This window comes from Balaenoptera borealis (assembly GCF_965194805.1).
Source record: "Balaenoptera borealis genome assembly, chromosome: 2".
In the NCBI taxonomy this organism is placed as follows: Eukaryota; Metazoa; Chordata; class Mammalia; order Artiodactyla; family Balaenopteridae; genus Balaenoptera; species Balaenoptera borealis.
Genome location: NC_138867.1, coordinates 35,612,137 through 35,735,851, shown reverse-complemented (window position 1 = coordinate 35,735,851; position 123,715 = coordinate 35,612,137). Strand labels below are relative to the sequence as shown.

At 39.1% G+C, this 123,715-nt stretch overlaps 1 protein-coding gene and 1 long non-coding RNA gene across 3 annotated transcripts; one reads left to right on the top strand and one right to left on the bottom strand.

Moving 5' to 3' along the window:
• Positions 1-2,233: 2,233 nt before the first annotated feature.
• Positions 2,234-16,933, bottom strand: PTGER4 (prostaglandin E receptor 4). 2 transcript variants are annotated; one of them, XM_082382392.1, is made up of 3 exons: positions 16,355-16,933; positions 14,973-15,894; positions 2,234-4,191 (listed from the first exon to the last, which is right to left on the bottom strand). In XM_082382392.1, the coding sequence occupies exons 2-3, from the start codon at positions 15,849-15,851 to the stop codon at positions 3,601-3,603; spliced, it is 1,470 nt and encodes a 489-aa protein (XP_082238518.1). In that variant the 5' UTR covers positions 15,852-15,894; positions 16,355-16,933; the 3' UTR covers positions 2,234-3,600. The 2 variants fall into 2 exon arrangements, with proteins under 2 accessions (XP_082238518.1, XP_082238517.1); XM_082382391.1 differs by having other exon boundaries at positions 16,467-16,932.
• Positions 16,934-17,121: 188 nt separating this feature from the next.
• Positions 17,122-69,576, top strand: LOC309624415. Its single transcript, XR_014241886.1, has 7 exons — positions 17,122-17,433; positions 17,876-22,060; positions 32,028-32,147; positions 32,913-33,076; positions 33,707-40,248; positions 40,573-69,422; positions 69,461-69,576. It is a non-coding gene; the product is annotated as an uncharacterized lncRNA (long non-coding RNA).
• Positions 69,577-123,715: the final 54,139 nt, after the last annotated feature.

Below are 123,715 nucleotides of genomic sequence, written 5' to 3'. Positions count from 1 at the left end.
ACAAGCCAAGGAGAGAGGCCTTGGGAGAAACCAAATCTGCCAGTGCCTTTATCTTGGACCTTCAACCTCCAGAACTGTGAGAAAATAAATTTCTGTTGTTCAAGACAACCAGTCTATGGTACTTTGTTATGGCAGCCCTAGCAAACTAATACAGACATAATATCCAATTTAAAAATGCACAAATGATTTGAATGGGCATTTCTCCAGAGAAGATATACAAATGGCCAGTATGCATACGAAAAGATTCTCAACATTGGGACTTCCCTGGTGGTGCAGTGGTTAAGAATCTGCCTGCCAATGCAGGGGACACGGGTTTGAGCCCTGGTCTGGGAAGATCCCACATGCCACAGAGCAACTAAACCCATGCACCACAACTAGTGAGCCTGTGCTCCAGAGCCCATGAGCCACAACTACTGAGCCCACGTGCCACAACTTCTGAAGCCCGTGCGCCTAGAGCCCTTGCTCCGCAACAAGAGAAGCCACCACAATGAGAAGCCCAAGTGCAGCAACGGAGACCCAACGCAGCCAAAAATAAATAAATTAAAAAAATATATAAAATTACCATTTAAAAAAAATTATAAAAAAAAGATTCTCAACATCATTTGTCACTAGGGAAATGCAAATTGAAACCACAGTGAGACACCACTTCATACCCATTAGGATGACCGTAATAATTTAAAAAGACAATAACACGTATTGATGAGGATGTGGAGAACTTGAAACGCTTGTACATTGCTGGTGGGAATGTAAAATGGTGCAGTCACTTGGGAAAACATTTGGCAGTTCCTCAAAAAGTTAAATATATACTTAATAAATGACCCAGCAGTTTCACTCCCAGGTATATAGGGAATTGAAAACAATATGTTCCCACAAATACTTGTATACAACTGTGGCTATCAGCAGTATTAATAACAGCCAAATAATGGAATCAACCCAAATGCTCATCAACTGATGCATGGATGAACGAAATGTGGTATATTCACACAATGAAATATTATCCAGCCATAAATCAGGAATGAAGTACTGATTCATGCTGCAACATGGATGAACTTTGAAAATATTATGCAGACAGTAAAGGCCACATATTGTATGATTACATTTCTGTCCAGAATAGGCAAATCCATAGAGATACAGTGGTTGCCAGGGTCTAGGGGGAAAGGTGAATTGGGAGTGACTGCAAATGGGTATGTGGTTTCTTTTGGGGGTGATTAACATGTTCCGGAATTAGGAGTCATGGTTGCACTCTGTGAATACGCTACAGTACTTTACAAGGCAAATTTTATTATATGTGAGTTTTATTCCAATTAAAAAAAAAAAAAGAATAAGCCAGGATCAGCATTCTGGGTGGTGAACCCGAAGTAAAGGATGAGTGAGATTATGCCTTGACTATTAGTAATGCTAACTTCTGAATGAGGCTTTGTTTTTCCTCCATGAACATGGGTGATGAATATATATATTCATTTATACATAAATTTAGATGTTGTCTCATTGTCCATATACATGGAAGAAAAACAAAAGCTTCTCTCACAAGTAAACTATTCTCTGAAAACATTGTTTCTTATTCATTGGTTAGCACGGTAAAATACAACATTTCAGAAGTTTGAGCCAGATCTCCTTTTCTGAGGTAGCCCTCCCTCAGCCGAAAATCACTAAGCCATCAGGACTGTGAAGATGACTGACAGTCTTGTTTTTCTGATATCATCCAAAAATCTCTCTAAAAAAAAAAAAATCGCAAAAAAAAAAAATCATACCCTCACTCCTGGGGATTGTTGCTACTCAGTGTGTTTTAATACTGCCAGAATCAGCATCACCTAGGATATACCCCAGATCTACTGAATCAGAAACCTCGTGTTTTCACAAGACTTGCAGATGACTGTGATGCATGCTAAAGTTTGAAAAGCACTGATCTAGAGAATTAACAAGTAGGAAGGGTCACAAGTTTATGCTAATTTTTTAATATTAAATATTTGGATCCTTTACATGTAGCAAGTAAAGCATAATACTGTTTCCCCTACTATCCATACAGACTGGTAATTTTGAGTACACTTCGCACCCAGATCTTGGTTCCTAAATGCCCGTCTTCATTAAGTGGATCCAAGGCTCTGTGCTATTCTTGTAACTTTACCTTCGACATTATTTTAAAATAAAAAATTTTAAATATTTCAATTTAAAAAGATGAAAGATGACCTGAAACAAACACACAAAAATCACACGAGTTTTCCGAAACTGATGATATGGAACTCAGACTGACTGTATTTATTTATTTTAATCTCCAAAATAATTTCAGTTGGTACAACTGCTTAAAACCACATCACTATCAGGCTCAATTTAATTACAACCAAGCAATTCACGAAAACAAACACTTTAAGCAACAAAACATGCTTAATATTTCTTTGAGAAGGTCCTTCAAATATGTGTACAGCATTACTGGGCGTTAACACAAAACTTTTAGAAGATGACCCTTACATGCCCAATTTCTGTACCCCTTCTGTTGTGACATCTGTGAAAGGCTAATTTAACCAATCCTTCCACGCCTCCAAGTAAAGCCCTTCATGGTGCAATCTGCCTTTCTCTTAAATTTTAAAGAATATTCTAGATCATTCCTTAGGAAAGTAAAACTATGCACACTTCTGGGGGGAAAACAAGCTGCTTAGACTTTTTATTTTTATATTATACACTTCAATTATGGGTTACTTATTAAACACTTTTTAAAATTTATGTTACATTTTAAAAAGTACCAGCTAGAGAGGACAGAAGTGCAAAATATTTATCAGCATGTTAGGTTCTCCTGAAATCAGTTTTCTGGATAAATGCATGCGGCATCACTAAACGTTTTTCACTATGTATTACACATAGCTTAGAAAGAACTTTAATATTTTGGCCTGTAATTTTCATGTCTTAAATAGTATTTTGCTTTATTCCTTTAATAGTGCTAAACTCTTTCTTTTAAAAATTTATATCTTTTTTATAGCTATGACTCTCACTGTGAATTTTCAACACCATAGCCTGAACCTTGGTTATGAAAAATATCTAACATCTGCAACTTCAGCTGGTTATACTAGGGGGAGAGGGGTTACCATAATTTTATTATACCTTGTATTAACAATAAACCTTCTCACAGAGAAGACAATACTTTAAATACCTTAAATCATATTTACAACAATAAAATTCACATTTCATGCTTTAGTGAGACACTTAAATCATCCATAAGATAGTCCTCCTAGTTTATTGGAATAGATAGAGCCCTTCTGTACCTGGCCTTCTGCTGTGTGCCAGATATAAAGCTCTTGATGTTATGAAAATAACAAACTTATGCCATCCTCCTATCAAGTAGAAAAACTGAGGGTACATCTTCCCAGCCATCAAGTTGTAACCGAAATCCTGTATCATAGCGAGGTGGCAACCAATGTGCTTCAGACCTCGGGACCCATAGGAATCAAGTTGATTGTTTGAAAAGTGCTCAAAAGCCAGGATATTCTCTAATGTGCACTGTAGAATGAAGAGGGCCCTTCTGAGCACGGCTAAACAGTTCATTTATGTGTCTATTGCACAGGATCTTAGAAGCTTCCAGAAATAGCGCTGTATTTCTTTCCTTCACTACTATATACATTTTTCTGATAAGTTCAGTGTTTCATTGGGAAATGTGACTTGCAGGGAGCTCCCCTTTGGGGCAGGTCCAGCCCTGCCACTCCCACCAACCTCGTCCACCAGTAAGACACTCTCCGAGTCCTGCCCCTGTGAGGAGTCTGAGGTTTCTGATATTCGCAGAGTCCTAAGTGATGTGCTGTCTGTTTGGGTCAGGCCCATGCCAGACACGCCCGGAAGCAAATTCCTGCCTCCAAGGCCATTTTCACTGAGGTCTGGCATGTAAAGGAGGGTCTGAGACGTGCTGCTGACCTCCTTCAGCTCCCGGGAGAGGAAGGAGCGAGAGTGGCCGGACACGGCGGAGGATGTCCTTCTACTGTCTGAGCAGTGCTGCCCCGAACGCTCTCTGCGCGAACCCCCGATGCGGCAGAAGAGGCATTTGATCTTCTCTATCGCTTTACTGAGCACTGTCTTCCGCAGGAGGATGTATATCCAGGGATCCAGGATGGGGTTCACAGCAGCAATTCGGATGGCCTGCAAATCTGGGTTTTTGCTGATTACTCGCTCCAAATTTGGCTGATATAACTGGTTGATGAACACCCGCACCTGTGTAAATGAGATGCCCACATTTAGTGTTTATCATTAAGCAACTGGGAGAAACATTTTTATGCAACGTCTAACTTAGTAACATTAGGTAGCTGCCCTCTTTTCTGTTAATAAGTGCCAGGAAAAGAGCAGCATACACAATTAGCTTCAGAAAAACCACCGATTAACATTTATGTTTCAAGTCAGTGTAACTTTAATATATTTGTAACTACCTTATGAATATCTTCCCAAGATCAAAGATGGTATAAAAGAATGCAGTGTGTGTACAGGTAACATATGCATGAAGTTCCCTGGAGAAGAATTTTATTAACTTCATTTCTGTGAGTGCTTTCAAGTTTTTGTAATTCTAATGAAGTATCCTTTTTTCCCCAATAGGCACTGATTTCCTTTATGCCAGTTGGCTTTGTATACATTTAAATGAAACTTATTTTGGAAGTCAACTAATCATCTAATCACAGAAAAGCCCAGAAATTTATTTTAGGATCTAGAAAGAATAGCCTGGAAACTTTTAAACCAATATCTGAATCTATTATCATCTAGCATGACCAGAGAACAGTTTTTATTTTCTCTATATGAATCTGTTCCCCAGTTATAATAATCATCTAGTGTTATCAACTCTTCCTTCAAAAATCTTTTCTATAAGCTAACTATATGTCAATAAATAAATAAATACAATAAATGAAAAGAAGAAAAAAAGAAAACCTTTCCCCTTTTTTCCCCTCTAACTGCATTCCTCACCTGGATAACTGCATCAACCACCAAACTAGCTTTCCCACCTCCGATTTCTATTCTTTCCAATCCATCCTCCAAACTACCACCAGGAGATTATTTCTAAAATGCAGATCTGATTATGCTACTTGGCTGCTAAACCTTCACTGGCTCCCTGCTGCCTGGGAACTATAGTTTTGCTCAACAACTGCCACTCAGGGAATCCATCCCTCCTTTGTGTCTGTGGAGCATTTGAGCCAGTAAACAGCCAAGAGCACTCTGGACAGCCCAACAGGGATGACAACTCATTCGAGTGCAGTTTGAGCTATTCAAGGGAAGGCGCACGTCTGCCAGCCCAGCACAGGCCGGGATGGCATGAATGAAGTAAACACAAGGAGACCCTAACGGCCTTTTTGCTGTTGTGGAGTCTTATTTTTGACAGTTAAACGTTTTTGCTCTTACTGTAATCACTTATTTACTCATATTCTTTCATGCATTTAATCATTTAATAGTAAGCCTTTATTGTGTGTTAGGCATTGTGATAGGTTCTGGGCACAAAAAGCTGCATTAAAGACCAAACAACACTTGAAGGCAGAGAGTAACCTACAGCATGCAAAACAGGAAGGTAGATCAACTATTGCTGGGGGTAAATGATGAGAGGCATTTACAGGGGGCACAGCTAACCCAGACCTGGAGGGGAGGGCATCAGAAGATGCTTCCTGTGGGAGAGGAGCTTGGACTGAGTTTTGATGGATGAGTGGGAGTTTGCTGAATTTAGAAGGAAGGACATAGCATTTTAGTTTATTTATTTTTGGCTGCGTTGGGTCTTTGTTGCTGCGCACGGGCTTTCTCTTTTTGCAGCGAGCAGGGGCTACTCTTCCGTTGCGGTGCGCAGGCTTCTCATTGTGGTGGCTTCTCTTGTTGCGGAGCACGGGCTCTAGGCGCATGTGCTTCGGTAGTTGTGGCAAGTGGGCTCAGTAGTTGTGGCTCGCGGGCTCTAGAGCACAGGCTCAGTAGTTGGTGGCGCACGGTTTTAGTTGCTCTGTGGCATGTGGGATCTTCCTGGACCAGGGCTCGAACACGTGTCCCCTGCATTGGCAGGCGGATTCTCAACCACTGCGCCACCAGGGAAGCCCAGACATAGCATTTTAAGTAGAGTAATTCTATGTGCAAAGTCATGGAAGAATGAAATGATATGCCAACTTCTGGGAACTTCAAATGACTCAATGAAAAGAGTATGAATTTGTGTAAACTTAAGGAAGACTATCATTTTATTCCTTAGAGGTAGAAGCACTTATTATTTTTTTCTCTTTTTAAAAAATTGAAGTATAGTTGATGTACAATGTTATGTAAATTACAGGTGTACAATACAGTGATTCACAATTTTTAAAGGTTATACTCCATTTATAGTTATTATACAATATTGGCTGTATTCCCTGTGTTGTAGAATATATTCTTGTACCTTATTTAATACCTAATAGCTTGTACCTCTTAATCCCCTACCCCTTTGTTGCCCCCTCCCCCTTCCCTCTCCCCACTAGTAACCACTAGTTTGTTCTCTATACCTGTGAGTCTGCTTCATAAAAGTACTTGTTAAATGTACACTTTCACATTTACTCCTGAAGAGCAGATCTTAGAAGCTCTCATCATAAGAAAAACATCTTGTAATTATGTGTGGGGATAGATGTTAATTAGACTTATTGTGGTGATTATTTTGCAATATATAAAAATATTGAATCCTTATGCTGTGCACCTGAAACAAATATATAACAATTATATCTCAATAAATAAATATGTGTGTATATATATATATAAATGCAAAAAAACCCCCAGAATTTTTCTCTTAAAGGAGGAGGATGATGATGATGATGTCTGGGTCTTACTTCTAATTCCACCAGGATCTTTTATATAAAAATCTCACTGCAGGGGGCTTCCCTGGTGGCGCAGTGGTTGAGAATCGGCCTGCCAATGCAGGGGACACGGGTTCGAGCCCTGGTCTGGGAGGATCCCACATGCCGTGGAGCAACTAGGCCCGTGAGCCACAACTACTGAGCCTGCGCGTCTGGAGCCTGTGCTCTGCAACAAGAGAGGCCGCGATAGTGAGAGGCCCGCGCACCGCGATGAAGAGTGGCCCCCGCTTGCCGCAACTAGACAAAGCCCTCACAGAAGCGAAGACCCAACACAGCCAAAAATTTAAAAATTAATTAATTAATTAATTTAAAAAAATCTCACTGTAATTCATATAAAAATAGTGGTTTTAAGATAACTGCCATCTGTCTTTAGTAATTATTTGATAATTATTATTGCCTTCAGTAATTATTTAAGATTAGGGAGAAGTAAGAAGTGAGTCTCACAGCCAAGGAGGATGCATTAAAAACCATAAAAAGAAGAAAGAACTCATAAAAGCATAGCTGGAGCCATTTAATTAGGGACAAATATCTCTAACTTTAATAAGAGTTGATGACATTGCCACTTTGCCATACAGTATAATAATTAATATTCATGGTGTATGAGTCACTAAGAAAGAATAGGGATATTTTAGAAAGATTTATAACAAATTGGATAAAAAAGTCTAAAATGTGTAAATAAATTTCATTAATCTGCAAAACTCAACTTCTATGAAACTTATTTCTAGATGATGCTATAGATCAGTGAGGTGTAACTGCATTTCTGTTTCTTCCTACACTGGAGTTCAGACCTCAGTCAACCACAGGCTTATAATCCTTTATCAAGAAGTTGTTATTGTTTTGTTATTCATTTGCTTTGTTTTGTTTTTGGTTGTAAAACCTGAACTGACTAGACCATGAGGTGATTTATAATTTTATTTATTCCACTTAATGTGAATATTCCTATGTTTTGCTCCAGAGGTCCTGTTCCAGTTCTGATGGGGATATTACATTTTATACATTTATACATTTAGTGTATTACTAAATAACTCTTCTAAAAGCCAAGAAGTTCTGAATTGAAAACACATCTGGTGCTAAGTGTTTTGAATAAGCAATTACAGTCCTGCAAATCTCATAGAATAACGCGGTCAAATGGCTCTAAGATGAAATTACCTTGATCTCTGGAAGACAGCTAAATAAAAACTGAACTAGAATGAACAGCAGTTTATGATGACTACTCTTAAAATACTATTAGAAACCATGTTTGGATAAATGATACTATCAAGACAAAGGATGACTGATTGTCTATCCTTTCAAAAACTAGTGAAACAAAGCATCTTGGTTTCCTTCCACCATACTCTTTATTGAGGTTCTCAGCTGCGCCTGGGCACTGAGATTCCCTCAGGTCTACGGACCTTTTCTCAGATGAAGTGTTACAGAAACCTGGACGTTTTGAGAACTTTATTTAGATCCCCCACCCTGTTGGTGGGCGATTTTGGTCTGGGCCCCAGGTCTCCAGATGACTTCCATGTTGCTTTTTCTGTTTTAAGGCCGGATGGCTTTCTGTTTAAGAATTATTTCCTGACAAGGGAATTATTGGTAAAAAGCGTGAGATCTATATTTTACTCACATCACACAGTAGGTTCCTAAGGGTGAAAAGAAAGGATAGATTTAAATCTGTCAGTATCAGGCCCTCCCTGGTGTGTAGTAGCCTCTAGTGAAAAACCTAAGGCAGGATTTGTGCGAATTTGAGACTTCCAGCCTCTAGGTGGCAGTGTTGCTCCACTTGGGAGTTTTTGGTCCCACAGGCCGCTTAAGAAGCGTTTTGCGGGCTTCCCTGGGGGCGCAGTGGTTTAGAATCTGCCTGCCAACGCAGGGGACACGGGTTCTTCTGGGAAGATCCCACATACCGCGGAGCAACTAGGCCCGTGAGCCACAACTACTGAGCCTGCGCGTCTGGAGCCTGTGCTCCGCAGCAAGAGAGGCCGCGACAGTGAAAGGCCCGCGCACCGCGATGAAGAGTGGCCCCCGCTCGCCACAACTGGAGAAAGCCCTCGCACAGAAACGAAGACCCAACACAGCCAAAAATAAATAAATTAATTAATTAATTAAAAAAATAAAAAGGAAGCGTTTTGCCCAGCCACCTCCAAGACCCTCTTTCAGAACAGAATCTTGGTTAATTCTAAACTTTGCATTTCTCAAATTTTTAACAGAAATGTTTTATTGCTAGTTGTTTCTCCCACCGCTTCCTCTAGGGAAACATGGTTACTACTGAAAGGAGGAAGAATTTTGAACAGCTGAAATGGATATAGAAGGAATGAAATTTGTAGCTATTTAAGGGAATGTAATATTAGGAGTTACCATTCAATTTTTAAATTCCCATGACCTTTCAGAAAAGTCAGAGTGTTGTAAAAAAATTAATAATGGACTTTCATAATCAAAGGTGACGAGAGGCAAGGAAAGAATCATCTTTGTGGCTCACTTCATGTTCAGCAGTAATTAATTCTGACTACTGTTAAGGGAATGAAAGAGAGCCTTATTTCAGAGTTCCATGGTCGGGGGGTGCTTACCATTAATACAAGCTACTGAACCTGGTCATTTAATGTCTTCTCAGGAAAGGAGAGCTCACGGGGTAGCAATAAACATGAGTTTGAAAAGCAACATTCCAAATTCAGGTAAAAACATTCTCAAAAGTTGGTCAAATCATTTGAAAAAAATCAAGATGAAAGAGTTTTCCTTTGCAGCATGTTCTCATTGGAGACTGACTTGAAGTAGAGAAAAAGAAGGCAAAAAAGAACAAAATGCCCACGCACTTCATAAGGTTTGAAAAAAATATAGCCATCTCTGCCTCACTTTAAAGGCTACTTGATTTGCTCTGCCGAAAGGGGGGAAACCCCAGATTAAGATGGGACCATCCACACAGCAGGACTTCAGTGTCATGTAGGGAGGGGAAAGCACTTTTCTGCAATTCCTGTCCAATGGGCTCTTGTTACACAAATAAACACGTTCAGGCAGTTTTCAGTTTTGGAAGAGTGTGCTGCTGAGAAAACTGAACCTCTGAGTCAGAGGCGGGTGGGGGAACACCTTAAAAGAATCACTGAATACAAACAACACATACAGTCTCTTGCAATTTTAAAAGTTAGTCTATTTTTCAGTAGCTGCAGATTTGCGCCTGTGGCTTATTGTTAAAATTGGCATACACGACAATATTCTAAACTTCTCAAAGATGACTAGACATTAGGATTCAGGAGCATTGGAACATAACTTGGAGAAAAGATGATAAATTCAAAATTAGATATGATGACAGGAAAGCTGTAAGGGAGGCTACATGTTGTAAAGATGAATGCCCACGTTCTGTTCAGATCCTGGCTCTGCTCCGTAAAGAATTTATGAGCAAATTATGAAAGGGCTTAGTATAAATATGTGGAGGCTTGGCCACTGTGGAATATACCAATAATTTTTAAACCACAGCTTAGAGGTAGCTTTGGGGTATATAGTTAATGACACGGTATCAAAAACACATACTTCCTGTTTAAGAATTAACTTGTTGGCGGGGAATGTCTAATTGAAAAAGAATGTTGAAATTTTGATTAGACTGATTTGGTAGTTGACTGTCGAGGTAGAAATGTTTTCCAACAAATGACAAGAACCTGTAACTGGATTTGTGTGTGTGTGCTCCTTGTTCTGTTCTGAGCACATAAAAGGAGTGATCTGTGTGTGCTCGGTTATCTAACTGCCCTGTGAAGAGTCCAAAATTGACACAGCTGGTACTAGAAATGCTGACCTTTTTTTTTTTTTTTAATTTAGTGACAAAAAAATCTCTAAGTAAAGGAGAGTGGAGAGAGTGCTTGGCTGTGTGGTGGAGTGACAGCTCTGTTCTCCTTCCCTCTGCCTCACTAACTGGCCATTTAACTGCAGGCGAAGTGCCTCGTCTCTGTAGGTCAGGTCTGTACATTGAAAATTTATTTATGAAGTGTTTTTTTTTTTTTAATAAATTTATTTAATTTAATTTATTTATTTTTGGCTGCGTTGGGTCTTCGTTGCTGTGCACGGGCTTTCTATAGTTACGGTGAGAGTAGGCACGCGGGCTTCAGTAGTTGTGGCACGTGGGCTCAGCAGTTGTGGCTCGTGGGCTCCAGAGCGCAGGCTCAGTAGTTGTGGCGCACGGGCTTAGTTGCTCCGTGGCATGTGGGATCTTCCCGGCCCAAGTGTTTGTTTTTTTAAACTCTAACTTTCAACATTCTAATAGGAGCCTGCAAGAATCACTTCAGCTCTGGGGGAAAAATATCTTATTAGCAAATGTTCCATAACCAAGCCTTGACAGGTCAGCACAGCATGGCGAAAGGAACATTAGACTAGAACTCACCCACAGCCACCCAGGAAGTAGCATGATATAGTCTTCATCTGCAGGTGAGGAATCCGAGGTGCAGAAGGAGCGAAGATATTGGCCAGCCCTCCTTTCTGCCTAGAGCTTTTTTTAAGACTCAGATGAGATGCAGGGAAAACACCTTACTTTTATGTGCTGCTTTGCAGTCTTCAAGGTACTTACTGCTGGGTCTGCAATTTTATGTTATGGCTAAAAATCTGCTTTGGGGCATTGCTATTTTTTAATTTAGCCAAATATATTTGAAAAAAATAATCAGATCCTTCAGGTTCTGCTGTAATAGTGCCTGGATTTATGGTATTCCTCATGTACCTCTAGATGTGATTTTTACTCATCTGAAACCCCATCAGGTGTTTTAAGATTCCACTTCCAGTCTGCCTACAGTAAACAAAAGTCTACACAGCTTTCTTCTGCTCTAATAAACCTTTGCTGATCAGATGCTGATGAAGTCTTTATGCAGACAACTAGTTTATAGTAAGGAAACAAATAAACACTTACAGGAAGCTATTTTCCTGAAGACCTAAGTTTCACCCGTCCCAGGCAGAAGATGAATCAAATTGGCCATTCTGCCCTTAACAGAGATGAATGCTTGCTACTTCAGAGTAAGAAGAAAGAAAATAAAGAAACGAGTAAGCAGTAAATACTGCCATGGCTTGCCTGTGCATGGGGGGAAAATGCCTTTTCAAATCCTACAGTGTAACTGTTTAGCCCTGAGGCAAAAGATTGGATTATAATCATTATCGTAACATTAGTAACTGCAAAATTAGGCACCAGACGTTGATCCAGCTGCAGCATTTAACACCAGGACCTTAGGAGGCTATCTCACATATTTCTAAAGAATTCAATCCCTTTTATTTATCTTAAGCATAGAGTCTTTCATTTCTTTAGCTTCTCTTGTATTTTAAAAACCAGAGCCTGGTTATAAATAGAATAGACAAAATGACAACCACCGCCTTCCCACTTTTAAACCTTGTCATGTAATGTTCCCTGTCCATTGTATTTACATCTTTTCTGTTCATTGTTTATGACTCGCTTTAGAAAATTTTGCAACTTCAGCACAGTTCCTTATATAGCCACAACTAATTTTCCAGCCTTTCTCAAATTTCCATTCCAAGGTCTATTTTTGCGACATATATATTTTGGATAACAAATTAAAATTTACTTTTGATCCTAAATTCAATATCAACTGCCCTCTAAGAGCCACTGTAGTTTCTCCTTCCCTGGTGTCCAAAATATAAAAAACGTAGGTCCTTTGCAGTGACTGCTTGTTTTCCTTACATGTTGTGAGTCAAGCTTTGCTAAACTGCACATAAACTGTATTTGCTCTATTATTTCCAAAGCATTTTAAATGTTTCGAAGGGTTTGATTTGCCTCAAATAGGATTAATGACCAACTTTATTTGATAAAGTTAAAAGAGATGCTTCATTCGTTTCCTTGGAACTGAAGATAGATCTGACTGTTTTAAATGTCAAAGTTCAGAAACTTTCAACTTAAATTACAATATAAATAAGAGAAACATGAAAAAACAAGGAAGTTGTAAAAGTAACCCAAGGAAGGCTACAGTTGTGGATGTTTCCCTTTTAATTCTTTCAGTAATTGCTAAACTGTGGCTGGGTGAGTAGTACAATAACACCATTCTTATCATTAATTTACAATTAAATTGATTCTGAAATTAGATTTTAGTGGCCAAAACTAAAGGCTAAAAACTGAAGCTGCCATTACTTGTATGATTCCTTATTACTTACAAAGGTATGTCCATGTGATTACTTCTCAGCTGAGCCATTGTCAATTTTCAGGGTAAAATGACTTAATATCTACTACAAGATACTGACTTTCTATAGCGTATAGTCCCTGTTAGTTAAAATGTGGTTAATTTGCAAACCACAAATATAGCTCCTATAATTTCTTGCCTCTTGCTTCTCAAATAATGTCAAAGGCTTTGTGATAAATGGCCCTGCACCATCGGGTCAGATCTGCTATCTCAGCCCATGAGAGGCTTGAAGAAAACAATTCATCTGTGACTGTGTGCGGTAATCAACAGCTTCACATGCTTATCTCCAACCAAAACACATTTTAAAAGTATGTGCATGTTGCTAAGCTTCTAGCTCTAATTCCTCTGTTCCTTAAAGTGCATGTTCTGCAAACAACAGCAACTCACTTTGGCATTTACTGTTCTATAAAACATAAGGCAGAGGCCACAGAAGGAAGCCCCAGCAGGAGCAGAGTTGTTTCTTCCAAAATCTCACTTTATTCTGAGTTGCCATTACAGACAGTAAAATATATTCATGTGGCTCAATCAACTCTGTAAATTATACTGGGTCCTGCAATGGTTTAAAGGCCCTTCTGGCCAATTACATTTACTTCTGTTTATACAAATTGGCAAGAAGCTACTGTATGCTGGCTCTCAGCCACCTTGAAGTTCCTTCCATGTACAGTCAATTTTACCAGAGATATAATATTTTTATATTAAAGATCCCTGAACAGCATTAATAAGGGAAAAGAAGGAATAATAACCTGTTACATTTTCTCTTGCTCCCAGTCAGCATAAAAAAAACCCAAACTTTTTTGAGTTGATCATTTAGAATTTCCAGGAATGCGGTGTTCTGAGAGATGGAAAAACTCAGAACTAGTTGCTTTCATGAGAAACTCTAGATACAGTAGTATGTGCATCTGCCCACGGGTTTCTAGTGCAAATAGAGGACAACTAGGTAGGCTTTCAACCTTTCTGCTTATGACATTTTAAAACATTTTGAAAGTTAATCCAAAGGCAATTTTAAAGAAGGTGGTGTCCTGAAAATAAAGTGTACCAAAACTCAAATACACACACTTCTGCGAAGGCCAAAATTAGAAGCGTTCTAGGAGGGAGACATGACATAATATAACAGAAGCAGGGTTTGGAGTCAGAAGGGTCTGAGGTTCATTTCAAGCTGCAAGGCTTTGTCTTGGCAATAAATAAGATGACCATCTCTAAAACCCTATTTCTCTAGAAAGGCACTGTACCTCTCACAGCTGAGGATTCGAATTCAATACCCCACGTCCATCAGCCTGCCCTTAATATGCCCCCTGAGAAACCTTGCTTTCCTGGCCCCTAGAGAGAATGAAGGAACCGGAGTCTGGACCATGCCTGTGTAGGGCCACATGTGCACTGCGATGTGCTTCCCAGCATGGTAAAGAGCAGGGAGTTCAGCTTGATAGATTAGCTCTGCTGGATTATTTTAAGCAAGTCACTCCCTGTGTAAAGTGAAGGAGTTAGACTAGACCAAAATGCATCCAATATCCATTCTAGCTCTAAAATTCTACATAAGCTACCAAAAACCCCGACATAAATCAAAACACTAAAAACCCCACTATTGTAAGGAGTGTACACCAAAGAGATCACCACCCCTGACGTTTCGGATTCTGCCCTAGACAGTGCAGAGGACGGGGCTAAGTCACACTACAGCGGTTTCCCCTCCACATCTGACAGTGCGGTGGGTGTTCCCGGAAGGCTCAAGACCAGTGTCACGCAGCAAGGGGTAGGGGCTGTCCCGAGAGAGAGACAGAGACAGAGACAGAGAGAGAGAACCCGGCTTTCAGGGAAGGAAACGGCGATGTAGGGGAAAAGCACCTGCTGCATCTCTTTAGCGACGGGGCCTAAAAAGAGGTTGGGCCTGCTCTGAGAAGCAGAGCGTGGAGATCCTGCCCCGACCTGGAGGAGACGCGCTGGTGGCTGAGGAATGAGAGGGAGAGGAGGGAGCGGGAGATGGAGGAGGGAGGTGGATGCAGGAAAAGGGCCGAGTGGGGCCCTGGCCCCAGCCACTCACCACAAGCGGGATGGAGCAGATCAGCACCACCAGAGAGGTGGCGATGAGTAAGATGACCATCTGGATCTCGGCGCCCGCGATGCGGCGGAAGCTCCGGCGGCGGCGAAAGTCGCTGAGGCGCGGCAGGGCGGGGGAGGCGGCGGCCGAGGAGCCCCGGCAGGCGGCCTGGGCCACGGCGACGGCGGTTGCGGCCGCGTGGTGCTGCTCGGTGCCCAGCGAGGTGCGGCGCATGAACTGACGGTGCATGCGGAGCAGCGCCGCGCACACGAGCACGTTGCAGAGCACGGTGGCGAGAATGAGGAAGGAACTGAAGCCCGCGTACATGTAGGAGAAGGCGGCGTGCGCCGTCACATTGGTGGTCCAGTCGATGAAGCACCAGGTGTCCGGGTACTGCAGCCGCGAGCTGCCGAGGCCCATGTTGGGCAGCGCGCAGAAGAGCACGTTGGACGCGTAGACCGCGAAGAGCGTGAGGCCCGCCAGCCGCTTGTCCACGTAGTGGCTGTAGAAGTAGGCGTGGTTGATGGCCAGGTAGCGCTCGATACTCATGGCACAGATGATGCTGAGCCCCGACAGGCCGAAGAAGAGCAGGATGAAGGTGCTGTACTCGCACAGCGCGGGGCCCCCGGGCCACTGGCCCTTCATGTACGTGGCGATGGTCACCGGGCTCACCAGCAACGTGCCCAGCAGGTCGGTGACCGCCAGCCCGCATACCAGTGTGTAGAAAGTCGTCTCCTTCTGCTCTTTGCGCGACTTGCACAGCACCACGATGGCCACCAGGTTGCCCACCACCCCGAAGATGAACATCACCGCCGGGATGGTCACTGGGCTGTTCAGTCGGTCGGAGGCCAGGGCGGATGCGTTGCTTCCAGGGGTGGCCATGGTGGTGGCCGGCGGTACACTGCCTTGGAGTGCGAGGCTGGGTCTGCGGTTGGTAGGGGAGAGACAAAGACGCGGTGAGCGGAAATTACCACTTGCAAAAAGGTGTCAGACCCGCGCCCAAGAGACAATATGCTGAGGAGACCAGGGGAGCAACTCGTTCCTACCTTGCGGATTGTAGCCACTTACCAACTGCGGCTACCGAAATCTCCAGGCTCCGGATACGTCCTGCCAGCAGCACCACTCTACTGGCATTAATATTTATACGTTGGTACTGCCATTCTCTCCTCCTCCCCCCAAGCCAACTCATCCACTGCCAAGATGAACAAGACTTATCTCAAGGGAAAAGTGTTTTGCTCGTTTTCCCGACAGATTCTGAGTCAATAAAAGTCTCACTGAAACCAGGTTACGGAAGATAATTTGGAGAGCGCGCTCCTCCCTCCCTGGCTCGGCTCAAGGGGCGCTCGCCCACCGCTCTCTGCCCAGTGCCTCCAACCCTATCTCACCTGTGGTAGCCGCGGAGATGGCAGCCACGTAAGCCCCCAGGGTCAAGCCTCGGATATCCTGGATACGCCTTCAACCTGCCCTCAGCCTTGCCCCGCTCAATGTGGAGCTTACCAAGCCTTTGCCTTCTCAGAGCCTGCTCTCTCGGTGGCTGCCAATTTTCCGGAACAGGGGTCAGAGTGGTCAGCTTTCAAAAACTTGGAGAACCAGAAGGACAGCGAAATGGGTCAGTGAAGCCTGATCTTGGATTTTTTTTCTTTCTCTTTTCCTTCGTTTCTTCAAAGACGATCCAAGCTTTGCGAAGCCCGCGGGTCTCGTCCGCGGGCGGACGGCGCTCAGGTGTACTGCCGCGCGCGCAGGTGGCACCGAGCCTCGATCCCCGGCTCGGGCCGCCTTCCTTCCCAGCCCAAGGCAGCGCGGGCGGCTACCGGGGCTGGCGGCAGCAGCTGAGGCCGCTTTTGGCGCCCTGGGGGCGGCTTGAGGTCCACTCGGCCTGAGGCTCTGACCTGGGGCCGTTCATCTTCCTCTCGCGCTGCCTGTTCGGAGCTCCGCTCTTGCCCTTCCAGTCTCTGTACAAACTTTTCTCCTGCTTCAAGTTTCCCTGGCGGAGGCGGGGCCACACAGTGCGCGGCCCGGGCGCCCATTGGCCAGACCGGGAGGGGGCGGGGCGCGTGCTCGCTCCTCTGCGCGGCGAGGAAGCTCCGCGGGCTGGAGGGAGGGGCTCCCGGCTGCGCGGATCCCACCGCGCCTCGGGGGGCGGCTCCCTGCGGCTTTCCCGCCCTCCAACGAGGTGGTGGTGGGGGGGGAGTGTTGGAGACTTGGTCCCCTCGCCTCAGGCAGGTGGGGCGGAGAAGCAGTGGTCCGCGGGAACCCTGGGGAAGCCCCAGTGCTCTTCTGTGCACCTTCTTAGGTACTCTGAAGTCGGCATCCAGGGGGGCCAGCTCTGAAACCGGCATCTCTTCTTCCTCACTGCCTCCCGCTCCAAGTGGGCTGTTTCTCGCACCTACTTCACGCGGGTCGCGACATCTGGGTGCTGGGAAGGGAGGTCAGCGGCTTATGACTCAACTTTGGAACGGCCGAGGTGTGTGTGTGCGCGCGCGCGCGTGGTCCGGGGAGGAGAAATAGGGTGTGTGCGCGCGTGGCCCCGGGTCAGAAGTAGGGTGCGCGCGACGGTTGTGGTGGGTGGATGGGCGGGTGGGCACCCGGCATGGGCGGGGAAACAACGAAGAATCCATCTTCTCACCACGAAAGGAGTTAGTTGGCAGCGCCCAGGCTGTGGGCTGCGCTCGGTAGGGCAGCCCCAGGCAGAAAAAAGGAGCCGGGACAGCAACCTCTCCCGGCGCAGGTGGCAGGGCCCTGCGGCTGCGGAGAGGTGGCGCGCGGTCCACCAGGGCAGGGGTAGTGAGGGGGGAGGGCTGCCTGTCTAACCGCGGAGGCCTTTCTCTTCCTCTGGGGAACTTCTCCGCCTGGTGAGAATGGTTAGACTGAGCTTCGTGTCTTGGCCCTGTTACGTTCGTGTTTAGATACCTTCACCACGAATCCTTGGAAAGGCTGTTGCAGAGTGAGACTGGGATTTAAAAGTCTTTCGAGTAAAGGAATTAACCCTAACCCTGGTCAACTCTTGGAAAAGCCTAATTGCTCTACCTTTTTACTTTGAATTACACTATAATTTCTTCTGTGATGGGAACAGTTTTTTTCGACTACTCGTTATTCACTTCTTTCTATTCTACTTCCTGAAGTAAGAACTGAAAACTAAAAAAAGTGATTGTAAAACTTTATGGCATAATTATAACTGCTTCACCATTTTTTTTTTTTTTAACCATGAAGTGAGATTGTGTGAGCCTTCACAATTTCGGTTCCTAAGAAAACCTCTTTCCAGGGATTGTATACGTGCATTTTAACATATTGCATCTCCTCACAGGGTAGGTAAATAACTTGATTCTTCTTATGATAAAGCAGGCACTCATGCCTTAAATATTATTTCATGAATGAACAAACCTAAGAATTTATCTGGTTCTCCAGTTATTCTCAAATGACACAGTAACAAATAATAGGAGAAACAAAAGAGGGCATTCCAGATTTCAACTAATTACAGGACATATTAGAATTGTATTTACACATTTTGCGTAAGGCACCATGTGGATATATTGATACAACATCATTCTGTTGTTGGTATTGTTTCCTCATGAATATCAGGGATTCAGAAAGAAAAACACACATTTGTTAGCCAATATAAAATAATTGATGGCGATTTGTCAGTTTCTCGGAGTCTTAATCATCACTTTAACCACTCCTGTTGTCTGTGCTTCCCATGAGTAGTAAGCTCTAGGATTGTGTCAGCACTGAAAACAAATCAACACTAGAAAAAGGAAACTGCACCTTCTACCCCCCAGTCTTCCCTGACTACATTGTATCACTATTACCCTGTCACGTGGTTGTCAGTCACAATATGAAGACGAAGTGGGAAGTTCCACTTATAATCAATCACTTTCTGCTAATAAAAATTTTTTTCCAGTTCTCTTTCCACTTGAAGTTCCTAAAATGGAGAACAATTAGGATTAGTACTTGTCAACTTTTCACGATGAAGAGTATATTAAATATAAAAATTGAGGCACACTGTTGAGAGAATTAATATTACAGGTTTTAGCGTGTCGTTGATAAACTGGGCTTGTTATCAATAGAGCTGTTTTTCTTACTAGTCCTTTACATTTTCTTTCCACAGTAGCTTTAGGAAAATGAAAATAAGAATCCAGAATACAAGACTGAAAAAATGCAGGTTTACCTGTAACTTCTTTTGGTGCATGATTCTTAAAACTTAAGTTTAGCCTTCAGAAGTAGAAGTTGAAGATTTGGGAAACAAATAATTATTTTATTTTCTTAACTTGAGAAGCTGAGACAGTGTAGTTCAGTTTCCCTCACACTCTACCAGGAATCTACATTGCACAAGGAAATGAAGAATCGCCATGATTATGTGGACAATTCTTGTCGTTGTTTGTACATTTTAATGAAAAGATTTTTTTTCTATGCATTGTTTGCTATCCTCCCTTGCAGTTGCTGCCTCAGTCCCTATTTCTCTGCACTGGAAGCCCCTAGTTCAGTTCTTTAGAACTGTCATTAAATCCTCTCTGAAGGTTTGCACTAGTCTAAGAATGGCCTGACTGATCAGTTTGATTGCTCTCTGCTAGCTAATTACTGGACTACTCTTTTAAGTAAATACCATAAGTGGGGAACTCATTTAAAACCACAGTCTGCTTGCAGGGTACCAACCACGTTGCCTTTGACTAGGTTGAATCTTCCTTGGGTCAAAGGAATGGGTAACAAAGGGGCTAATTCCTGGAGGGAAGGCAGCAGGATGAATCAGATCTAGCCTGGACCCCCTACTAAGCCGAAGTTGGCCACATCTTAGAGCGTTCCTAAAGCGCTAACATTCATGTAGCAAAGCCTGTGCAAACTGTGTTTGCTCTCTGTCATTCTGGACAGGCCATACGGATATTCAAAACAGTGAAAAAGGCATCTGTCTGGTACAAATAACACAGTGCCTTTGGATACCTCTGCCTTCTACACCCTCACCCAGTTGGTTCAGTAAATTAGAAGCATGATGTTAACCTGACCTTGGGCATGAAAAGAGGTCCACGGTTGTGGTTGTGGTCCTAAGGACTGCCCTCCCTTTTTAGTGGTGCATTTCAAATATGCACCTAATTATTTTTATTTTGTAAGCATAAATTTTGTGCTGAGTCTAGTGCTTGGAGCTGTTACACGTGTCAGTACTGTGATTAACTCCCCAGCGTCTTCATGTGGGGATAAATTACTGCTGTGGAGGCTGGTGGCCACCAAGTGACGGTTTCAGGCTGCCTTCTTCTCCGACAGTTACACTCGTCAACGGCATGGCTTTCTACCCTTGTATTCTTCCCCTCTTTTTTCTCCAAACAAATATTTCCACTGCACTCCCATTGTGAACTGGACTAATGGACAAAGAAAGGAGATTACTTACTTAGTGTTGCTCATTTTTGAAGATACAGGTGGAGAGATAAAGCCTTACGAGTCCAGGCGTCTCTTCTACAGGAAGATGGACATTCTGATTATATTTTAGTTTCTTCTCACACCCCCGGAATCGCTGTATTTTTTAGCACTTCAGAAAATAACACAGAGACTCCCTGGTTTAATCATCAACACCAGCATCATCTGTAGCTTGTTGGCTGCTTTCCACAGAGCTTTCACAATTGCACTCGCGTGTGTTCTTATTAGCAACCCCTGAGGATGTTAGGTAGGTGTGATGGAGACTCATGTTTCACCAAATGCTGTTTCCATTTCTGCTTTAACACATAGCTGGATGGTGTTTCCCAGACTTCTTGTGGTCAGGTAAAGCCCGTGTGACTGTATTCTGGCCAGTGGAAAACGGGAGGATGTGATATGTGCCACTTCCAAGCCTGGTGCCTAAAAGACCCTGATCCTCTGTGCTCTCTGTCTTCCCTTTTCTGCCAACAAGATGCAAGGCCCTGGTGTATGGCAGAACCACAAGATAGAAGTTGACCGGGTCCCTGAATGCCTGCATGGAGTAGGGACCTCATTCCAATCCCAGCGACCTTCACTGGACAATGAAGTGCAAGAGAAATAATCCACTGAGATTTGAGGGGCTGATTGTTTGGGCAGTTAGCTTATACTGACTAATACAGTATAATTGGAATCATCTGTCTTCAGTAATGAGCTTGTGGGCACAGAAAAGCTATGTGACTTGCTCAAAGGCACAAAAATTAGTGAGGCCAGCTGAAATTCATCCAGTGCTTAGTCAGTGAGGCACTGTGCTGAATGATTTATGCATATGTCATATAATGCTCACAAGAAACCTATGAGGAGGGTACTACACTTAGTAGGCCCAGTTTACAGATGAGCAAACTGATATTTGGTTAAGGAATGTGGAAGAGGACATAGTCATTTCTTTTTTAAAGTGGTTTTTTTTTTAATTTATTGATTTATTGATTTATTTTTTATTTTTGGCTGCGTTGGGTCTTCGTTACTGTGCGAGGGCTTTCTCTAGTTGCGGCAAGAGGGGGCCACTCTTCATTGCGGTGTGCGGGCCTCTCACTTTCGCGGTCTCTCTTGTTGCAGAGCACAGGCTCCAGACGTGCAGGCTCAGTAGTTGTGGCTCACGGGCCTAGTTGCTCCGCGGCATGTGGGATCTTCCCAGACCAGGGCTCGAACCCGTGTCCCCTGCATTGGCAGGCAGATTCTCAACCACTGCGCCACCAGGGAAGCCCTCATTTCTTAAAAGACTACACAGCATCTGGGGATGGTGGTGTGAAGGATCCCACAGTGTAAGTGGCTGCTGGTTGAGGCATCCTTACCATCTTGGTCAGGTGTGACCTTGGCTGAGTTTGCTGCTGCCAGCCTTCCTGTTGACTCCTTGTGTGATTGATTGTTTTACAATAAATTATTTTCCTGCTTAAATTGACCATACTCAGTTTCTGTTGCTTGCGAATAATAACCCCACATAGCACAGAGAGGTTGAGTAAATTACAGATCACAGTATTGATAAATGGCAGAGCAAAGATTTTAATCTAGGTCTGTCTGATCCCCAAACCTCTATCCCTAACCTCTATATTTCTTAGCCCAAACTAGAACTCCAGCCATATGACTCTATGTCTTCTTTTTTTCCCCCTCAATATCATTGGCCTTGGGATAAAGAAAATCTGGATTCAAGGTCATAGTAGGTAAGTTAAGTTGCCTAAGCCTTAGCAAAAAGGAATTTTTACTAAGTTGGTTCCTTTGCAGTTTAAGTAATATAGTAATCCATACAGACAAAATATGTGGCACATATTAAGAACAATAGTTATTATTATTACATACAGTTATGTTTCCCAAGTTTATTTCTAATGATTATATGATTAGTTGTTGTGCATAAAATGTTTAGAGGGCATAATAATAAGTTGAGTATATATTACTTTGATAGAACTTATTTTTGCCTGGGCCTAGCCCCAAATATCCAAAGACTGGTTGTGTATATAATCACAAAAAGAGAATTAAGGTACTTATTCAGATAATTTAGGCAATCTCCTTCCCTTCCCTTGATGAAAAGGAAAGAATTACTTTCAAAGAGATGATTTCTGTTGCCTACTTATATTGATTAACTTTATTAGATAATTTCTCAAGGGTATACCTAATATTGACTGTAATCACAGTCTAGCTATTGAGGTGATATTAGTGAATTTTACCCAGACACAGAATTCATCTGGTCTTCTTCCAAAATAAGTTTCCAATTTTTAAATTTTGAGATGTTTATAAGAAGAATTGAAGCACATTTATTTGGGAGAAATGAATGCAAACCCGCCTGGAAGCAGGGAGCCAATGTGGGGACCTTGCAGAGGGGAGGAGGGCCAGGAGGGGAACATTTCCAGTCAAAAATGGAAAGAAAAAGAACAAGCATCTTTGTGAGGAAAGATGTGTTGAGGAAAGAAGCTGTTCTTCGACAGGCATAAGGATTCAGCTTGTCCTACCAGATACTATCTATAGCTGTGGGGTCCCTTGACCTGGCATCAGCTTATCCAGGGTACCACTGGGACCCTGTCCTGCAAAAACTACTAGTGCCCTAGCACAATGTGTGGCACATCCAGAGTAGAGTGAGTGTTCAGAACTTACCCTCTTGACCTTTGTCATCCATACACATTCCACTTTGCATCTGGTCTCACAGCAGTCTCTTCACTTTCAATACCTATATGCATATAGATACGCATCCAACCTAAAGAGACATATACACAAGTTGCTGCCCTCATCCCACCAATGAACACATCCCTGCATGCATCCTCAGACACAGATCTCTCCAGTTGACCCAGAACATGGAAAAACATGATGTTTTCATTCTTCTGTGAGCAAGGTACTTTACCTGGTGTACTCATTGTGCTTGAATGGACCAGCCACAGACATTTCTTCCTTTCAATCTGCCATTCATTCATCCATTCAACAGGTACTTGTGTAAAAGGCTGGGATAACCTCTGAGTGCATCCTCTGAACAAAATAAACAGTTCCTGCCCTCACGCAGCTTAACTGTGTAATGGGGGAAAGCTTACTGTCCAGAAAGGAAAACACATTCAAATAAGCACACACACTTAGATATTTACAACTTGTGATCAATGCTATGAAAGAAAAGAAAGGACAGCCTTCATTTAGATTTAAAGCAGGAATGGCCATTCTGAAGAGGTTGTGTTTTCTAACCAGGGTATTGTTTGTTTCCCTCCAAATTGGCTCTCTAGTTAACAACAGGTTATCTTCCATTCCAAGTACAGGAAGCTTTAAGCATATACTGGCTCAGAGCTTCACATCCACTCTGATGCCTCAGAGAAGACAGGTGCACATCCTACAGGCCAATATCTAGAACAGAGAAGGTTTCTGAGAATTCAGAGAACAGATCTTGAAGAAATTAGGAGCTGAATAACCCGAGTGAGGTGCATTGAAGTAAAGGAAATCATCAAAGTTCGAAAAGAGGAAGCTATGACCAGAGAGAATCTGCCACTTGACTGTGAACTCCTGAAACAGAGGTTCAAAGCTCTTAACTGGGGAGGGCGAGGTGGGAGGAGAAATGAAGCAGGATTGCTTTCTGAGGATAATACCAACTTCACCGTCTGTTGAAATTCAAGCCAAAATTAGTCTCAAGCCTGGCCTACTCCTTGCATTTCAGGTTAGTAAGTATCGGTCACAAAGGAGACTAAAAGTATAATTAAAACTTTGCTGTAGTTTAAGAAGGCCTAAAAGTATGAAAGTCAAAGTCAATGAATAAGGCTGTTTGTTTTATAGGAAAACAAAAAGCTACAGTGCTTGATCGAACAAGAAATGAGATTTGATTGTATAAACAGCAATTTTAAAAATAAATTTATTTATTTACTTATTTTTGGCTGCGTTGGGTCTTCGTTGCTGTGCGCAGGCTTTCTCTAGTTGCGGCGAGCAGGGGCTACTCTTCGTTGTGGTGCGTGGGCTTCTCATTGTGGTGGCTTGTCTTGTGGAGCACGGGCTCTAGGTGCGCGGGCTTCAGTAGTTGTGGCACTCAGGCTCAGTAGTTGTGGCTCGCGGGCTCTAGAGCACAGGCTCAGTAGTTGTGGCACACAGGCTTAGTTGCTCCGCAGCATGTGGGATCTTCCCGGACCAGGGCTCGAACCCGTGTCCTCTGCATTGGCAGGCAGATTCTTAACCCCTGCGCCACCAGGGAAGCCCAGCAGCAGTTTTTTAATATGACTTTCTGATGTCAAGTTGTTTCGTGTATTTTCCTATGAAATAATAGATTATATATTAAAAGAGCTATAAAATTTGCCTAAGACATTTCTGCAGTAAGATTCATTCATTTAATGTAACAGAAGAAAAGCAAGTACATTTTTGAAAATTGAAGTATAGTTGACATACAATTTTATGTTAGTTTCAGGTATACAACAGTGATTTGACGTTTGCATACATTATGAAATGATGACAGACCTATTAACCATCTGTCACCATACAGAGTTATTACAATATTATGGACCATATTCCTTATGCTGTATATTACATCCTGTGGCTTATTTATTTTCTAACTGGAGGTTTGTATTTCTTAATCCTCTTCACATATTTCTCCCCACCATTCCCGTCCCCTCTGGCAACCATCCATTTGTTCTCTCTCGCTGAGTCTGTGTTTGTTTTGTTTGTTTGTTTGTTTTGCTTTTTAGGTTCCACATATAAACGAGATCATACTTTGTCTTTCTATTTCTTTCTTTATGATTTATTTCATTTAGCGTAATACCCTCTAGATCTATTTTTATTGTCACAAATGGCAATATTTCATTTTTGTTATTGCTGAGTAATATTCCATTTTGTGTGTGTGTGTGTATATATATACATATATATATATATCGTACATCTTTTATCTGTTCATCTATCGATGGACACTTAAGTTGAAAAAGCAAGTACATTTTGAAGATATTGAATGTGGGGACTGAGAATTGAATATGAATTCTTTTTCTCTCAATCGCGAATTAGTGTAAAAGTGTCAGTTGCTAAGAAGTAAAAATTTTGTGAAATTTTAGTAGCTGAAAGAACAGCATACACTTCTCAAAACTGTCCTGTTGTGTTAATGATTTGTCTTCGTCTCTGATCCTATTACACTAATGCTGAGGGATTTTAAAAGATCCGCTGACAGTCTAAATTGTCTGAAGTGTAATGCACTCTAAACTATATATGTTGAATTTAAGCTTTGATAGCAGTCACTTCTTACTGAGTGTTCTACCTATGGATTAAACTTTTTTTTATAACCAAACAAACTGTAAGAAGAAAAAGTATTATTTAGTTTTGTTTTCCTTTTCCTGGCTTGCATCTCATTTAAAATTTTGTTTTCCAAATTGAACATTAAAAAAAAATGCCACAAAGGAATAGAAATAAAATATATCTTCCTCTTGAGGAAGAGGCCATCCTCTAGGTGAGGTTTTGCCTGGACTCACATAATTTTGGAGATCCTGTTTACAGACTCCTTTAGGTTCTTATACATTGCACAGTCACTTGGACTTGAAGGTGTGGCGCTAGAAATGCCCATTTTATGAAGCGTTCATAAGTTCTTGATTGTCAAAGAAAGTACAAAGGTCTCTCTTTTTGGCCCAGATGACATACCAGTCAGCTTTAAACCCCAAATCAAATCTTTTAACCCTTGCCAAGGACTGCCCTTGAGAAAGATTAAAAAACACATTTAAAAAAATTCAGTACATTCTATTTTTTAAAGATTTTCCCTGGCAGTTTTTTTTTTTTTTTTTAACATCTTTATTGGAGTATAATTGATTTACAACGTTGTGTTAGTTTCTGCTGTATAACAAAGTGAATCAGCTATATGTATACATATATCCCCATATCCCCTCCCTCTTGCGTCTCCCTCCCACCCTCCCTATCCCACCCCTCTAGGTGGTCACAAAGCACTGAGCTGCTCTCCCTGTGCCATGCAGCTGCTTCCCACTAGCTATCTGTTTTACATTTGGTAGTGTATATATGTCAATGCTACTCTCTCACTTCATCCCAGCTTACCCTTCCCCTTTCCCGTGTCCGCAAGTCCATTCTCTATGTCTGTGTCTTTATTCCTGTCCTGTCCCTAGGTTCATCAGAACCTTTTTTTTTTTTTTAGATTCCATAAATATGTGTTAGCATACGGTATTTGTTTTTCTCTTTCTGACTTACTTCACTCTGTATGACAGACTCTATGTCCACCCACCTACAAATAGTTCAAATTCGTTTCTTTTTATGGCTGAATAATATTCCTTGTATATATGTGCCACATCTTCTTTATCCATTCATCTGTCAGTGGACACTTAGATTGCTTCCATGTCCTGGCTATTGTAAATAGTGCTGCAATGAACATTGCATGTCTCTTTTTGAATTATGGTTTTCTCAGGGTATATGCCCAGTAGTAGGATTGCTGGGTCATATGGTAGTTCTATTTTTAGTTTTTTAAGGAACCTCCATACTGTTCTCCATAGTGGCTGTATCAATTTACATTCCCACCAACAGTGCAAGAGGGTTCCCTTTTCTCCACACCCTCTCCAGCACTTACAGTTTGTAGATTTTTTGATGATGGCCATTCTGACCAGTGTTAGGTGATAGCTCATTGTAGTTTTGATTTGCATTTCTCTAATGATTAGTGACGTTGAGCATCCTTTCATGTGTTTGTTGGCAATCTGTATATCTTCTTTGGAGAAATGTCTGTTTAGGTCTTCTGCCCATTTTTGGAATGGGTTGTTTGTTTTTTTGATATTGAGCTGCATGAGCTGCTTATATATTTTGGACATTAATCCTTTGTCAGTTGCTTCATTTGCAAATATTTTCTCCCATTCTGAGGCTTGTCTTTTTGTCTTGTTTATGGTTTCCTTTGCTGTGCAAAAGCTTTTAAGTTTCATTAGGTCCCATTTGTTTATATTTGTTTGTATTTCCCTTTCTCTAGGAGGTGGGTCAAATAGGATGTTGCTGTGATTTATGTCATAGAGTGTTCTGCCTGTTTTCCTCTAAGAGTTTTACAGTGTCTGGCCTTGCATTTATGTCTTTAATCCATTTTGAGTTTATTTTTGTGTATGGTGCTAGGGAGTGTTCTAATTTCATTCTTTTACATGTAGCTGTCCAGTTTTCCCAGCACCACTTATTGAAGAGGCTGTCTTCTCTCCATTGTATATTCTTGCCTCCTTTCTCAAAGGTAAGGTGACCATATGTACATGGGTTTATCTCAGGGCTTTCTATCCTGTTCCATTGATCTATATTTCTGTTTTTGTGCCAGTACCATACTGTCTTGATTACTGTAGCTTCGTAGTATAGTCTGAAGTCCAGGAGCCTGATTCCTCCAGCTCCGTTTTTCTTTCTCAAGATTGCTTGGGCTATTCGGGGTCTTTTGTGCTTCCATACAAATTGTGAAATTTTTTGTTCTAGATCTGTGAAAAATGCTGTTGGTAGTTTGATAAGGATTGCATTTAATCTGTAGATTGCTTTGGGTAGTATAGTCATTTTCACAATGTTGATTCTTCCAATCCAAGAACATGGTATATCTCTCCATCTGTTTGTATCATCTTTAATTGTTTTCATCAGTGTCTTATAGTTTTCTGCATACAGGTCTTTTGTCTCCTTAGGTAGGTTTATTCCTAGGTATTTTATTCTTTTTGTTGCAGTGGTAAATGGGAGTGTTTCCTTAATTTCTCTTTCAGATTTTTCGTCATTAGTGTATAGGAATGCGAGAGATTTCTGTGCATTAATTTTGTATCCTGGTACTTTACCAAATTCATTGATTAGCTCTAGTAGTTTTCTGGTAGCATCTTTAGGATTCTCTATGTATAGTATCATGTCATCTGCAAACAGTGACAGTTTTACTTCTTCTTTTCTGATTTGGATTCCTTTTATTTCTTTTTCTTCTCTGATTGCTGTGGCTAAAACGTCCAAAACTATCTAGAATAATAGTGGTGAGAGTGGGCAAACTTGTCTTGTTCCTGATCTTAGAGGAAATGGTTTCAGTTTTTCACCACTGAGAACAATGTTGGTTGTTGGTTTATCATATATGACCTTTATTATGTTGAGGTAGGTTCCCTCTATGCCTACTTTCTGCAGAGTTTTTATCATAAATGGGTGTTGAATTTTGTCAGAAGCTTTTTCTGTATCTATTGAGATGATCATATGTTTTTTCTTCTTCAGTTTGTTAATATGGTTTATCACATTGATTGATTTGCGTATATTGAAGAATCCTTGCATTCCTAGGATAAACCCCACTTGATCATGGTGTTTGATCCTTTTAATGGGCTGTTGGATTCTGTTTGCTAGTATTTTGTTGAGGATTTTTGCATCTATGTTCGTCAGTGATATTGGCCTGTAGTTTTCTTTTTTTTGACATCTTTGGTTTTGGTATCAGGGTGATAGTGGCCTCGTAGAATGAGTTTGGGAGTGTTTCTTTCTCTGCAGTTTTTTGGAAGAGTTTGAGAAGGATAGGTGTTAGCTCGTCTCTAAATGGTTGATAGAAATCACCTGTGAATCCATCTGATCCTGGGCTTTTGTTTGCTGGAAGATTTTTAATCACAGTTTCAATTTAAGTGCTTGTGATTGGTCTGTTTATATTTTCTATTTCTTCCTGGTTCAGTCTCGGAAGGTCGTGCTTTTCTAAGAATTTGTCCATTTCTTCCAGGTTGTCCATTTTTTTGGCATATAGTTGCTTGTAGTAATCTCTCATGATCCTTTGTATTTCTGCAGTGTCAGTTGTTACTTCTCCATTTTCATTTCCCATTCTGTTGATCTGAGTCTTCCCCCTTTTCTTCTTGATGAGTCTGGCTAATGGTTTATCAATTTTGTTTATCTTCTCAAAGAACCAGCTTTTAGTTTTATTGATCTTTGCTATTGTTTCCTTCATTTCTTTTTCATTTATTTCTGATCTGATCTTTATGATTTCTTTCCTTCTGCTAACTTTGAGGGTTTTTTGTTCTTCTTTCTCTAATTGCTTTAGGTGTAAGGTTAGGTTGTTTATTTGAGATTTTTCTTGTTTCTTGAGGTAGGACAGTATTGCTATAAATTTCCCTCTTAGAACTGCTTTTGCTGCATCCCATAGGTTTTGGGTTGCTGTGTTTTCATTGTCATTTGTTTCTAGGTATTTTTTGATTTCCTCTTTGATTTCTTCAGTGATCTCTTGGTTATTTAGTAGTGTATTATTTAGCCTCCATGTGTTTGTGTTTTTTACAGATTTTTTCCTGTAATTGATATCTAGTCTCATAGCATTGTGGTCGGAAAAGATACTTCATACGATTTCAGTCTTCTTAAATTTACCAAGGCTTGTTTTGTGACCCAAGATATGATCTACCCTGAAGAATGTTTCATGAGCACTTGAGAAGAAAGTGTATTCTGTTGTTTTTGGATGGAATGTCCTGTAAATATCAGTTAAATCCGTCTTGTCTAATGTGTCATTTAAAGCTTGTGTTTCCTTATTTATTTTTATTTTGGATGATCTTTCTATTGGTGAAAGTGGGGTGTTAAAGTCCCCTACTATGATTGTGTTACTGTCGATTTCCCCTTTTATGGCTGTTAGCATTTGCCTTATGTACTGAAGTGCTCGTATGTTGGGTGCATAAATATTTACCCTTGATATAAATTGTTATATTTTCCTCTTGGATTGATCCCTTGATCATTATGTAGTGTCCTTCTTTGTCTCTTGTAATAGTCTTTATTTTAAAGACTATTTTGTCTGCTATGAGAATTGCTACTCCAGCTTTCTTTTGATTTCCATTTGCATGGAATATCTTTTTCCATCCCCTCACTTTCAGTCTGTATGTGTCCCTAGGTCTGAAGTGGGTCTCTTGTAGACAGCATTTGTATGTGTCTTGTTTTTGTATCCATTCAGCCAGTCTATGTCTTTTGGTTGGAGCATTTAATCCATTTACATTTAAAGTAATTGTTGATATGTATGTTCCTATTACCATTTTCTTAATTGTTTTGGGTTTGTTATTGTTGGTCTTTAACTTCTCTTGTATTTCCTGCCTAGAGAAGTACCTTTAGCATTTGTTTTAAAGCTCGTTTTTTGCTGCTGAATTCTCTTAACTTCTGATTGTCTGTAAAGGTTTTAATTTCTCCATCGAATCTCATCAAATGAGATCCTTGCTGGGTAGAGTAATCTTGGTTGTAGGTTTTTCCCTTTCATCACTCTAAATATGTCCTGCCATTCCCTTCTGGCTTTCAGAGTTTCTGCTGAAAGATCAGCTGTTAACCTTATGGGGATTCCCTTGTATGTTATTTGTTGCTTTTCCCTTGCTGCCTTTAATATTTTTTCTTTGTATTTAATTTTTGATAGTTTGTTAATATGTATCTTGGTGTGTTTCTCCCTGGATTTGTCCTGTATGGGACTCTCTTCGCTTCCTGGACTTGATTGACTATTTCCTTTCCCATGTTAGGGAAGTTTTCAACTATAATCTCTTCAAATATTTTCTCAGACCCTTTTTTTTTCTCTTCTTCTTCTGGGACACCTATAATTTGAATGTTGGTGCGTTTAATGTTGTCCCGGAGGTCTCTGAGACTGTCCTCAAGTCTTTTCGTTCTTTTTTCTTTATTCTGCTCTGTGGTAGTTATTTCCACTATTTAATCTTCCAGGTCATTTATCTGTTCTTCTGCCTCAGTTATTCTGCTATTGATTCCTTCTAGAACATTTTTAACTTCATTTATTGTGTTCATCATTGTTTGCTCTTTAGTTCTTCTAGATCCTTGTTAAACGTTTCTTGTATTTTTTCCATTCTATTTCCAAGATTTTGGATCATCTTTACTATTATTACTCTGAATTCTTTTTCAGGTAGACTGCCTATTTCCTCTTTATTTATTTGGTCTGTTGGGTTTTTACCTAGCTCCTTCATCTGCTGCATATTTCTCTGTCTTCTCATTTTGTTTAACTTACTGTTTTTGGGGTCTCCTTTTCGCAGGCTGCAGGTTTGTAGTTCCCATTGTTTTTCGTGTCTGCCCCCAGTGTATGAGGTTGGTTCAGTGGGTAGTGTAGGCTTTCTGGTGGAGGGGACTGGTGCCTATGTTATGGTGGTTGGGGCTGGATCTTGTCTTTCTAGTGGGTAGGGCCACATCTGACGGTGTTTTTTAGGGTGTCTGTGAACTTTTAGTATGATTTTAGGCAGGCTCTCTGCTAATGGGTGGGGTTGTGTTCCTGTCTTGCTAGTTGTTTGGCATGAGGTGTCCAGCACTGGAGCTTGGTGGCCATTGGGTGGAGCTGGGTCTTAGCATTGAGATGGAGATCTCTGGGAGAGCTCTTGCTGATTGATATTCCATGGTGCTAGGAGGTGTCTGGTGGTCCAGTGTTCTGAACTCGGCTCTCCCACCTCAGAAGCTCAGGCCTGACACCAAGCTGGAGCACCAAGACCCTGTCAGCCACACAGCCAGGTACGTGGGGATTTTCTTGCCTTTTAGGAAGTCTGAGGTCTTCTGCCAGTGTTCAGTAGGTGTTCTGTAGGAGTTTTTCCAGTTGTAGATGTATGTTTGATATATTCGTGGGGAAGAAGGTGATCTCTACGTGTTACTCCTCCGGCATCTTGAAGGTTCCCCTCCAATAGGAGACTCCATTAAAGACGCCAACCTCTGCAAGAGCTAGAGATGCAGAGGCATTTTTTTCAAAGGGTTTGCAGCTTGCCTTTTTTTTTTCTTTTTCCTTGTGCTTCATCTAGTTTCACTTGTTCACAGGGTGCTTCATGCAGAGGCCTCATACCCGGCACTTCGGATCAGAGTGCCTAGTGAGAAATAGCTGTGCTGACACCTCAGCTCGCGGGCTGGGCTGTGTGCCTCCATTGCTGTTTTTAAAGGGTTAGTTTTCTCTCTTTGGATATTGACAAAATGTGCTTTTGCAGTTGACATTTTTTCCTATATTTTTCTGAGATGAGATTTGTGCAGGAGGGTTGGAGGATTGGGTCTGCTGTTTTACAGATCTGCCCAAGCATTCACTTTTACAGAAAGATGCCTGAGATCTCTGCTGCTTTATAAAAGCTCTATTTATTAGGAAGTGTTCAGTTCTGTCCAGGTGATCCCTACATTGCTCTGTAGTGATTAGTGGGACACTTTTTTTTTTTTAGGAGTTTGAGGAAATCATTTGTCTTGCAAAGCCAGTTTCAATCCTGGGATCCCTGAACTAATGTGTTAATTGTAGTGGCATTTTAAGTTTGGGCAAATGCTAATGTCTTTTTCCCCACTTCCATCCATAATAATGATAAAAGCTTTCCTATAATTCAAATTAAGGCCCTCTCTTGGGAGCTTCCCTCTTATATGACTTCTCTCTGCTCTGCAAAACTGCCTCCCGCCCTTCTTAGGATAGCTGTCCCTGAGCCCTGAATCAACAAACCCAGTATTCCAGAAGGCCACTGGTCTAAAAGGATTGACAGAGCAATGCCAAGCAGAGCTTCCCTTCTTCTCTTTCCCCCTTTCTTTCCATTTCTCAGTAAATCAACAACCTCAATAACTAACATTTAGTAAGCACTAACCGTGGTGCCAGGCAATGTGCAAAGTGCTTTTAGTGAATTATTTTCCCTATGCTACAAATAAGGACACTGAGAGAAGTTATGTAATTTTTCCAAGGTCCCAGAGCTCACAAGTGCTGTGGCGGAGAGTGTGTGCTGCTGACCACTGAATTACAGCGTCTCCTCCTCCCCAGCACTGATCAGGGGCCCACTCCTTAACACTTCACCCCATCCCTTAAAGCACAAAAGGACAAAGCCACCACATTTCAATAAAGGATAAAGGTAAGACTTCTCTGAGCAATAATGGTGTACTTAGTTTAGCTACCCACCACCCATCTCTGGGTGCCCAGGAAGTGGGTACAAAAAGCAGGAAGTACAAAATTCTTCACAGTATTTCTGATTGGAGCTTTTAGGCACTTATTTTAATTTTCTATTTTATGTGGAGTAGTTTACCACTTCTGCAACTACCAAGGGTATCTATAATAGCTTCTGTGAAGTTTAAATGATCAAATACTTCCTTATACTCTGTCTTATTCTGTTCACAAGCACCCAACCAAAGTCAGTTTTCCTGCTTAAGCTGAACGTATGCATGGATAAAGTGGAGAGTAGAGTGAATAACATGAAAAAAACATCGATGGAGTATAAACTATGTGCCAGGGATTATGCTAAACCCTTTGTGTTTATCTTAGATAAGCCTATGGTAAACCAACAAGGGAGGTGGCATTATTGCCCCTGCTGCTCTATTGGGATGTAAAGTCAGTCAGAAAATCTGCAGTCGTTTGGTACATCTCTTTTAGGGGAAATGGGGTAGGAATGGGCATAGGCAAGAAAGATTAGCATAAACTCAGATGCAAATGGAGGTAATGGGAGATACATCACCTACCCCTTTTTGTCTTTCTATTCTCATTATAGACGTTGCTAATCCACAGCACCATTCCTTCCTTCAAGGGCTCACCACCATCTACTAGTGATGGCACAAGAGATTTTGCCATGCTTGACCTAGCATATACTGTGTGTAGAATTGATTCCAAGAGACCCTAATACAAGGTGGTTTTGTAAACTTTGAAGGTATGTTGATGAGGCCCTCCTTGCCTAGGTGATTATGGAAGGGCTCTGAAGATCTTTCATCAGGGTTTTTTGCTTTGTAGGGCGAACTTTTTGCAAACAGAATATGAAAGGGATGTAGCAGGAGAGAGATCATGATCATTAAATATGTAACTAGAAAAAAATCTCACCTAGGATAGAGGGTCCTGCAAGGCATATTCACCTACAAAAAAAGTACCTCAAGAATGTCTGGAATGTATCTAACATTATCATACATGCCTTTCTGCAAAATACCGACATTTGCAATTCAGAGAGCAGCAGGACACAAACTGAAGAGGCGGGAACAGATTGTATTTGGGTCTAACTGTGACATTTAAGTTTTCAACTCTATGAACCAGCTAAATCTTCCAATACTTTAAATAGAATTTTGGGAGCCAAGTAGGGAGTAAATGATTTTAAAAAATAGATGAATTGCAATAATTAAAACCTAACTTTATTTAGGAGATACTTTGTGATGTTTAAACATACACGAAAATGAATATTTGGACAATTGAATCATTTGAAACCTATGGCATAGAAGTTTGCTATAATAACACAGCCCTTTGGGGGATATTTCCCTAAAGGATCAAACATTTATTCATTATCTCTATTTTATCTTTGGTTCTTGATGCTTGTGTATTTTAGTAATTCTCACTCATATAAGGTAGGAGACACATTTTAAATTTTATTTATACAGGTTGAACTCTTGTTTATCTCCCTTACTGAAAGGATGAAACACTGTTTCTTTATTATGAATGCAGTGCAGTGCACAGTTGACTCTAGAACCAGAGAGAGGAGAAAACTCAATCTTTAGTCTGTTTGTAGCTGCCTTAAATACTTGAGAGAATTCAGCTTATTCAGGATCATTCTGTTGCAATGCATTAGTGTTTAATGTGGACACTCACAAGAACTGACTCATTTTTCTGAATGTTTTCCTGGCCTCCAGTGTTTGGTGAGGAACCTCAGAAGAACACAACTTTCTAGTTAATAAATATTTTTAAATGAGAACATAAAAAGCATTCTACAGAATAAAAATTTACTTGATAACTTGATAACCTCTGTAAGGTGTAGAGGAAGAATATATTGAGATTTTGGTTGTTGGGAAAAAAGTAAGTATTTAAGAGTAATGTACTCAACATGGTCTGTGACTTGGTGTATGGTTGGATGAAGGACTATCTTGTTCTTAACACATTAGCATTCTTCCTTACTAATGGACTGCTTAATTTCATTAACAGGACTACTGAAGATAAGGTATTGCAGCATTTTCTTTGTCTTGAGTCCTCGTTCTTAATTTTATTTGAAAATGCAACAAAAGAAATATTTGTACACTTTGGCTTTAAAGCACTAGTTTAGTAGCTATGGGATGTTTTCCCCATGATAACAAAAATACTTAAAAATGCCTAAAGATGAAAAATACTTTTTAGTTTTTTATATCAAAGCATTTGAAAAGGGGGAGGGTGGGAAAGAGAGAAAGGAAGAAGGAAGGGAGAGAAGGACCAGGAGAGAGAGAGAGAGAAAAAAAAATGCCTAGGTGGTAGATCTGTTACACATTTTCCCATGGTCAAACCCGCAGACCAGTGTGATGTTATGGACCTGTTACTCTTGAAGTTCCACTTAGAAGTCCCCAAGGCAACAAAAACAAGCCTTCATAAAAAGCCTGTGTGTCATCAACTACAATCAATAATGTAGGAGATTTAGATGACTTATTAGAAGTGATATATACGTTTTTATTTATTTATTTATTTATGGCTGTGTTGGGTCTTCGTTTCTGTGCGAGGGCTTTCTCTAGTTGTGGCAAGCGGGGGCCACTCTTCATCGCGGTGCGCGGGCCTCTCACTATCGTGGCCTCTCTTGTTGCGGAGCACGGGCTCCAGACGCGCAGGCTCAGTAATTGTGGCTCACGGGCCTAGTTGCTCCGCGGCATGTGGGATCTTCCCAGGCCAGGGCTCGAACCCGTGTCCCCTGCATTGGCAGGCAGATTCTCAACCACTGCGCCACCAGGGAAGCCCGATATATACGTTTTTAGAGTGCCAATATTATTGCACGGTTTCATTATAAACAAGGTGAGTTGCCTTTACCCAAGAGCCTGACCTTTTGAAAATGACAGGAGGAAATATCGATTTTCTACCCATTCTTTTTTCCGACCATAAAAATATGCTAAGTGTTCTAATAGGGATACAGGGTAAATTATTATATACAGTATCTAGTTTTGTAATTTATGGGCTCAAAAAGAAAAACTGTTGCCTTTTGAAAATTAATACAGCTTAGAACATGTTTTCAATACTGATTCTGCCTAGAAAGAAGGATTTCATGGTCAGATAAATTTTGGAAATATTGTACGATGTTCCCTCCTTAGGCCCTGAGGTGTCTAACCATTAAAAAAATTCAAAACTCTTTAACTTCATTTCAGTTAGCATCCCCTAGGCTTATTGATCATGCACTCTTTCCTCACTAACACCTATTAACATGATAAAGATTAGAATTCCTTGGAACACATGTGGGAGATCTTTCCAAATATGGCAAAGGATGGTTTACTTTTCTGAGGAATAGTTCAGAGACAAACATTGTAATTTCAGTAGATACATATTTATTTTGATGTGTTAGGGAAAAATGCACATCTCATTCATGACTGAATGGATACTGTTGCTTAAAATGAAACTAAGTTAATGTAAGAGAAAGGAGTATATTCAAAGAAAATATAAAGTGAATAATAGTAGAGATAATATATAGTGTGGCAAAATCATTCAGGTGAATGTCTGAAGACTGGGAAATGCTGGTTTTATCTATAAGTACAGCGGTCCCCAACCTTTTTGTCACCAGGGACCGGTTTCTTGGAAGACAATTTTTCCATGGACTGGGGAGGTGGGGGATTGTTTTGGGATGATTCAAGCACATTACATTTATTGTGCACTTTATTTCTATTATTATTACACTGTAATATATAATGAAATAATTATACAACTCACCATAATGCTGACAGGAGGTGGGGCTCAGGCGGTAATGCGAGTGGTGGAGAGCGGCTGTAAATACAGATGAAGCTTCACTCGCTCACCCCGCTTCTCACCTCCTGCTGTGCGGTCTGGTTCCTAACAGGCCACAGACCAGTACCAGTCCATGGCCCAGGGGTTGGGGACCCCTGTATAAAATAGGTTGCAGTATTTTGGATGTGCATATTCAAAACTTGGGGGGAGGGGGGAATTAATGCTCTGGTTCTGGCTTAAAATAATTTTGTGACCTGGGAGGAGAAGCCCTTTCTAGACCTCAGTTTCTTTGTAAATAGGGAGAGCTGGATTGGAGATCTATGGTTGACTTCAGCTCAACATTGTTGGTGTGACAGAAGGTTATCGTGGTGGTCTGATCTGCTAGCCCCTTTATGCACTCTGAGACTCAGGGAGGACTCTTTTATTTCTGCATAGCTGGAGAATTACAGCTTGCATTGCTATCTTTACCAGGAAAATAGTGGCCAAATGTTGCCCTGACCACACCTTAGTGAATGAATGTTGACCAGGCTGTCATGCTGGTGCCTTGGTTCCGGGGTAGCAGTGGAGCAGAACGCTTCATTCTATGGCCTGCCACTGTTTGAGACCTACTTTTGTCTTTTTCTCAAAGTAGCTAAACCAGATTGCTGGATTTGAGCTACCTTTGTGTGAATGGAGCACCTTGCAGTTCAAGCTCCAGGGACTTCCCTATGTGACTGGCTGGAGGACTGGACTATCTGGAAGACAGAGCTTACTCACTTTTTTTTCATGCCCCCCCCCCCCGATTTTTTTGTTATTTTGGAGAATTGACATCCATTTAATTTATTGAGTCTTACAATCTGGTCTCGTTTTAAATTTTTTAAAATGTGACTTTTTGGTTACACTTATTGCTAGGGTTTTGTTTGTTTTGATTTTTGTTTGTGTTTTTAATGATCCTGTATTGTTTTGTGAATGAGATCCTGTGACCTATAACATTTCCTAACTGCTTATTGTTAGGGCAATATAATGTATTGGCTATGTGCACAAACTCTGCCAGGCTCTGTCACTTACTAGCTGTGTGACCTCACAGAGTTACTTAACCTCTCTATTCCTTAGGATGTTTTTAATCCTTAAAATCAGGATAATAATACTAACCTCCCTCTGGATTAAATGAGTTAGTACATTAAAAAGCATTTAGTACAGTGCTTGGTACATAGCACTCAAAAATTGTTAGCTGTTACTATTATAGCTGGTGTCCAGGACAGCCTTGTCCCCTCTGACATCAATCCTGCGCTAATGGAACACTAATCAACCAGAGTCAGGTGACTAAAATTGCTGTTATAGATATCATCATTAATGTACAAACTCAGGTTGTTTCTCTAGGGCAAGATGAGCTAACGCATCCCCAAGTTGTGGACCACTGTAAACCATAGACATCCTGACTCCTGAAACTACAGTTAAGAAATGTCACAAACTGATGTTTAATCCCAGCCTGTTTGTTCATCCCCTTTAAAAACCCCCTCACTCAAAGACCAGGTTGGAGTGAATCTGAGGCTTGTCTCCTACTCCCTTGCTTAGCTCCCTGCAATAAAGACTCTACTTTCCTTCACTACAACCTGGTATCAGTAGATTGGCTTTGCTGGGTGTTGGGCAAGTAGACCCCAGTTTGGTTCTGTAACACTGTCAGTTGATTGTCTTGAAAGTTCTAGGTGTATAATTATATCACATGAAAAGAACATCAGTTAGGTGCATTCTTCCTTTCTTTTGTTTTGAGATGATTTCTGTGTCTTTGTAGTGTTGATCCCAACCTTCTTTTACATAATCTATATACCATAATTTATAATTAATTTTATGTCCTTTTTTTAAAAAAAAACTCACCATTATACATGAGCATGTTCCATGTTGATAAACTTTTGGTAAATATGATTTGTTATGAATATGATAAAAATTTGTATATTATAAAATATAACATATATTTGTATATATTAGTATATAAAATTTATGTACAGTTTAAATAATGATGACAATCAGACTATCTGTATATGCAACAAACTTAAATAGAATATTAGCAGGCACTTAGGAGACCCTTGTGCCTTTTCCCAGTTGCAGCAAGAGTTTTCTATCAGATGCAAACTATTATATATAGGATGAACAACAGGGTCCTACTGTATAGCACAGGGAACTATATTCAACATCCTGTGATAAACCATAATGGAAAAGAATATGAGAAGAATATATATGTATAACTGAGTCACTTTGCTGTACAGCAGAAATTAAACACAGCATTGTAAATCAACTATACTTCAATAAAATTTAAAAAAAGAATTTTGTATCAATTATTTCCGTGCTTTTCTTTTTACGTTTATCACCAGTGTATACTTATCACCATATAGATATATTAAGATTTCAGTAAGAGTTCCCCTATTGTGATTATTTAGTTGGGTTTATATTTTGGATGTTGGGAATAGAGCTTTTCTCATACTGAAGATTACTTCCTTGGGATAGATTCAAGAAGTAGAATTACTAGGTCAATGGGTATGACTGTTTTAAAAAGCTTTGGACAAATATTGATTGTCAAAATGCTTTCCAAAAGGTTACATCCGTTTATATTTCCAAAAAACAATGTATATGAGGATGACCATTTCAGTTCAACAGCCATCAATACTAAGGGTTATTAGTTTGAAAGACAAGAATATCTTGTTAAAGTAGTTTCATATAGTTCCTAATGAGGTTGAATTTTTTTTAAAGACCAATTAAATTTTTTTTGAAGGATACTTTGTATAGAGAAGTGTTTCCATATCACAAGTGTTTGGCTTGAAGATTTTTTTTTTTTTGGCCTTGCCATGCAGCATATGGGATCTTAGTTCCCCTGACCTGGGATTGAACCCATGCCCCCTGCAGTGGAAGCGCAGAGTCTTAACCACTGAACCGCCAGGGAATTCTCTTGAAGAATTTTTATAAAGAGAACATGGCTTTTGTAACTAACACCTAGATCAAAAAAAAGCAGAACATTATCTGGAGATAAAAACAGAACATTAACTGTCCTTGTGCTCACTTTCAGTTTGAAGACCATTTTGTATGCGAAAACCTCTGAAGAAAGAAAATTGACGTTGCTTTGACCAATTTAGTTTTGACAGCCAACAGCAAGTTTTCAAATTATGAAGAATGGAAGATTTTGAAAGATTTATATGAATTTAACACTGTCACTCTCCTCAAAGTAAAGTAATAGATTTATAATTCTGCCTGAAAATCTCTCTTTCTTTGGAAACGGTTTGATGTCCTTTGGCTATCAAACCAGATAACTTTGCATATACTTAGAGTTTTTATCAAGCCATGATAGTGTATCCTATAGTACAGATACTTAAACTCTAGTGTATATAAATTAGGTTTCCCTCAATGCTCTTTAAGACACAGGTTCGGGCTTCCCTGGTGGCGCAGTGGTTGAGAATCTGCCTGCCAATGCAAGGGGACACGGGTTCGAGCCCTGGTCTGGGAAGATCCCACATGCCGCGGAGCAACTAGGCCCGTGAGCCACGATTACTGAGCCTGCGCGTCTGGAGCCCGTGCTCCGCAACAAGAGAGGCCACGATAGTGAGAGGCCCGCGCACCGCGATGAAGAGTGGCCCCCGCTTGCCACAACTAGAGAAAGCCCTCGCACAGAAACGAAGACCCAACACAGCCATAATTAATTAATTAATTAATTAATTAATTAATTAATTAAAAAAAAAAAAGACACAGGTTCAAGGGGCCCAGCTAGGACTTACTGAATCAGCACTTGTATTTTCATGAGCATCTCGGGTGATGCCGATGCATGCAAATGGCTCCTGAACCACACTTTGAGGAATGTTGCTCTAGAGGATAAATGTCTCTAATTGAAGAAAGGAGTTCTGAAGCAGTTACCGTCCAAGAAAACCCTTCTACATAGCATGACCTCAGTTTTTTAAATGTGCAGTCAAGTATGTTTCGCCCTTTCTTCCTTTCTAGCCTTTCCTAGTGTAGACCTAGACACATGGTATGTAACACAGGAGTGGTGCAGTTTAGGTAACCAGAACAGGAAACATCCAACTCAAAACACACCCCTTGATTGCAACATCTTTGGAACTGACCTGGTAGAATAGGTCTAGCTTTTCAAAGGATCACCCTTAGCTTATTTACCTTGGCAATCTTATGTGCATATTATCTGTATAATTGTGGTAGCCAGGTAAAACACTGTAACTTAAGATTTTACGTGACTATACAAGTAGCAATAAAATGGAAACAGACAAACAACGGACTCCCTCCCAAATAGTATTCTGTTTAACCTAAGTTCACCACTTTGGTGCTGCAGCTATGTAATTGGATCATTTTATAAAAGTCTTGATAATTCACATTTTTAGTCAAAAGAAAAGTTCAGAAAATTATTCTTCTGTTTCCTTTCTCTAGACACTAACATTAGAGTTCATATGCTTTTGGAGAGTCATTTTAGAAAAAGCGGAATGACTATTAAGCAGTAAAATATTAGGTAATAACTCACAGAAAAATTTATATGGGATTTGACTTTGACTTTTTGACCAGGGATCGAACCCACGCCCCCTGCATTGGAAGCGCGACATCTTAACCACTGGTCTGCCAGGGAAGTCCCCTAAATTTTCTTAATTAGAAGTTTTGCTTTTTCTGCTAGACTTGATGGATTAAAGTCTTAGTGATTCTGAGCCCTTGGTATTGCTTGAATCCATTTACTTCTCTCCATATCCACTACCAAGGCTGATCCACTTTCTTTCCCCTCCTGGTCTACATTCAGAGGCTCCTAACGGTTCCCCATTCTATTCGTGTCCCTTTCTAATCAATTCTCCATGTGAACTTCAGAGTGGTCATTTAATAAAATACACTGGATCATGTTATTCTTCAGCCTTCAGAGCCTTTCCTCAGCTAAAAAGTCCTCATCATGGCCCACAAGTTTCTGCACGATCTGCTTCTGGCCTCCGTTTCTAACCTCAACTCAATCCCATCTCCCTCCTGCTCGTGACACTTGAGTCACATTGCCTCCCTCATCCCCTTGGTTCTTTGATCCATCCATGCCTTCGCCTAACTCAAGGCCTTGGTGCAAGCCGTTTGCTCTACCTGAAAGTCTCTTCCCACAATTTCAGCTGGCTAAAGCCTGCCCCTCTTTTAGATCTGTGCTTAAATGCCACATCCTTATAGAGATCCTCCAAATCTAAATTACATCTCTCCCATTTTTCTCCTCATTGCATACTCTTTTCTCTCAGTACTTACCACGATCTGTACATATAAATGCATGTGTTTGTTAATATCTGCCTTTCCCATTAGTCTATCTTGAGAGAAAAATTATGCTCACGTTGTTCATTACTATATGCAAGTGCCTACGAGCGCACCTGGCCCTGAATGAATAAAAGTAAAGATTTGTAATTACCCAGTGTATTAGTTATCTACTGCTGTGTAACAAATTAATGCACAAACTTAGATATTAACTTAAAATGGATGGCTGTCATTCAGAGAATCTCATGAGTTGTAGTCAAGGTGTCAGCCAAGAGTGTACGCATCTGAGGGCCTGGGTGGGGCTGGAGGATCTTTTCCAAGAGGGCTTACTAACTAATTTTTCTGTGGGTTATTAAGGCTATTGGCAGGAGGCCTCAGTTACCTTCCACAGGGGCTGCTCTCTAGGGCTGTTTGAGTGTTCTCCTAATGTGATAGCTGGCTTCTCCTAGAGAGATGATCCAAGGGAGAAAGAGATTAAGGAGGAGGCCATCTATAACCTAATTTTGGCTATCACATATTGTTACTTTTACTGCATCTTATTTATTAAAAGCAAGTCAGTAAGTATAGGTCACTCTTAAAGGGAGAGAAAATAGCTCCATCTTGGAAGGGAGGAGTATCAAAGAATTTACGGTCATATTTGAAAACCATCACAGTTCTTCCTCTGGCCACAAATTACTTTTAATGTCTCCACATGCAAAATATACTAAACTCTTCCCCTTACCCCCCAAGAGTCTCATTCACTTAAATTATCAGCTTAAAATCCACGATGTTGGCTTCAAAATCAGGTCCAAGTGTGGAGAGACTCCTTGGGTGTAGTCCCCTTTAATACCATTCCCCTTGATCTGAAGACGTATAAACTGAAGAGACATGTTATCTACTCCTCCTGCAGCCAACATGCAATGGCGAGATGAGCCTGGCGTAACCACTGTAGACCCTCCTGTTAAGAAAGGGGAACATACAGTGTGCACAGGAGTCCTTGGTCCATGGCAATTCTGAAATCCAGCTGGGCACAGGTTGAAGTTCTTGATTAGAAGCAAGGCCTGGAAATAATTATTCATGGCTCTTGGTTCCACCCTCTGCTCTTATTTCCAACCTGTGAGCCATTGGTTTTGTTTAGTGAAAGATAGTATGTGTCTGCAGCTGAGTAGTTTTTTTTTTTTATAAATTTATTTAGTTATTATTTATTTTTGGCTGCATTGGGTCTCCGCTGCTGCACACAGGCCTTCTCTAGTTGCGGCGAGCGGGGGGCCACTCTCTGCTGTGATGCACGGCCTCATTGCTGCAGCTTCTCCTGTTGTGGAGCACGGGCTCTAGGCATATGGACTTCAGTAGTTGTGGCGTGCCGCCTCAGTAGTTGTGGCGTTTGGGCCTAGTTGCTCCGTGGCATGCGGGATGCTCCCGGACCAGGGCCTGAACCCGTGTCCCCTGCACCGGTAGGCGGATTCCCAACCACCGTGCCACCAGGGAAGTCCACCTGAGTAGTTTCTTGCAGCTTGCTTCCTGCTTGTAGAAGTTTGAGGGTCTAATGGCCTTTTTTCATTTTTCACTCTCTCTGTCCCTCTCAGTCCAGGCTTGTTGTATCTCTGCCAGTGTGATATATGTAGAAACATAAATATTTACAAGGCACAGAAATTATATGGAGGAAGAGATTAATTCTGCGTGGGCAAGGAGGGACTGGGAAGGCTCCAAGATGAATGAGGCCTAAGGGGCATTTTCAAGAATGAATAAAAATCCATTAGGAAGACCACACAGAGAGGAGCAATCTAAGTATAAGGTAGAGTGTGTGCGGAAGTACAGTGGACTCAAAATGTAACATATCTACAGGGACATACACATAACTTGGTATTAGTAGAACATGTGACACGTCAAGACTTTGGGGTTTTTCCTGTAACTCATTATTTCTCAAAATATGGTCTACCAACCTCCTACATCGAAATCATTTGGGCGTTTATTAAAACTGCAGCTTTCTGGATGCTACTCTAGACTTGCAGCATGAAACTCTCTGGAGGAGGGACTCAAGGATCCCTGAGTTTTAAGAGTAGCTGCTCTAGGCCATGGGTCTTAGAAGGTTTTCAGTAGGAGGTGGATTCCACGGCATCATTTGCATTTTTGATAAATTACTCCAGGAGCTGTGTGGAGGGTGGTAAGATGGTCAGAAAGGGAGATCAGTATGGAGGCTTTTGCGATGGTCCAGGTAAGAGATACTGAAGGCCTACAGAGGTGAAAAAAGGAAAATTGAGAGTTTTAAAGATAACGGAGAGAACATGAACACGAATATAATACAGTGGGGTTTTTATGTACATGCATATAGATGTGTAAAATTGACAATGCATAAATGTTTCAAGTTTTGTGAGAACACAGTGGAGTCAGAAAATAACACTAGCTGTTGGGGGAATGAGAGATGGGGAAGAGTGGGAGTCATATTTGAACTAGGACTTGAAGTATGAATAGGATTTTACAAAACAAAGAAGGGAGCTTAGATGTAGCAAAGCAGCGTGCATAAAGCAAAGTGAGGACCTGACATGCTTTAGAATAATAGGAAGTTGGGTTAGCTTTGAATATAGTTGCTTAAGGAAAAGTGGTGGCGCATGAGGCAGAAAAGGGAAGGGAGGTCACCAGAGACGGGCTGGCTGCTCACAGGCTGTTTCTTCCTCTTCCTGAGTGCAGCCATTTCCTTTGCACTTAAATGAAGCCATGTGGTAGAGTCCTCACAATTGCCAGGTGGTTGGAAGTGATCCGCACCATTCTAGGTCTACATCTCCTACATGCTAATCTCCATCTCACTGTAGGTATGCGTGGCAACCTTAGAAGCCACTTGTTGGAGATGGACAAAACCTGGGTTCCTGAATTACCTTTTGGAGCGTAGGTGCCCATGGATAAGGAACATCCATCTTAGATTGAATATAAGTAGGAGATAGACTCCTGTTTGGTTTGAGCCATGGCATATGAATGCCACGCAAAGAAATTTGGAATTTGGTTATCTCACAGGCAAAGAGGAGTCAACAGACATTTCAAATAGGGAATGATGTGATCTGGTTTGTTTTCAGGGGAAAATCACTTTCAGTATGTAGTAAAAAGAAGTCTCAAGGGGTAATGTGAGAGTCTTCCACAAATGTTCAGATGTTGTCTTGTGCGTGTATACATTCCTGTATTTAAAATAAATAACCAACAAGGTCCTACTGTATAGCATAGGGAATACATCTCAATATTCTGTAATAACCTAAATGGGAAAAGAATTTGGAAAAGAATTAATACTTGTATGGGTATAACTGAATCACTTTGCTGTACACCTGTACCTTATACATCACTGTTAATCAACTATACTCCAATATAAAATAAAATGAAAAAAAAAAGCTGTCTTGTGAATGGGGGGATTAGCTCCACTAGGGGTAGGGTGCAGACCAGACACTGAATGCATAAGTGAAAGTTGCAGGGGAAACAAGTACCACTCAAACTAGAAGGAAGAAATTTCTAAGAGAGTTGCTCCTACAAGGGTTTCCTCAGTGAGCTTCCTCTTTCTGAAGAGCTATCCCGTGGGAGGCTGGGGGACTTCCTGTTCAAGTTTTTGGTGGACGACTGAAATAGTATGCCTCTAAGGTGTTTTTCAGTTTTGGGATTCCAAGACCTGAAGATACATCGAGACTTGGGATCAGATGGCCAACTCACCAACTGAACCCACACTTGTTAATGGTGTGACTTGGGGCAAGTCACTTAGCCTTTCTGGAACTTGATTTCCGCATCAGTAAAATGGGGACAATAATAGAATCTACCTAACAGGGCTGTAGTGGGGGTTAAATAGTTAATAATGCCTGGTATATAATAAGCACTTAATAAATATTAGCTGTTATTGCTATAGTCCTTAAAGATGTGTCCTCCCTACCCCACACGAAGTGTGTAATTCATCTCTTCGTTATGTATATCATTACACATATTTTCACATTAGTTATCTAAACATTGACTTTGAATTCTCTTGTTTCATTTTGTGTGTACAGCCACAGTCACCCTTTCCATGTATGTAAGTTTGAACCTGCAACCAAAATTTAGCAGCTACAAAATTTGCATTACCTCCCCATCTACTTATTAATACTAATTTGTTTCCTCAGGATCATCTCCAGCAACTTGTTAAACAGACTCAGCTATCACATGATTATGAGAAAGAGCACAGAGGTTTCAAACACTTAACCACACACCCCCACACATACATACGCAATTCTCACGGAAAATAGCCTGTAAATTAACTTTAATAAAAAAAACAGACAGAAGTGAATTTTCTTACTGACTTTGCATCTTTTTCCTGAAACCTGTCTTTCTTTTAGTTTCTGAGAGTATGGCCCACATTAATTTGCATAATTGTACGAAATACTATTAGAGAGTTTTAGAGAAAACAGCTAGATTATAATACACTAGTCTTTTGATTCCCAGGAATATAGCTCTTGACCGTAAAAAAAAAAGGTAATTAACATGATATCTATTACTTCCTATTTTTTGTGATCTGGCTGGCTGCCTTGGCTTTAAGGAGAAGACTGGACTTGACCTTCCATTGCTGGGAAAGTTTATTAACTTTGCCTTAATTAAACCAGTGCTGTATAGTAGGAGCAAGGATATCACTGCCCCTTTGTTACTTTTGGCAATCCTCCCATTTCTCTTTTGTGATAAATTACCCACCCTTTGGCCTCTGATTATCCACCAGGGAAACAGGTTATTGCTGTGTAGAACAGAGGGGGAAGTATATTATCGTTTAATTTTCAACTGCAAGGGTTGGCATATTGTGTCAGGAACAAATAAATCTGAACAGTTACTAATCTAATGTTTAAGCAATTCTGGGCTTCTTTTATTAGGACTTTATGGAAGGCTATCTGCAAAGGCTGATATTCTGCTCTTGCTGTCAGATATCCAGGTTGTGAGGCCTTGACTTGGGTCTCCAGCCCCAGAAAGGAAGACGGTATCTTTTCTTCCAAGGAGTGAGACATTTGCTAGAGTGGTGCTCACAGAATAAGGAGGTAGCCTGTACAAGTACTGCAAATGTGTTTTAGAGGAGAGTCCTTCATTTAAAGCAGGGCAGCGCTTCCCTGGTGGCGCAGTGGTTAAGAATCTGCCTGCCAATGCAGGGGACACGGGTTCAAGTCCTGGTCCGGGAAGATCCCACGTGCCGTGGAGCAACTAAGCCCGTGCACCACAACTACTGAGCCTGCACTCTAGAGCCTGCAAGCCGCAACTACTGAAACCTGTGCGCCTAGAGCCCGTGGTGCACAACAAGAGAAGCCACCACAGTGAGAAGCCTGCGCACCTCAATGAAGAGAAGCCACTGCATTGAGAAGCCTGTGCACCTCAACGAAGAGTAGCCCCTGCTCGTTGCAACTAGAGAAAGCCCGTGCACAGCAACGAAGACCCAACACAGCCAAAAAATTAAATAAATAAATAAATAAATAAATAAAGCAGGGCATTTACACACCAAATTGTGAATATTTCTTTGGAGAAGGATTTGGTGAATGGTCAGCAAGAAGGATTTGATGAATGGTCAGCTTCCACTTTTAAATTTATATATACTCACATTGTTTGATTTTTTTAAAAATTTTTGATGAAAATTACATTTTTAATGAAAATGATGATGACAAAAACTAGTGGCTCTCAAAATTAAAAATGTTTTTAATTTTGGAGAGGCGCTCTGACTCTGTATACTGTCATTGCTAAAAATAAAAAAGTTGTCAGTTTTTGCATGTATTTCAGAAATGACCCTGTCACCAGGGTTATAGTTTGTAGTTTAGAATTAGGCTTGATTGAGTAGAGAAAAGGAGAGTAAATATGACATAGAGAGGAAGGTAGAAAATGAGATAATATGTACAAACCAGAATTCTTGAAGCACTGACTCTAAGAAATTGGCTTTGTTGGAGAGGAAGGTAAGCCTCTCAAAATGAGTATGTTAATTTGCTAGGGTTGCCATAACAAAATACCACAGACTGTGGCTTAAACAACAGAAATTTATTTTCTCATAGTTCTGGAGGCTGGACGTCTAAGGTATAGGTGCCAGCAGATTCAGTTCCTGGTGAGGGCCCTCTTCCTGGCTTGTGGATGGCTGCCTTCTTTCTCACATTGTCCATACGTGGTCTTTCCTCTGTGGGTGCACATCCCTGGTGTGTTCTAATCTCCTCTTCTTATAAGTTCACCAATCACGTTGGATAAAGGCATGCCTTAATGGCCTCACTTTAACCTAATTACCTCTTTAAAGGTCTTATCTACCTCTTTAAAGTTACATTCTGAGGTTCAGGCTTCAAGGTATGAATTTAGGGGGGAGGACACAATTCATTCCATAACAATGGATAAATTCTCCTAGAGCTTGTTGTTATTCTTACAGATTTCAGTGAGAATGAGTTGGGAATGAAAATGATTATAACTGTTCAAACGAATTGTAGTTTACTGAAGAACAATGGATAATCCCTAACCCATTGTGCAAAATAAAGAAAATTAAAACTGAAAATTAAATTGAGATGTAAACAAAGTTAGTCTACACATTCTACATACAATGGGATAATATTTAATGTATGAAGAACGATCAAGAAATGGTTCATTTACAGGGGAGGGAAATTACCTTGTTAAGAATGCTGGTATTTCTGATATTTGTATGGTTTATTTTGAAAACTTGCTACCATTATAGTCAAGGGACTTATGTTTATTATTTTTTAAAGAAAAGCAGACATGAAAAGAAACTATAAACATTAAACACACTGAAGCTTTAATAGAAGGTGTTATTCAGTAATAAAGAAAATACTCAGCTGGTATCTAATTCGAAATCCTTTTAAATCCTAATCAAAGTATTTTAATGAGTGTATATTTAAGAAAATGTTTATTTGACTATACGAAGAATTGAAAAGTAATAGCACCACAAATTATAATAGAAAATAAGAAACTTTTCACAATTTTCTAACTTTGAGTTATTCCAGGAGGTTTTTAGATTCTTTAGTGTTTGGAATGCTGAATGTCAAATTATTTCTAGAAGGATCTTTTTTTTTGCACTTGCTGTCAGCCTCCCGATTTGATATGTACCATGCATTGCTCACGTTGTTGCATTTTTTCTATGTTTAAATATTGTCTCCACCAATAAGACAGTAAGCATCTTGAGAAGAACTGTGACTAATTCATGGTTATTGCTCCAAAGCCTGGCATATAGTAGGTAGCTAGTGACATATTTTACTTATCAAGGTCAAGTAGTATAGAAATGTTCTCATACATTTGACTCTATTTTGAAAAACTGTGAAAATGTAAACTGAATTATGATAAAAATTATCAGGTGATTGCATGGTTGACTCTTTAGCTCTCAGGTCAGTTGTCCAAATAATTATCTCAGATCCCCAAATACTTTAACCTGAAATGCCTTGAAAATGGAGGTTAAAAGGTTGTTTTAATTTCTTTTCTCCAATTTCCTGTGTTAGGTATAGCATAGTGGTGAAAATATGAACTTCTGGGTTCACAATCCCAGCCTTGCCACTTACTAGCCATGTGACAATGGGCAAGTTACTGTATCTGTGCTGAGTTTCTTATCTGTACAATGGGATAATATTAATACCTACCTCTTAGGGTTTTTCTGAAGATTAAGTGAACTAACAGTGTAAAGCTCTTAGAAGAGTGCCTAGTGCATCCTAAGTGCTGTAAGTGTTTGCTTTTTTAGATGTCATTATTAGTTCCCTGAAATAGATGTAGACACTTTCCTGAACCCCAACCCAACTAATGTTTTGTCTCCCGCACTTGTGATGTTACTCAATTAAACAAGCAAAATAAAATTATGTCATTGATGAATGCATTCCACAAGTAAAGTAAATTTTAACCTGAGACATTAAAATGTATGCTTCCCAGGCCAAATCTGAGAGAGTTTACCAGCGTAGCAACAACGGCATCCATTCATTCAGAAACTGTGGCTCCCTCGGTCTTCTACAGTGAGTACTATGTGCTATGAATGCTCAAAAAATGAGCAGATTAAAGTGAAGTCCAGACAGGATTGATCAGAGTTCCCTAGTAAGGAATCACGTCAGAAATTTGATTAGGGCACAGAATGAGCTTTTTTTCAGGTGTGGCTTCCATGCTGTGGATCACTTAACAGAAAGGATGGAAGACTCGGCAGGACATCAGGAACCCTCACTTGGCAACCTTTCTGGGGCCAACAGGGCAATGTCCAGCAATTAAGGAGTACATTCTCACCAATAGGTCTATGGAATCATAAGGAAGTTGTGTGCCTGGGTCTGGACTTACAGTAACTGAGAGATACTGGAAGCCTGCGGGAGGTTTCCTCCTCCGGCAGCTAGGATACCTCTCTTTGGTTACAGTCTTGAAGTTAACCACTGGGATTTTATAAGAGGTCCTAACACTAACTGGCTGTATAGCTTTGGGCTTGTCACTCAAGCTCTTTGGACCTCCATTCCCTCATGGGTAAGTGAGGGGATAGGGCAAGGTGTTCTTTAAATTCTCTTCCTAATCCAATGTTCTATGATTCTGCAATGGAAATAGCAGCATAGTCAATAAGGATCTATTTCACTAACTCACCAACACCTCTTCATAAAAGCAAAATCAGAGTTTGGGCAATAATATAGTTAATTCATATTTTTAAAAAATCCTGTTCTGTGATTATACAGTGAACTAAAGAACTGGGAATGAACTAATTTAGACTTCTAATTCAATGGTTTTGGTTTTTTTAGCATTTGATTTTTAGGAGAAAGAAGCAAATCCAGAGAAAACAATTTATTATAAAAACCAATATCCCAAAATCCATTGTCAGAGCCTAGCAAGTTCTTGCTCCTATAATTTTCACATTGTTCATATGCTACAGTTATAGTTGATGCTCAGTAACATGTCCCTAAAATATCCAAGGCAGACTCAATTACTTAAACTAAGCTATACTTAGAAGTAAACTGTCCCAATATATTGTATATCCTTGCAGGTATATTCTAGAAAGCATTTTGGTCATAGCTACAAATCAAATGCATTTCCTGTAAAACTTTAATGAGAAAATTCAATTTTCCAGATCAGATTTTGATGAGCAGTGTTTCATGGTACTTTCACTAATAATCTGTGCGCATTTATGCAAGTCACTTCACTTCTGTTATCCTCATTTTCTCAGACAAACATACGGTAAGAGACAATGTCTAAGATGCTTTTTTATCTCTTAAATTCTACTTTCTATTCTATCTCTATAAATTCTAATTCTATTCTATCTCTAAAATTGAATTCAAGTCCTCTACCATTTCTTTCTTCGTTTTGAAAGATCCTTCCAGTTATTTTTATTCTGATTCTCCCCCAAAAAACTCCCTCTGCCCTGTATAGTCTCTCTGTTACCAGCAGATACTATTGCATGCTTTCATGGACACTGGCTGGCAAAGGAAATGTTGACTTCTCTTCTCCTTTTCTGCTTGCAGAGATGTATCTTGGGTGGTTTTATCACCCCCATGAGCCCCCATGAGGTGCAGATGGCTAAAGCTTGAGTTAGTTTCCTGATGCAAGGCTGACACTTTCCATCAATTTAATCAATCAGATACCTAGCAAATATATGACAGACGAGGCATAGCACTTGGCCCTAAGAATGTATATTCTCTACTTAAAAAGTTGGTGCTGATATATCTGGAATATTCAGAGAATTCTTAAATGCCAAACTGTATAGCCCTAACTGTAATTGCATTAGAAGTGCATGGAAGGGAGATTTGGGTTTGGAGTAGTCAGCAGAATTTGAGGGAGGAACTCTGACTTGCAGAGCATATTTAAGGAAGAATAATATGTATGAATCTTTAATGCCTTAACTCAATCAACAAAGATTTATTTAGTGGCTACAATGCATTGAACTCCTCTAAATGCTGGGAATACAGCAGTGGGCAAAATGGGAAGAAACTTTTCCCACACAGAGCTTTCATTCTAATAGAGGTGTGTAAGAAAAAATAAATAAGTAAAATACATATTATATCAAGTGATGATAAGAACTATGGAACTAAAAGGATATTTCAGTTAGTAAGGTAGGACTAGAGAATGATCTAAGTAGTGATATAATCTGACCATATCAAGCTAACACTCTCACTTTATAAATGAAGAAACTGAGGCTCAGAGGGGTTAAGTAACATAGCTAAGGTCACCCAGTTTATTAGCAAGAAAGGAATAAAATCCAGGCTCACCAGTTCCTACATAATGTTCTTTCCAATCACGCACACACATTCTAAATGGTCAAGTCACACAGTTTAAGATGTGGGAGTGAGCAGAGCTTGTGTAGGACTTGAGGGGGCAGACACTTTGTGTTGGGGGGAAGTGGAAGATATGATTAGATGGGAAGGATAATGCCAAATCTGGAAAGCCAGACAGGGAATTTTTTGGGGGGGGGGTTGTTGCCCATCTTTTATTTTGTCAAACATTATCAACATCATTTCATAAAAGAAAGGACATCCTATCCCCAATAAACTTAGAAGCACATATTGCAGAATAAGCAAGTTTGCCCTAAAACAAGACCTTTAGCTATTTCCATGGACCATCCTTGATTTCTCCATCATGCTGCTGAGTAGTGAAAAGTCGGTGTTCAAGAACACCTCAGATGATGGTGTGCTATCAATAGCTTCTATGAAAGCAGGAAGCTGGCATGCTCAGTGGCTATACGGCAGACCGGGAAGTTTAGATTTGATGTGGGGATAAGAAAGAAATGAATATAATGACCCTTAGAAAAGTTTAACAATATTTAGTTGATTATTAAATCATCAGATTAAAAAAAATGCTTCTCTATGTGAGTTCCCTCTCCTCCCCTTCCTTCTTTCCCTCATAGTTTCCTGAAAAATAATTCCTTTGTCTAATGCTATTCACCATCAGGTAGAGCAGTTGTGTGTTCTGAGAATATCAAAGACACGATGCTATGGTTTATCTCAAAACTAGAAAGAAGGTATTGGGTAAAATAAATATTTTATTGCAGCTCCACATTTAGAGATTAAACTGCTGGTGAAATGAGTGTAGAATGAGAACTAAATCTAGACATTAGATTTAGATAAAATGAGCAAGTTGAATCAGATGTAAATTAAGAGATGCTGTTACTCATCCTTTCATCATAAATTGGGAGCTAAGTACTTAAGTTCCTTTGGGAGCTAATACATAAATTATAAACCAGATCATACATTTCCTTAAGTGCAGCAGTCATGGTTGCTGATTCATTTTCACTTCAAGTTTCCAATAATTAAGAGAGAAAGAAAGAGAGAAACCACCAACAGAATGTACAAATGAGAATTTATTTGCAGATCTGAAGATGCCGTAACAGCAATGTAGGTGCAGAAATAATTTTGGTTTTTACTTTTCTTTGAGAAAGAACAGGAGCTTCAAGTAGGAAGATAATACATGCATTAAAATACTTACCAAAATTTCAACAATCAGAAAATTATCAAATAGGGCAAATAAACCTTATGGCTGTAGCAGCTGATAGCATATTAGATATGGGTGCTTACTTTGGCCTAAATCTGAAGCATGTCTTATTCTGGATATGATGGGTATTTTGGAAAGGCCCTAGGAGCTTTTGTGTAAGGTTATAACCAGGGAATTGTGAGCCTTTATTATATGAGGGTCATGGAGTACATTCGAGGATCTAGCTAGGCATTTTGGGGGCCAAGCAAATTTTCAGGAAATGTTCTAAGCCCATGGCTCTCTAAATCCAAGCAAATTTGCAATGTAATACAAAAGCTACTTAGATTTTTATGTCTTATGATTAGGGTAGGGGTGGAGATACTAGCTCTAATACTCACTTGTACGTCATTGACTCTTGCAATTTTCCCACCAGAAGACCAGAATTACTTGTGTAATTAATGCAATGTAATTGTTACCCAAGTGGGTCCCTCCTACACATTCACTGTATTTCAGGCTTCTGGCCATCTTGGGGTAATGATTCATAAAACAAAAAAGCTCTAAGCTGCATGAGCTGCTTGTATATTTTGGAGATTAATCCTTTGTCAGTTGCTTCATTTGCAAATATTTTCTCCCATCCTGAGGGTAGCCTTTTCATCTTGTTTATGGTCTCCTTTGCTGTGCAAAAGCTTTTAAGTTTCATTAGGTCCCATTTGTTTATTTTTGTTTTTATTTCCATTTCTCTAGGAGGTGTGTCAAATAGGATGTTGCTGTGATTTATGTCATAGAGTGTTCTGCCTAGGTTTTCCTCTAAGAGTTTTACAGTGTCTGGCCTTACATTTAGGTCTTTAATCCATTATGAGTTTATTTTTGTGTATGGTGCTAGGGAGTGTTCTAAATTCATTCTTTTACATGTAGCTGTCCAGTTTTCCCAGCACCAATTATTGAAGAGGCTGTCTTTTCTCCATTGTATATTCTTGCCTCCTTTATCAAAGATAAGGTGACCATATGTGCGTGGGTTTATCTCTGGGCTTTCTATCCTGTTCCATTGATCTATATTTCTGTTTTTGTGCCAGTACCATACTGTCTTGATTACTGTAGCTTTGTAGTATAGTCTGAAGTCAGGGAGTCTGATTACTCCAGCTCCATTTTTCTTTCTCAAGATTGCTTTGGCTATGCAGTGTCTTTTGTGTTTCACAGATTGCCAACAAACACATGAAAGGATGCTCAACGTCACTAATCATTAGAGAAATGCAAATCAAAACTAAACTACAATGAGGTATCACCTCACACCAGTCAGAATGGCCATCATCAAAAAATCTACAAACAATAAATGCTGGAGAGGGTGTGGAGAAAAGGAAACCCTTTTGCACTGTTGGAGGGAATGTAAATTGATACAGCCACTGTGGAGAACAGTATGGAGGTTCCTTAAAAACCTAAAAATAGAACTACCATACGACCCAGCAATCCCACTACTGGGCATATACCCTGAGAAAACCATAATTCAAAAAGAGTCATGTGCCACAATGTTCATTGCAGCCCTATTTACAATTGCCAGGACATGAAAGCAACCTAAGTGTTCATCGACAGATGAATGGATAAAGATGTGGCACATATATACAATGGAATATTACTCAGCCATAAAAAGAAACGAAGTTGAGTTATTTGTAGTGAGGTGGATGGACCTAGAGCCTGTCATACAGAGTGAAGTAAGTCAGAAAGAGAAAAACAAATACCGTATGCTAACACATATATATGGAATCTAAAAAAAAAAAAAAAAAGGGTTCTGAAGAACCTAGGGGCAGGACAGGAATAAAGACGCAGACGTAGGGAATGGACTTGCGGACATGGGGATTGGGAAGTGTAACCTGGGACGAAGTGAGAGAGTGGCATGGACATATATACACTACCAAATGTAAAATAGTTAGCTAGTGGGAAGCAGCTGCATAGCACAGGGAGATCAGCTCGGTGCTTTATGACCACCTAGAGGGGTGGGATAGGGAGGATAGGAGGGAGATGCAAGAGGGAGGGGCATGGGGATATATGTATATGTATAGCTGATTCACTTGGTTATACAGCAGAAACTAACAACAATGTAAAGCAATTATACTCCAATAAAGATGTTTTTAAAAAAAAGGCTCTAAGCCATGAGAAAAATGTCTGTCACTGAATGTAAGCCTGCTATTGGAGGTCGGAGGAGGAGTTACCTTCAGGTCTTCATCCATAATACACAGAATATGCACAGTAAGGTATAGGCACTTGGTCACAAGTACAAAAAGTTTGAGGCACAAGGAAGATGGTCATTACCTATCTTACTTCCTTTCAGTATTCATGCCAAGTGTTTATGTCTGAGATAATTGAATATATATGGGAGGAAAAGTTTAGATACCTTAAAAACTCTTTCAGGGATCTATATAATGCTACATAGCTCTTCTGCTGGCTTATAATGATGGTTCTGAGTGGTCAAGAAATTATTTCAATCCATTTACTCTGTTCAGTAAGGTAAGTAAGAAGATAATGTTCGGGACTTCCTTGTTGGCACAGTGGTTAAGAATCCGTCTGCCAATGCACGGGACACGGGTTTGAGCCCTGGTCCAGGAAGATCCCACATGCCGCGGAGCAACCAAGCCCGTGCGCCACAACTACTGAGCCTGAGCTCTAGAGCCCGTGAGCCACAACTACTGAGACCACGTGCCACAACTACTGAAGCCCACGTTCCTAGAGCCCGTGCTCCGCGACAAGAGAAGCCACCGCAGTGAGAAGCCCGCGCACCGCAATGAAGAGTAGCCCCCGCTAGCCGCAACTAGAGAAAGCCCGCGCGCAGCAACGAAGACCCAACGCAGCCAAAAAAAAAAAAAAAAAACAGCAGCTGAAAGGCAGAATGAATGTGAGTGAGGCTTATAATTAGGGCAAGCATATGATTTACTTTGTAAAACACGACCCTCTGAGAGTGAAAAAGGGTACTATAACCCTACAAGAGGCTTAAAGTGGGACCGTCCCGGGTAAACCAGAGTCATGTGGTCACTCTGCTTTATACTGGTGGGAGCCGTGGGGTGTTACCTCCCAGAGCTGAGTGCCTGGCACATTTCGTTCATTAAGCTGATGTGTAATAAAGTCCCATTGTAGGTGCTGTTGAGAGAAACAGATGTATAAATAGGTATACCTCTCCTGCCCTCAAGGAGTTGTGAAAGAGATAGCTGGTACTAAAAGTCAAAATAATCTGGTATATTCTTATTTATTTCGCTCTGTTCTCACGATTTTCAGCACTTCCTTATTTGAAAGGAAATGCTGTAATAATGTTGTTAACTTGATTTAGTGAGGTATAGTTTACAGAAATTCAGTTCTCTTTATAAAATGCTTTTATTTCCCAGTTGAATATACAAATGTTTTCAACTATATTCTTCTTATGGATCATAACAATACTAGGTCTGATAGACATATTTTAATGATAAAATAAATTATTTTTTACAAAATTGTCTCCATTAAATGTAAGTAATCATATTACATTGTGTAGTGCTTTCAAGTTTGCAAATGAAATAACATAAACACGCTCTCAAGTATCCACCAGGCACGTAGGGGCTACTCAGAAAATACTTGAATAGTTTTCCTATATTTATTTATTGTGTTCAAGGAATCATTTATTCAAATGTAATCTTACACAGGATTAACAAACAAAAATTATTATAGTAGAGTTTTTTATGGCTAAAAGGAGGACATGGTCTTGAGTCCATACCTCCATTTCTTATAACCCTTATCTATTGGAGCAGATATGAAAACTATTCATCAAAGATATGGAATTATAGAGATAGAAAGAGCATCAGACCACATAAAGTCAGAGAGCTCATTTTGTCTGTAGATAAAGAAATTGGGGCCCAGTGTGTCTAAATAATATGCCAAAGGTCACTTGTTGTGCAATATGGCCAGGATAGGCACTCACATCTCCTGGCTCCAGGACAGAGGCTTTCCTATTACAGCCAGAGCTAGATTAAGGGGAGTGAGAGGTAAGTTAGCCAGACAGCTCTGGAGCAATCCAATTGATCAGGACATTATTGGAAAAGTAACATAGATGGAAGATCTGAACATAGATCTGAACATATGTACCAGAATTCTTCCTGGAAGACTATCAAATTTAGTTGGAAGAAGGAGGTAGGGAGATGATAGCTATTTTGATAAGTCACGTGCATGGGAGGTGAGGGCCCACCAAATAGTATGTTTGAAAAACTGGCAAATAAATAGTCCTGGAACTGCTTTCAAGGGAGATGGATCAAGTTTTTTGTGTCATTGGTTTGAGTTTGCAGATTTGGGGCCAGACTTACTAACTGGGGAATTGAGGAGACAGCTTTCTTTCAAACAAATGTTGAATAATTGTTTAAAGGATCTTAGTTTTGAAAGGGTGCTAAATAATTAACCACCCAGGACTTAAAAGTCTGGGTCCATTCCAGATCACTGAACTCTGATTATCTCATTTGTGAGTCAGAAATTGAAACTCTTTCCCTTAGAAACAGATATATTTATATTGTAATCATATAAACTGAGAGAGTGCAAGGTTTTTTCTAATATTGCCCTCACTGAAGGTAAAAATATACCAACCTGATAATAACTTTTAAAGAATTGGATCAAAAGTTTGGGCCACTTAAAAAAGTTTAAAATTGGCTTCTGACTGCAAAAATCAATCATTCAATATTATTGAATGCTTCTCATGCTATTATAGTAATATTTATCAAACATTTTTGATTACAGCATGCTTTAAGAAATACATTAGATATCACAACCAGCACTCAAATATATAATTGACCAAAAAACCATTTTTGAAATGTTTGAAAAGTTTATGAAGTGGCCCTTACCTTTACTATGTATTTCACTTTTATGTTTTTTATTCTATGCTATTTTGTTTAAAAAGTGCTGGTCATGACCCACTAAGATCACTTCATGACTCTCTAATGGATCATTACATAAAATTTGAGAAACAATGCTATAATCAATATGAGAGGAATCAAAGGTAAAGTTCCTGAAGGAGAGGGACTTGTGGTCTACTTGGGGAGAGAAAACTAACTTAACAAACCTTTGAGTGTATTTTAAGACTATGATTAATTAGTTGCTAAATTGCATGATGCAGTTTAAGAATGATGGATGTTCAGCTTTTATTGGTGTGTTTTCTGTATCGAAATACACAAATCTAAGATAAAGAAGACAACTTTTAAAAAGTATGCTTATCTGAAACTATTTCATGTTTCCAAGATGCACCTTTTTACATATTCTTACATCTCTGAAACTGGGGTGTTATCTTACCATTGATTATATTTTACAACTAATTCATTTGTCATTGCCTGGGCATGTGCAATCTTGGTTGTCATTGCTGGTAGCATGATTGGACAACTGAAACATTTCACCATTTTAATCTATAAACCATTTGAAGAAGGAATATTAATCTTTTCTGATAAGGAATTCAATCCAGTCTAATAAGATCAAGTAAGTGTCAGCATCAAAATTTACAGAATGTTGTTGGTGGCTTGGAGAAAAAGCTCAGAAGCAACAATGGTGCAGACTTCCAAAATAAAAGACTGCCTTTCCAGTACCACGGTTGACACAAAAGTCAATGTAGGGACTTCCCCTGGTGGCGCAGTGGTTAAGACTCCGTGCTCCCAATGCAGGGGGCCCGAGTTCGATCCCTGGTCAGGGAACTAGATCCCACATGCATGCCACAACTAGGAGTTCGCATGCCACAACTAAGGAGCCCGCCTGCTGCAACTAAGACCTGACGCAACCAAATAAATAAATAAATATTAAAAATAAAGTCAGGGCTTCCCTGGTGGCGCAGTGGTTGAGAGTCTGCCTGCCAATGCAGGGGACACGGGTTCGAGCCCTGGTCTGGGAAGATCCCACATGCCGCGGAGCAACTGGGCCCGTGAGCCACAATTACTGAGCCTGCGCGTCTGGAGCCTGTGCTCCGCAACAAGGCCGCGATAATGAGGGGCCCGCGCACCACGATGAAGAGTGGCCCCCTGCTTGCCACAACTAGAGAAAGCCCTCGCACAGAAACGAAGACCCAACACAGCCATAAATAAGTAAATAAATAAATAAAATTTTTAAAAAATAAATAAATAAATAAAATCAATGTAATATGGAAAACACTAACATCAATAACTGAGTCAAAAGGTGATTTAGAAGAGCTGGACTCTAAATTTGAAGAAGTATTAGGGTTTTCTTCACCAATTAATTTTGCTTATATACTCCTTTTTTGTTTATATGTGAGGGATTTATAATAAAAAGACTATGCTTAAATAAGTCTAAGAGAGCTTTTTAGGGAGGCTATAAAATGCAATTTCTATGTGATAAGAAAGCATTGTGTCATTGTTTAATTGCAGCATTCTTTCTTATTAGCACATTAAATGCCGGTCACATCTTATACTTACCATCAGTCTTAAGAAAATGCAAATTAAATACCACTACATACCTACTAGAATAGCTAATATTAAAAAGATTGACAAGCCAGTTGTTGGTACGGGTGCAGAACAACTGGAGCATTGCTGGTGGGAATGCAAAAATATACAGCTACTTTGGAAAACAGTTTGCTACTTTCTTAAAAATTTGAACACACGTTTAGCGTATGTCTCGGCAGTTCCACTTCTGGGTACTAAACAAAGAGAAATGAAAACATGTCCTCACAAAGACTTGAATGCAGATGTTCATAGTAGCCCCAAACTGGAAACAACCCAAATGTTGTTTCATAAATAAATTGTGAATTGATAAACTGTGGTGTATAAATATAATGAACTGGTATTCAGCAATAAAAATGAATAAACTATGGATACATACAACATTATGGATAAATCTAAAACATGAAAGAGCCAGGTGCAGAAGTCTTCATATTGTATAATTTCAATTATATGAAGTTCTAGAAAAGGTAAAACCATAGTGATAGAAAGCAGATCAGTAGTTGCCAAGGACCAGGGACTGAGGCGAGGAGACTCTACAAAAATGTTTGAGAGAATTTGTTGTGGAAATGGAAATATTCTTTGTCATGATTGTGGTGGTGGTCACACAACTGAATCCATTTGTCAAAGCATATTGAATTGCATACTTAAAATTGGTAATTTTTAAAAATGTAAATTGTACATGAGAGAATCGCCAGGTAACATCCTGTATGTTGCCCCAATGGAGGACTTATTTTTAATACAAAAAGGGTAATTTAAGTTTTATCTAAGCTCCCCTTAGAGGGTCCCATGTGCACATGTCTTTAAGGTTTTACTGTATTCACTTTGGCATATTGCCACACCAACTTGGCTTGGTTTGAATGCATTGCTATGGGTGTGTGACAGAGGCTGGTTGGAGTGTGCTGCTACGGATGTCCCAATAGAAATGCCTGAGCCACCATGCCACATGTGTGTCAGCCTATGTCCTTATAGGTTGAGAATACCCCTAAAAAGAAATTGAAGCTTAATTCTTTGGCTAGAATTCCTTATATAGGAGTTTGGATGTCTAAACTAGAAGAAGCCATAAAGTCACAGGGCATTCAGAGACTTCTAAAAATAGTTTCCTTATGAAAGAGGGGGAACCATGGGCTTTTCAGATGGCTTCAACTGACTGCATATTTTCAGGCCACATCTATATTCCATTATGTTTAATTTTTTGGATCCATTCGCATAGCAACAGAGAGATGAAATGTGGTGTTTTACGTTGGCAACTGGGTTGCTGCTGTATAGTCAGAAGGAAATTTTATTTAGTGCCATCGTTAGGTTAGCTGAAGCACTGGTTTTCAATGTATCCTGAAAGAAGACCAAATATCCATTAAATTAGTGGTAGGTGGGAGGAAAAAGAAGTTATTAGGCAAAAATATGAAATATTCATCTATCAAGCCACTAATCAAATGTCATACCCTTTCTGAAGTCTTTCCTGGCCACTCTAACTTCCCTGTTTGTTCTCCTGCAGCGCTTGGACTGTCCCCCTATTACAGCAATGATAACATTGCATTAGAGTTACTTGTGTGCATGACTGTTCCTCCACCCAATTACGGTCTTGTAGAAGACAAAGGTAATATTTTTCAGATTGTACCCCTAGTGCCTGGCAGAGTTTGACATATAGTAGGTGACTGATCATTGATTGTTGGATTATGGAAACGTGGAGATGTAAGAGAAATGGAAAATTTTCTTAAATGGATGTATCCTAAATAGCATGTATCCTGTATTAGCTCTTTTGGTCAAAACAGACAATGTGGAAATGTGCTCCTCATTTTATAGTAGATGAGGAAGTGTGTCATAGAGAGGTTCAGTGACTTCAAGTGACACAGCTGGCGAAGGTACAAAGCCAGATTCGGCCTGCAAGTTTTCCAATTCTCAGTTCCACATTCTTTCCAATCCACCTCAATGTAATTCACTTTAGAACCATGGAGGAATAGAAGTTATTTTCTGATTGTGTGGAGAAAACACCAAGCAAAATAAGCTTCCTTTATGTTATGGTGTATGTTGATTCCTTCTGGCATGTTTAGAATACAGCAAATGGAGAAACACCTTTACAGTCAACGTAAGATTCTTGGTATCATGAGACTTCACAGAGAAGATCAAAGAACTGAATCTTCTCAGAGGAAGACTGCAAGAGGGAAGAGATATGGAAACATATGTATATGTATAACTGATTCACTTTGTTATAAAGCAGAAACTAACACGCCATTGTACAGCAATTATACTCCAATAAAGATGTTTTTTAAAAAAAAGAATAAATAGTTAAATCAAGAAAAAAAAAAGGTAATGTTTTAGTGTTAATGTCACATACCGACAACTTTTATTAAGTGCCGTATATGGACTGATGTCACGCCTATGTTTATAATTCATCAATTTTTGTGAGTTAGATGAATTTCTTGTATAATACAAATAAAACAGTGTTTGACCCATAGTGTAGCAAGTGCTCAATATTCTTATTCCTTTTTTTTTCCCTTAATGTTCTTTAACCAGGTTTTTTTTTTCTGGCCTGTGACGTTCAGAGGAAGCAACTGAAGTGCTTGTTACCGTAGCTGGAAGAACCAACTGACAATTTAAAAGAAGTTATTCTGCTTAAAGGGAGGTTCTAGTAGAGAGAGTTGGTCTCTCGACTCTCTCAAGAGGATAAACTGATTAGTTCATACTCTTGACAGGTTGCTACATCAGGCTTTAATAATTAAGATTCCACTGGGTCTTAGAGAGGGGGAAGATCCATTAAGTAAATCACTCTTTTTCTCTCTTTTCCTTTCAAAAGCAGACACGGGAAGAAGCCAGTGGAGGAAGGTCACAAGAGAGCCAGGCGGTGCGCCTGCTTTCCCAGTAACTCACAGGCATCGGGTGGAGGCAAAAGAGGCAAAAACAGAAAAACAAAAGTAACTTTTAAGCTTCTGAGAACTGGAAAGTGACATCTGAGAATGGCATGGAAAAAGACGAAGGGGAAGAGCATGGGGAGTGAGAGGGAGCACAGGTCTACGAATAAACTCAGTGGTCCACGTGGGTTTCAGTCTAGCCTGTCGTTTCCCATCCAGATAGCTTTCATGTCCCTCAGTTTTTCCATTAATAAAAAGAAGGTGAGTGACCACCGAAGGTTCCTTGGTCTTTTGGAATAAGAAAATGCACCATTAGCTAAGATGTCCATTAATCTAACTATCACCTTAGTGCTAGCTTATGGATTTAGTTAGCATTATTTTCTTTGATTATTTTTAATGACTCTTTCAGACCCTAAGCACTTTGGCAGGGATATGGTGGGGAAAGTTGCTGTAAATCAAACTATGAATTTTATTGCTCTAATTGGGGTAGAAGCCCACAGCATCAATTAAATCCTCATTTCTTATCCTCTTGGTTCATATGACCATCATTCTAGGTATGTATAAAATCTCAGTGTGGCATAATTATGTAATTTTTAAAGCAATAGAACCCCAGTTCATTAGTAACATCCTGGTTAGGAGAGGCAGGAGTCTAAAACCTTACTGGGAACAACACTACGAGTATTATGAGAAGCTAGACTGTGTCTTTTTCCTTCTTGTCTTTCCACGTCACGTAGCTCAGGCCAAGGAACATAGAAGGAGTGTAAATGGTTCCTATGGAGACACTAATGCTTGATCTACCTTGTTATCTCCATGTTTAGTTGCTCATGGTCTCTCGTAACTTGGCAGGTAGGTTGAAGTCTACATTCAAGCTTCAAGTAGCATTGAAGTCACAAAGGCTTCTGCAGAATGAGAGTTCCAAGATGCATTAGAATAATAAATCCTAGCTGCCACAACAAATAAAACCTTGAAATCTCAGGAGCTTGCCAAATAAATGCTTGTTTCTTGCTTACTTCCCATTCCATCCTGCAGCTGTGGAATCTGGAACATGCAGCCTCTGTTGTTGGTGGTGGTGGTAAAACAGAGATGGCAGAGGTGCACTGGCTTTCTCAGCTGCCTTGGCCTGGAAGTCACATGCATTTTCCACCCAGAGTCCTTTTGGCTGGAATTAGTTATGTGACATCAAAGGTACCTATAATGAGGGCTATGAAATATAGGGGAGTTAAGGAATATTTGGTGAGCACTGTCTTTGACGCATTAGGATTTCTGTAGGGGATTCCACTATACCTTTAGGTACTGAGCTATAAATGGCAAATAATGTAAACATACAGATGAGCCAGCCAGTTAGTTCTGTGGGAAATTCTTTTTTTTCTTAATTTAAAATTAAAATTTATTTATTAATTTTTTTCTTTTTTTTAACTTGAGGTATAGTTGATGTACAATATTATTATATAAATTACAGGTTAAAACATAGTGATTCCCAGTTTTTAATACTTATTAACTTTTAAAATTGAGGTATAATTGACATATAAAATTATATTAGTTTCAGGTGTACAGCCTGATTCGCTATGTGTATATGTTGCAAAATAATCACTGCAATAAGCGTGGTTAACATCTGTCACCACACATGGTTACAAAAATTTTTTTTCTTGTAATGAGAACTTTTAAAATCTACTCTCTTAGTGACAATCAAATATGCCATACAGTATTATTAACTATAGTCACCATGCTGTATATTACATCCCTGTATATTACATCCCTTATTTATTTTATAACTGGAAATTTGTACCCTTTGATGCCCTTCACCTATTTTATCTGCTCCCCACCCCTGCCTCTGGCAACCACCTATCTCTGTATGTGAGTTCAGTTTTTGTTTTGTTTTGTTTTTGTTTTTTAAGATTTCACATATAAGTGAGATCATATGGTATTTGACTTTCTCTGTCTGACTTATATCACTTAGCATAATACCCTCAAGATCCATTCATGTCACAAATGGCAAGATTTCCTTCTTTTCTATGGTTGAATAATATTCCATTGTATACATATACCACATCTTCTTTATCCATTTGTCCATCGATGGACACTTAGGTTGTTTCCATATCTTGGCTATTGTAAATAATGCTGCAGTGAACGTGAGGGTGCACATGTCTTTTCAAGTTAGTCTTCATTTTCTTTGGGTAAATACCCAGAAGTGGAATTGGATCATATGATAGTTCTATTTTTAATTTTTTGAGGAACCTTCATATTGTTTTCCCACCGATAGTGCACAAGGCTTCCTTTTTCTCCACATGCTTGTCAACATTTGTTATTTTTTTGTCTTTTTGATAATAGCTATTCTAACAGGTGTGAGGTGATATCTCATTGTAGTTTTGATTTGCATTTCCCTAATGATTAATGATATAAAGTGTCTTTTCATGTACCTGTTGGCCATCTGCATATCTTCTTTGGAAAACATGTCTATTCAGATCTGCTCATTTTAAAATCAGATTTTTTTTGCTACTGAATTGTATGAGTTCTTTATATATTTTGGATATTTGTGCCCTATCAGCTGTATGATTTACAAATATTTTCTCCCATTCAGTAGGTTGCGTTTTCATTTTGTTGGTGGTTTCCTTGGCTGTGCAGAAGCTTTTTGGTTTGAGATAGTCTTACTTGTTTATTTTTTGCTTTTGTTGCCTTTGCTTTTGGTGTCAGATTTAAAAAATCATTGCCAAGACCAATGTCAAGGAGATTACCTCCTATGTTTTCTTCTGGGAGTTTTATGGTTTTAGTTCTTAAGTACAAGTCTTTAATCCATTTTGAGTTAATTTTTGTGTAAGGTGTAAGATAGCAGTCCAGTTTCATTCTTTTGCATATGGCTGTCCAGTTTTCCCAGCATCATTTATTGAAGAGACTGTCCTTTCCTTACTGTACATACTTGGCTTTTTTGTTGTAAATTAATTGACCATATACACGGGTTTATTTCTATGCTCTTTGTTCTCTTCTTGATCTATGTGTCTGTTTTTATGCCAGTACCACACTGTTTTGATACTGTTTTGTTATATTGCTTTGTAATATAGTTTGAAATCAGGGAGCATGATGTCTCTAGCTTTATTCTTCTTTCTCAAGATTGTGTTGGCTATTTGGAGTCTTTTGTGGTTCCATACAAATTTTAGGTTTGTTTGTTCTATTTCTGTGAAAAATGCCATTGGAATTTTGATAGAGATTTCATTGAATCTGTAGATAGCTTTGAGTAGTGTGTACATTTTAACAATATTGATTTTTCCAATCCATGAGGACAGAGTATTTTTGTCTTTTTCCATTTCTGTCATCAGTGTCATAATTTTCAGTGTACAGGTCTTTTACGTTTTTTTTTTTTTTTTTTTTTGGATGTAGGAAATTCTTTTATTAAAATAAATTAAACATGTAAGGCAATTTTTAAAAATCTTTCTTTTTTTTTTTTTTTTTTTTGCCCTGTCATGGTTCTCCAGAATCTTTAACTGGATTCTTCCATGGAAGTCCAACTGAAAAAAACTATACAAGTGAGTTACATTGTAGATTTTAAGTTGCAAATGTTCTTTTGTTATATGGTTCTCATTCAACCAGCAGACTATTTTCTTTTTAACTCAGTATCTGTATTAGTCTACTAGGGCTACCATAACAAAATACCATAGACTGGGGGCTTAAACAACAGAAATTAATTTTCTCACAGTTTTGGAGGCTGGGAAGGCAAAAATTGAGGGGCCAGCTAATCTGGTTCCTGTGAAGACAGACAGTCACCTTCTCACTGTGTTTGCACATGGCAGAGAGAATAAGCCTAACTCTCTGGTGCTTTTTCTTATAAGGCTACTAATTCTATCAGGTCAAGGCCATACCTTTATGAGCTCATTTATCCTTAATTACTTCCATAAAGGCCCTATCTCCAAATACAGTCACATGGAGAGTTAAGCATTCAGCATATGCATTTGGGGGGGGGCATAAATATTCAGTCTATTATAATGTCTAAGGATTTCTTGTAAGAGATGAGTTCCTCTTGGCTAAGGGAAGAATAAGAACACAGGAGAAGTTACCAGAATGTCTCTCAAAAGAATCCTCCATAAACCAAAAGAGAACCAAAGTTTCATACTAAAGGTCAATCTGGATTTTTATATTGTTCAGGACGTTGAAATAAGACTTAAGGAGGCTGGTTCAAGTTGTTGTTACAAATTTTCAAAGGCCCATCCATCTGTCAAGAGATCTGTGGGCTACATTTTATCTCTTTCTTACTGGCTCTAAGAGCTGGTGTTTCTTGAATGTTACATGTGGTCACATTTCTGTACAACATTCTATTTAGTTTGGATTACACTTGTGTGTCTTTGGCTCTAGGAACCCAAGAAGGGTCTCATGTATTTCTCCAGAGTTAGTTTCAAAGTTGTGCCCCGGAAAGACCATGTTTTCATGCAAATAATGGTCACTTGGAAATCCTTAAAGAGAGCCTTCAAATAATAGAGAAATTAATAGAGAAATGTTTTGTTAACTATTAGAACACATTACAATAAAACAATAGGTTAAACTAGCCACAATTCCATATAGAAGCCAGCACCGAACCAGGGAATTGTCATTTGGTCATCTGAAGCATTTCCTTAGGTTTTAGAGGGCTGGTTGTCAACAAACTCACATGTGTTTACTTTTGGCTTAGTCTTTTATCCAGTCTGAGGTCAACTCTTATATAATAGGTCACTGGGATTTCACCTTTCCCTTACATCATTTACCACATCATAATAATTGATGGAAGCCACTTTTTAAAATAGCAAATTATATGGCTAAAGGAACATATGTGCCTTGTGAGCAGCGTGGCTAATAAAAGGAGAGATTTCCATAAATTTCCAGTCTTTGTTCTTACTTTCTACTCAGTCCTCATCATGTTCAGGAGGCAGCTCCCCCCACAAAATGAGAGTCAGAATCCCCTTTGCTGCCAGGCAAGAGTCAGAACTGCTCTACTTTAAGACACTTTTATTTCCATGGGTTAAAAGACATTTAATATTATATTAAAGTACCAATTAGTTAATGGTTGTAAAGGTCTTTAAGAAGGAATTTGCACCCATCGTATGAGTTTGAGTTACTACCTTTTCATTGTTTATAAAACACCTTGAAGTGCAATTATCCTTGTTTTTTTAGAAAATTATTTTGTTTGAACTCAACAGGATATTGTGATAATCATCTGAATTAGTGAGTCTCCTAAAGTTATAATTAGACCAGAGACCCCAGGGGGGGATGGGATAGACCAGAGGCTTGGCTAAGGGCCAGGGCTGGAAAGGAGGTACATGCAGGAAAAGGACTGGGGTGGGCGCGTAAGTGATTGCAATGACCTTCTTTCTGCCACTGGCTCTAGATGGCAAGAATATGACGGAGAAAAGGGAACTTTCCCCACAAATCAGCTAAATCTATAACTTTGTCATAGGTGCAGCCCTCTCTTGGCCTCAAGTATTATAAGTACAGTATAGAAGGAATGTGGGCTTTGGTTTCAAACAGCTCTGGTTGGAATCCTAACTTTGTTTCTTAGGAGCTATGAGACCTTGGACAGATCACCTAGCCTCATTGATCTCAGCTTCCTAATCCATGAAATGGGGAAAATAGTACTTTATAAAATTGTATCAGTATTAGAGATAATGTGTGGCGAGTACTAACTACTGGGTCCAATTCATGATGGGTGGTTAGTAAATTGTACTGATAATCGTGATCATTATAATTAATAGTAACCTGAGAAAAAGATAAGGAAGGTAAACTGTATCAGCAGTGACCATTATTTGGAGTTGGGCCTTGCACCATAACGGTTTAATCAGGTAACACTGTTGATTCTAATAGTTTAATTGGTTATTCCTTTAAAAAAAACACTATTTGTATTTTGAAGAGGTCTCCTGTAGGCATTACAACAATTTAATCCAACAAATGGCTTTGGAAAGGATTTCAAGCAGAGTCAGGCTGGTTGAGAAGAGATTTAGGGAGCATGACTGACTTTTGACTTTTAGATCACATTGTATGGGGGACAGTTTGCATTATAAACAGACACCGGCATTTTACACTCTTCAGAGTTTAAGAGTTTGGTGTTTGATGTGAGGATTAATGCAGTGCAAAGGCAAGGACACGAAGCGTCTAAATGTATTTATAAATCAGTTGTTGTTACATTAAGATAAAGCATGACAATATTAGTCCTTTGTTGACATATATAATGGGCTTTTCTAACCCCATTATCACACTTCATAGTTTCTGGACTTGAGCTATGATTGTTCCAGAAAGAATGAAAAAAATATTGATATGACTATTTTAGACAACATTTAATTTCCCTGCTGATCATACTTATTTTTTTTAAATTACTGAAATAATACACATTTATTCTTAAAAATCACAACAATTCAGAAGTGTACAGAATAAAAATTGAATATCCTTTACTCCAAAGAAATTCATACCATTTTAACTTTGAAAATTTTATGAAAAACATTAAAAATTAAATCAACATTTCACTTTTCCTTGACATTTGAAAGATGATGAGGGGCCTAGTGGTATTCTGGTGAAGGTTTGTAAACTCTAAGCATTTTTTTTTTTAATTTATTTTATTTACTTATTTTTGACTGCGCTGGGTCTTCATTGCTGCGTGCGGGCTTTCTCTAGTTGCGTCGAGTGGGGGCTACTCTTCGATGCGGTGCGCGGGCTTCTCGTTGCGGTGGCTTCTCTTGTTGTGGAGCACGGGCTCTAGGTGCACAGGCTTCAGTAGTTGTGGCTCACGGGCTCTAGAGCACAGGCTCAGTAGTTGTGGCACATGGGCTTAGTTGCTCCACAGCATGTGGGATCTTCCCGGACCAGGGCTTGAACCTGTGTCCCTCGCATTGGCGGGCGGATTCTTAACCACTGCGCCACCAGGAAAGCCCAACTCTAAGCATTTGAATGAGTACACTGTAATAATCTCTTTTATCCATGAATTCTTTCAGGATGACTCCTTGGCATAGGGAGACAAGATGAGAACGCAAGCTCTGCCCTGGGAGTCTCCACACAGGTGTCAGGGATTTGTCGCACATGAATGCATGGCAGAGGAATTTAAAATTTCCCTTCAGAATAACCGACCTCAAAACTAACCAATAAAAAATACTTCTGTAGAATAAGCCCATGGCCACAGCGTAATGAATTTTGTTGTTGGGAGGACCACACTGAAAAGGGCTTATGAATTCAATGCCCTTTCAAGTCAAAAGGATGACATTGGATTTTCAAAGTGGAGTTTCTCTCTGAGGTTCCATTTCTGGACTTCTCAGCGTGGAAAAGTAGTAAGACTTATAGGAAACAACATTGATCATTGCTGAAGGCCTCTGCTGAAATTCGTTATTGCTATAAAGCCTTTATGAAAGACTTATTAAGAGTTTCTGGCTCCTGGCCATCAGGAGATTACAATTTATGACTGCAAGGATGGCAACAGATATTAAAGACATGTGCACAGTTGAGAAAGTGTTGGATGAATTTATGGATGTGCCATTGTAGACAGAAAGGAGTAGGTATATGCTGGAGGGTGGAATGACTATGATAATAGTTTAGAAATTTCATTAAAAACATCTTTTGTTTGTTATCCATCCCTTCTTTGTTCAAAGAAGGGATTAGGCCAGCTTCAGGGATGCGTTTCAGTTACCTATTGCAGTGTAACAAACCACTCTGAAACTTAGCAGCTTGAAATATTAACAACCATCTAGAGACTGAGCTCAGGTGGGTAGTTCTTCTGGTGGTCTTGTCTGGGGTTATTTATGCAGCTGCAATTATCTGAAGGATTTCTAGGGCTGGAAGTCCAAAATAGATTTACTCATATGTCTGGCACCTCAGTTGAAATGTCTGGAATAGATGGGGGCTGCCTGGGAATCAGTCAATCAATCAATCAATCAATCAATCAATCTCTCTCTCATTATATTTCACATAGTGGCTTAAGGCTCCAAGATATGAAAGCAAAAGCACCCATATCTCTTAAAGCCTAGGCCAGAACTGGCAGAGTGTCACTTTTACCATATCCTTTTGATTAAGGAAATCACAAAGTCAGCCCAGATTCCACGTCAGTGAGAAAATAGACTAATTTATTGATGAGAGGAACAGCAAAGATTTTGGGTCATCTTCAGTTCACCGCAGGGTATATAATATCCAGCAAGACAAACAATAATAACCTCTAAAAATTGCTATTAAACTTTTGGGTTGACAGGCAGCTAGAGATGGGACATGTTTCCACAGGTAGCAACAAAACAAATGATCTAATTAAGGGACCTGAAAGGTCAACTTGTCAACTAGCTTGGCCCAAGGTTTAAAATTTTTCTGATCAGAGATACTCATAAAATTTTATAACATTAGAGTTGGGAGAGATTTTGAAGTTCACCCAGCCCAATCAAATGTCTTTTGACAAAAACAAGCTTTTAAACAAGATTGCAGATATTAATCTGTAGCACATCAGTGTAGCACATCTGCTGGCTGATTTGATTATATGACTAATTTGTTGTGGCTTTGGTTGAGGACAGGACTTAGGAAATAGAACATAGGACAGATACATTTTACACGGAAGGGAAAAGGAAGGAAAATACTCAGAGCATGGGGTGTATTTACATCCTAGTAAGGTCCGAGGAATGGAGATGAGCACCATACTCATAGGAACTACACAGCGCTTAGCATTGAGGAGGGATCAGAAAATCTGTAAAGTGTCTTTTGCTAAATTTGCAACTTTGCCTGAGGGAGGAATCTTAGAAGTGATTTGCTACGACTCTCTTCCCATTAGTCAGAGAGAAGACTTCTTGGAAGAAGTGTTTCAACATCACTGGAAATGAGAAGCAGCTTTCTCATGAACTGCTCATTTAGTAGAGAGACATGCTTAATTTTCCTCCTAGAGATTATCCTTGTGTAAACTCAATGTCTACCAAAAGATGATAGTTAGCTGATTTTCACCTTTGTCTTCCTATAATTCCTCTTCCTCATCTTCCTAGCACTGGAAGGTGTTAACTGAGTGATCTGACACTGGGTTACTCACTGGCCTTCCCTATGATTTTCGGAATGTATGTTTTAGGTGTGGGTTAGCATTCTAGAGTGTGTGTTTACCATGACAGAGCCCAGAGAAGCCCAGCCTGCTGAGCTTTTGAAACACATTTCCTGTTTCATTTTGTAGTCGTCATCCTGGCAAGCTGGGCTCAACAGCTTTGGTCACATTTTCCGAAAATTATGGGAATACTTTGAGGTATCAACATACCCCAACATGTCCTCAAGGAAGCTTCCAGAGGAGCTAGGGGCCCTGTGACGCCAGTACATTTCAGCTGGAGAAGGAAAACTGTAGAAGAGAAAATAATGGGCAAGGGATTTTCCCCTGAAAGTGATAAGCAAGGGATTCCCTCCATGCTCCATCTCTGCCCCTGACCGGGCTGATGGCATTGCTCTTCTTCTTCCCAGTTTCTGGTCTTTCTGTCTCTTTGTTGACAAGCTTGGTGTCCGTAGCAGGAGCTGTTTCTGTCTGCAGTTTCTTAATGGGATAGAGTGCCTTTTCATAAAATTTGCTGGGTTCCTGAGTATTTTTTTCTTATCAGTATATAAGCACTGAGATCCTTAAATTTAGACAGAATTTGTGAATATAGTGGATGCATGAAAAAACCTAATGCAATTAAATATTTTTTTTCCTTAGATACAGAATAATTTCAAATGATCCTGAAGTATTTAAATAGTCTCAGTATGTGGGGGCAAAATACACAGGTCCTTCCTTGTTTCTTCTCAATGTAAAAGATTTCCGGAACTTGGAGCTAATTCACAACTCTAGGTCCTGCTTCAGTTGGTGCCCTTATTATTGAATTAGCTAAAATAGTAATTATTTAATGAATTGAAAAGACAAATTTCCTGGTCCCACATGTCATATTTGCAAAAACTTTGGATTTCTATTTCAATGAAGCTTAAACAGAAACTTCATTCCTATTCTATGCAGTTAATTTGTGGTACTCTTTTTTTTTAAACTTTTTATTTTATATTGGAGTATAGTTGATTAACAATGTTATGTTAGTTTCAGTTGTACAACAAAGTGATTCAGTTATACATATACATGTAGCTATTCTTCTTCAAATTCTTTCCCCATTAGGTTGTTACATGATATTGAGCAGAGTTCCCTGTGCTATACAGTAGGTCCTTGTTTGTTATACATTTTAAATATAGCAGTGGGTACATGTCAATCCCAAACTCCCTAATTATCCCTCCCCCTCCACCCTTCCTCCCTGGAGGAAATTCATTCTCTAAGCCTGTGAGTCTGTTTCTGTTTTGTAAATAAGTTCATTTGTATCATTTTTTTTTTTTTAGATTCCGCATATAAGCGATATCATATGATATTTCTCTTTCTCTGTCTGACTTACTTCACTCAGTATGACAATCTCTAGGTCCATCCTTGTTACTGCAAATGGCATTATCTCATTCTTTTTAATGGCTAATATTCCATTGTGCATATGTACCACATCTTCTTTATCCATTCTTCTGTCAATGCACATTTAGGTTGCTTCCATGTCTTGGCTATTGTAAATAGCTCTGCAATGAACATTGGGGTGCATGTATCCTTTCGGACCATGTTTTTCTCTGGGTATATGCCCAGGAGTGGGATTGCAGGATCATATGGTAGCTCTAATGGAATAGGATAGAAAGGCCAGAAATAAACCCACGCACGTATGGTCAATTAATCTATGACAAAAGAAGCAAGACTATACAATGGAGGAAAGACAGTCTCTTCAATAAATGGTGCTGGGAAAACTGGACAGCTACATGTAAAAAAGTGAAATTAGAACATTCTTTAACACCATACGGAAAAATAAACTCAAAATAGATTAAAGACCTAAATGTGAGACCCGACATTATAAAACTCTTAGAGGAAAACATAGGCAGAACATTCTCTGACATGTATGGCAGCAATATCTTTTTCAATCCGTCTCCCAGAGTAATGGAAATAAAAAGAAAAATAAACAAATGGACCTAATTAAGCTCAAAAGCTTTTGCACAGCAAAGGAAACGATAAACAAAACGAAAAGACAGCCCCCAGAGTGGGAGAAAACATTTGCAAATAATGTGACCGACAAGGGATTAGTCTCCAAAATTTACAGTTTATGGTACTCTTGATTAACCTTCCCAGGAAAGTTGGTTCCTATTGCTGTGTGCCTCTGTCGGGGATTATTTTTCTTTTGAAACTTCATTAAAACACCACAGGGGTAAATCAATACCTGTTCACTCACAGTTTTTGTTTCTCATTTGTTCCACTGAGCTGATGGGATGAGATGGCTTTTTAACCCATTTAGCACTATCAGAAAGGACACCTCTGGCTAGAAATAGTCCCCGTTGTTTGCAGTATCTATAAATTTGACTTCCCCTCCATCCCCCCCATTCACCCTCCCTTTTCCTGTCTGCTTCCTGGAGGACAGGTTTTCTAAGAGACCTTCTAATCTGGTCAATACCAGAAGATCTACGTGGTCATCAGAAACAGCAGTATCTTAGGGTTCTGAGCCTCAGAGAGACGTCAGTGACTTTAAAACAATTTAGGCAAAGGGCCAAAACATATCTACCAAGGTCTGCCTCTCAGGTTCCATGGGAATCTGCTAGCAGAGGCCTGCCCTGGGTGTTTCCCCATTTGCTTCACTTACAGGGACCTAAGTAGGCTTGGAAGGGAGGTGGTGTGGCAAACATAGAATGATTGGCATCCCCACACTTTCCACCAGGGGAAAGAGGGCAGGGGTAACTCCTCCCACCCCCAAGTTGGCCTCCACGCCTGGAGTCCCTGCCCCCTGTTACCAGAGATCAGATTTCAGTGACAGCCTCTCAGACAGCAGCCACCTTCCCACAGTTATTGGAGACTCCAGGAACAGGATAGGACAAGAGAACATGTCGTCAACCAATTTTGCTCTAATTCAGGCTGGCTTAGCTGGCTTGGGGAAAGAGAGCAATTTTGCCTGAAGGCATTTCTGGGACTGGTTACAGGCTGAGAGGGGCAGAGGACAAACAGCTCCTGACCTGGAATAGCTTGTTAGCTTCTGGCTGGTGGTATGCAGAGGAAGGTGGGGTGGTGAGGAGACATGTGATTAATCGTGTCATCAGTGGGCCTAGATGAAGAGAGAGACAGGAGAAGATAGCAGAGGTGGGGAGAGGAGAGGAGAAGAAAGCGGAGAGACTTGGGTCATGAAGGTTTTCCAAGGGAGGAGAAGTAGAAGAAAGGATTATGAGGCTAAAGACAGATCCTTGAGGGACTCCTGCTCTAGACGGCATCTCTGTTAACCCATCTTCTACAGTAAGGTGTGTTGCATGTAGAACAGTCTGTCCTCTTTCAAAGTCTTGAGAAATATGTCTAGGTTTCTGGCATGCAGCATGTTTTCTTTCACCTCTAGGATATATATTTTGAATAAACTCTTCAAAAGAACTGCAAAAAAAGGGAAAAAGCAAAAACAAAACAAGAGAATTGGCCGTATTGCCATCTCAAACTCCTCCCTCCCCAGACTCTCATGAAGCCACTCCAGATAGACTTCCTTCCCCTCCATGCAGCTTAACAAGATCTCCAGTGCACTCCATAGATCCACCCCAAACCTGTCATTTACCAGTCTCCCTCCACCCTATGTTGGCCTTACTGTTCCTCCAATACCTGAAGAAATCTTCCACCTCAGGACTTTGTACTTGCTGTTTTCTCCTCTGGAATGCGCCTTCCTAGATATGACTTGGTTCCACATTTCATTCTTCAAATGACCCATTTCTCAGCGAGGCTTCCAAGATTATCTATTCCCTATTTCCATGTCCTGCATTCTTTATATCATTGCTCATGACATGACTAGAATGTAAGCTCCGTGAAGGCAGGTACCTTGCTGTTTACTGCTCTATCCTCAGAATCTAGAACAGAGCCTGGTGCATAGCTGGTGCTGATTCATGGATGACAAACCTGAATCAACCAGCTGTCTCACATCACAACGTGGCATTCGAATAGCTCTCAGGATGATGGATATGTGTCTGTACATTCATTTTTGTTATTTATTCAGTGGATTGTTTTTGACTAGTCTTAAGTTAAATGAAGTGGGTTGGTTTGTATTCCCAGCAGATTGCAAACTACTAGAGAGAAGGCATTATTTAATATCCTACAGTGTTTCAACTAAGCAAAATTTTGACAATAGCACATCAACATTACCTTCAAGATTATGTGTGTGTATATGTATATATATGTACACATATATATATACATATATATTTTATATGTATATTTAAGGACTTTTTTTTAGAGCTCTCTTAAATTTATAACAAAATTGAGAGGAAGGTACAGAGATTTTCCCATAAACCCACTGCCCCCACACAGGCATAGCCTCCTTCATTATCAACATGCTCGACCAGAGTGGTACATTGTTATAGTTGATGAACCTACATTGACACATTATAATCACCCGAAGTCCATAGTTTACCTCAGGATTCACTCTTGGTGTTGTACATTCTGCGTGTTTGGTTAAAAGAATAATGACAGGGCTTCTCTGGTGGCGCAGTGGTTGAGAGTCTGCCTGCCGGTGCGGGGGACACGGGTTCGAGCCCTGGTCTGGGGGGATCCCACGTGCCGCGGAGCGGCTGGGCCCGTGGGCCACAACTGCTGAGCCTGCGCGTCTGGAGCCTGTGCTCCACAACAAGAGAGGCCGCGATAGTGAGAGGCCCGCGCACCGCGATGAGGAGTGGCCCCCGCTTGCCTCAACTGGAGAAAGCCCTCGCACAGAAACGAAGACCCAACACAGCCAAAAATAAATAAATAAATTAAAAAAAAAAAAAAAGAATAATGACATATAACCATCATAATATCATACAGAGTGTTTTCATAGCCATAAAAAGCTTCTGTGCTCTGTCTATTCATCTTTCCCCCTTCTCCCCTCCCCTGGCAACTACTGATCTTTTTATAACTTTTATAATTTTGCCTTTTCCAGAATGTCATATTGTTGAAATCGTACCCTATGTAGCCTTGTCAGATCGACTACTTTAACTTAATAATATGCATTTAAATTTCTTCCATGTCTTTTCATGGCTTGATAGCTTAGTTCTTTTTAGTGCTAATAATATTCCATTGTCTGGATATAACACTGTTTATTTATCCATTCATCTGCTGAAGGACATCTTGGTTGTGTCCATGTTCTGACAAATATGAGTAGAGCTGCTATAAACATCTGCGTCTAGGTTTTTGTGTGGACGTAAATTTTCAACTCGTTTGCATAAATACCAAGGAACACAATTGCTGGATTGTATGGCAAGAGTGTTTTTAGTTTTATAAGAAACTGCCAAACTGTGTTCCAAAGTGGCTGTACCATTTTGCATTCCCACCAGCAATGTGTGAGTGTTCCTGCTCTTCACATCCTTGCCAACATTTGGTTTTATCAGTGTTCTGGATTTTGGCCATTCTACTGCTAGAATGTGTAGTGGTATCTCATTGTTGTTTTAATTTGCATTTCACAGATGTTATATGATATGGAGCATTTTTTCATATGCTTACTTTCTATCTGCATATTTTCTTTGGTGAGGTGTCTGTTAAACCCTTTGGTCCGTTTTTAAACTGGGTTTTCTTTTTTTTTTTAATTTTTTAATTTAATTTTATTTATTTTTTTTATACAGCAGGTCCTTATTAGTCATCAATTTTATACACATCAGTGTATACATGTCAATCTAAATTGGGTTTTCTTATTGTTGAGTTTTATGAGTTGTTTGTATGTTTTAGACAATAATCCTTTATTAGATGTTTCTTCTAATTCTTTTGATATTGTCTTCACTTAAAAAACTGCAGAGAGCCAGAGAACTATCAGACTTTTACTTGGCATTTGACTGCTGCAACAAAAAATGCAAAACAAAACAAAACGCTAACAAAAACTCAGGCTTGTATCGAAAAATAATTTGATTCAACCAAATATTGACCAGGTGTTTTTATGTGAGAAACATGATAAAAACATCAGTTTGCTTCTAGACTTTAACACAATAGTGTTGCACAATATATATAGGTATTTAACCTTTATTTTTATTTTTAACCTTTTCTCAGTTTTATCTTGATTTTGCCTTCAAAGTGCATAGAATTGGATAAATCTTAATGCATGTCTCATGATACAATCTCATCATTGGCTTATGTATGACCTGCTTTCAATCTACCCATCTATCATTATTAATAATGTCATCATTCATGAATCCATCATAAAAGTAAGAGCTAAGTTATTGATAATAACTTACATCAAATTACATGGTTTCCCTTTCTCATACAAACCCTCACTTTTCTTTTCCTGAGCAAGCATCATTCTTAATCCAGTGTTTTTCTTTCCTTTGCTATCTCTCTCTTTTCTTTTAATATAGCTTTATTGCATTTATATCTATTTCCAAATAAGGTGTCATCTTTATGAAATCTTATAAGACTTGTATTTAACAGAAGATTGCTAAAATTTGTCCATATTGTTGTGTATTGTTGTTAATTCAGGCTGATTTTAGGGTAGTATTTCATTGCATGAATATACCAGTTTTTTTCATCCATTTTCCTGTTGATGGGCTTTTGAGTTATTCTTAGGTTTGGGCTTTTGTGCTGCTATAGACATTCTTGAGCATGTCTTTTAAAATACTGACACAAAAGTTTCTCTTGGGTATATACCTAGGAATGAAAAAGGGCATGTGAATATTCATCTTCATGAAATAATGACAAATTATTTTCCAAAGTGATTGAGCCAATTTACAATCCCTCCAGCAATGCACAGAAGATTCTGTGGATCCAAATCCTCTCCAACACTTGGCTTTGTCAGACTTAATACACATACATATTTTCCAACTGAAAGGGTTTAAGATAGTATCTCATGTCATCATTACTTGATTAATTAATAACAATGTTGAACAGTTCTTTATATATTTATTGACCATATTTGGTTTATTCTGTGAAATACCTGCTTTTGTCTCTTGAACATTTTTTACTGAGTATTTTAATTCCTTTTCTGTTTGCAAAATAACACTCACTCAATTTATAAGATGTCAATAACTTCAGAAAAAGGTCAGTAAAAAGCAAAAGACACTGTTGTTGTGAGCCAACCTAAGTCATGTTAGTCATGTGAAATTTTAGGTTCTTTCTTTTTGGTAGATATCAATAGCCACAAAAGATATTTGAGGTGGCACTGGTTTCTTCCCACAACCTCGCTACCAGGTTATAATGAATTCATATCACAAACTAAATTCTGCTGTATATTCAAATATGTATTCAACAACATTTAATAATAAGAAGGCACAAAACCATTCGTAAACTTCATCTGTAGGCTCCATGAAGTCCCTGAAATCTTCCTTTCAGGTGTCAGGGTCCACATTGCCATGATTCTGTGTCCTCTAGTCAGTCTTATGGCACAAAGTCAATGGCTGGATATAGGATATATTAGGGATTATCTGTCCTCTAAGGGGACAGGGTATTTATTGCTTTTGTGCATGCAAGGGTGGATAGATTTTTTAACAACTCTAGACAATTTACATTCTTTGAATACCTTTAATTGAACTACTGGGAGAAAATTTCTACATGCATGATGAAAGTAAATCATCATAAGTTTCACTGATAAAAACCCATTTTTGACATAATATGCTAATTAGCAGAGGACCAGTTATCCATCAAGACATGGATAGCAGGGCTTAGAGTAGCCAACCCTGGAGAGTGGCTCTTTCTGATGTAATGCTAGCTGACATCTCTGGACTATTCATTCTTGAAAGAATGTTGCTGATTATCTTTGGAATTAAAATTTGAGCTAATCAGCACTTATATAATATGATACTGAAGTATTTTAAGGAAAATAACAGTCACTGTAACAGACTGTCACAATTCTACCACTCCCCACTGGAAATAACTACTGTTAGATATCTACTTCTTTCATAAGTGCCTTAATGTTTCTGTGAAAAACTAATTTAGTTTAATGAATTATGAAACAAACAACTGTATATAAAAAAACAGGTGTATATAAAACAAGAACAAACATCAGTTTATTAAAAAACAAACGCCAGTATAAATCATCACTAAAGCCAAGAAACAGACATTTGTTGAAACCTTCCTGAATGACCCCACCTAATCTAGCCCTCTTCCTTCCTCCCATGGGTAAGCATCTTGACAAAGATAACAAGGCATTCATGACCTTGCTTTTCACTGTAGTTTTACCACATAATTATGTAGCCCTAAATAATATAGTTTTAGTTTGCCTTAAATTTTATGGTCTAAAAAAGAGGCATTTTAACAAAACAATCTGTGAGAGGAGTTTAAATGAGTTATTTTCTTCTATCCCATCAAACAGACCTCACAAATTAGCTTATGCTGTGTATGCCCTCATAAATCAGAAATGGTTCCCTTTTAAGTTAAGTTAGCAGATGGTCCACTTATCGTATAATCACCCAATGAAGGAACTCCTTATTTGCTGGGTGTTAATCAATGATTTTATATAGAACTTCCCTCCTCCCAACACATAGGCTTTCTCAGAATGTTTGCTTACCCACCCAGCAAGCTCTTCAGTCCTTGATAATCATAGTGGATCTTTAGACATTGTTGTGTTATATTCTAAACCTGAGGCCTTTTGTTGTGCTGAAGTAGTGTTATTTTCTTAATGGATGTTGATGTTGATGGTGATTTAGTTTGTAGAAGGTGACTTATTTTGTTAGCTGAAGTATAGTTGACTTACAATGTTGTGTTAGTTTCATGTGTACAGCAAACTGATTCAGTTATACCATATATATGTATAAATATATATTCTTTTCCAGATTCTTTTCCATTATAGGTTATTACAAGATATTGAATATAGTTCCCTGTGCTATACAGTAGGTCCTTGTTGTTTATCTATTTTATATATAGTAGTGTATATCTGTTAATCCCAAACTCCTAATTTATCCCTCCCCCCCACTTCCCCTTTGGTAACCATAAGATTGTTTTCTATGTCTGTGAGTCTGTTTTGTAAATAAGTTCATTTGTATCATTTTTCTTAGATTCCACATATAAGTGATATCATATGATATTTGTCTTTCTCTGACTTACTAAATGATAATCTCTAGTTTCATCCATGTTGCTACAAATGGCATTATTTTATTCTTTTTTTATGGCTGAGTAATATTCCATTGTATATATGTACCACATCTTCTTTACCCATTCATCTGTCAATGGACACTTAGGTCGCTTCCATGTCTTGGCCAATGTAAATAGTGCTGCTATGAACATTGGAGTGCATGTATCTTTTCTAATTAGAGCTTTCATCTTGTAGAAGGTGATTTTTGATTATCAGAAAAGAAGAAATACATTTAGGTGAGAAAGGAGCACTAGTCCTTAGTGAGGGCCTCTAGAGCTCAGCATCCGTGTCCACCAAAGATGTGCACTGGTGTTTGTCATGTGTTATGGAACATATTTTTTGATCAGCCCATTTAGCCTGTCCTAATCCATTAGCAGGGAGGAAATGTATTATCCATGTTCTAATATAGTCCCACTTCTTTCTCACTGTCTCAGTTTCTAACTTCTCAAGTTTAAGTACTTAACCTTGCTTCCATTCCTCCTAATGACCTTTACCTTCCAGGACCTGGAGGCATTTTGAGATTCTTACAGTTGAGGGTTGGGAACAAATCCTCGTAGACCTGAGGATAGGTTAACACCCTCCCCTCCTCCATCTACCCCAATACCTACACACACTCCTTCCCCCTTAGTTGGGACCATGGAGACAATTGGGAGGATTCAGAGATGATGTTGGACTTGACTTCTCCATTGATAAGTAATAATGTGAACATCTATTGAGTGCTTGGTAAGTATTAAAAGAATGTTAAGTACTTCACATACAGCATCTCATCTAATCCTCATAGTAACCCTGGGAGGCACATATTAAATGTCATCAGTCCCATTTTACAGATAGGAAACTAACCTAGAGACCTTAAGTAATTCCCCCAAGATTCTGTATTTAGTTAGTGGCAGACCCAGATTTGAATCCAGGTTTGACACAAAGGTGTGTGCTCTTAATAACCGTTACATTCTATTTCTATGTCCCATAGGAGCAGTCAAAGTGCAGCTCTAGGAAACGAGTTGTTCTTTTCTGTGGCTTGGGGAACAGGTCAGTGTTCCATTGTGAAAATACGGAATTGGCCACCTCTCTGGTCTGGAGTCCATTATGAAGAGAAAAGATGTGGTTGAGTCCTTGTCTCTTGTTTTGGATGATTCATTACATGTTTAGGTATCAGAGTATCCTTAGTCCAACATTTCAAATTCATGGAGCAAATATATTGGCTATGTTAGCCCTTGGCTTTATATAAGGAAATTTAGTGCATAAAATCTTACAAGTTCCTGGAATATCATCTGGTTTTCTGTCGTCCTATAACTAAATATCCCTCCCATGTGCTGAATATAATATGTTTAAGAATCCAACAAACACAAAATAATTCACTATTAGTAATCTGAAATTGTGTGTCTTCATTCACTAATTTCAGGTAATTGAGAGTTTGTTGGAGGTCTAATAGTATAAGAGAAAGAAGGTGCATGAATTAGCCCTCAATTTGAATTCCAACTCTTTTACTTGCTCTGGCACCTTGGGAAGGTTACTTAACTTGTCTGAGCCTCAGTTTTGTTTTCTGTTAAATGGGAATATATATTAATACTTACCTTGCAGGGTTCTTGTAAGAATTAAAGGAGTCTAGCATAGTGCTTGACATGCTATATATACTCCACAGGTTCTCCTCCAAGCCCTGGTCAGTTTTCAAGAGTCATGTACTCCTTTAAAAAAGTTGTTGTGATTTTTATTTAATAAAATTATAGAATCTGAAGATTGGAAAAAACCTTACAGATCATCGAATGCAGATTTCCAAAACTGTCTGTGTGTCAACATCAAGTGAAGAGCTTTAAAATATGCAAATTCCCAAACTCCAGTGCCAAGAGATACTAATTTAGTAGGTTTGGGGTGGAGAGTAAGGGGTCTGATATTTTAAAAGTTCCATTGATAATGATGGATAGGTGTCATATATTTGTCAAAACCCATAGCATGTACAATACTAAGAGTAAACTCTAATGTGAACATGGACTTCTGGTGACAATGATGTATTAATGTAGGTTCATCAGTTGTAACAAATATACCACTTGGGTGCAGGATGTTGATAGTAGGGAAGGTTGTGTGTTTGTGAAGGCAGGGAATGTATGGATATTCTCTGTATTTTCTGCTTAATTTGCTGTGAACTTAAAACTGCTCCAAAAAAGTCAATTTTATAAAAAGTTTCATTGAGGATTCAGATGAACACGTAGGCTTGTAACCACTGATCTCTCTAGCTCACCATCCAGATCAGAAGCATCTGCAGCTGCTGTACTATTCTCAGAGTCATTGCTCTTTCCTGTGCTGCTTCCTGAAGCTCACTATTCACACAAAGCCATTTCCATTGTTGGGCGGCACCAGGATTCCAAAGTTCTTCCTTATATGAAATTGACGTCACCTTCTTTGTAATTTCCAATCACTGTGCATAATTCCCCCCACCGGAGATACTCGGAATAAATCTAATCTGTTTCCCACATGAAGCTCAATCATGTATTTGAAGGCAGTGCTCATATTCCCCCTGAACACACCCCATTTCAAGTCTTCTCCTTTCAAGGCTAAAGATCCCTTGAACTTCGATTCTTCCTCTGCTGTAATTTCCACGCACTTCCCACTCCTGGCTAGTAGCTTTTCTCATTTATTTCCAATTTGCAAATATTAACAATGCATCTGGCATGGAATGGAAACCCTGGCTGAGTCTGGTAGTAACCCTTTGGCTGCTGGGGAGGGAGGTGAGGTCTTGGGGGAGGGGCTGAAATGACTGGAGGCTGTGAGAAGTAGCTATTTACCAACCGGTACTAAAGTATTTCATTTTTTTTTTTTTAATTTTATTTATTTATTTATTTATTTATGGCTGTGTTGGGTCTTCGTTTCTGTGCGAGGGCTTTCCCCAGTTGCGGCAAGCGGGGGCCACTCTTCATCGCGGTGCGTGGGCCTCTCACTATCGCGGCCTCTCTTGTTGTGGAGCGCAGGCTCAGTAGTTGTGGCTCACGGGCCTAGTTGCTCCACGGCATGTGGGATCTTCCCAGACCAGGGGTCGAACCCGTGTCCCCTGCATTGGCAGGCAGATTCTCAACCACTGCGCCACCAGGGAAGCCCTATTTCATTATTTTAACATTCAACCTGGCCATACTGGTGCACACCTGCCAAGTATCAGCCTAGTCAACCTCCCTCTTACAACCTCTTATAAATCCAGTATAGAACACGAGGGCCGAGGCACAGAGTAGGTTGGACTGTGTCAGTTTGCAGACCTCTGCATCACCCGGTAAGCTGTGTGTCTGGAAATACTTTCAGCAGAAGAGCTGTGAAACCATTTTTATTGTACCTGTTTATTGCAATTTTGCATTTGACTTTTGAACCTGAATGCAGGTTCATTTATCATGAGACTTATGGTTCATTTTTTGCTGCTCATCTTGGACTCTCAGGTTGGTTAGGCAACATGTGCCCCTGTCTCATGACTTCATCCTGTCTGCAGCTGATGGCTTTTGACATAGTTATTGATAACAAGGTCGCAGGAGGTAGGAATGAAAAGACAATTCAGCCGCACGCCACTAGAGACTTCTCGGCAGCAAGTGTTCTAGCCATGCATTCTGACCTGGCTGTCCTTGGAAATCACTTGGGAGAACTGGAAAAAAAATGACACCTGAACTCTACCTCAGACCTCTTGAATCAGAATCTCCAGGGTGTCAGTTTTTACAAAACTCCCCAGAAATTGTGACACATGGTCAGGTTTAGGGATCACAACTTTAACGTATGCTCTTGCCCGCCCTGCTAGCTGTCGGTAGAGCATGAGACTCTTTTTTTTTTTCTTTTAAATTGAAGTATAGTTGATTTGCAATATTGTGTTAGTTCCAGGTGTACAGCAAAGTGATTTGGTTATATATATATGTATATCTCTATATCATTTTTTCCTAATCTTTTCCATTATAGTTTATTACAAGATATTGAATATAGTTCCCTGTGCTATACAGCAAATCGTTGGTGTTTATCTTTTTTATATAGAGCATGAAACTCTTTTTTTTTTTTTTAATGAAAAGTTATTTCCTTTATTTGTAATTTCTATTTGGGCCTCCCCATCACCACCACCTCCCCCACACATATAAATCTGCCCTTATAATATGATCATCACCATTAATTATACAGTTGTACAAAACCAGAATCAGGAATTTAAAAGTTTCCTTTTTTTTCCACAACTCACACACACACACTGTATTTTATTTTTACAAGAGATAAATAAACTGACACCAAGCATTGTAAATGGATGACCACAACAAAAGCAACAATGATTGCAATTACCAAACACGAAACACATTCATACTATGTCATAATATTGACATTCAGTCCAGTAATCCTCCACTGTAACAGCTCCTTTACTTTGCAGTGAAAATTGATTTGTATATTTTTTGCCTCTGAGTCCTTGTGGGATTTTTTTTTTCTTAGCTCAAACAGAAAGTCACAAAAATTATAATCATCCTCGTCAGTTCACTCAGTCCCATGTAGTTAATTTTTTTTTATCTTGATCTTTTGTTAGCACTTTTATGAATTCATCAGTTTTCCATTAGAGTTCTGAAAATGCTTATTCATTCAGTTCAGCAGTATAGTCAGTTACCAGAAACCTGTACTTGTCAGAGTCTTTTCCATGAGTTCCTTGAAGATGAAACCCTTTTATAGGAACATTTTTGCGAAAGCATCAGCGTACACACAGAACTGTCTGTAAATGACAAGACTTAAAAATGACCGCGGTTTCCCGGGCTTCCCTGGTGGCGCAGTGGTTGAGAGTCTGCCTGCCAATGCAGGGGACACGGGTTCGAGCCCTGGTCTGGGAAGATCCCACATGCCGCGGAGCAACTAGGCCCGTGAGCCACAATTACTGAGCCTGCGCGTCTGGAGCCTGTGCTCCGCAACAAGAGAGGCCGCGATAGTGAAGAGGCCCGCCTGCGTACCGCAATGAAGAGTGACCCCCGCTTTCCGCAACTGGAGAAGGCCCTTGCACAGAAACGAAGACCCAACACAGCCAAGAATAAAAATATATATTAAAAAAAAATGACCACGGTTAAAGATTTGATGAAAGTTCATAATAATGCAATTGACAAGGACATTTAGTTATTTCTGAGATACACATTTTAAAGTAACAACTAGAATTATGACTTATAACATTATACCTGAACATATAAGATTTTTAGAAATTTCATGTAATGTCTGAAACATTTATATTAACATATTTCCATACAAATAACCCAAAGAAAGTTTAGTATTAGTTGTTTTTTTTGTTTGTTTTTTATACTGCAGGTTCTTATTAGTCATCAATTTTATACACATCAGTGCATACATGTCAATCCCAATCGGCCAATTCAGCACACCACCATCCCCACCCCACTGCGGTTTTCCCCCCTTGGTGTCCATACGTTTGTTATCTACATCTGTGTCTCAACTTCTGCCCTGCAAACCGGTTCATCTGTGCCATTTTTCTAGGTTCCACATACATAGAGCATGAAACTCTTAATATATGATCTTTAGGTACTAATTATGAATGCACTTACTGGATAGATTTTTACTCCTTTTCACTAAATTTTGTTAAACCTAATACCTTTAAATATCATCTTTATGCACTATTTAAAAAATAATGTTACTGTTGGTATTCTTTCTAACTTTGAGTCATCACTTTTCCCTGAGGGGAATTTTTCTAATGAGAAAATGGAAGCAGTTAAGTGACTTGTTTTAGTCCATTTTAGCATGTTCTAGAATTTTTTTTTCTTCTCTTCAAGCTCTCTGTTCAACCAATTTATTTTAATGTGGGTTGTTCTGAATCCACAGCCTTCCTCTTTGAAAATTTCACCAGAATAATTCCAAAAGAATTATCTTCATTATGCATTGTCTTTCACTGCCTTAACCCAGTGGAGTAGGCTGAGGGTGTATTGATTTGATTTTATATATTTAGCAAACACTTAGCGCTTACCATGTGACAGGTATTCTTCTAAGAGGTTTACACATATTAACTCATTTTCATAACAACCCTATGTGGTAGTATCATTGTTCTTATTACTCAGATGAGGAAACTCAGGCAAAAAGTGGTTAAGTAACTTGCTGAAGGTCACATATCTGGAGAGAACCGGTTTGGTTCCAGAATTCATGCTCTTAGCTACCAGCAAAAAAAAAAAATGATAGTAATAAATCTAAAATGGTTTTTAATTTGGTGTTTGTCCTTTTCTGGTGGTGGTGGTGAGTTTGACATAATGTGACAAATGTCACATGAATGAACCAAAACCAAAAGTGGTAGTGGTTACCATCCGGGCTATTCATTTTTCATTTACATAAATTCATAGGCTCTAGACATTGAATTCCACATAGAAAATTCTTTATTTTTACAAATGTTCTATAGCTCTATAATGTTAAAAATGTGTTTTGGAATGAACGAGGGAAATGGAAATATATGAATTTTTTTCTTTATGTCTGCAATATAATGAAAAATACAATTGACGAGGAAACAATCTGGACTTCTAGAATGTGGCCACTAACCTTGCCCTTAAGTGTACCTGTTTCCTAGTAGACTTAGGTTCACTTCTTTTAAGTCCCTGTTAGTCGGCCATTCATTCATTATTTTATTTACTCAACAAGTGCTTTTTGAGAACAAATCATACGACCACCTCTAGGGGAATAGTGACCAGAAAAATCTAGGTCCCTGCCCTCATGGAGCTTAGAATCTAGTGGAAGAAGACATAGTCAAACAATCAAGATGTAATGTACAACCAAACTGTGTATTATTTGCTCCATCCTAGCAATTATCACAGTGAATTGTAAGTGTTCAGTTAACAGTTTGTCCCTGTTTTAATTCTAAGGTGTTTGAGGGCCGGTTCTAGGTTTCACCTCTGTGCTTCTCTTGCTAATTCTAACATCCACTTAGTGCTGAATTGTGTGTTAATGAATGGATTCACTTTTCTCTAAATATGGATCTAAAATGATTGGGCTATAGTGATTCCAATCTTGTCTTTGTATTTCATAATGTGGAAAGATAATTGTTAATTCCAGGAGCAATTCAGGAACATTTTACGGGCTTAGTTAATGAATGAGAAGATGGTGAACCAGAGTTAGAAATTTCACCATTATCTTTTCCTAACATAAACAATATGAAATAGAGATGAAATCTCTCAATAGTCAGAGAATCATTTAAATTTTTGAGCTCATAGAAACATTAAAGATCACCCGACTCAACCTCCATATATTGTTGAAGAGGAACTTGAGGGCCAGAGTGGGTGATTAGTTTAAACAAGGCCATGCAGCTATTAACAGAGCTACAGCCAGAAACTGGACTATGTAGCGTCCTCTTTAAAGCAAGACAAAATGAAAAACATCATAGTGCTAGTTTTTCATTTTAAAAAGGAAGACTGTGTGAATTTATTTTCCCACCTCAGTTTACTAAAATATTAGAATTTTATTTATCTATTGACTGACTGAAATGACCTATCATTCTTCCTATTTAATGACAAAAATGTGAATACAGGTTGTTCATGAAGATTATAAGTGTTCTGTTCATTCTGCTCCTTTCTTTTTTTTTTTTAATTAATTAATTTATTTATTTATATTTTTGGCTGTGTTGGGTCTTCGTTTCTGTGTGAGGGCTTTCTCTAGTTGCGGCAAGCGGGGGCCACTCTTCATCGCGGTGCGCGGGCCTCTCACTATCGCGGCCTTTCTTGTTGCGGAGCACAGGCTCCAGGCGCGCAGGCTCAGCAATTGTGGCTCACGGGCTTTGTTGCTTCGCAGCATGTGGGATCCTCCCAGACCAGGGCTCGAACCCATATCCCCTGCATTGGCAGGCAGATTCTCAACCACTGCGCCACCAGGGAAGCCCTGCTCGTCTTTCTTGAATGGCTAGTCAGGAAGCTCATAGGGTAAGTTACGGAGATTGTGGTCAATAGGGAGGTCTCTGGATTCAAAGGCAGATTGCACAGGGAGCTTAAAAGGCAGGTTCAGATCTGCTGAAAGGAACAGCAAAAGGGTCAACTGACCAGGTTTCCCTAGAAAATAAATTGAGCGGGATTGTGTATATGCAAATTCCAAAATGCATATTTTTCAGTCATGAAAAAGTGAACTAAGCCATTCTCTGTTTTACTCTATAGTTTTTATCTTTCTGGAAATCCAGATGAAATTGATTCTTAGAACCCTGCATTCAGTCATTTCTGTACTTTAAATTATTTGTAGGGTGGTGAAATTACTAAGTCCTAAAACCGGGTTTCTTTTCTTTCAGTTTTCATCCCTGTTTTCATTGATTACTTTTCTTTTTATTCAAGAATATCTTGAGTGTATGTGTGCCTCTGTATTATGCCTGATCAGGACACAAATGTGAGAATTAACAGTGACAAGACTTAGTGTATTTGGCTTAGCTGCACCAAGAAGTGTCATGACATAGCCCTGTTACGGTGATTCTCCCTCATAGCCCTGCTCTGCTCCCTCATGTCACCCTAAAGGTTGTGGCCTCTGAAAAAACAGTTTTCTTTAAAACTTATTACAGAGGTATCATCTGGTGACTTATACAAACATTTTGGAAAATTTCTATTTTTCATTTTATGCTGTTTCTGAGGTAATGTTTACAAATCTTCCAAAAGACTACTGTGTTCTAAATATAGCTCTTTCAAGTTTCATTTTTAAAAAATGAAATTAAATATTAGCTTTTGGGTATTAGGTGACAAGATACATATTTGCCAAATTCAGGATTTTATAAATTAAGACAGTGGTTCCCAAATGTGGTCTGAGAATTTCTGGACAGGTATGGGATGGTGGGTGGTAGTTCAGAATTATTGCAAGGGAATTGCAGTTTCATATGTGTCCCCAAACACTGTTTCTAATAGGATAAATATATAACGTCAGACATAACAGATACACACATACCAAAAATATGTAGATGTTGCTGAGATTATTAAAATGCAAGTTAATTTAAAAAATGATTCAGTTTGTGAATGCTTCTTGTCATAATGTATTTTCCCAATCAGAAATTATTAAATGTTTAAACACTATCATGTGTGTTCTCAAATATTTCTGATATTAAGAAAGATTTTTGATACCCAGACTAGAAGCCACTGAAATGAAACATGTTCCTTGTTAGGCTCTGTTTTTTCTTGGTGAAAAGTCCAAATCTTGTATTTCGGCACTCCTATAATGTGCTTCCCATCTGCTTTAGCACTTGGTAGTTCCTGTTTTCTGTACTTTTCCCAATACTGTTACGTCTTTCTTTAGGTGCGGTTATAGAAATTACACGGAATGTTTCTTGTTGTCATACAGAAGTGAGATAATAGTGTCCTGTATTGTTTCCAACACTTTTTCTGATTGTACTAAGCATTTTCTGGATTTTTCTGGCCACAGCTACTCACTGGTCCTATTTTCTATGAAAATGAAGTTATGATTCTTTCTATGAACTGTCTCTGCAGTTTGAAACTAAGAGATGATTTCCTGTGATGTCACCTGACCTGACTGCTGGACTCCTCAGCCTTTCACTCCTGTCCTGCAGCCCCTCTCACCATCCCCGACTAGAAATACCAAACTATCATCCACACCTTCCCATTCCTTTTTTTTTTTTTTTTAAATCATCCTCTCCCTTTATATTGGCTCTTTCTCCCATTAACATCCTTCAAATCTCCCATCTAAGAAAATAAAACCTTTTTACAACTGGGTATCCCACTCCCATCCCCCTCTCCCTCTTTTCATGGTTGTATCAGCACTCCTTGAGCTAGCGTCCACCTTCACCCACGCTTCCTCACCTCCCGTTCCTTCCTTAGCTTGTGACCATCTGGCTTCTGCCTTCATCTTTTCACCGAAACTACACAAACTTAGGTCAAAATTGAGTTCTCCTATTTCAAAATCGAGCAGACACTTTTAGTTCTTCTTCTTTTTTTTTTTTTTTTAATTTTCTCCGCATTGTATCTTATTGCTCTCTCTTTTGTTTTTTAGCTTTTTATCTCCATAGGCTCAACCTACAATCATGCTCAAGTTCCAGCCTCACCAAACCTTTTCTTTTCTTTTTTTTTAAAAATTAATTATTTATTTATTTATGGCTGTGTTGGGTCTCCGCTTCTGTGCGAGGGCTTTCTCCAGTTGTGGCAAGCGGGGGCCACTCTTCAACGCGGTGCGCGGGCCTCTCGCTATCGCGGCCTCTCCCGTTGCGGAGCACAGGCTCCAGACGCGCAGGCTCAGCAATTGTGGCTCACGGGCCTAGTTGCTCCGTGGCATGTGGGATCCTCCCAGACCAGGGCTCGAACCTGTGTCCCCTGCATCAGCAGGCAGACTCTCAAGCACTGCACCACCAGGGAAGCCCAGTTCTTCTTTTAATTACCCTTTCTGCAGCCTGTGAACTACTCATAGTGCTTTGATTGGGTCCTGCTGTCACATTCCTCCAAGGCTTTTCCTCATCCTAGAATGCTCTTTCCCTTTCCTTTAACTGGCCAACTGCTATGTATCCCTGAAGATTCAGTGTGTGTCACTAACTTGTGAGGCCATACCAAAACTTCCTCTAAGCTCCAGGCTGAGTTAGGGGCTCCTAGAGCACCCCGTATGTATCTTTATAATAGCATGTACCACATCATGTTAATTTCTACTTTGGGTAAGTATTCTGTGCTCATTATATATAAATTAGAAAATCCAGTGAACATGAAAAATAGTTTCCAGTCAACTCATAACCCAGAAAGGATCACGACCAGTATGTTGGGTTTAATCTTTCTAATACTCATACAGACACACATGTTGATGTAACCTGTTTTTAAAAAACATAATCAGTCATAAGTATGTCTCGAGTATTTTTTCATAATTCACATTATCATTTTTAAGGCTTCCCTGGATTCACTTTGGATGTATCTTAATTTATTTAAACTGATCTGTTTTTATTGCTCACCCTTCCTCCTGTTAATTAACATACTGTCATAAATACCCTTGTACAAATATCTTTGTAACTTGTTCTATTACAGGCTAAGGATAACTTTCTAGAAGGGAAGTTGCTGGGGCAAAGGGTATTCACATTTTCACGACTTGTGATATATCTAAGCAAATTAAACTCTAGAAAATGTTACCTTAGTTTATAAGAGTGGCTGACGACATGCTATTGTAATTGCTGGCTTTTACTCGTCCTGCTCCTTAAATCTTTGGTGCGTGAGTGTGATGATGTTGTCTTCGTGGAGATTCCCATGAGCGCGTCTGGTAATCATTTGTTGATGGGATCAACCTGTATTAATTTTTGTGAGGGGTTTCTTTCTGTGTTTTTCAAAGAGGCATGTTCATGCCTGGCTTTGGGAAAAAAAACCTCCCCCAAATAAGTAAATTAGGATACATTTATAAGTGGACTACTTTGCAGCCATTGTAATCGTTGATATAGATGTATGTCAGTTGTTTACAATATGCTGTTACACACAAAGAACAGCCTATTAAATAATATGTATAGTATGATATGATTTTTGCAACATGCACCCACATGCATAAGTTACATTTACAAAGTTGAAATTGGGATTTACCACGTTTCTCTGTGTTAAACGAGTGCCATGAGCCATTCTATAACATACATATAGGCAATTTAAATTATCCATTTTGCCAGTGATATTTCCTACATCATCCTTCCTTTTCCCTTTACTAAGAAAGAAAAGTGTTATAACCCCAGTTTAGCCACCATGTTATAAGATAGTTTATTCAGCTTTCCTTGTGTAATTCCTCTAACCATATAATGGCAGTAATGATACCCATCTGTATTCTCCTCCAAGGAATGTTGTGAAATAATAGTGTTGGTGTTCTTGGGAGGAAAATTGGTGTAGAAATCCTGGGTGTTTTTATTTATTATTAGTAACTACCCCTTGCCCTCATGTTTTGAAATGACACAGGACTTAATGTGACTTAATGTGTGGAACGGGAGACTACCTGGGAGGAAGGGAAGGAGTCTGATGAAATATAACATAATACTACTGATAAATAGTTATTTTTATCATCCTAGGAGACTATAACATTTTGTTTCTTAGCATCCATCACTGAATAATGGTACACTTGTGTCTTCTGTACTTTCCTCTCTTTCTTTCTGGTAATTTTGCCTGTTTAAAAATAAAAGAACGTTGTCTTCCTAATGACCGTGTTAAGAGAAAATATTTACACGTTTCAATTTGTGTACCTTTGTTTACCACCCTTTTATCAACATTAAAAAAATCCCAAACTACCTGGCAATATTGGAGGTAAAACTATTTCTGTTTCTCATTCTGGTGCTTCACGTCTTGAAATCCTCAAGTTGATGAGCTGGGCTGAGAAGCACACCCTACATCACTCAGCTGTGGCCACGGGTAAAGTTATGGAAGAAGATGGCAGCTTACTTGTTAACCATATCACTGTGTTCTGGGTAAAGGGAAGTTCTGGACATTCTGTATTATTCTCAGAAGCAGAAGAATACTGGGAGGGCAAAACAATAGATGTCCAAGACATAACCCTTTGGAGAGATAACACAGCTAAAAAAAGCTATATGTTAATGTCTTAATGGAGAATTTTCCATGGGTGAAGTAGACAATTTGTGAGTTGCTTTTTCACTGTAAGTTTCTAAGATCAATATTTTATTTCCTCTTCAAAGGTAGAATAAGACCCCGAAGAAAAGGATTATCGGAGAGACTTGGCCTGGCAAGAAAACACATGATTATTTGGGAGGCGGGATGCTCGAGTTAAACTCTCCCCAGGTCATTAACCAGTCATGGTCATCGTGATGCCCCTGTTTCTTAGCTCCCTTTCCTGATGTAAAGCAGCTATCTCTCCTCTACCTCTTGAATATCTCTCCTTCATGACATTTTAATACAGAGAGGAATAGTCTTCTAGGATGTGCTGTGCAATCTGTCCCTTTTTGACCAATTAAAAAAATAACTATAACCACTATTGGCATTTATGGAGCACTTATTAGTTGCCAGTTATTGTATTATTTCATGTAATTGTCAAAACTTTTCCATATTCCCTATTTCCCTATACCTGTTTTTTAGATGAGGAAAGTATATAGGTTAAAATTTCCTCAAAGTCCCACAGGTAGTAAATGTTAGAACTGGGACTAGAGCCCAGCTCAGAGTGACTCCAAAAAGAAAGGCCACTTTACACTCTGCCACCCATTCTATTCAGCATATGGTGAAAACAAGATAAATTCTGTGAGTTAAGTGAATAATAAAATATAAGGAACTCTAAGTGGATATTAACAACAGGAACCAAAAATAATGTAATTAATTAAGAGGTCCCCTAATTTATAAAATTGGCTTATAATTTTGTTCTATTCTTATTGGCTAAAAAATGAGTAAGCCAAGTCTTGGACTCTCTGCTTTTCCAAAGTTTCACTGGATCATTGGATAAACAGATAGAATTTCAAGTTCAATTCACTCAACATTCATTGAGCACCTGCTATATGCTGGGTGCCAGTGTATTAAGCTGGGTAATCAATATCTATTTTTACAAACAAATCACAGCCACATAAAAGTGAATGTTGTTTTACTAGGGAAGGGGCCTCAGAAATCATATAGGCTATTGGTTGTCACTCTGGGTTCTGCAGAACCTTTAGGTTCGGCCAAGTTTTATCTACGGCCATCTTTGGGTACAGGGAAGAAATGGAGGGAACCGAAGGGGAGACTGAGTAACAGAATTCTGTTTCTGTCCTTCCCACTTCAACCAGAGCAGCTCTAAACTTTTATTTATTGGCCTTTTGTAGTTTCATCCTTTTACAAATGAAGAAACTTAGGGACAGTGGGTGTCTGAGGTTGACAACATGGTGGGTTAAGAAGGCGCAAAAATAGGATCCTTCCATTTGCCATACCAATGAGCTGCATAGTATTCTTCATGCTGTTCATTCCCTTCTTAGGAGTGAGTTTAGCTTTCACTGTAAGTCTGAGATCCTCAGCCAAGTCAGCCATATTGCACTCAGATGGCCATGTTATAGGCATTGACTAATGGCAGATGTGGTGACTTAGGGGTTATTAAGAAATTGCAGTCATTGAATATGATGTAAATTGCTTTGACCTTTATCAGTATCGTTACCAGGTCTTAACAAATGCTTTTGGGTTTGTTACCAATGTCTCCAGCTGAAGTCCTGAATTTACAGTCAAAAAATTTCAAGGTTACATTCTCAGCAGTAGACTAAGAATTATCATGCAACCCCAATTCCGTGTCCTCTTAATAAACACTCTGATAGAGGAGGAGATTCTGGGTTGGGGAAATCACTCTATTAATTCCAGCTGTTTGTGCTGTGACACTATAATTCTGTAGCCTTTCTTGGACACTATATTAAAGAAAAGATACATCTCACTCTGTGTTTGTAGCATTCCAGCTCATATTGCTCTTATCCACTAAGTTAACTGAGGACATGGAAACTCAAGTATTTTATATCAAGTCAAAGGCTATAGCTGTTCAGCCAGGATTTTGAAAATGATATTAAATTATTAACGAGAATGTCTAAAATCCATACTAGTTAAGCTTTAGAGCCCAAGACATGGACTTTTCTGCTGCTGGTCTGGAGGATGGAGGCAAGGAGGCAGACTTGGACTTTAAGATTGGGAGGCCTCAGCCAAAGTGGAGGGCAGAGGGGAAGCAACTAAATTCAATTAGGAACTGGTAGGAGCAGATCAAATCTGCAGCTGGAAGAGATCAGTTAACAGCTGCAGCTTGATCATCACGGTGACTGTAATCCAGACAAGAAAAATATAGCATGGGAGGCAATCCACTTGCAGTTTCCTTGTGCCAGTATTAAAGCAACGCTAGGGCTTACTGATTTTTTTTTTTTTTCATGAAGAAGAAAATGTTCACCAAAGATGGATCATGATGGTTTTTTTTTTTTTGTTTGTAGAAACAAAAATAGTAAAAATGACTTTCATTAATAAAACAATCTCTTTTTCTAGATATTTAGGTAGTTACATTTTATAATTTTTCTATGAAAAACTGCTGTGACAAGGATTTTTTTTTTTTTTTTTGGCTTATTTCTTACTGGACACACCTTAATTTTTTCCTCAGAATGAAAGCCTAGAATGTGGTACATATATACAATGGAATATTACTCAGCCATAAAAAGGAACGAAATTGGGTCATTTGTAGAGATGTGGATGAATCTAGAGACTGTCATACAGAGTGAAGTAAGTCAGAAAGGGAAAAACAAATATTGTATATTAATGCATATATATAGAATCTAGAAAAATGGTACAGATGAACCTGTTTGCAAGGCAGAAATAGAGACACAGATGTAGAGAACAAATGTAGGGACACCAAGGAGGGGGAAAGGAGGGTGGAATGAATTGGGAGATGGGGATTGACATATATACACTACTGTGTATAAAATAGGTAACTAATGAGAATCTGCTGTGTAGCACAGGGAACTCTACTCAATGCTCTGTGGTGACCTAAATGAGAAGGAAATCCAAAAAAGAGGGGATATATGTATACATATAGCTGATTCACTTCACTGTACAGCAGAAACTAACACAACATTGTAAAGCAACTATACCCCAATTAAAAAAAAAAAACCTAGAATTTAAATTTCTGAGGTGAAGGGTATGTATAAAATTAAGGCTTTTGATATGTAATCAAATTATCTCTTCAGAAACTCTTGCAAGAATTAAACTTTTTTCTGTGGATTGTCTACCATTTGTTGGTGATTCATAAGAATTAAGGATACGTGGTTGCTTCAGAGAGTGCTGAAGTTAGATGGAACTCTCTGGGGCCAAAAGGGTCATTTCTACTGTATTAGATTTTCTGAGCACTCAGCACTCTGTTTTGCCCTGTCTTCCTTATTAATACCTGAGGCCACAACTAAGTGAACTATTGAACCATATTGGGACTATCAAATTCTTTCTCTTGAGAATTTGAACCCAGAGGCATGATGTCAAGATACTTAGAGAGTATAGCTAAACATACTAGATCCTGGAGCTCTAAGGTCTAATAGAGTTGGGGCGAAGGGTGGACGTGTGGCAAACTATAGACAAGCTGAAGCAGAAAAGCTTTTCTGTAGAGGGAATGCAAGGAAAGAGGTGGACCCTGAACATCAGGTACCACGTAGCCTGAGACATTTAATGGCGTAGTCCCTGTGGTCCCATCAGTATATTCTGTAGTTTGTTTCGTAAGACCCTCCTGTGCTTTCTGAAGTTTCATCTATGTTGATCACCATGCAAGACACCTGACTCCAGGTAAAATGCAAAGCATTTACTTGATCCCTCCAACGGGAAGCGGTTGCTTATCTCTTTCTTGAGCTTTATTGTCAGATGTAAGTGTCTGTGAGGATGGAACAAGGCAGGGTAAGGGAGAGCATGTGTGTGCTTTGTTTTCCTTTTTTTATATTTCATTTTTGGTGTTCATCATGTGATACAACAACTGTGTGAGTTGGTGGATTTGGGCATCTCCTCTAGATCATGTACCTCGTTGAAGAATGTCCAGTTCATAGAGAGTTTTATTTTACCCTTTGTGGCTCACAGCTCTTGGTTTTGCTTGAGTAGCAATGCATAACCCACAAAACTAGATTGTCATCCATTCATGTAATTTCTTTTGACTCAAAGGCATCTAGATATAGCACATCAAATATTAGACTAGAAATTAGCAAGCTAACACAGGGTTCTAGTCTTAACTTAAGCTTTAATTATTTGCATGCCCTTAGCCAAGTCTCTTAAATTGGTTGTACAATGAAAGCTTTAATACAGGGACTTCCCTGGCAGTTCAGTGGTTGGGACTCTGTGCTTCCACTGCGGGGGTGTGGGTTCGATCCCTGGCTGGGGAACCAACATCCCACATGCCACATGGCACAGCCAAAAAAACAAATCTTTAATACAAATGATCTGAATATTCTTTCCAAATCTTAACACTCTCAGCATCTGTGAGGTTGAAAGGAATATGTTGTTAAGAGTGTGATATGCTTTAGGCATATGTTTATTTTCATACTCAGGTTTGGCTCATGTGTCCTTTTAGGTATTAAAGAGATCATTTGCTGAAATAAAGACGTTCCAAAGGACTATATATAATGTTGTGTAGCAGCAGCCTGCCCTGTGTTTCTGGATCCTCTAGGAGTGGATGGAAAAAAGTATTTAAAAGAAGGAGCCAGTCAGAAGGGATCTTTTGCATTTATTCCCATGAAGAAGGAAGCTAGAGTTTTTACCCAGGTCTAAGTATTTAATTTTTCAATGAGTAAGAATGAGACCCGTCAATACATTCTCTTATCTGAATATTTATGGTTTGTTCTTTATCTTGTCCCTATGACTTTCTGAGCTAAGAGACTGTATGTTTGTCTCCTGAAGAAGATAATGTGATCTCAGAAATATGTTTTTTGGCACCCGAAGAAAGTCCAGATTTAAAGTATCAGCATGGTCACTTGCTAACATCTTCCAAGTGTCCAGCTGTTATCATTACAAATGTTCATGTCTCGGTCCTGGGAAGTATAGTTTACAGCAGTGTCACAATGGCAGAATAGTTGGTAAGAATGTTTTTTCTGCATATTTGACTTTTAAAGAAAAGCAGTTTTGGGGAAGTGATGGTGAGGGTGGAGAAAAATATTTTCATGGTTATGAAGCCACAGCAAATTTCCGGAGGAAGGCAAGTTGTCACTTTCCTGACTTTTTAAGGTTCTCCATGAAGTTTAATCTTCCATCATTTTTTCTAATTCGTAGGAATTAGGTCTGATTTTAAAAATTGGGGTAGTATGCCATAGATACTTTTTTTCGTGTGAACTGCGTTTAAGGTGATCCTTAAGCAAACTATTTGGTGTATTTAAGATAGAGTAAGATATTTACACTTCCATTTTCAGTGTTCTGATAATCCTTACCTAAAAAAAAGAAAAAAAAAACAACCAAAAAAACCTAAGTCAATTGGATTGAATGTTGCCGATTTGTGCCTCCTTTGAATAATATTTCTATTTGGTACCTACTGGAATTCTCAGAAAACCTTAAAATCTTTAGAGGGTCATATTTCCTCTTTGGCAACAGGAAAGTGCTTTTGACTTTCTGCATTCCTTTTAAAAAAACTTGATCGAAGTAAAATATACACATATCAGAAAATTACACACAGCATCCATATAAAATACATTAAATTTTCAGCTACTGAACACACCTATCTAGCCAGCTCTTAGATCAAAAAGCAAAACACTATCAGCACCACACAAGCCCCTTCATGCTCTGCTCTAGTCCTTAACTCCTCTTACCACCTACGGTAACCATGGTGTTGATTTCTAACAATGTAGACTACTTTTGCCTATTCTTATGCTTTCAGTCATATTTTGGTCATATTAAAGACATTATTCGCTATGTGCTCTTTTGTATCTGGCTTCTTTCATTCAACATTATGTTGATGAGATTCATCATGTTGCACACAGTTGCTGTTCATTCTCATTTGTGAATAATGTGTAAATGTATATTATTTACTTATCAATTTTACTGTTGATGGAATTTGGGTATTTCCGTTTTTCTGGCCATTATGAATAGTTTGGCTATGAACATGCTAGGACATGTCTTTGGTGACTAGATGGATGATTGAATTGGATGTATACTTAGGTGTGGAATTGCTAGGTCATAGGATATGCATAAGTTCAGCTTTAGTAGATACTACCAAACGTTTTCTAAAGTTTTTGTACAATTTACTATCTCATCCTAGGGCTCTTTTGATTGGTATAAAAAAGGTGCAAAGGGGAAAGGATGGTTCAACAAAAGACCCTGATATTAAAACCAGATTGTGACAAAGGGTAAAACCCTGATGAATGCACTTTTCATCCCGCGGCTCTGATCTCTTCCTAACTCGTATTTAATGAACTCCTTAATTCCTATGTCTCTCTTGTTCAACTAAAGGTGACACTTAAATGATGTTGCTATGAACTTTCTTATAAGATATGAAACTGTTTAAAATAATTTTTACATGGTCTTTACTAATGAAAACTTTAAAAAAATGAGTCTATAGAAAGGATGACTTCTCTCTAAGTAGTGTCAAGAAAATGTTAAGTAAAGCCCTTTTTTTCTTGGTGGTCTTTATTCAATTTGCTACCGCTTTCCACTAAACTAAGAAAGAGAAAGTGAAATGGTAGAATGTTGGAACAGTTCTTATTTGAAGAAAAAATGCTTTTCACTGGGAGAAACAACATAACACCTATGAAAACATATTGACATACCAGCCTGAAAATATCTCTAAAGAAACTAGAATGGGTTTGAATACTTCCTCACAGCAAGGAAATTTATTTTGAGAAAACACATCCATCCAATTTTCTTTGGACAGCTTTCTTAGAGAGATCTGAGGAGTCCAAATTACACAACTAAATATTTATAAATTCTCAGGATATAAGCATTATCATTATTAATGAGCAATGTAGTATTTGTTATAGCCTGCATATTAATCTTAGTAAAATGTTACGGGCTAGAGTAGTCTTGTTTGCTATAAATGCACCAGTCCTTTAGTGATATACAATATTTGATCATATTTACTTTTTGATTTGAAAGATAATTTTATTATATCTAGGAGTCCTAAGATATATATCTTCAGCTTTATTTTCTCACCTATTACTGTGAGCATATCTGTAATAGATTTTGTACAAATTTCTTGGTTCAGAATACAATATGTAGTTAAATATGGCTTCTTTGGGGAAATAACTCATAGATTTCAGGACTATATTATGAGTGAAAATGGTGTCTCTCTCCCTCTCTGAGTGTGTTGTATAATATGACCCTACACACACACACACACACACACACACACACACACACACACACACACATACACACACACATGCGCGTGTATCAAGCCTTTTGTGTGCAGTAGGGAAAGTTTATTATTGCAAAAGCTATGCATTCTGGTGTAGCTCAGGGGACCCCTGAGTGCTCTGCTCAGATGTTTGGATTTTGTGCCATAGGCAATGGGGAGCCAATTAAATTTTTTCATAGAGGAGTGAGATCAGAGGTGCTTTAGGAAGATGATTCCAGGAGAAATCAGAAGCAGGAAGAAGATTTAGAGGCCCAAACCGGTTCATGTGCCAGAACTCTTGAAAGTCATAATCATCTTTGTACAACATTATGAACCATTGTTATATTAAGCTTAAAACAACTAGGAATATAATTTTGTGCTATAAATACCACCTTCTACCATCACATACAAGCTGCAGATGTACTAAATTTTTAAGAAAAATGTGTAGGGCAAACACATTTCATTGAGAAAAAACAGTCCATTAATTGTCTTACCTCCTGAAAATCTTTAAAAAAACCCACTACGATTTGATTTAAAAAGAAATCTTAGGCCATCTCTTGAAACCTCAGTGTTCTACAAGAGGGAGCCTTGAGAACTGTTTATTCTACTGTTTCTTTTTTCTTTTGGCAATGAGGGCTTGAATAGAAAGGAGGCAATAAGAGCAAGAAAATAAGGGATATTGTGAAGGAGTTGACAAATGACTGATGGTGGATAATGAGGGGCAGAGAAGGGATAAAATATTAATAACTTTCTGTTATGTGGAAATGCTTTTCAGAGAAACCAAAGCTTCCATTCTGATTTGAAATTGGTGGTAGATCTTTCATGTTTGGTAATCTTCCTTTTAACGTTTCTTTCTTTAAAAAGTACGTGTGTATTCATAGGCAGGAACAGCTAGAGAAAGCATTCTTAGAAATCACATGTGTCTTATCTCTCAGTATTCATGCTGCATTGCTACTGTTCAGAATCATGGAAGCATGTGAATTAGGCTTTTGGAAAAACCAACCTCCTCTCTTAAGACAAAATGTTCTGTAAAGTGTACACTCTACACTCCTGCATGATATTAATAGATAGGTCCTTGATTATGTCATGCACTTCTGTTCTAGTGAGGCAACCAGAGATATACAGCAGAGCTGGGAAATCTCAGGTGGTTTATGGTTAATGACATAGGAGTATCAGCAACACTGAGTAATGAGGTATTTAAAGAATGATACAGCCTAATTTTTGTTAAGCCACTGCACAGATAAATGATTTCTTTGGATAAATAGTTCTGCATTGGCCTTAATAATAATTGTGTACAGGGACTTCCCTGGTGGTCCAGTGCTTAGGACTCCTCGCTTTCACTGCCGAGGGCACAGGTTCGATCCCTGGTGGGGGAACTAAGATCCCGCAAGCTGTGTGGCACGGCCAAAAAAAAAAAAAAAAAAGTACAAAAAAAAAAAAATTGTGTACAAAACAAAAGAAAAAAAAATCCTGTACTTCCCTGGCGGCGCAGTGGTAAAGAATCCGCCTGCCAATGCAGGCAACACGGGTTAGAGCCCTGGTCGGGGAAGATCCCACATGTCGCGGAGCAACTAAGCCCGTGTGCCACAGCTACTGAGCCTGTGCTCTACAGCCCGCGAGCCACAACTACTGAGCCTGCACACCTAGAGCCCGTGCTCCACAACAAGAGAAACCACCGCAATGAGAAGCCTGTGCACCGCAGCGAAGAGTAGCCCCTGCTCGCCACAACTAGAGAAAGCCAGTGTGCAGCAACAAAGACCCAATGCAGCCAAAAATAAATAAATAAATAAATTTATTTAAAAAAGAAAAAGAAAAATGAATCTCAACAGAACATTCTTGGCACAATCCTGGCCAGCTTGCTTGAGCCCAAAGCCAGCTTAAGAGAAGTGTGAAGTTAACTGTCTTATAGTATTTGTGAACTAGAAGTTACCACATACGTTTGGCTCAGCATCTGGAGTTGTAATTTTGTGTACCAGGTATATATTTGAAAAGGACACTGGCAGTATATCTTGAGCAAGGAATCACAGAGGTTGTGGTCTCAGTTCCACGAAGGACTGTCACCTAAGGCAAATCCTTGGCTTTGCTTCCCTTCTAATGTAACCAACTTATGGTTCAGTAATTATTATAACACAGCTTTTAATACAGCTACTAAAGCTCATCTCCTGACTTTTTTTTTTTTTTTTTTGGCTGCGCCGCTTGACTTTGTTCCCCGGCCAGGGATCTTTTAGTTCCCCGGCCAGGGATCGAACCTGCGCCCTCGACAGTGAAAGTGCGGCGTCCTAACCACTGGACCACCAGGGAATTCCCCATCTCCCAACTTTTAAGGGGTCCTTTAATTTATCCTAAATTCCTTCACCACTTATCATGTAATATTTGTGGGCATAAATAAGATGTTAGTTATAAACATGCATTGAAAATAAAAATGCTATATTTAAGGGAGATAATTTTTTTTTCATGGAAAGCATTTTATTTTAAATATAGCAGTGTGTACATGTCAATCCCAAACAAGGGAGATACTATTATGTGAAATATTAAGTCATCTCTTGAAACACTGAGTACACCTAGAACTGGTTTTAATCCACCTCAGTAGGCTGTAACTTTCAAAGGAAGCGCTCATATGAGATGTTAGAAGGGACCAAGCTGTGTGAATAATTATCAGCTGGGGGCAGTTTGCTTTGTTGTGAGTCTTGCTCAGCCACTCTGAACTAGATTCCAACACAGCCCAAAACTGCAGAAAATGACAGTGAAAGTAAGTGAAATGAATGGACTCCTGCTCACTTTTAGGAAAGTGAGTTTAAAATCACATACATGAGGTGCTGTAATAGAGAGTCAGGATGCTTCCTCATAACACGTTACTCTGAGGAAACCATATCTAGAATTGAACATTTTTTTTTAATTTTATTTTTTATTGGAACATAGTTGATTAACAATGTTGTGTTAGTTTCAGGTGTACAGCAAAGTGATTCAGTTATACGTAGACATGTATTTATTCTTTTTCAAATTCTTTTTCCCATTTAGGTTATTAAAGAATATTGAGCAGCGTTTCCTGTGCTATAGAGTAGGTCCTTGTTGGGTATCTGTTTTAAACATAACAGTGCGTACATGTCAATCCCAAACTCCCAATCTATCCTTCCCCCCCTCCCTTCCCCCTTGGTAACCATAAATTCACTCTCTAAATATGTGTCTGTTTCTGTTTTGTAAATAAGTTCATTTGTATCATCTGTTTTTAGATTCCACATATAAACGATATCATATATATGTCTTTCTCTGTCTGACTTACTTCACTTAGTATGATAATCTCCAGGTCCATCCATGTTGCTGCAAATGGCATTATCTCATAGAATTGAACATTTTTGTTTGTTTGTTTGTTTATTTATTTATTTTTGGCTTGTTGGGTCTTCGTTTCTGTGCGAGGGCTTTCTCTAGTTGCGGCAAGCGGGGGCCACTCTTCATCGCGGTGCGCGGGCCTCTCACTGTCGCGGCCTCTCTCGTTGTGGACCACAGGCTCCAGACGCGCAGGCTCAGTAGTTGTGGCTCACGGGCCTAGTTGCTCCGTGTCATGTGGGATCTTCCCAGACCAGGGCTCGAACCCATGTCCCCTGCATTGGCAGGCGGATTCTCAACGACTGCGCCACCAGGGAAGCCCAGAATTGAACATTTTTATCTTGGCACATGAAGACTTTATGAAAGGGATTGGGGAAAAATAACTTTTGATATTTGTAACATAGAGACGAGATTTGAGGCAAGGTTAAAGCGCTCTTTATTGTATATATAGATATATACATCATACCTAGAACTATATATGTATATGTGTTTATACATATAAAATATTAATACATAGAAAAGATTTATACATATGTATGCATGTATATATGTGCTTTACGTGTGTGCATATTTATATAGTGTAAAAAAGATAGCACAATGACAATATTCATATATTTTAAAGCAAAATAGGAAAACTGGCAAAAATCCCTTAGGAGTGATTTTTGAAGGATCAGTGAGATTTTTAATAAATTCATATAAACATTTATAGCTTCCTCAAAAACCAGAAGAATCTAAGGCAAGCCTTTCACGTCATTTCCCCACTGTGAAATAAAGGCAAGCAGCAGCGTCTTAGAGGAAATGGCCTAGTGCAATCTTAACCTCACATAAAACTTGTATTTTAGAATAATTTGTTTGAAAGAACACATCAAAGCATGTGAAACTGGTGGATAATTATATTATCATTAGTATACAGTTACACAGTGTTATCATTCTTCATGAAATACTATGAAATAAGTATGTTAAGAATATTTAATTATGTGGATGAGTGAAATAATAAAGAAAAATTGCTAGTTAATTGCTTTCCTTAGAGATGCTATTAGGGCTGGCAGTTGCCAAGCACTCTCATGATTCATCCTAAAGAGATACTGTATGCTGTTGGGCTGCTGTCTTTGGAATTAATCTGGGGAAACTAGGAGGGAGAACTAGGACTTGCCTGCACAGATTTTGCAGAGGTCTTTATTCTCTGTAACATGCCACTGCCTCTGGGATGCCTTCCCTGACCTTCAACTGGAATAACTGGTCTTATCCCTTCTATGAGTCCCAAACACTTTACTTATCTCTATTATGCTTCTCAGCACATTGTATTTTCATTATTAGTCCATGTGTTTGTTTCTCCTTCCAAACTGGGTACTTGTTAGAGACATGACTATGTTTTACTCTTCCCAATCCCTAGCTCAGGGCCTGACACAGAGTAGGTGCTTGATGCAGGTTTGTGGAATGAATTGAAAAGTCTCCTCACAGAACTAAAGGCAGGGACTTGAGAAAGTGGGTCTGAGACCAAGGTTCTATCATTTTTTTTTTTCCTTTTGGGAGGAAAACAATTCCAGGATCTGAAACAATCCCACTATCTTTAAAAAGATGTGCCTAAAGAGATACAGTCTATTGACAACTCCTCCACTTCCTTATTTTCTCCAAATGAAAAAAAAAGAAGGAAAAAATTCTATTTTCTCCTCTTCATATTTCATCCCATTGGAAATATACCACTTGAAGTGTGTGACTGTTTAGAACAGCAGAACCTTCTATAATTCAGGATCTAACATGGAAAAGGTCAGTTGTCTTTTGTGGATGACTTACATTACCTTAAATACTCTGTGAATGTATCTATTGAATTTCCTCATTTACCATAACATGTTATAGATTTGGCTGGTGTGACAGGAAGAACGGAAAGGGGAAGTGTTTTACAAAACAGTGTGCCGCTTCTCAATATAAAGTTCTAGGAGCCTAAGAAAATGTAGATAACTTCCTCTCCAATTATTTTTCATCTCTGCACTGTCGATTTTGGCACCCAGCTACCCTACATAGAGAAAGGGTGCATGCCTATAAAAAACCGAATTTGGAGTCTACAAGGGAGGAAGAGGTTTCCCACATGGACACATAGTGTTTAAGAATTAAGATCACAAAATGACTTTCATTAAAGAAATCATGCCTTTAATCAGGAAAAAAGCAGAGAATTGAAAAAATGTCCCCGGAACAGAAGCATAGATGGCTTACCATTAAACATGAAAGAAAATAAAAGTTTGATTCTGAAGTATCGGTTAAGTTCCGCCTTTGCAGATAATAAAAAATGAAATACTTGCTTGGAGAAAATCTGCCAGTTTTGAGAAGAGTGACAGTGGGAAAATGGTATGTAAATTTCCAACCAGAGAAATAAACCAGATACTGTGTTCAGCAGTGGTGACACTGACAGTAGAACCTATAGGCACAAGGAACTAGCATGATTACATTGGAAATTATCTTCCCTCCCCACCTGCCTGTCTCTTGCAGACTAAAATAAACACCAAGGGTAGCACTTAAGGAGAAAAGAAGTGTGAAATTGAGAGCAAATGGCTTACACACATATACACACACAGAAGGGGCTTTAACCGTGGAGAGACAACTGTCAATGGATTGCTTTGAAACGTACCTCTTTTAGCCTCTGGCTCCACCTCTCTAAATCAATGCCTGGCTCACTAGCCCAGACCTGTGTGTGTGTGCGTGCGTGCGTGTGTGTGTGTGTGTGTGTGTGTGTGTGTGTGTTACAGAGACAGAAACTGACATAAAGACAGAAAATTAGAAAGAAAGACCTAGAATATGGGAAGAGGTATTTATTCAGAGTTTTCTCCACAATGTACCAATTATGTCCCTGGTTGACATAGCATGAAAAGGACAAGAGTATGAAATGCCAATTGGTTTAATATTTAAACTCCTGTTTCATCTAAGCATTTGCTTAAATTTCAGAGATTTATTTTGAATATCAGTATTAACATCAAAAATTTTCTAACCACATTTGGCTTATAAACTTGCATTGGGATTTCATGTCATTTCATCTTCAGTTTCTCCAAATATATGAAATGTCCAGAATTTCTAGTTAGCATATCTTATGGGATACTATGACAATCTGGATAAAAACCACTGCATTGGCGCAAAAATATATCATACGAAGACCTTTCCCTTGGCTTTTCATTCCTGATACATGTATTTTATTTAGTGCCCCACGTAATTAAGATGTTCCTAAGAAGAACTTAACCTGATTTATCAATATGGTAATAAATGAGCACCTTTTATTTTATTTGACTGGGTCCCATTCCAACCCTGCAGCACAGACTTTGCTTTCATAATTTTGTAAATAAAGAAACTGAGACTCATAAAGTTTAAGCAACTTTCCTAAAGGGTCACCGCTGGCCAGCTCCGTGAATGACTATGCAGCATTGCTGAACATCAGTCCATGGTCGTTTGAAAGCCTTTAGCTTGGTGTCATGCAGTCTGGGATTTTTGCTAATTCAACTGATGATGGGAATAGCAATCACGAACAGATAGTATTGTTTCCACTTAAGCTGATTATAGTTTCAATTTCATATTTTGTTTTCCTTCTCTTTAGTACATTTCTGACTGTAAATCTGGAAAGCTCTTTCTTGATAGGCCAAATTGCCAGATTTATGCTCTAAAGCAGATTTTGAATTAGTTTGCAACGTGTGTGTAGTTAGTAGGAACCATTGTTTAACCCAGACATTTGACTCCTTGCTCCCTATTTAAAAAGAGACATTATGTCACAAAGATGACTTGACAGTGGTGAGGGTATGGAGGATGTTGTGCCTAAGGTCTTTGATCTTGGAGTTGAAGTAGTGTTCTGAGCTCTTGTAGCCTTTGCTTCAGGGCTCTTGAAGACTTCCCAGGACAGTCACTGTGGGATATAGAGTACAGGGCAGAAACTCATTGGCCATCGAGTACGCTACAAGTGAGAGCTGAATAGGGCTGATTGGCAGCTGATAGAAGAAAACATTATCTGGGGTTCTCTATGAAATTCTTAGACCTAAGACATAGATTTTTGCAGTTCCCAAGGGCAAAAATGAAATTGTTCTCCTTTTTTTTGTCTTCTTGCCTCCCCTCTTATCCTTGCCAAATCTCAGAAGGGCATAGTGGACAGCAGTATTTGTTTCTTATTATTGACGTCAGAGGTGGGGTTTCTTCATGCAGGAGAGGACCTGTTGACTTGGAGTTAAATCCATGGGGACACTCAAATGCCAAAGCCGTTAATAATCTTTTCTCTTCTGCTTTGATTCTTGTTTTCAAGACTCACAATGTCACCATTTAGTTACAGAGTAGGCCGTCCATTACACGCCTGGCTTCAGAGGGGCCACACATGTGGCCAGCTCTGTTGGTTGCTTACCTTCCATGCCAAGGTACCCAGCCCCTGGGTGAAAGTTATATTTTGTGTAAAGCAATTATGACAGTCTTATTGCTTCTTGTCAGTGACTTGTCTGGATGGGCATGTGATCCTGTTTTGGAAAATAAGCGTATGTAATATGTTGGAAAAGTCCTACTATTGTGTGAGGACAGGGTGTTTGGAGCTTTGATAATTATCTTTGACCTGAAGGGAAAATATTAAGTACGTACTGAGGATGGCTGAGCAGAAAATTTGAAGGAGCCTGCATCCTTGATGATATTATTAAGCCATTGATTCAATCTTGGGATGGCTTCTCTCTGGTCTTTTTGTTAAGTAATGTTCCTGTGGCTTAAGTCTGCTAGTCAGGTTTTCTGTTACTTGTGGCTAAAACTATTCCTAATTGACAGAATATCCTAAAAGGGATTTGTGTATTACAGTTTGCTTTTCCAGATTTTTGATTTTACACTAAAGAAGCTCTTACACTGTAACTAAAAGGATAATCCATTCATACAGCAAATGGCATAACCTAATAAAAAAAATCAGTACAGAAGACACTTGAATATTGTCTTAAGAAACTAAACAAGAAATTAATTTAGCAAATACCTAACACATAAATGTGCCTTATTAGTTCAATGCCAATTACCTTTCACTGATAAAGTTATCCAAGCGTAATTATCATCCTCCTATATCACATTAACGTCTGTACTTGTAGCAAATTTTGATATATTGACATTTGTAGGTCAGTTGAAAGATTGATGACTACGTAAAGCAAGAACATGTTTCAATATATTTAAAATAATATATCACTGGTGGAGGCAAATGTGAGGGTGAATTTTGGAAAATCAGGCCCCAAACTAAAAGATTATTCATGGTGCTGAAGATATCTCTGGCCAGAGGGTTGGTGACCCAGGGTATTTGCCCTTTCTCTGCCCAACTTTGCTGTCTGGTGAAGAGCAGGGAATAGGAAAACATTCAGAGGCCCAAGGATGATGAGCTAGAAGAAAAAATGTGGGAGGTTTGGATATGCCATTAACCAGAAAACTGGTGTCTAAATATTTGAACCTCTACTCTATGTATATTTTCTCAAGGATCCTCACATATTACTCAGGAATGCCTGGCATCGGCACAGTAAATAGAACATCAGTGCTCAAGTGCTAAAACAACAGTTGTCCTTGGTCCAGTGCATTCTCATCCCGAATGAAAGCAAACCCAAGTCTTTGAGGGGTTGTTAGAGGAGAGATATTATTTTCTCAGTGACTCAAAGCCAGCTGTGAGGGCCTTTAGTACAGTTTACGCTTCTTCTGCTTCCCTCTCTTCCACCTTTGGCATGCCTACAATTGGATGAAGTGCTTTTCCTGAAATGGCAATCACTATTAAATCCATTAGCTGGAAACCAAAAGGTTTCCCTAATTGTTTAAAGTCTCATTGCGAAAAGGAAGTTTCTATTGATTGGAATATGAAGGGAAACAATCCCAAATTCATCATTCTTTTCTCTTTTATAAACACAGTCAGACAAGACTGATACACTCAAAATCATCAGATTTACTTCTTCGAAGATTCTTGGTCACACTAGATATTTCTAGTACGAGTATCTTTGTGCCCAGTCATTCTGTTTTTATTTTTTGTATTTGCTTACTACTTTCTCTCAGTTTTCTTCTTGGGCCTGTCTTATGTTTTTTGTATCTTTGTCTTATCTTCCAAATTTTTATTCATGTCCAGTTATTTTTAATACCGGATCTTCAAGCCCTCACTGTCTTTTAAAAAGGTAGTTGGCTGGACCCTACTCCTGAAATATGGCACTTCTTTTCCAACAGCCAGTTCAGCTACTCTCAAGTACTCACTTTATTTGTTGCCCAATATTTGGAATCCTGGTGATGCATTTTTTGGGCCATGGCCCTTAGCTGTGTATCCCGAGTTCCTAGAACAGTGCCTGACACTTAGTGGGTGATGTTTAATATTTCTTGAATGAAAGAATAAATTCAGGCCTTTTTAAAAACCTCATAAAAAAATCACTTTGACCAAATAAAGTGATCCAAATAAAAGTTAGTCAAAATGAGGACTTTTGCTGTAGACAGTATCTTATTTGGTTTACACTCAGTCTCTTTGATAAATCTTTGCTTTTCTCTCTCTCTTTTTTTTTAAATTTATTCAGGGCTTAGTTTAATGAAGGGTGAAACACGTAATCTCTAAGACACTCTTCAGATGTCTGAATATAAATCTTACGGCTAATTTTTAAAAAATAAATCTTTGCTTTTCTCTTCACTGGACCAAGAGTGTTGGACAATTTCTGAGCAAAGAGGAAAAATATGTTTTGTGCTTAAAGGTGCTTATAATCTGATATAACATAAATCCCAATAAATATGACTTTGCCAATTAGTATGCTTTATAAGTTTGGTATTTCTAAATGGGAGCTATAGACAAATATTATTAAATCTTTTGTTTCATAGTCCGGCTATATTATTCACATTAAAGGAAATTTCATCTGCTTAGAGAAAACAAAATAGGAGACTGCTAACCCAAAACATTTTCACAGGTGTAATGAAAATTATGGAATTACTGGAGACTGGATTTAATCAGATTGTGATGGAATACTTGGCAGACAGTATTTAATTTCTCCTTAGCGCATTAACTATACAGCTTACTACATTGAGAGAAATGACTGTATAATATAAAATTGGCAGTCATGATAAAGTATAGAACATCAAGTTTTCACTCCTGCTCCCTGGTGCTGACATTCAGGTATTGTTAGTTGCCTAAGTGCTTTAAATTATATGATAGAGTGGCTGCCAAAATACTTGAAAGGAGACTAAATAGAGGTAGATTTAGTGCTTCTAATTTGGCAGTAATTTCCTAGGAATGTGGATAGCCTATTACCGAGTTCCAATAGTGAAAATCCAAAGGATTTCCAGTGCAATCTTTATGTTTTGAATAACGCTTAGTTGTTGAACTAAGATACCATGTGCTCCTTTGATTGTCTTTGAGTTTGTGTATTGGATAATCCTTTAGCATAATAAATCTAGGGAGATAAATTAGCTTTTCTTTTTAGCTCTTTCCTAGAAAAAATCCCTAGAAACTAGTGGAAAGATTTACCAAAAGATTAATGAAATGTGGCTTGATCCAATTGTGTAACTACAGTGCTAGAGTAGGTGCTTTTAATGACACTTTTTTGTCCAGTTTCCTTTGTGTCAGCAATGAGAGTTGCTATGCAGAACTTCTAGACTCAGGACACTGGAGGTAAATAGGCTAAAATGCAGAGTTGCTCCCTTTGCTTTGTTAGATCCAAGCTGTCTGGGGCTCTAGAAATTAATCTTTTTGTTCAATTTGTTTACTTAATGTTTCCTCTCTGTTTGTACTATCTACCCATTATGTGGCAATTTCCTTGAGGGCAAAGACTGTCTAGCTTAATCCTTATGACCTATAGCAGAAAACCAGTAGGATTACTGGCTTCTTAGGATTGAATTGGACAGGCTGGTATTTTAACTTTCAGTCTGGTAAAATCAAAATCTAGGGAGATAAATTAGCTTTTCTTAACTAAATACATCAATGTGGATTCTTAAAAATTGTCAATATTTTTTTCTCAAGGCTCTTAAGTCAGAAGCATGATGTTGTCTTGGGGCTGACCATTTCTGCATCCTGGGAACGACTCCTTTGTGAGCATTCTCTGTCATACAGGTGAGAATCAAGTCAAACCAGGCAGTATGCATTGAGTACTTATTATGTGCTGGCACTGTTCTAAATGGTAGTAACTTAGCCTCACAACAACCCTATGATATAGGTACTAATACTATCTTCATTCTACAAATGAGGAGACTGAGGCATAAGTCACACATGATGAGTGAGGGATCTGGGATTTCGAATTGGAAGTCCGGCTGCAGAGTTTATATTAACAGACGGTCTTAAATACCCCGTCATATATCTTGGAGTGGCTCCTAACAGTACCAAAGGAATCCAGAAGCATCTATTTCAGACAAGGATTTTAAATATTGTGTTTTATAACACAAAAAGCTATCCCATGGAGGAGGTTCTGTCCCTTCAGAAACCGTAGGTATGTATATATCTATTTACTATGGAAGGCAGAATAATGGCTACCCAAAGATGTCTATGTTCCAATCTCTGGAGCTTGTGGACTTGTTATGTTACACAGAAAAGCAGAATTAATCAGCTGACTATAAAATTGGGAGATTATCCTAAATTGTTCAGGTGTGCCCAAGGCAGTCACAGGGGTTCTTAAAAGAGGAACTGAGAGTCAGAAAACCAGTCAATGTTAGAATCATGAAATTTGAGAAAGACTTGACCAGCCATTGTAGGCTTTGGATGGACGGAGGGGCCCACGTGCCTAGGATTATGGGCACCTCCTAGAAGCTGGAAAAGACCAAAAAATAGATTATTCCCCTAGAGCCTCTGGAAGGGAATGCAGCCCTTCCACATTTTAATTTTAGCTCAGTGACATCTGTGCCAGACTTCTTACATACAATACTATGTAGCAAGGTAATACGTTTGTGTTGTTTTAAGCCGTTAAGTGTGTGGTAATTTGTTACAGCGGCAACAGGAAACTAGTACACTCACTTATTTGCCATAAGTGAGGAGCTGACAATTTCTCAAGTGGGCTGGGAGACCTGTCTCCCAGTTTGAGGGCTTTGTCACTGATAGAAAGTATGAGAAGAGTCTCTGTGTCAAGGAGGAGCTGCCCCAGAATTGTTTTATTCAAAAGTTAATTCTAAATTTATTGAGAGTATGCCAGTGTTGTGCCATGTTTCTTTATAATTGTTTGAATGCTCAATATATGAACATAATTCAAGAATGAAAAAGTAGAAGAGCATACAATGAAAATCATGTATTTGCTTTTCATTTGCTTCTTGAGACTCCAAGACCAGAAACAGTATTTAACTTTTGTTTTTGCCTGACCACCTAGGATTTTAACCTGTCACTTAGCTCTCTAGTTTCTGTCTTCAGAGGCATCACTGAAACTAATAACTGTGTGTCCTTCCAGAGGCATTTCATGTCTATATGAGCGTGGGCTGATGTATAGTCTTTTCCTCTTGCACAACAGTAACATCCTAGACACATGGCGCTTTTGCACTGACTTCTATCTTAGATGCAGAAGAGTTTTCACGGTAATGAAAAATAAGCAAAACAGAATGTTAATGGAATTGGTGGGAACTATGCATGATTCTTCACATTTCATACAGGAACCCCATAAATTAGAATATATCCAGGGAAAAACAATTAGGAAGGATATATGGTTCACTCAAAGAAAGGTACTCAAAATGTTTATTTAATGAACTAATGAATAAACTTTAAGTGGCTGGATAGCCAAGCTAAGATCCAATTCCTTGGTTGTGAGCCTCTCGCAGAAACTTCTGAGGAGGAGAAGATAAATACGTCGGATCTGAGTTCTGACTGAAACTTGGCTCTTATCACAGAGTTCAGGCCTTTTATTTTATTTTTAAAATATCTTTATTGGAGTATAATTGCTTTACAATGTTGTGTTAGTTTCTGTTGTACAACAAAGTGAATCAGCTATATGTGTACATATATCCCCATATCCCCTCCCTCTTGAGCCTCCCTCCCACCCTCCCTATCCCACCCCTCTAGGCCTTTTAAACCTGCATGGGAATAGTAGAAGGTGAGGGCAAAACCAACCTGTCAATTCAAAGTGTATCTCCATGAGCTGGAGACTTGAATATACTTTTGGCAGAAACAGTTCTCTTGTTGAGGAAACCACAGGAATGGGGTTGTTGGTTTTATAATTGCAGAGCTTAGCCCATAATTAGAAAAGTGTATGTTTGAAGAGCTGTAGTTCTCAGTAACTGAACTGCTCTCTGTGACAATGTTGAAAGGTGTTTATATTCTAGCCAGAGCTGCATGTCTGTAGACATCATGCCTTGTAGATAATTTCTTTTTCCACATGAGAATTTGTTACTACAGATACAGAAACAGTTACTTATGCTAGTGGAAATATTTTGTGTGTGTTCATTTTTCCCAAGTGAGGTTCAGTGATAGTTGGTGATGATGAGGTGAAATACCTTAGGTGGTCCACAGCTGAGCTTTGGAAAGGTTAGAGACGGGAAGATGACTCTCTGCCCCATGTCTCGGACTGGCTTAGATGAGTGATGGATTTTATGGCACTCTGGGATATAGCAATATTGCTTTAAGGTCCACGTGACAATGTATAGCATAAGACTGGGGGAAGGGCTTTTCACCCCCCTTTGGCTCAGAGCCCAGCAGCTTTCTGGCATTAGAGGATTGGATGCATCTTTGGCACAAACATTCGGGTTCTCACAATGGGCATCATCTGCAGTGCTAGCTGGGGATTCCTTCAGGAAGCTTTGTAAACATGGTCACACATACATGCTCACACACACCATCACATTCTTACGTCTATTCTTTATCTTTTATACAAACTGAGGTGTACTAGAAATACTGTTTTGCCCTCTTGTACATTGTTTTACATCTTAAAGAAGAAATTGTCAGCAAAATAAAAAGGATTTGGGAGTTGATAATGATAATAAAGTCAATAACATTTATTGAGCAACTACTAGGTGCCAGTGATATGTGCTTTATATATGTTTGCTCATTAATCTCAACAGTTGCCCAACAGAGGTTTGTAGGTACCTCACAGGGTAAGGGGCTTCTGTCCAGAGATGTTTTCAAGCAGAGGTAGGTGACCATCTGCCCCAGACATTGTAGAGACGATTCCTACTTTGTGGGTAAGTCAGAACAGGTGATTGCCAGATCCTTTCCACATGTGAACACTCAGGATTCCACCAGTTAGTGGTCGAGTGCAGGCTTGGGTGTTTGGAGTGTTCGGTCATGTTCGTCAGGGACCGGTTAAGATTTGAGCTTCTCTCTTGCTTCCGCGTAGTGGTTGGTGCGGGTTAGAAGTGATGTGGGGAGTTGCTGTGTGCTGCTCTTGTGAAACTGAATCAGGCTCAGAGTGACCTTGCTATGCCCTCTAGACAGAGTGTGTGGCCATGGTTAAGTCAAGTCACTGGGCAGATTGGTGGCTCCATCTTTTGTGTTTTGAGAACTCTGAGGCTTCTTCAAGTTACAGATTTGCACCTAACCTTTTAATCTTTTCTTTAGCTTCATCTCTGAGTTACAGTGATGGCTTAAAATGACAAGTTTAGGTCATCCAGATGTCTCATAGTACTGCTGGTATGACAGCACTAAATCAACGCTTGCTGAAAAACAATTTTACCAGAGAATAATTCTTTATGAATTCTTTATTAAGAATTTAATAAATTAAAATTAATTTCCTGATTAATTCTTCAGTGATTTATTTGTCAGGAACCATTCTAAATTCTTGAAAAATAACCATTAATCTTTGAAAGGGGAGTCACATAAAGACATCAATGTTATGTTGGAGATAAGAGCTAAATGTGGCAACATAGAGGAAGAATGACTTTTCGGGATGGCAGTGTCATAGTGGCAGGCATGGTTCAACTTGGTTTTGAAGGATGAATAATTAGAATTAAATGAATCATCAAAGTTTAGGGCTGACTCTGGGCAAAATTGTGAGAGACTTTGGGGTCCTGTTTTCTTGCTGTGTTCTTCTTCCTCCCTGCTTGATGTTTCTTTTGGATTGTGCAGTTCTGTTAAAATCTTCCTTTTGGGAAAAGGCCTGTTGTTAGACATTTATACCTCTGTTGAATGTTAATAGCTGTCCTCTCACTATAGAGCACATGACTATTAATTCTTATCCCTAATTATGATATGGAAAAAATTTGAAAGGACTATACTGAACCCTAAGTTCCTAAAGGAATTAATAGGCATCAGTAATTCACATGAGTCTGCTAGGAGAGGAAGAAAGATGGGAATTATATCTCCCCTGGTGTCCCTAAAAGCCCAATGCAGATCTGCTCTGTGTAAGGTGAAGTATCTAAGAACAGGTGAAGTGGCAGAGAACAACTGAAATTCTTCTGATGATGCAAGTGTGAAAGGCTGATTTACTAAGTTAACCAAAAGAAGTCCTTTCATGGAGTATATATTATGAGAAATTACTTGAGAACTGTGTAATGCCCAGTTTGGGCAATATAGATTAGTAGAATTTATGTCTTAGTTCAGTCAAAATGCAATAAACAAAACCAATTTGTATATCATCACATATTAAAATATTTCTAATTATATGGCCTTATGTATGGGTTCTTAATCTTATTAGTGCCATGAACTTTTGGGCAGTCTTGTGAAGTCTATGGGTTCCTTTGCAGAATAATTGTTTTTTGGAATTTTATTTTATTTATTCTTTTTATACAGCAGGTTCTTATTAGTCATCAATTTTATACACATCAGTGTATACATGTCAATCCCAATTGCCTAATGCTGCATACCACCAACCCCACCCCCCGTGGCTTTCCCCCCTTGGTGTCCGTATGTTTGTTCTCTACATCTGTGTCTCAATTTCTGCCCTGCAAACCGGTTCATCTGTACCATTTTTCTAGGTTCCACATATATGCATTAATATACGATATTTGTTTTTCTCTTTCTGACTTACTTCATTCTATATGACAGTCTCTAGATCCATCCACGTCTCAACAAATGACTCAATTTCGTTCCTTTTTATGGCTGAGTAATATTCCATTGTACATATGTACCACATCTTCTTTATCCATTCGTCTGTCAATGGGCATTTAGGTTGCTTCCATGACCTGGCTATTGTAAATAGTGCTGCAATGAACATTGGGGTGCATGTATCTTTTTGAATTATGGTTTTCTCTGGGTGTATACCCAGTAGCGGGATTGCTGGATCATGTGGTAATTCAATTTTTAGTTTTTTAAGGAACCTCCATACTGTTCTCCATAGTGGCTGTATCAATTTACATTCTCACCAACAGTGCAAGAGGGTTCCCTTTTCTCCACACCCTCTCCAGCATTTGTTGTTTGTAGATTTTCTGATGATGCCCATTCTAACTGGTGTGAGGTGATACCTCATTGTAGTTTTGATTTTCATTTCTCTAATAATTAGTGATGTTGAGCAGCTTTTCATGTGCTTCTTGGCCATCTGTATGTCTTCTTTGGAGAAATGTCTATTTAGGTCTTCTGCCCATTTTTGGATTGGGTTGTTTGTTTCTTTAATATTGAGCTGCATCAGCTGTTTATATATTTTGGAGATTAATCCTTTGTCCGGTGATTCATTTGCAAATATTTTCTCCCATTCTGAGGGTTGTCTTTTCGTCTTGTTTATGGTTTCCTTTGCTGTGCAAAAGCTTTTAAGTTTCATTAGGTCCCATTTGTTTATTTTTGTTTTTATTTCCATTACTCTAGGAGGTGGATCATAAAAGATCTTGCTGTGATTTATGTCCAAGAGTGTTCTTCCTATGTTTTCCTCTAAGAGTTTTATAGTGTCTGGTCTTACATTTAGGTCTCTAATCCATTTTGAGTTTATTTTTGTGTATGGTGTTAGGGAGTGTTCTAATTTCATTCTTTTATACGTAGCTGTCCAGTTTTCCCAGCACCACTTATTGAAGAGACTGTCTTTTCTCCATTGTATATCCTTGCCTCCTTTGTCATAGATTAGTTGACCATAGGTGCGTGGGTTTGTCTCTGAGCTTTCTATCTTGTTCCATTGAGCTATGTTTCTGTTTCTGTGCCAGTACCATATTGTCTTGATTACTATAGCTTTGTAGTGTAGTCTGAAGTCAGGGAGTCTGATTCCTCCAGCTCCATTTTTTTCCCCTCAAGACTGCTTTGGCTACAGAATAATATTTTTAATGCATAGAATAAAACACTTAAAATTTCAAAGAAAACCGACACCGTTGAAGGACATTTGTCAAATTTTTGAAAATTTGTGATACATGCTTAAATAATGCATTAAATCATGATCTAGTACACAGAGTTAATGACTACATAAATTCTAGTAGTGATGAGCACAAATAATATTTCAAGGTATTTGCAACAACTATACTCTGATATGAAAATATTTGAGATTTCTGATGGAGATGAAGTTTTTTCCCCAACAGTCAAAAGGGGAAAGGGAAGTAAGTAAGATAACTTACAAAGTTCAGTCTTCCTCTAAGATGTTAGTTCTAGGTAATTTGCTACCCAGGACAGGGTATAGTCTTTTAGTTTCAGAAGAATTTGAGAAGGAAAATACATTAGAAAATGTATTCCATGTTATGCATATTCAAACCAAACCATAAATCTCACTGTCTAAAATTTCAAGTCTGTACATGGAAACAATGTAAATTTCCATCAACAGAATGATTAAAGAAGATGTGGTATATTTATACAATGGAATACTACTCAGCCATAAAAAAGAATGAAATAATGCCAATTGCAGGAACATGGATGGACCTAGAGATTATCATACTAAGTGAAGTAAGCCAGACAAAGACAAATATCATATGATATCACTTATATGTGGAATCGAAAAAAACTGATAAAAATGAAATTATACAAAACAAATAGACCCACAGACATGGAAAACAAACTTATGGTTACTAAAGGGGAAAGGTGGGGGAAGAGATAAATTAGGAGTTTGAAGTTAACATATACACACTTCTATATATAAAATAGGTAACCAACAAGGACCTACTGCATAGCACGGGGAACTATACTCCATATTTTATAATAACCTATAATGGAAAAGAACCTGAAAAAAAATGTGTGTAACTGAATTACTTTGCTGTACACCTGAAACTAACACAACATTGTAAATCAACTATACTTCAATAAAAAAAGGAAAAAAATTATGTAAACATCATAAAATATTCCATGGTTTTGTGTGTTTCAAAATTTCAAAATACGGCATCATGCCGTATTAAAAAATTTCAAGTCTGTAAAATTCAGACAAGTGTTTATGAAGTTGTTATCAAAAGGTAATTAAAATTACCTTTTAATAAGGTAAGATTTTAGGATTTGGAATGCAGGCTTTTCTGTCTTATGGTAAAATTGAGATTTTAGTTGAGTTCTCATCTCCTCGCATGCAGAACTGAGGGAGGGTGACCTGCAGAGGAGCCCTGCAGGAGCCGTGCTGTAGAGCAGCAGTCCCCAAACTTTTTGGCACCAGGGACCGGTTTCGTGGAAGACAATTTTTCCATGGAGGAGCGTGGGGTGTGGTGGGCGGTGGCAGGGTATGGTGGTGGTTCGGGCGGTAAGGCGAGCGTTGGGGAGCGATGGGGAGCAGCAGATGGAGTTTCACTCCGCTCTCTCGCCGCTCACCTCCTGCTGTGCGGCCTGATTCCTAACAGGCCTTGGACCTGTGGTTGGGGACCCTTGCTGTAGAGCACCAAACCCCCATCTGCTCATGAACTGATCCACTGCCTCAATCTGAGAGTCAGAAACAAAGCAGGTCCTGGACATGGTGGCCAATTTCAGGTGCTTTGCTGACATATCTAAACTAAGCTAATTGAGAAGAAATTTCACATGCTATTTCCGCATTGAGAACTTTCTTGAATTTCAGCTTCTTCATTTGTCAAGGAGTCCTTGGATTTTGGAACTTTTAGTAGTAAATCTTCCAGATATCTAATCACTAATTGTCAGATATCAGAATGCACTAAAACTTACTTGAATTTCACAATTTAAAATCTTAACTTTAAAAAATATAACATGTAGCCCAGTGTATAAGGCACAAATATTCAATTTAATGAAACTTGTTTGGATTTCTATTTTCGGATTTGGCAAGCTATATTCACAGTCACTTAAGAAGTATGATCCAGTGTATTACTGTTACTTCTGGGTGACTGCGTAGAAATTTATAGGCCTGGGAAAGGCTAGGTAACGAGGATGCTCTGTAAAGAGGCACATTTCACCAGGGAGAAATTCATCCAAGTTGCATCACAATCATCAAGAAATATATCTACTCAGTCACATGGTGTATTTTTCATGGTCTTTGCTTTATTCATTTCATGTGCATTTTGACTAAAAGGATACATTGTGCATTTTATTATCTCTTATATTTTCCAATAAATACAAACCTGGAATGCTTTTTTTCTCTTTTCCGTTCTTCTCAGATGTGTGATGATCATCAAATAAGAGAATAATTTTGAAATACAGCAGTCCATTTGGGCTGCTATAACAAAATACCATAGACTGGGTAGCTTATAAACAACACACAGTTATTTCTCAGGATTCTGGAGGCTGGAAATCTGAGGTGAGCGTGCCAAGCAAGGTAGGGTGAGGGCTCTCTTTCAGGTCACAGACTATATCCTTCTATGGTGGAAGGGGCTTTGGAGCTTTCTGGAGGCTCTCTCATAAGGCACTAATCACCTCCAAAAGGTCTCATCTCCTAATACTATCACCTGAAAGGTTAGGATTTGACATATGAATTTTGGGGTGACACACTGTGATATCTGTGATTTATAAGAAATATATATTTGGTCATTCAAATATATATTTCTCATCTATATTTAGCTATGAGCTATATTCCTGGCTCATAGCTCCCCAAACCCTAGGAATTTCATAGGTGCTAAGGATGATAAAAGGTGTCTTTTGTTATGTTAATGAGATGACTTTTGGAAAGCATCTAAGGATGGGGGCTGTTGCCAGGAGAACCAGTCAGGGTTAGAACTTTCAGCGCCCCCTCAATCCCCCACTCCTCCAACCTCTGGGAAGGGGAGAGGGCCTGAAGTTTGAATCCATCATCAAAGCTAATGATTTAATCAATTGTGCCTATGGAATGAAGCCTCCATAAAAACCTAAGAGGACAGGGTTTGGAGAGTTTGCAGGTTGGTGAACACGTGGAGGTTTGGGGAGAGTGACTCACCTGGAGAGGGATTGGAAGCTCTGAGCCCTTTCTCCATACCTCTCCCAGTGCATCTCTTCGGTCTGGCTGTTTCTCAACTGTATCTTTTTTATAAAAAACCAGTAATCTGGTAAGTAAAATATTTCTCTGTGTTCTGTGAGCCACTCTAGCAATTTAATCAAACCTGGGGAGGGAGTCTTGGGAACCTCTGATTTATAGCCAGTCAGTCAGAAGCACAGGTGACAAGCTGGGCTCGTGTCTGAAGTGTGAGCGGTGCTGGGGGGAGGGAGGAGCCTCCTCCACTTATTTATTTAATTCAGTTGTTTATTTAAATCAGTATGGACTCACGGATATCTATTTTACACTTTGTGTTCTAAGCTAACGCTATTTTATTTATTTTGTTGCTCAAATTGTTCCAGGATTTGGCCATTGGGAGCTCTTTCCCTTGGCTCCTGTTTTCCTTTTGACATAGCCCCATCAATGTTTTGTTTTTTAGTACTTCTGTACTTTCTGGCACTATAAGATTCTCCAGACTTACTTTATATATTTCTTGCCCCAGTCCTAGAACCAGCCATTTCTCCAAGGAGCCTTGGTTTCTTTTCTGAGTGAATGGTATTAGAAACCAAGATTTGGATGCTAGGTGTGCTTATCATTACTGGGGTATTGTCACTTCTAGGTCTTCTCTGCTGATGGAGTAAGGAAATATATGTGTATACATATTTATAACATCTATAAATATTTCTATATGTAACCATATACATCTATATTAAGCTAAACTTGAGGTCATACTGATATCTCCCATTATAATCAGTCACTAAATGGGTCATCCCAGCCTCTTCCCCTTGTTCTCCTATAACCCGCCGCAGCAACATTGAGAAACCAGGCTCCCACCATCTGCTATCCATTTATTTACTGTTCAGTTATGGTACGCATGGATAGCAGTATCATCCTATGGGAAATAACTTTATTACTGTACTCTGTACTCCTATGGGAAATAACTTTATTAATTTTAGTACAGTGCTTATAAGCACTTCCTTTTGCCTTTAGTCTTGTAGTCTCCACTCATTTCTAAATTTATTTTGGTCAACACATTTCCCCTCTCGACTCCCCTTCATTGAAGTTGTTTCATATACAGTATTTGTAATACAGTTATATTCTCTTATCATAGTTTCATTCCTTCTAGAGATCCTCAGACCTTATAAATGATTAAAATTTTTTTTTTATACATTAAGGTTTACTCTTTGTTCTATAAAGTTCTATGGGTTTTGACAAATGCATAATGTCATGTATCTGCTAGTACAGTATCATACGGAATCGTTTCATTGCCTGACAAATCCCATTTGCATCACCTATTCAGTCCTCCCCGTCTCCCTCTGAAAGCCTTGGCGACCAGTGATCTTTTTACTGTTCGCTATCCAGAATGTCATATAATGGAAATCATATAGTATGACTCTCTTTACTTTTAAAGAGATTAGTAAATAAAGATCTAAAACCCACACTTTTCTAAATATACCTCCAACCACAATTTTCTGAAGAGTATCTTGTCATTCACAGACATTTGATGTAAAGAAATTAAAAAATTTAAAGCATACTTTCTTGTAAATTTTTATGAGTCAAGAGAAGTAGCTCGAAGTACAGTGCTGATTTAGTCTTCAAAATCGGTAAGATGAATTTTAAGGTTAAATAAAACAAACAAACTCACAGAAAAAGAGATCAGATTTGTGGTGGCCAGAGGCGGGGTGTGGAGGGAGGGGGAATTGGAGGAAGGCAGTCAAAAGGTACAAACTTCCAGTAATAAGATAAATAAGTACTAGGGCTGTAATGTACAACATGATGAATATAATTCACACTGCTGTGTGTTATATATGAAAGTTGGTAAGAGAGTAAATCCTGAGTTCTCATCACAAGAAAAAAACGTTTTTTTTCTATTTCTTTAATTTTGTACCAACAGGAGATGATGGATATTCACTAAACTTACAGTGATCATCGTTACATGATGTACGTAAGTCAAATCATTTTGTTTTACACCTTAAATTTATACAGTGCTGCGTATCAATTATATCTCAGTAAAAACGCGAAGAAAAAAATTTAAGGTTAAATATGTATTGTTTTCTTTTCTAGCTCAGCTTTTCTAACTCTTGTTTCCCTCCCACTAAAGAACTAAGGTTTACCTGTTGCTAAAAGAACTTTAAAATTGCAGGATGTAAAATTGATCTCGGTCAGTATTTCCAACTTGTTTGGCTGTCAGACACAAGAGGAGTTTTAATTTCTTGGCAGAGCACAAATGAGGTATAACTGTACACCTGGAATAAAGTGGACAACAAAAAAATAACACTGGTCACTGGTGACATCTCTATTTGCCAAATGCAGTGGACACTCCTCTGTCTTAAGCTTCCCTGATTTCTCAGCAATGATTGATCAGATGCACACTCCTCACTTCCGGAAACCTTCACCTCTATTAGCTTCCAGGCCCTACGTTCTCCCGTGTTTCTTCTACCTCCTGCCACTCCTTCATGAGTGTCTGGAGGTCCTTGAGGTTCAGTCCTAGGCACCTTTCTTCTTCACTGCTATCCTCTCTCTCGAAGTGATGTCTTCCATTCCCAATCTTTAAGTAAGCTCTCTATGTTTTCTCTAGGCTTCCATCTTGACCTCTCTCTTGATCTTATTCCCCACATTTCTTAAATCTTTAGATACTGAATTATTCTGAAAAGTAAAGGGGACTTATTGAAAAGGGAAAGGACAAGTTTTAAGCTCTGTTTATTTTCTTGCAGTGGCCTTTCAAGTGGATTCTTATGACTTCAATTAACTTAGAATTTCCTACAGGAAATATGTATGCAATTCTAAGTTTTTATCAGGAAGTTATATCCACTTATCATTGTTTTCCAACTTCCTTTTGGGGCTACAAATTAGCTGTAAACATGCTGAAAGGAATCATCTGCTGATATGCTTCTGGCCAA

Bases quoted from the DNA above. Each gene is read 5' to 3' on its own strand.
- PTGER4 (XM_082382392.1), bottom strand. From the start codon at position 15,851: ATGGCCACCCCTGGAAGCAACGCATCCGCCCTGGCCTCCGACCGACTG. The intron at 4,192-14,972 runs GTGAGTGGCTGG...TCATTTACACAG, and splicing joins TCTGCTCCATCCCGCTTGTG to GTGCGGGTGTTCATCAACCA.